At 50.0% G+C, this 140,513-nt stretch overlaps 3 protein-coding genes and 2 long non-coding RNA genes across 30 annotated transcripts in view; 3 read left to right on the top strand and 2 right to left on the bottom strand.

Annotated features, from left to right (window-relative positions):
* DOK4 (docking protein 4) overlaps positions 1-13,472 on the bottom strand; it is a 14,181-nt gene extending 709 nt beyond the window's left edge. Inside the window, exons 1-9 of one of the 7 annotated variants that reach the window (XM_003916940.5) lie at positions 13,286-13,472; positions 6,741-6,989; positions 3,222-3,329; positions 2,907-3,021; positions 2,499-2,618; positions 2,189-2,378; positions 1,292-1,430; positions 1,001-1,124; positions 1-883 (exon numbers count right to left, since the gene is read on the bottom strand). The exon at positions 1-883 is cut by the window's left edge and continues 677 nt beyond it. In XM_003916940.5, the coding sequence (XP_003916989.1) occupies positions 765-883; positions 1,001-1,124; positions 1,292-1,430; positions 2,189-2,378; positions 2,499-2,618; positions 2,907-3,021; positions 3,222-3,329; positions 6,741-6,806 (981 nt within the window). In that variant the 5' untranslated portion in view covers positions 6,807-6,989; positions 13,286-13,472 and the 3' untranslated portion in view covers positions 1-764. Of the gene's footprint in view, positions 1,125-1,291; positions 1,431-2,188; positions 2,379-2,498; positions 2,619-2,906; positions 3,022-3,221; positions 3,330-6,740; positions 7,168-7,590; positions 7,713-13,285 lie in introns of those variants that run through there. The other 6 variants (XM_031658205.1, XR_002519253.2, XM_021932021.2 and 3 more) reach the window with 6 other exon arrangements.
* Positions 4,961-6,856, top strand: LOC103880470. Its single transcript, XR_004179768.1, has 3 exons — positions 4,961-5,047; positions 6,187-6,314; positions 6,772-6,856. It is a non-coding gene; the product is annotated as an uncharacterized LOC103880470 (long non-coding RNA).
* Positions 13,473-42,505: 29,033 nt separating the features above from the next.
* CCDC102A (coiled-coil domain containing 102A) lies at positions 42,506-65,707 on the bottom strand. Its single transcript, XM_003916943.5, has 9 exons — positions 65,068-65,707; positions 57,226-57,957; positions 55,229-55,455; positions 51,421-51,529; positions 49,061-49,177; positions 48,503-48,712; positions 46,732-46,902; positions 45,778-45,881; positions 42,506-43,179 (listed from the first exon to the last, which is right to left on the bottom strand). The coding sequence occupies exons 2-9, from the start codon at positions 57,808-57,810 to the stop codon at positions 43,050-43,052; spliced, it is 1,653 nt and encodes a 550-aa protein (XP_003916992.1). The 5' UTR covers positions 57,811-57,957; positions 65,068-65,707; the 3' UTR covers positions 42,506-43,049.
* A 5,267-nt stretch (positions 65,708-70,974) lies between these two features.
* ADGRG5 (adhesion G protein-coupled receptor G5) lies at positions 70,975-106,570 on the top strand. 19 transcript variants are annotated; one of them, XR_004179766.1, is made up of 14 exons: positions 71,113-71,252; positions 72,646-72,823; positions 81,990-82,156; positions 91,185-91,286; positions 92,247-92,403; positions 93,007-93,153; positions 94,182-94,298; positions 95,744-95,896; positions 96,634-96,755; positions 97,011-97,279; positions 99,770-99,887; positions 100,233-100,366; positions 102,099-102,167; positions 104,186-104,298. XR_004179766.1 is itself a non-coding variant. In XM_021932031.2 (14 exons), the coding sequence occupies exons 4-14, from the start codon at positions 91,223-91,225 to the stop codon at positions 104,916-104,918; spliced, it is 1,602 nt and encodes a 533-aa protein (XP_021787723.1). In that variant the 5' UTR covers positions 71,127-71,252; positions 72,646-72,823; positions 75,192-75,229; positions 91,185-91,222; the 3' UTR covers positions 104,919-106,570. The 19 variants fall into 19 exon arrangements, 17 of the variants coding, with proteins under 17 accessions (XP_021787725.1, XP_021787730.2, XP_021787718.2 ...); XM_021932031.2 differs by lacking the exons at positions 81,990-82,156; positions 100,233-100,366; positions 102,099-102,167 and adding exons at positions 75,192-75,229; positions 91,513-91,588; positions 104,818-106,570 and having other exon boundaries at positions 71,127-71,252; positions 104,186-104,463; XR_002519255.2 differs by lacking the exon at positions 102,099-102,167.
* Positions 106,571-114,651: 8,081 nt separating this feature from the next.
* LOC108583496 lies at positions 114,652-121,797 on the top strand. 2 transcript variants are annotated; one of them, XR_002519258.2, is made up of 4 exons: positions 114,652-114,933; positions 118,505-118,614; positions 119,795-119,835; positions 120,634-121,797. It is a non-coding gene; the product is annotated as an uncharacterized LOC108583496 (long non-coding RNA). The 2 variants fall into 2 exon arrangements; XR_004179767.1 differs by having other exon boundaries at positions 120,354-121,797.
* The last annotated feature ends 18,716 nt before the right edge of the window (positions 121,798-140,513 follow it).

Raw genomic sequence — 140,513 nt, 5'->3', positions numbered from 1 at the left:
AGCCTTCCTCCACATGGCTGAGGTAATCAGCATCCCTACCCCGAGGGCATCTTCCCAGCCTACAAAGCAGGAAGGAGCCTGTGCAGAAGTTACATTTTAAAACCAGATTTTCACCTGAGGCGTCAACCAGATGTCACCTCTGCTTAAAACTCCAATTGCAAGGCTGGCAAGCAGCACAGTGGAAGCGCAGATCCTTCCTGTGTCACTCCAGGCCCAGAGGAACTGAGAAGCCACCTGCTGTTCCGGCCCTTGGGCTGTTTGGGAAAAGCCAGCAGTCAGAGTGCCAGTCAGAAAGCCAGCAGTCAGAGTGCCAGCTCTGATTGTCCCCCTCCTCTGGCCCTGGTAGTTCAAGCAGGTTCTGGCAGCAGGAGGGTTGTGCCATGGAGGATGGACACAACTGCCCTTATACTCAAAAACAGCCTTGACCATGGCCTGGTCATAGGATTAAAAAGTGTGTGTATTGGTGGGGAAGGATGGGGTGAGGGTAAGGGGATCTCATTGATACAGAGTATGTCATAAGCCATATATATTAAAATCATTAACAGTATATAGTCCCACGGTAGCTCCAGCCCCTCACACATGCTCAGGTGGTGTGGCCAGCCCTTTGCCTCAGTCCAGTCTCACCCTTGGGGGCAAGGAGAGGGCAGCTTGCTCCCTTTCTCCAGGCTTTTGGCCGACAGCCCCTTGAGGCTGTCCACGGTACACTGCAGCCAGCCCCGCGGCAGGCAGCCCCCAGCAGTCATTGGTGCTCGCCAGCACTGTGGTCACTGGGATGGGGTCTTAGCCTCGCTGCTGTCCCCCTGGCTGGGCTTTGGCTTTAGCAGGATGAATCTGTTGAGGAGGTCTGTTTCCGAGCTGGCCTGGGCTGCCCCATAGCCCTCACCTGTGGGCACAGAAGCAGGCTCAGAACTCAGAGCTAGGTCAAAAGACCCCTGCCCAATAGGCCTCATCCTCCACAGAGCCTCCTGGCAGGTGGGTGTGGGGCATGGAAGCGACTCACCAGCATAGCTGGAGGCTTCGGCAATGTTCTGGGAACCCGTGATGTGGTGCCAGTAGGCACTGCGGGGCAGCATGGTCGTGGGTGTGCAGGGATACGAGTAATGCTCCGTGCCCTTGTTCAGCAGCTGTGGGGCAAAGGAAGGGGTCACTCCCATTAGTGGCTCACAGTATCCCTGAGCAGCCCGCCCAAGGCCCTACCTGCCTCCACTGTGTACCCCAGGCACTTGGCCCTGCCTGCCCACCCGCCCCCCTCCCCCGACCCTGTAACCTGGACTGATGCCCGCTGCCTCACCCTCACGTTCTTCTCCATTTCCAGCAGGACCCGCTTGTGCTGCTCAGCGATGGCCAGGGTGGCACTGTGGACCCGCTGGTAAATCTGCTCCCCTTCTTGTGTCTGGAAGGTGTAGAGTCCTTCCCCAGCATCACACATCCTGGGGACACAGATGGCACAGAGGGCAAGACGGTGGGGACCCACCACAGACATGCATGTAATTGGTTAGGCTGTCCTGCAACTGCAAGCTGTGGCTGCCTTCCAGGCCAGGAGGACAGGCAGGGCTGTGGTCTGGGGGTCCGACCACATGATGTAAACATGCTGAGCATTTTCTCTACCAGCTGGTGCTCAAGATGCATTACAAGAATTAACCCATTCAGTTTTCTCTACCACCTCCCTCTGGTCTTTGTACCATAAATGGTTTCCTCATTGTTATGCATTTTCCCAAACCATTTTATAGATGAGGAAACTGAGGCATTACAGAAGCTAAATAACTCAACCAAGGTTCTGCAGAGGATTATATGTAATTTCAGTCTAGGCAGGCTGACTCCAGAGTTCAAGTGAGGGGATACCCAGTCTTCACTATAATGCTAGGAGGTTAGGTACTTTATTATCCCTGAAACCCAGACTCAGGTCCACAGTCACAGAACTAGTAAGTGCCTGAACCCACATTTGACTTAAGCCAAAGTAGTCTATGACTTTTGGTAAATAGCTTCAATTGATCTGCATGCTGTGGGCAAGTTACTCCTCTGAGCCTTCATTTCATTTCTTCGTCTGTAAAATGGGAACATTACATTCCCCCTTGGGATTGCTATGCCAATAAATAAACCAAGCTCCTAGCGCAGTGCCTAACACAGAGTGAATGGTAGCCCCCATCACACCATGGTAGGACAGGGCTGAGAGGCGAGAGGGTCCTACCGGCCAGCCTCAAAGGTAAAGCGTGTGGCATCCCGGCCATAGCGGCGCAGTGAGCAGAGGGGCCATGAGACGAGCTTCACACGGGGGTTGTGGATGTCCCAGAGGTAGATGTTCTCGTGCGTGATCTGCAGCTTGCACTCACCATACACGTCCAGGTTGGGGCAGGGCAGCAGGAATACATTGAAGCGATCTGGTGTGGGGGAGGGTGGACAAGTGGGCCCAGAGATGCCCCAGATGGGGGCTTCCTTCCTCCCTTCCTCTCCTCTTCCTCCTCCCCCTCCCCACCGCCAGGGCCAGGGCCCAGCCTCACCTGTCTGCTCACATTGCACCCCTGGGGCCAGGAGGTCAGGCTCTCCCAGACTGATGTCGTTGAGGCGGGACCCCAGACACTCCACAGATAGTGTCTTGTACCACTCCTCTGCCTCCAGCTCTGAAGAAAATGCTACTTCATCATGCGGCTCCGGGAGCCCGGTAGCCCAACCCATCTGCCCAGCCTGACTTATGCCACCATGCACAGCAGGGAGGGCAAGGACAGTGGGTTCTGCCTGCCTATCCTGCCTCAACCCTGAGGGCCTGCTCCCTGAAGGCACCCCCAACCCCACACACACCCCACCACCATCTCCACCCAGGGTTAGCCCTGCTCTGCCTGCTCCTAGCTGGACCTCTGACCATGACCACCCCAGGGGAGGCAGATGGAGGTCCACACTCAGCGCCTCACCTGAGTCGCAGGTGAAGGTACGTGCTGAGTCGTCAGTGAATATGATGGCCACCGCCTGCCGCTTGGTCTCCTTGGGGAGCCGCGTGACACACTTGACGTTGCTGATCTCAGTCACCTGGGACAGCATCCACGAGGGACTTAGCCAGGCCAGTGCATCTCTCTCTCTCTCTCTCTCTCTCTCTCTCTGTCTCTCTCTCTCTCTCTCTCTCTGCATCCCCCACAGCCCTGCCACCCCCAGGAGGGTGCACAGACCTCAGGCCTCAGCAGACTGTCTTTGCTTACAGGTTGGGGGAGCTAGGACCCAGGCCTCCTAACCTTGGGGCAGCCCCGGAGGCACACTGACTTCTCATCTGGATACTTCTCCAGCCGCTGGGGCCCCTTGCTGGAGGATTTCCGGAACACCAGCCAGCACCTCCGGTAGATCTGTGGGGTGAGATGACAGGGCTCAGACCTCCCTGGACCACTCCCACCCCGCCAGCATGGCCCTGCAGTCACCCCTGCCTGCCACAGGGGGCGGTGCTGCACAGCCTTCCCTGGAGCCCCAGCCTGGGGACACCGGGAGCGGGAGTCAACAGCAGTGTCACCTCCCTGGGAGAGAAGCCTCCTCCCCAAATTGAAAAGTCATTGACTTCTTGGCTGGCTCCAAAACGCTGTTCCACAAAGGGTGCTCTCCTGACCTGCCATTTACTGTGTGCCCCGCTTTTAGCGAGTAGCCAGCGTTCCTGAGTGCTTCCTGCTCACACCTGTTATTCGCACTGTGCACAGTCTCAGGGCCACTCCTGAGATAAGTCCTGTTATCCCCATTTTATAGACGGAGAAAGGGAGGCATCAAAACACTAAGGAATGGTGATGCTGGTATTTGCAGCAGGCTGTCTAGATCCAGGGCAGACCCTCACAGCCTACTGCAGGATCTGGCCAGGGCTCGGGCAGTGCCAGCCACAACAGAGGGGTCTCCTGGGGACAGGGATTAGACCCTTGCCCCTTGCCCACCTGTACATACCCTTGCCTCCTGCCCACCTGTACATCCCCGTGCCCCTAGTTCTCTGAGTCAGGGGAGGGTCTTTACGTAGGTAACCCCCACTCTTGTCTCCCAGGGCTTTCACTCACCCTCTCTTTTCATTCTCTTACCAACCCTGAAGTGTAAGGGGCGCAGTTCCAGCTGGGAACCCAAGGCTGTTCGAGGTCAAGGGGCGGAGCTAGGAATCTGAGGCTCCTCCCACAGCATGGTGCCTTCCCTCCTGGTCCTGGCCACTGCTGAGGCTCCTGTACCTTAAACCACCTACATTCTCTGTAGCTTCAGGGACTCCCCCGAGGGGGTAGGGAGGGGAGGGGAGTGACCACTCTAGGATTGAAGGGACAGACCCTCCCTCCCACCTAGGCTTTTTTCTGCCCAAAGTCTGTGGCTGGGGTTTACCTACTTCTAGCGGGCACTTCAAAAGCCCTGCAGAGCCTGTTCCCCAGGCATCTCTGGTGTTCCTCTTACTGGAAACAGTAGGGAGACTGAGTGGCGGCCGAGAGCACAGTAGAGGAGGCCAGGGGACCTCTGGGCCCCACCCTCTCCTCAGCTCTACTGTGCCATGGGTAGGTCCTTGGCAGGCAGGGTCCCAGGGTGCAGTGGTCCTAGGCAGCCCCCATTTCAAGATACCACTCAGAGCCAGGCCACTTCTGGCTCCTATCTGGGACCCTAGGAGGCATGTCTGTTCCTGCACTCCTGACCCTGGCTCGGCCCCTGTTCTACCCACCTAAACCACAGCAGCCCTCAGTTCTCAGCTGCAGCGCTCCTTTAAGACAGACACTGAATTTTATCCTCAGAATCCTCACTCATATCCTGGTAGCCTCTTTAACAGCCATGCTAAACAAGTGAATGACCATATGAAGGAACCGTGAATGAATGGACGGATGAATGGATGGATGCTGCCGACCCAGATACACCCTGCCAGGGTGGGCTCCATGCAGCCCGCAGCATCAGGGGCAGAAGGCCTGGGGACCTGAGCACGCCGGTTGCCTGGTTACAGGATACACATTCACAGCCCCAGGGAGCCACGCGCTCAAGAGCCCTCCTTCCCACTTCGCACAGGGCTTTGATCAGTGCTTCAGAAACACTCTGCCACAGCTCTGCCACGGGAGAAAGGCCCTGGCAGGTATGAGTGCCGACTCCTGATCTCTTTCAGCCCCTCCCCCCTCACCTCTGTGGGCTGAGATGAGAATGGCTGCTGGGGAGGGACTGCAGCCTCTCATACCAGGGGAAGTGAGGCTCCTGGTTTCAGAGGGAAGAGAATTCCTTGCATGGATAGGGCCTGGCCACGCCCCACCTTCCCATCCAGGCTGTGCCCACCTGTCAGCCGCTCAGTCTCCCTTCCCTCTGGAACAGGTTTGATACTGAGCCCAAGTGGCTGCCCTTGTAGCCGGTGCCTTCCTGGCATGCTCTGCCCTGGGCAAGGCCTCAGCCCAGCTGGCCCTGGGGACCTGCTAAGTCTGGGGCCATAGGAATGAGGAGTGATGTTAGAAGCGAAGCCGCTGCTTCCTTGGCCTCCCTACCTCAGCCTCAGCTTCTCTCTTTGTTCTGTGCTCCAAGTCAGTGGGCTGATCCGCCTTTCAGAGGAACAGCAAAGCAGCCGATGGCTGCCAGGGCCCAGTCTCAACTAGGCTGAGCCCCAGGGTGGGGAGGAACAGGAGGGGAGGTGGGGCCAGAACCGCCCTCTCCAAGGCCAGCCCTGCTCTGTCTGGTAACCAGGTAGGGAAGCCAGGTGGCAGATCCCTCTGCCACTCCGCATGCCCCCCACCCCCCTCAGGCTGAGCCAGGAAGCCTTGAGCAGCCTGAGCTCACCCACCCCTTCAAGGCAATGGGAAAGAAAAGGGAGAGAGGGACAGGAGTCCGGGGTCAAACACGAGACTTGGGTGACCTCAGTCACCAGGGCTGTCCTTCCTACAGGAGAAGGGGCAGCTAGCTGCCAGACCTGTCTTTGGCAGGGGGGCCTGGCAGAGGAAAAGAGGCAGCTCTCAGACAGCCTCACCGAGATCAGGAAGTTGATCCCCTATGCTCCTGTCTTCGGAGGGGTCTTCACCAGTTGGGGGTCTACAGGGGGTAGGACAGGATGCACGCCCAGTGAGACCTCTTCTCTGTAGCCCCTTCAAGCCCCCAGTTCAGGGCCAAGCACCAAGCCAACAACTTGGAGGGAAGCAGCCTGTCCCAGAGCACTGGACCATTCTGCCCAAAGTTCTCATTTGGAAACCACATAAATATCAGCTTCAGCGCCTCACACCACCCCATCTCCCCCAGCCAACCACTCCCCTTTTCAAACACTTCTTTAACATTGAAAACGACAATCTGAAATATACTAAGTATCTGCACACGGAAAGCAGTCGGAAGCAAGGGGAGAGGACCTAAAAGAAAAGAGGCCAGGAGAGGTAAGGGGAGGCCGGGGGTGGGGGGCAAACGGAAGGGAGAGGAGGCCAGGGGAAGAGAGACGCTGCTTCTCAGCTCAGACACAGCCCGGCCTTGCCAGCCGCTCCTGCTGCTGCTGTGGTGACAACTTCAACAATAGCAGGGGAGCCGCCTGCCCATCGGCAGCCACCGTTGCTGCCACCACCACCACCACTGGCCCAGCTGTTGGGATGCCAGCCAGCCCTCTGGGGCGGGGGCTGCAGCAGACAGAATCCAGCCCAGGCACATGCCAGGCAGCACGCTGGCGAGGAGCCCCGAGACCACAGATGCACGATGCCCGGCAGCCGGCGGGCAGCCGCATGCCCCACACACCATGCCTCCGTGCCCGGGACCCAGTCCTCGGGACCCCCTCCCTTGGCAGGGCACCTCCGCAGGTCAGGGTCACTCACCCCGAGCTTCCTGCTCTTCATCTTCACGTAGCCTTGCTTGACGATGTCGCTGAAATTGGTCGCCATGCTTTTCCCACCTTTTGGGGGCGCGGGGCCTGGCGGAGGCGAGGGGAAGAACGTCCAGGTGCCTGGGTCTCCGGCTCCTCCAATCACCTGTTCCAGACACTCTGTCGGGGCTGCCGGGCGAGGGGCTGCTCCTCACCTCCCCCGCCTCAGCATTGTTCTAGCAGCTCCTTCGCCCGGCGCCTGCTGGAAATAAAAATGACAGGGAGATTAGAGGCAGTGACATCTTTCTCTTCCTCTCGCTGTCTCGCTCTCTTTTTTCCTTCCTCTTCCCACACTCCTCCCTCCCTCTTCCCTCCCGCCTTCCTCCCGCCCTTCTTCCTTCCCTTCCCTCCCCACCCCAGGACGACAGAACCATTCAGGAAAACCGAGGTGGAGGCAGCAGTGAGGAAAATGGTCCAGCCCAGTCCCCTCCCTCACGGCTGGGGCTGGCAGTTAACCCCTTCCTGGGAGGACTGGCTCTGGCTCCTGCTGTGGAGGTGGGGACCTAGGAAGGGAAGTGGCGGGGAGTGCTGTTCCTCAGCATTTCGGGCTTGGGGCCCCATCAACTGTGATAACTCTGGGGCAAATTTAGGGCAACTTGCCAAGAGCAAAAGCCCCTTCCTGGGTACAAGCGCTCCCAGGGGTAGGGGCAAGCGCTTCCCAGAGATGGGGGATGAGGGTCCCAGGAGATGACCCCTGGGTGTCTGAGTGAACCCCACGCTCTGCAATGTTAAAGACAATTTGCCTAGTCAGCTCAGCAGCCCCCACAAACCCCTCTGCCCCCCTGCCGGACCCGGTCCTCTACCTGTTTCTCTCCAGCCCCAGGCTAAGAATCACTACCTTGAGCTCACGCAGGGTCTGCTCCCAGGCCCTGCAACTCTTCCGCACACAGCTCTGGGTGCTGCTTCCTGGGTGGGAGGGCAGAGTCCAGTGGGGCGGGCCCCCAGATAAGCCTGAGGAATGTTCTGGGCCGGCTGGAGGTGGCCACTGTGGGAGCAGACGCCTTGCCCTGGCCCTGGGGTTGGGAACGCTGGCCAGTCCGTGAGGGTGGGGCCCAGGTCCCAACAGGCCACTGGGTCTGGCCAAGCCACTGGGTCTGGCCTGCTATGTCCTGAGCATGGGCAGGAGTTAATTATAGGAGAACCAGCCAGGGCCTGGGGCAACAAGACATGCAGGAGACAGTGTGGGACACCAGAGAGAGGTAAATATGGAGCAGGAAATGGGGGTACCAGCAGGGCCACCCCAAATCAGGCGGATCTACAGATAACAAAGACTCAAACTCAAAGGGAGACCTCAGTGATGACCCAGTCTAACCCCTGTATTTTATAGATGGGGAAAGAAAGTTGCCCAGAGAGGGTAAGTTACATGACTAAGGTCACACAGCAGGCCTGGGGCAGAGCCAGGGATGAAGGAGAAGGTCCAGGGTGGTGATGGAGGCCAGTCTGAGGGGGAACATCCTACTGCCATCTCTGGCTGCCTGCCACCTAAGCCTTCCCTGCCATCCAGCCTCAGGGGCAGGATTATGCCAGCAATGTGGCCCCTGTGTCTTCAGGATCACCGGGTGGGAACAGGGCAGCATTTCTGGGGTCAGCTGGGTATCTGTGCTGCCAGAACGGGGCCCTGGGGCAGGCATGCTGCTGGTTGTGCCAGCAGCTTGGCATTAATTAATGTCCTGGAGGCCTGTCTGTTGAGTGCCTAACAAGGAACAGATGGGACTACCCCAGTGGGCACACACAAACAAGGGACGGGCAGAGAGGGTAATGCTCCCCTATCCCACTTGCACCCTGATACCCCCCAATTCCACTCCTGCCCATTCACTGCCTCTATCCCAGCTCCCTGGGGTCCAAGACCCTCCCACAGTTAGGTGGTCTACTTTCCTCCTATAAGGTCTGGTCTGGGGTCCCCCACTGGCAACTGATCCCCAACAGCTCTGCCACACCTGGGCTCTGGCAGCTAGAGATGGGTCAATTTTCTCATCTCTGTCTTCACCGCCTGCCTCTGGGGCTGCCTTCTCCCCAGAGCAAGGACCAGCTCAGGAGTTCCCCTCCAAGAGGATTAGCAGGCTGGCCACTGGCTGTGGGTCCACAGTGTGGAAGCCCCCTATCAGAACACGTCTACAGGAAGCCACTGGGCCCCTCGGGTTCATCCAGCGCAGCCCAGACATAGCACAGCCTGGAGTGTGAATCTAGCTGGCTGTGTGGTCCTGGGCAAGCCGCTTAAGACGCTGTGCCTCAATTTCCCCACTGGAAAAAAAAAAGTGAATAAATCTACCTACTTTAAATGAGGAAATGAATCCATGAGGCACCTGCCTGCCCACTTGGGACAACAGCTTCTACCCTTTTTCTTTTTCTTCTTTTTTTTTTTTTTTCAGACGGAGTCTCGCTCTGTTGTCCAGGCTGGCTCGGTTCACTGCAAGCTCTGCCTCCCGGGTTCATGCCATTCTCCTGCCTCAGCCTCCCGAGTAGCTGGGACTACAGGCTCCCGCCACCACGCGGGGCTAATTTTCTGTATTTTCAGTAGAGATGGGGTTTCACCATGTTAGCCAGGATGGTCTCGATCTCCTGACCTCATGATCCACCCGCCTTGGCCTCCCAGAGTGCTGGGATTACAGGCATGAGCCACCGTGCCTGGCCTTCTGTTTCTTCTTTTGAGACAGGGTCCTTCTCTGTCACCCAGGCTGGAATGCAGGGGTGCGATCACGGCTTACTGCAGCTTCAACTACCCAGGCTCAAGTGATCCACCCACCTTAGCCTCCTGAATAGCTGGGACCACAGGTACATACTGCCATGCCCAGCTAATTTTTAAAAACTTGTTTGTAGAGATGGGTTTTCACCATGTTGCCCAGGCTGGTCTTGAACTCCTGGGGTCAAGTGATCCACAAGGCTTGGCCTCCCAAAGTGCTGAGATTACAGGTGTGAGCAACTGCACCTGGCTAGAGCTTCTACCTTGAAAACTCCAAGGGCTATATATATATACATTGTTTTCTTCAAGGGATATAGTTTTCAAGAGTTGCTGCTCAGACAGGGCGATGAAACCACCAGAATCCAGCCTGCTCCTTCCCAGTGTCGCCCCACCAGGGACTGTGGCCCCAAGCTCTCAGGAGTGCTCCTGCTGCGTCTGTCCATAGGCAGTCTGTCCCTGTCCCATACCCCAGGTCCCCAGCAGGAAGAGTAACCTTCACCGGGAAGGCTGGGTGGCAAAGTCCTGCCAGCTTACTCTGGCCCTGAGTCACAGGGACCCCTGGCCACACTTAGTCCCTAATGAGGTTTGCAAGAGCAAGACCTAACCTAGGAGCTAAAATGGTGTGGCAAAGGGGGGTTGGGAATGGAGAGGAGGGAAAGGTCAGGGCCAACAGGTGGAGCCACAAATTTGACAGGCAGTGGTGTCAAGTGGTAGGGGGAGCCCAGAACCAACCCACCATCCTCCAGAAGGAATGCACCGTGTTAAGCAAGCGAGGCAGCCCCCAAGCTGAGCCTGTGAAGGCCCAATAGGACAGCAAGAAGTGGAGGGCAGGCCGGGCACAGTGGCTCACAACTGTAATCTCAACACTTTGGGAGACCAAAGTGGGAAGATCACCTGGGGCCAGGAGTTCAAGATCAGCCCCAGCACCATAGAGAGACCTCGTCTCTACAAAAAATGAAAAACTTAGCCGGGCGTGTGGCACGTGCCTGTAGTCACAGCTACTGGGGAGGCTGACATGGGAGGATCACTCAAGCTCAGGAATTCCAGGTAGCAGTGAGCTGTGATGAAGCCACTTTACTCCAGCCTGGGTGATAGAGTGAGAGTCTGTCTCTAAAAAATTTCAAAAAAATCAATTAAAAAAATACAAAAAGTGGAGGGCAGCTCAGGCTGGGCAGGCCAGGAATCGGGCTGAAGTAGCCCCTGCCCTGTTTGTCCCTGGGGCCACTGTCCCCATCCACTCCTGAGCCACCGCCAGCCTCAAAGGCCTGCAGCAGGAAGAATGCTTGCTACTTTGAGAGAACCTGAGGTCTTGGGTCCTTCCCCAGCACTGTGAGCTCCGAGCTCCCAGCTAAGCAGGGTGTCCAGCAGCCCCTCTCAGGGTTCCAGTGCAGGAGGAGGGGAGCAAGGGCCCCCCGTATCCCGCCTCCCAGCCTGGTACCAACACTGCTGCTTACCCAGGGACAGTACCTGCCTGGTGCCAGGCCACCACAGGCTCCCGTGCAGGTACAGCCAGCTCCAAAACGCTCCTCTCCCCAGGAAGGGTGGGTGTCCTGGGGGGCGGGGGGCTGGGAGACTTCCAGGGCCCTCCCTGCCCACCTGCCCCATGGGGCAGCCACGCTGAGCACTCCCTCTCGCACCTGGATTCTGCCTGGAGGCTTTGGCTCCAGAACAAACGCTACTCGCTGAGACTGCAACCAATGACTGAGCGGGCGGCTGCCTGCCTAGCTGGGCCTCCCCATCCCTGACAGATCGGATCTTATCAGGCTGCAGGAACAGCCCTACCTGGACACCATCTCGGTGTCATCTGGCTGTCTCTACCCCACGGCGAAGATCGGATCTGTGGGATTCTCTCCAGCACCAGGGCCATTTCCCATCACCTGCTGCTCTCCCCCCACCCCACCCCCAGATTGTTATCAGGGGCAGGCTGGGAGTGCTCCCAACAGATCCCCATGGGGCGACCACACGAAACGTGGTGAGTCCCATCAAGGTGGATGGCAAAGACAGACCAAATACCCACCTGGGCAGAGAGGGATGGCAGAAGGAGGGGACATCTGAACAGCCACGGTCCCCCAGACCCTTAAGCCAAGAGAGTAATGCTGTGGCTGCATACCACTCTGCTCTCCTGGGTCCCCTGCCCACCCCTCAACATGCCAAACCCCTCCCTCGAGGGACCACTGCACTAGCTGTTTCCCACCTACAACATCATTCCCTCACACGCTCATGGTTCATTCCACTGCTTCATCCACCTCCCCCAGGAGGCCTTCCCTGACTACCCTCACCAAAGGATCCCCGCTAGCCAGCCTCTCTCACAACATGAGGTGTGGCTGCCTTCATCGCACACCACCATGGGATTTTCTTGTTCCTACATCTGTCCATTTGTTTCTGACCACAGAGGGACATCTGGAATGTCAGCTCCCTGGTGGCTCAGCCTCGTCTGTCTAGTTAACAGCTCTATCCCAGCTCCTTGAATGGTGCCCGGTGGGGAGGAGACGCTCAATATTTGGGGTCTGAATGCATCGTTCTCTCCAGGACTTGTCCTCCCCCCCATCCTTTCTTCCACCACCACCAGCCTCCATCTGGCTGGACCTGGCTCAGCTTCCAGAGGTGAGTGAGCCACAGCAGGCTCCCAGCTCCTGGGTCTCAGCGCTGACTGGCATGGCCAGCAGGCTGTTGTTACTGGAGAACCAGCTGCGCTCAAGACCCGCAGTTTGGTTCAGAGCTGCCTCAGGGAAGAGTGTGCTGCTGACACCGAGGCCAGGCCTGGTTGGGCAGCCCCACCTTGGCCAGGGTTGTGGGGTGAGGTCATGCCCAGCCCTGCTGCCTTGCCCAGGAGGGAAATGCTGGGAGTAACCAGTACCAGCACAGCAACGCAAGCAACTGGGGAGAGGAGACACAGCTCCTGGGACCAGAGTTGGGGGCGGGGGCAGGGGCAGGAAGAGCCTGTACCTGTGCCACATCCCTCTGAAAGGGTCTAGGAAAGAACCTGCCCTAAGCAAGCCCACTCCACACAGTAAAGTGTAGTCTCCTAGAGCTGCTGCCAGGCCCCTCGCTGCCCTCGCCATCAGACCCCTCCAACCCACACCCTCCATCCAAGCGGAAGCGCCCCAGCAACTGACGTGTCCCCATGGCTTGGGGCAGGCGGGCTGCACAGAGCCCCTGCTCTGCCACATCACCCAGGTGCCCAGCCTCAGCTAATGCCCCTTTTCAGTAACAGAAAGCATGTAACTGGATTCAGGGCCTTGCGGGCCACTGGGGAAAAGGTAGACAGACCTTGGGGGCCAGTGGAGAAAGGTTCAAGGACAGGAGGCAGCTGGTCATGAGTTTGGGCTGTAGGGAGAAACCCCATAGTCAGGAGGGGGTCGGCAGTGGGGGCCAGCTGGGGTACAAAAAATCATCTCTTGGAATTTGGAGGAGTTGAGAGAACAGGAGGCCCCGGGGAGGAGTAGGAAGGCTGGTAGAAGGTTGGGAGCTGCCAGGGGCTGGGTTATGCCCCTTCCGGCTGGCAGGCCCGGGAGCGCAGGGCCTGGGTTGTTCGGATGGGGTTTGTGTGGGTGCGGGTGAGGTCATCTCGCGACCTGGGCTACCCCGGAGACGAGAGCTGAGGGTGGAGAGAGCGCAGGGAGTTTCAGGGCCCAGGCACTGGCTTGTAGGGGGCGGGTCTCTGAGCCCCTCCACCCCAGAGTAGGAAGGTCCCATGGGACGGAGCGTCCCTCAGGTTCGGGAAGTGACTGAGGGTAATCAGGGGTGGGAGTCGCCGGGGCTCTCGCGGGCTCTGCGCGGCCTATGTTCCCCTCCCTGCCTCGCGCCCCCCAATTTACCTGGGCGCCGAGGCCCGGGCCAGGAGCGCCTGCTCAGCGGGGCCGCGGAGCAGGCTCATGCCCGCGTCACGGTGCGGCCGGCGGGGGCGGCAGGGCGGCGGTGGCGCCGGGCTCCAGGCGGGGACGGCGAGGGAGGTGCGGCCGCCCGGCTAAGGATCGGGCTCAGGCTGGGACTAGGCTCGGCTCCCTCCGCCGCCCGGTCCCACCGCTACGCCCCGCCCCCTGCCCCGCCCCGGCGGCCAGCCCCCGCCGTATACCTCCGAGCCGCGGGACACTCGATTCTGCCCTGGCACCCCCGCACCCGTTTCAAGTCGCCCCTGGTACCCCCAGCTCATTCCCACCACCCCTCTCTGGGCCCAAAAGCCCACATCGTCTCTCAGCCCCTGAAAGCTGAACTCCACATCAGCTCCCAGCCCCTACATCTCAACCCCTTCACTTCTTCAGGAGTGGCATACACACCCAGACTCCACATCAGCTCCCAGCCCCCACATCTCAATCCCTTCACTTCTTCAGGAATCACATACACACCCATTGCTCCCCTAACCGCATCATGACTCTCTGGACCCTCACAGCCCAGCTCCCCCAGCCCCACAGTGACCTCCTCTGCTACCCCTCCTCAAGTAGCCGCACCAGCGCCTCTGTCTCCCCGATCTCCTCTCCACCCTCAAAACATCCAGTTCTCCTATTCTAGGTCTCCCTGAGACTTTGCCCTCAAGCCCAAACTTCATTCCCCTCCATTGCTCCCCCCACCCAGCCCCCAACCCCCTCACCCCTGCTCTTCGGGCCTGAGTCAATGATCTGTCGGAATCCCCAATCACAGGCCTCAGCTGTGCAAGGCAGGGACAAGAGAAGTTGCCCAGGGCCTCCTCTGGGGAGGAACTGACCCCTCCGGTTTTCACATCTTTTTACACCAGAGCTTCTCAAGATTTTTCACCTTTTTACACCAGAGCTTTTCAAAGTGTGGTCCTTGGACCAGAAGCTTCCCATCACCTTGAAACTTGTTAGAAATGCAAATTCCCTGTCCTACCTCAGACCTATGAAATCAGAATTTCTGGGAGTTTCCAGCAGAAATGTGTATTTTAACAGGTTAGGTGATTCTGATGCGCACTAATGTGTGAGAGCCACTGCTTTAGACCATATATACAAAACAAAACAATAGGCCACCTGAACAGCCAGAATCCTGAGAAATGAAAATATCTCCACGTCCAGCTACTGTCCGGGTGTCTCAGAGGAATAGGCCTAAAGCAGTGAGGGACCAGGGATCCCAACACCCACCCATGGAATGCATGCCCCTGCCCTGGAGACACCTGGGCCTCAGCCTTGCCCAGGGAGCTTAAAGGGAGGCTGCCTCCGGATGTCTGAAAATGTCCCTGATGGTCATTGTAGTGTCTGTGATCAGCCTGAGTTAATCAGCCCCAGGCCCATGGCCAAGCTAGCGTGGGCCTCGACCTCCTGACCTCTCTATGCGTCTTTCAAACTTGGCCTCACCTGCTTTGCTTCAAACCACAGCCCATAAAGCTCCCAGCACTTGATTCATCATAGCAAACTGTTTTTCAATACCAGAAACCTCTAGGGGAGCTTTGGCCAACAACAACAACACAAATGAATTTTCACAATAAAAAGCCATAATTTTTGGCACTGAGGCCGGAGTGCAGTGGCGTGATCTCAGCTCACTGCAACCTCTGCCTTGGGGCTTAGGTGATCCTCCCCGCTCAGCCTCCTGAGTAGCTGGGTCTACAGGCATGCACCATCATGCCTAGTTAATTTTTTTGGATTTTTTTTTTTTTTTTTGTAGAGACAGGGTTTCACCATGCTGCCCAGGCTGGTCTCAAACTCCTGAGCTCAAGCAATCTGCCTGCCTCGGTCTCCCAAAGTACTGGGATTACAGGCATGAGCCACTGTACCCCGTATGATGATTTGCTTTTTTACTGTTGAATTTCGAGAGTTGTATATTCTACCTACTAGTCCTTTGTTGAACATGTGGTTTGCAAATATTTTCTCCCAGTCTGTAGCTTGTCTTTTCATCCACTTAACAGGGTCTTTCACAAAACGAAAGTTTTAAATTTCGATAAAGTCTGAACTATCCATTGTTCCTTTTATGGATTATGCTTTTGTTGCCCAATCTAAAAACTCTTTGAATTTTCTCCTATGTTTTATTCTGAAAGTTCCATAATTTTATTTTATATTTAAGTCTGTGATCCATTTTGAGTTGAATTTTATAGGAGGTGTGAGATTTGATAGAGGTTTTGATGACTTTTTTTGGTTTAGGTTTGATTTCTTTTTTTTTTTTTTTTTTTTTTTGCCTGTGGATGTCTGATTGTTCTAGCTGTATTTGCTGAAAAGACTCTCATTGAATTGCTTTTACAACTTTGTAAAAAATCAGTTGGACATATTTCTGGATTCTCTGTTCTATTTCATTGATCTGCATGTCTACCTCTCTGTTAATAACAGTCTTGATTACTACACCTATATAGTAAGTTTTAAGGCTGGGAGCAGTGGCTCATGCCTATAATCCCAGCACTTTGAGAGGCTGAGGCGTGGATTACTGGAGGTCAGGAGTTCAAGACCAGCCTGGCCAACATGATGAAACCCCCCTGTCTCTACTAAAAATACAAAATTAGCTGGATGTGGTGGCATGTGCCTGTAACCCAGCTACTCAGGAGGCTGAAGCAGGAGAATCGCTTGAACCCAGGAAGCAGAGGTTGCAGTGAGCCAAGATCGCGCCATTGCACTCCAGCCTGGGCAAAAAGAGCAAAACTCTGTCTCAAAAAAAGAAAGTCTCAAAATCAGGTAGACCAGTGGTCCCCAACTTTTTGGCACCACAGACAGTTTCAAGGAAGACAATTTTTCCACGGATGTTGTGGGGGTGTTTCCAGGATGATTCAAGCACAATATCTTTGTTGTCCACTTTATTTCTATTATGATTACGTTGTAATATATAATGAAATAATTATACAACTCACCATAATGTAGAATCAGCGGGAGCCCTGAGCTTGTTTTCCTGCAACTAGACAGTCCCATCTGGGCGTGATAGGAGACAGTAACAGATCATCAGGCATTAGATTCTCATAAAGAGTGCACAACCTAGAACCCTCGCATGCACAGTTCACAATACGGTTTGTGCTCCTATGAGAATCTAATGCTGCTGCTGGTCTGACAGGAGGCAGAGTTCAGGTGGTAATGTGAGCAATGGGGAGCAGCTGTAAATACAGATGAAGCTTCATTCATAGCTGCTCACCTCCTGCTGTGCAGCCGGGTTCCTAACAGACCACAAACCAGTACTGGCCTGTGGTCCAGGGGTTGGGCACCTCTGAGGTAGACTGTTATTAATTCCTCCCAAGTTACTGGTTTGCTTGTTTGTTTGTTTGTGACAAGGTTTCACTCTGTCCCCTAAGCTGGTGTGCAGTGACACAATCATAGCTCACCGCAGCCTTGAGCACCTGGGCTCAAGGAATCTTCCACCCTCAACCTCCTGAGTAGCTGAGACCAACCATGCCCAACTAACTTTTTAAAATAATTGTGTAGAGACGGAGTACTTGCTATGTTGCCCAGGCTGGTCTCAATCTCCTGGCCTTAAGTGATCCTACCAGCTTGACCTCCCAAGTGTTGGGATTACAGGCATGAGCCACTGCGCCCAGCCCCAACTTATTCTTTTTCAAAATTGTTTCAGCTGTCCTAGTAATATTCTTTATCTTTCTATGTAAGTTTTAGAATAATGTTATCTATAGCTACAGAATATCTTGCTGGGATTCTGATAGAAATTACATTAAACCTGTATATCAATTGGGGAGCATTGACATTTTTACTATGCTGAGTCTTCCAATTCAAGAACAGTATGTCTCTCCACTTATTTATTTATTTTTAACGTCTTTCATCAGCATTACGGAGTTTTCAGCATACAGGTTCTGTACACATTTTGTTAGCTTTCCACCTAATTATTTTATTTACTTATTTTTGGTGATTTTAAAAGGTATTGCATTTGTAATTTTGTTGTCTATGAATGAGTTCATTGCTAGTATATGGAAATAATTTTTGTATAATCATATTTTGCAACCTTGCCGAACATATTAGTTCTAGGAGGTTTTGTTCTTTTTCTTGGTAGATTCTTTGACATTTTCTATATAGATAATCATGTCATCTGCATGCAGAAAAGGTTTTTTTCCTCTTTTTCTACCTATTTGTTAGTGGTTTATTGCATTGGCTAAAATGTTCAGCACTATGTTGTAGTATGAGCTGACATCCTTGCCCTATTGCTGGTCTTCAGGGAGAGCATTCAATTTTTCATCATTAAGGACCAACGTTAGCTGTAGGTTTTTTGTAGATTCTATTTATCAAATTATGGAAGTTCTCCTCTCTTACTTTTTGAGAGCTTTTACTATTAATGAATGTTTAATTTAGTCAAATGCTTTTCTATACTGACTGATGTAATATATTATATTTCATCTTTAGCCTGTTTTTTTGTTTGTTTGTTTTTGTTTTTTTGTTTTCCTTGAGACAGAGTCTTGTTCTCTTGCCCAGGCTGGAGTGCAATGGCAGCATCTTGGCTCACTGCAACCTCTGCCTCCCGAGTTCAAGCGATTATTCTGCCTCAGCCTCCCATGTAGCTGGGATTGCAGGTGCCTGCTACCACACCCGGCTAATTTTTGTATTTTTAGTAGAGACAGGGTTTCACCATGTTGGCCAAGCTGGTCTTGAACTCCTGACCTCAGGTGATCTGCCTGCCTCGGCCTCCCAAAATGCTGGGATTACAGGTGTGAGCCACTGTGCTGCACCCGGCCAGTTTTCTTTTCTTTTTTTATGTACTACCTTTATCTGGTTTTAGTATCGGGGTGCTGACTTTATAGAATGAACTGAACAGAATTCACTCCTATTTTCTGAAAACAATTTTGTAGAATTAGTATTAATTTTTTAAATGTTTGGTACAATTCTTCAGCAAAAACATCTGAGTCTGGAGTTTTAAAATAATACTAATAATAATTTTTAAAAATAAAACGAGATGGGGAGTCTCACTATGTTGCCCAGGCTGGTCTCGAACTCCTGGGATCAAGTGATCCTCCCGCCTTGGCTTCCCAAAGAGATTTCTTTTTGGGAGTTTTAAAATTTAAAATCTAATTTCCTTAATTGTTACAAGACTACTCAAATGAACTATTTCATGTTAAATGAATTGTAACAGTTTGTGTCGTTGGGGAAGTAGTTATTTCATCTAAGTTATCAACTTTATAATAATAATAAACATTACCTTATTATTATTATTACTGATGTCTTCAGGGTTTATAGCAATATTCCTTATTTCACTTCTCTGACTTTTTTTAGGTATAGGTATTTGTGTCTTCTCTGACTTTTTTTACTCTGTCAGTCTTGCTAGAGGTTTGCCAATTTTATTGATCTGTTCAAAAAACCAAATCTTTGTTCCACTAATTCTCTCTCTATATATCCCTCCTCTCTCTCTCTCTCTCTCTCGTTTTAGATTTCATTGATTTCTGCTCTTATCTTTATTATTCCCTTACTTCTGCTGGTTTTGAATTTATTTCACTGTTTTTTTCTAGGTCTTTAAGGTGTCAGTCTATCAAGTTTAGATGATATAGAGTTTAGATGACAGATTTAAGACTTTTCCTCTTTTCTAAAGTGAAATAAATTTCCGTATTAGTGCTGCTTTAGGTGTATTTCACAAATTTTGATATGTTTTACTTTCACTGTCATTCAGTTCAATGTATATTTTAAAAAATTCCCTTGAAACTTTCTCTTTATCCATGGATCATTCAGAAGTGTACGGTTTAATTTCTAAGCATTTAGAGAATTTCCTGTTCTCTTTGTGTTACTGATTTCTAGTTTGATTCCATTGTAGCCAGAAAAAATACTCCGTAAGATTTCAATTATTTTAAACTTGTTAAAGTTTGTTTTATGGCCAGGATGTGGTCTATCTTGGTATATGTTCATGGGCACTTGAAAACAAGGTGTGGGCCTGGTGTGGTGGCTCACGCCTGTAATCCTAGCACTTTGGGAGGCAGAGGCGGGCGGATCACTTGAGGCCAGGAGTTTAAGACCAGCCTGGACAATATGGTGACACCCCGTCTCTATGAAAAATACAAAAATTAGCCAGATGTGCTTGCTTGAACCCAGGAGGCGGAGGTTGCAGTGAGCCAAGATTGTGCCACTGCACTCCAGCACGGGTGACAGAGCAAGACTCTGTCTCAAAAAAGAAAAAAAAGAAAACACGGTATATTCTGCTGTTCTGAGGCAGAGTGTTCTAAAAATATCAGTTAGCTCCTGTTGGTTGATGCTGTGGTTAAGTTCTGCATCTTTTCTGATTTTATATCTAGTTGTACTATCAATAGCTGGAGAGAGGTGTTGCTATCTCCAGCTATAAGTGTGGATTTGTCCATTTCTCCTTTCAGTTCTATCAGTTTTGTTTTGCATATTTTGTAGTTCTCTTGCTTGGTGCATGTGTATTAAGGATTTCTTTTCTTCTTCTTCTTCTTTTTTTGATATGGAATCTCGCTCTGTCACCCAGACTGGAGTGCAGTGGCGTGATCTCGGCTCACTGCAATCTCCGCCTCCCAGGTTCAAGCGATTCTTCTGCCTCAGCCTCCCAAGTAGCTGGGACTACAGGGGCGCACTACCACACCTGGCTAATTTTTGTATTTTTCGTACAGATGCGGTTTCACCATAATGGACAGGCCAATCTTGAAATCCTGACCTTGTGATCTGCCTGCCTCGGCCCCCCAAAGTGCTGGGATTACAGGCATGAGCCACCATACCCAGCCCTGTATTAAGGATTTCCATATCTTCTGGATAGATTGACACTTTTACTATTATATACTGTCGCTCTCTGTCTCTGGTAGTTTTCTTTGCTCTAGAGTCTACTGTGATGATTAATTTTGTGTTAAGGGACACCAGGATAGGTGGAAAAGCATTATTTCTTTTTTTCTTTTATTTTCTTTCTTTCTTCTTTTTATTTTTATTTTTTGTTAATTTATTTTTTTTGAGACAAGAGTCTCGCTCTATCTCCCAGGCTGGAGTGCAATGGCGTGGTCTTGTCTTCTTATTTTTTTTTTTTTTTTTTGACTGTTTGTTCTCTTTTTTATTTCTGTGTTTTCTTTTTCCTGCTTTCCTATGTGTTACTTGAACAGTTTCTTTTTTTTTTTTTTTTGAGACAGAGTCTAGCTCTATCGCCCAGGCTGGAGTGCAGTGGCCTGATCTCAGCTCACTGCAAACTCCACCTCCCGGGTTCAAGCGATTGTCCTGCCTCAGCCTTCCGAGTAGCTGGGATTACAGGTGTGTGCCACCATGCCTGGTAAATTTTTGTATTTTTCGTAGAGACAGGGTTTCACCATGTTGGCCAGGTTGGTCTTGAACTCCTGACCTCAGGTGATCCATCTCCCTCAGCCTCCCAGAGTTCTGGGATTACAGGCGTGAGCCACCGTGCCTAGCCTGAACATTTTTTACAATCTCATTTTAATTTACTTATTATGTTTTTGAGTATATCTTTTTGTTTAGCTCTTTAGCGGTGTTGCTTTAGGTATTACATCATCTCTATTTAATTTCTCTCAGTCTACTGAGATTGTTCTACTAGTTTGAGTAAAGTATAGAAATATTACCTGTTTATGGCCAGGCGCAGTGGCTCACGCCTGTAATCCCAGCACTTTGGGAGGCCGAGGCGGGTGGATCACCTGAGGTCGAGAGTTCGCTACCAACATGGAGAAACCCCATCTCTACTAAAAATACAAAAATAGCTGGGCATGGTGGCGCATGCCTGTAATCCTGGCTACTCGGGAGGCTGAGGCAGAAGAATTGCTTGAACCCAGAGGCGGAGGTTGTGGTGAGCCAAGAACGCGCCATTGCACTCCAGCCTGGGCAACAAGAGTGACACTCTGTCTCAATAACAACAACAAAAAGAAATATTACCTTTTTATGTCCCTTTATCCTCCCCAATCTATAATTGTGTTAAAATTTTCCTCTATATACATTTAGAACTGTATCAGAAGCAAAATAATTTTACTTCAACCATGAATAATAATTTAGAAAATTCTAGAAGAAAAGCCTATCGTGTGTGTGTGTGTGTGTGTATATATATATGTGTGTGTGTGTGTGTGTGTATATATATATATATATTTTTTTTTTTTTTTTGAGATAGAGTCTCACTCTGTGGCCCAAGCTGGTATGCAATGATGTGATCTCGGTTCAGTGGAACCTCTGCCTCCTGGGTTCAAGCGATTCTCCTGCCTCAGCCTCCCAAGTAGCTGGAATTATAAGCAGGTACCACCACACCCGGCTAATTTTGTATTTTTAGTAGAGATGGCGTTTCTCCATGTTGGTCAGGCTGGTCTCAAACTCCCGACCTCAGGTGATCCACCCTCCTCAGCCTCCCAAAGTTCTGGGATTACAGGCAAAAGCCACCACGCCTGGCCAAGCCTATTGTATTTACCCATACGTTTGCTTAATATGTTATTTCATCCCTCCTGATTATTCAAAATTTCTTCTTTTATTGTTTCCATTTCGAGAATTTTATTTAGCCATTTTTTAGTCTAGGAGTAAATTCTCTTAGTTTTGTTTTATTTTAAAATGTCCAAATTTTCCCTTCATTCCTGAAGAACATTTTCACTGGGTATAGGATTCTGGGTTGACAGTTCTTTTCATTCAGCCCTTAAAAAATCTTGTTCTGGTCAGGCGCCGTGGCTCACGCCTGTAATCCCAGCGCTTTGGGAGGCCAAGGCGGGCAGATCATGAGGTCAGGAAATCGAGACCATCCTAGCTAATACAGTGAAAACCTGTCTCTACTAAAAATACAAAAAATTAGCCAGGCATGATGGCAGACACCTGTAGTCCCAGCTACTCAGGAGGCTGAGGTAGGAGAATGGCACGAACTCGGGAGGTGGAGCTTGCAGTGAGCTGAGATTGTGCCACTGCACTCTAGCCTGGGCAACAGAGTGAGACTCTGTCTCAAAAAAAAAAAAAAAATTTCTTGTTCTACCTCCTTCTGATCACAATGGATGGATGCCTTCTCCCTTCCCTCCCCTCCCCCCCCTTCCCCTCCCCTTCCCTTCGCAGAGTTTTGCTCTTGTTGCCCAGGCTGGAGTGCAATGGCATGATCTTGGCTCACTGCAACCTCTGCCTCCCGGGTTCCAGTGATTCTTCTGCCTCAGCCTCCCAAGTAGCTGGAATTACAGGTGCCCGCCACTACGCCCAGCTAATGTTTTGTATTTTTAGTAGAGACAGGGTTTTGCCCTATTGGGCAGGCTGGTCTCGAACTCTTGACCTCAGGTGATCCACCCACCTCGGCCTCCCAAAGTGCTAGGATTACAGGCGTGAGCCACTGTGCCCAACTGACAACTAAGTTTCTGATGAAAAATTTGCTGTCATTGGAATTGTGTTTGCTTTATCTGCGAGGTATTGTTTTCTCTAGGTGCTTTCAAGACATTTTTATCTTTAGTTCTCAGAAGTTTAATTATGAGATATTTTGGAGTGGATTTCTTTGGGTTGCCTCTTTGAGGTTCACTCACATTCTTGAATCTATAGGCTTATGTCCTTTACCAAATTTGGACAGATTTCAGCCATTATTTCTTTTCTTTTCTTTTTTCTTTTTCTTTTTCTTTTTCTTTTTTTTTTTTTTTTTGAGACGGAGTCTCACTCTGTCGCCCAGGCTGGAGTGCAGTGGAGTGATCTTGGCTCACTGCAAGCTCCGCCTCCCGGGTTCGTGCCATTCTCCTGCCTCAGCCTCCCAAGTAGCTGGGACTACAGGCGCCTGCCACCAAGCCCAGCTAATTTTTTTTTTTTTAATTTTTAGTAGAGACAGGGTTTCACCGTGTTAGCCAGGATGGTCTCAGTCTCCTGACCTAGTGATCCACCTGCCTCGGCGTCCCAAAGGGCTGGGATTACAGGCGTGAGCCACCGCGCCCGGCCTCTTTTCTTTTCTTTTTAGATGGAGTCTCGCTCTGTTGCCCAGGCTGGAGTGCAGTGGCGTGATCTCGGCTCATTGCAACCTCCACCTCCGGGTTCAAGCGATTCTCCCACCTCAGCCTCTGGGTAGCTGAAATTACAGGCATGTGCCACCACGCCAGGCTAATTTTATAATTTTAGTTGAGACAGAGTTTCACCATGTTGGCCAGGCTGGTCTAGAATCCTGGCCTCAGGTGATCTGCCAGCCTCGGTCTCCCAAAGTGCTGGGATTATAGGCATGAGCCACTGTGCCTGGCCTCAGCCATTATTTCCTTGAGTACTTTTTTTTTAAGCCCTGTCTTCCTTCTTCTCTCTTTCAGGGACTCTGATGGCACAAATATTAAATCTTTTGTTATAGTCCTACAGGTCCTGTATTTTTCAGTGTATTTTCTCTCTGTTGTTCAAATTGGGCAATTTCTATTGCTCTCTCTTCCAGTTCACTGATTCTTTCCTGTTCCCCTGATTCTGTCATTCAGCCCACCCACTGAGGTTTTTATTTCAGTTATTGTGTTGTTTGAAAATTCCCACTGGATCTCTTTATACCTTCTGTTTCTTTGCTGAGACTTTCTATGTTTTTTTATTTTCACTTGTTTCAAGCATATTTGCAGTTGCTCCTTGAAACATTTTATAATGGCCACTTTTAAATCTTTGTCAGATAATTCTAACATCTCTGTCATCTCAGTATTCAAATCTATTGATTGCCTTTTATTTTTCATTCAGTATGAGATTTTTCTGATTCTGGGGATGAGTGCTTTTTGGAAACCTGGATATTGTCATATTATGTTATGAGACTTTGGAGTTTGTTTAAGCCTCCTGTTTTAGCTGGCTTTCTCTGATTACTGCTCTAGCAGGAGAAGCGGAGCACCACCTAGTTACAGTTAGGTGGAGATAGAAGTCCTGGTTCTCCACTTGGTCTCTACTTATATCTTGCAGGAGGCTGCCCACTCATTACTATTGGGCAGGGACGGAAGTTCCAGCGTCCTCATGTTCTCCACTGATAGCACTGTGGAGGTGGCTTCATTACTACTGGGCAGTAGTGAAAGACTTGACTTTTCACCTCTGACACCACCCCAGAAGGGAGGGAGAGGGACACCTCATTACTACCAGGTCAGGTGGAGGTCCAGGCTTCCCATATGGTCTACACTGACACGGCAGCAGGAGAGTCTCGATTTTGGCTGGTGGGAAAGTTAAGGTACCTCGTTACAGACTGACGAGGGCAGAAATCTAGAGTCCTGGACTGGGCGCAGTGGCTCACGCCTGTAATCCCAAGACTTCAGGAGGCTGAGGTGAGTGGATTGCTTGAGCCCAGGAGTTTGAGACCAGCCTGGCCAACACGGCAAAACCCATCTCTAAAAAAAAAAAAAAAAAAAATCCAGGTGTGGTGGTGTAAGCCTGTATTCCCAGCTATTTGGGAGGCTGAGGTGGGAGGATCACCTGAGCCCAGGAAGGTTGAGGCCACAGTGAGCTGAGGTCATGCCATTGCACTCCAGCCTGGGTGAGTGACAGAGCGAGACCCTGTATCAAAAGAAATCTAGAGTCTCCACTAAGCCTTTGCTGTTATGGGTGGAGGTGGGACCAATTTTGTTTGTTTGTTTTGGTTTTTGGCTGGAGCTGAGTGCTTATTGTCTAAACATTTGATGTCTAGCCAGGATGCCCCTTTCTTGGTCCTTTGGCTGGAAAGAGCAGGCTTTGCTCATTTGGTGGTATTTCTTGCTCTGTGCCCACTGACATTTCTGGGTTGCTGGCCTTTTCAGCTCCAAGTGTGCCATGTATGAGGCAAAAGAAAAACCCAGGAAAATCACCAGTGTGTTGTTGCTTGAGTCCCACATTCCCTAGCCTGTCCGCCTTCTTCTCTCCATCTTTCAGAGTTTTCTTGTGTTTGTTTTGGATATAACTTCCAAGGTTTTTAGTTGTACTTACTGGGAGGAATAGGAAAAAGGAGGTCTACTCCATCTTCCCAGAAGCAGAAGAACCAACTCACTTAAAAAAATAAATAAGCACCAGCTCTGCTCTGCCCTTGAACTAGGCAATAAGCAATAATATCCATTAAGTCACAGGTCCAATGGTGCTAGTTTTGTGTGTGTGTGTGTGTGTGTGTGTATGCATATGTATAAATAGTTTTGTTGAAGTATATAACATACAGTAAACTTCGTGTATTTAAAATGTACAGTCTGATGAATTTTGACATAGTTATACACCCAGGAAACTAACAGCACAATTAAGTTAGTGAGTATATCTATCATTTTATAGTTTTCTTCTTCCTTACATTCCTTCTTCATCATTTCCCTGCCCCTGTCCGTCCCCAGGCATCCATTGATTTACCTTCAATCACTATCTATTAGCCTACATGTTTGTTTATTTATTTATTTATTCGATATAGGATCTCATTCTGTCGGCCAGGCTGGAATGCAGTGGCGTGATCATAGTTCACTGTAGCCTCATCTTCCTGGGCTCAAGCAGTCTTCCTGCCTCAGCCTCCCAAGTAGCTAGGATTATTGGCACGTGCCACCACACCTGGCTAATTAAAAAAAATTTTTTGTAGAAACAGTGTCTCACTATGTTGCCCAGGCTGGTCTTGAACTCCTGGGCTCAAACCACACTCCTGCCTCAGCCTCCCAAGGTGCTGGATTTACAGGTGTGAGCCATTGTGCCTGGCCAGCTTGCATTTTAAAATAATTTAATAGACATATATATACATTGGAATACGGCTCAGCAATAAGAGGAACGAAATACTGCAGCAACATAGATGAATCTCAAAATAATTACACTGAGTAAGAGTGAAGGAAGCTAGACAAGTACATTCCGTATGATTCCATACATACACATGCGTGTGCACACACACACACACAGACACACACACATATGCCTACACACAATGCATGTGATATGTATCACAATACAGCATATACAATATATACATACATCATATACCAAAATCTGAAACTGTTTCATTCATGTGTTACCTGGAATGGAGTATTTGCAATCTATTACTACGAAAAATCTTCCCAAGGTCCAGTTTCCAAATCTGACCTTAGAAGTTGCACCCTGGGCCGGGCGCGGTGGCTCAAGCCTGTAATCCCAACACTTTGGGAGGCCGAGACCGGCGGATCACGAAGTCAGAAGATCGAGACCATCCTGGCTAACACGGTGAAACCCCGTCTCCACTAAAAAATACAAAAAACTAGCCGGGCAAGGTGGCGGGCGCCTGTAGTCCCAGCTACTCGGGAGGCTGAGCCAGGAGAATGGCGTGAACGCGGGAGGCGGAGCTTGCAGTGAGCTGAGATCCGGCCACTGCACTCCAGCCCGGGCGACAGAGCGAGACTCCGTCTCAAAAAAAAAAAAAAAAAAAGAAGTTGCACCCTGTAGGTGTTCATGCCACCCTTGGGTGTGGGCAGGGCTGGGGGTTGTGGGCACTGTGGATGACCATGAATTGATTGAGTGGAGACTGAAGGGTGTATCTCAGCTGCAGCCTGATGTTCCTCTGGTTGTGAGGCCATTGGCAAGTGCTTCTCCTTCCTGGAAACTCAGGGCCCCCAATCATGAGTGGGGCTGGGTGTGGTGGCTCATACCTGTAATCCCAGTACTTTGGGAGGCTGAGGGTGGAGGATCACTTGAGGCCAGGAGTTTGAGAACAGACTGGGCAACATAACGAGATCCTCATCTCTAAAAAAAAAAATTCTATAATTAGCCAGGTGTGGTAGTGCATGCCTATAGTCCTAGCTACTCAGGAGGCTGAGGCAGGAGGATGGCTCGAGCCCAGGAGTTGGGGGCTGCAGTGAGCTATGATAGTGACACTGCACTCCATCTGGGTGACAGAGCAAGACCCTGTCTCAAAAAATAAATTAATTAAATAAAATCCTGGGAGAGACGCAGGGCTGCACTGAAATTTATAGATGACAGTCTCCGCTCCATCCCCCAGCACTGCCTAGGAGAGGTTAAATGAGGCTGGTGTGACTGGGTACACCCCTCCAGCTCATGGTCAGGGGCCTCAGCCTGTTTCAGTCCAGCATTGATGCTGGGCCTGAGGCCAGGAGGGGCTGGGGGCAGCACGCTGGTCCCAGCTGTGTTTGCTTTATTAGATCCTTTGTGCCCGAGCCTGCAGAGCCAAAAGGCCACCATCACTGTCGTGGGAGGCTCACAGTCCATTCAGCCCCAAACGGCCCTCACCAGGGCCCCTCTGCCCCACCCTGCGGATGGATTTTATCATCTTACATTTTCATTCCTCGGCCAACACTCTTTCCAGATGGGAAGACTGGCTTTACTCCTCACCTGAGCATTATTGGGGCTTTTGGTGGCTCTGGGTGCTGGCTTTTGCCCCAATTTGTCTGGGAGGAAATGGGCTTGAGCAGCCACGAAGGAAAGAGATGGAGAGATGGCAGGACCAAGCTGGATGCTCTCCTGGGCGGTATCTGGTGAAGCCTGGGGTTGTGATGGCAGCCCCAGGCTGGCGCCCAGACCTGGGGCTTCCCTCAACTCCTCAGCCAGGAAGGAACACCAAGGCCCTGGTAATCATGACCTCCAGTCAGAATGTGATGCCTAGGGAAACTGAGGCAATTGAGTAAGGGACAGTGAATGAGGCAGACTCATCTCTGCACCTCTGTTTCCTCCTGGAAATGGAGGCGGGTGAGCCTCACATGGCCTGCCCAAAAGGCTGTGCTACAAAGGACGAGAAGATTCCAGGCAGAGAAGGGTGGTGCTAAAGTACGTAGGTTCTAGAGCCAAACCATGGTGTCCGAGCCCTGGTTCCACACTTGGGCAACTCACCTCGCCTCTCTGTGCCTCAACTTTGCCGTCTGTAATGTGGGGTTGATAAGGGTGATGATAAGAGTGTCTCTCCTTCTAGAATCATGAGGAAATAGATATAAAGCTGTTGGAACAGGCTCCAGCATGTGAGAATGTGATTGCACCTCCTCTACCCACCCACCATGGGCTGTTTTGGGGGTGGTGTGGGGATGGTGTTCCGTGAGGGGTTACATACTGGGCTCCGATTACCTCCTGGGCGCAGATGGCAGCCCACACCTCAGGACCTAACCCAGGCATCCACTGGGAGAGGGTGTGAAGGAGGCGGTGTCCCTGGCACTTGGAAATCTACACTGAGAATGGAGGCAGGGAAGGCTCTGGGGCCAATCCCAGCTCCATCTTGGGTCCTTTCACCATTGAGAACTTCATTTTCCTCCTCTGGAAATGAGAACATTAAGAGTTTAGTGAAATAAGACCTGTGGAAACATCCACCTGGTTCATGGAATGGAGGGAGGCTTGTCGCAAGTATTGAGAGTTTGTGTTTTTGCTTTTGTTTTTTGTTTGTTTTTGTTTTGTTTTGTTTTGAGATGGAATCTCGCTCTGTCGCCAGGCTGGAGTGCAGTGGTGCGATCTTGGCTCACTACAACCTCTGCCTCCCGGGTTCAAGCGATTCTCCTGCCTCAGCCTCCCGAGTAACTGGAAATACAGGCACACACCACCATGACCAGCTAATTTCTGCATGCTTTTGTTTTTAGAGATAGGGTCTCACTGTGTTGCCCAGGCTTAACTACAGTGGTGCAATCATGGCTCACTGCAACCTCGAACTCTTGGGCTCATGCGATCCTCCTGCCTCAGCCTTCTGAGTAGCTGGGACTACAGATGTCCACCACCATGCTGCTTGGCTAATTTTCTTTTTTTTTTTTTTTTTGAGACGGAGTCTTGCTCTGTGGCCCAGGCTGGAGTGCAGTGGCTGGATCTCAGCTCACTGCAAGCTCCGCCTCCCGCGTTCACGCCATTCTCCTGGCTCAGCCTCCCGAGTAGCTGGGACTACAGGCGCCCGCCACCTTGCCCGGCTAGTTTTTTGTATTTTTTAGTGGAGACGGGGTTTCACCGTGTTAGCCAGGATGGTCTCGATCTCCTGACCTCGTGATCCACCCGTTTCGGCTCAAGCTGGGATTACAGGCTTGAGCCACCGCGCCCGGCCTATTTTCATACTTTTTGTAGAAACAGGGCTCTATGTTGCCCAGGCTGGCCTCAAGCAGTCCCCCAGCGTTGGCCTCCCAAAGTGCTGGGATTACAGGTGTGAACCACTATGCCCAGCCAACCACTGTTTTAACCATCTTCTCTGGGCCTTAGCCCCACAAGCCTGAAGTTTTCACCCAGGAAAGGCAAAGCCCTTTTGTGACATGACTTTTCCACACCCTCGACCTCAAACTGTGTTTATACCGCACACGAACATTTTCAGGCAATTTTTGCCCACACTATAAAAGCATTTCCCAAGCCTAGCCATTCTAGCTACTCTGTGATTTTTGTCAGATTCAAGCATCTCCTCTACTATTATTTGCTCAAGACCTTTCCTTAAATCACCTCACATTTTTCTATTTGCCTCAAGAACAAACTGTATAAATAAAATACCTTGAAAATAAGACAAGCACATTCGACTGGGGCTGGCAAACAATGCCTGCCTGGAAAGCTCTGAGGCTTTTGTTAAAAGGAGCTCAGCACATGTCGGAGAGAGGCCAAACCCATGCTACCACCTGTCTGAGGCTTTCCCCTTGACAACAGTCAGAGAAGGAAAAGAAAAACGAATAGAGAATTGCTTTCTCATAGTTCAGCCCAGTGTTGATTAAGGCCATTTTGTAGAGTGTGGCTCACATCACTGTATCTATCACCATGGTGTGCTCCACACCTGGGGAGACACCTTACTAGCCTATTGAACCTCACGGCAGTAATTCCCATTTCACAGGTAGAGAAACTGAGGCCCAGGAAGTAGAAGGATCTGTCCAAGATGATGCAGTCATGCCAGGACTTGAACAGGTGACCCTGGAGACTCTGTTGCTTGGGGCCTTGGCATAACCTAGAAGGATGGGGGTTCCTGTTCATGTCAGCCTTCTATGGGGCCTCTAGCAAGGTCCTTGCTTCCCCTACACCCCTCAGGTCTACTCTTGGGGAAAAGGGTAAGCTCCACAGAGCCAGGTGCCAGGCCCAGGGAAGAGGACGACACCTGGAGTCCCCTGAATCCTGGGCAATGTCACCACAGCCATCAGACGGGTGAATTCTTCTTTTTTTTTTTTTTCAATTTGGAGTCTCACCCTGTTGCCCAGGCGGGAGTGCAGTGGCGCGATCTCAGCTCACTGTAACCTCTGCCTCTTGGGTTCAAATGATTCTCCCGCCTCGGCCTCCAGAGTATCTGGGACTACAGGCGCCCACCACTATGCCTGACTAGTTTTTGTATTTTTAGTAGAGATGGGGTTTCACTATGTTGGGCAAGCTGGTCTCAAACTTCTGACCTCATGTGATCCACCCGCATTGGCCCCCCAAAGTGTTGAGATTGCAGGTGTGAGCCACCACGCCTGGCCATGAATTCTTTTCAAATGACATTGGTGAGAGGCTGGTGTCTTCGAGAGCTACACAGGAGCACTGAGAGCTGGCCCCGTTGGCCAATTAAGATTAGGCCTTGGCCCAGTGCGGTGTAATCTCAGCACTTTGGGAGATTGAGGTGGGAGGATTGCTTGAGCCCAAGAGTTCAAGACCAACCTGGACACCAAGGCGAAACCCTGTCTCTACAAAAAGTAATAATAATAAAAATTAGCTGGGCGCAGTGGTGCATGCCTGTGGTACCAGCTACTCAGGAGGCTGTGGTGGGAGGATCACTTGAGCCCAGGAGGTCGAGGCTGCAGTGAGCCATGACTGTGTCACTGTACTTCAGCCTGGGTGACAGAGCGAGACCTTATCTCAAAAAAAAAAAAAAAAAAAAAAGAGATGAGGCCTCTTCCTGTCTCCCTCCCCAACTCGACAGTGACACAAACCAGCCTCCCCAGGAACCTTCACATCAAAGTGGACTGACCAGGAGGGGTGTGGAGAGGAAGGAGACGGGGGCCCCCTAGCTCCTTTAGCTTCCTCCTGGGGAGGCCGGGCGAGGGGTGATTTCTGATGGGCTCAGAGAACAGTTCACAGGAAGGAGGCCCGGGACAACATTCCTGCCCCACCTCCCCACACAGAGTTCTCCCTGGACTGCCTTCCTGAGCACTGCCTTCCTGAGTGTGAGATGCTAATAGCAGGTCTGACAAGCTGCTCGTTGGACAGGCAGCAGTGAAGGGAGGCCAAGTGCTTGGGCCAGCCTCCTCTCCCTCCCTGATTCATTGATTCACTCAGCAAACATCTGAGCACCTACTCTGTGCCAGGCGCTGGGCACTGGGGACACAGTGTTCCACGGGAAGAGCCCATAGCCTTGCGGAGTTCATGGTCTAGTGCAAGTGACCGGCAAGCGCAACTGTGAGAAGGGCAGAAGGAGTGGAAGCGGCTACAGGGGGCTAGAAGAGATATGGGGGCCAGGCATAGTGGCTCATGCCAACACTTTGGGAGGCCAAGGTGGGAAGATCACTTGAGGCCGTGAGTTTGAGACCAGCCTGGGCAACATAGTGAGACCCTGTCTGTACAAGGAAATATAAAAAAACTAACCCGGCTTGGTGGCATGTGCCTGTAGCCCCAGCTACTAGGTAGGCTGAGGCAGGAAAATCACTTGAGCCCAGGAAGTCAAGGCTGCAGTGAGTCAAGATCATGCTACTGCACTCCATCCTGGGCAACAGAGGGAGACCCAATCTTTAAAAACAAAAAACCAAAGACGGAGATACAGGGAGACCTGATTTGTCTGGGAAGGCTTCCTAAGGAAGTAGCCCTTAAGGTGAAAGCGAAAGGATTAGGTAACCTGGTGAAGAAGGGAGAGAGAATGTTCTGGGTAGAGGGAACTGCACATGTAAAGGCCCCTTGGCAGAAGAGATCCTGGCCTGCAGAAGGGCATGGGAGGAGGCTAGGGTGGCTGAGTGCAGTGAAGAGGGGAAGCACAGTGCTTGGAGAGGCTGGATGTAGGGTCTTGAAGGCCAGTCCCAGAATTCCATCTCTATCTTAAGAGTAACAGGGAGCCAGTCAAGGGTTTTACACGAAGCAGGAGATAAGATCCAATTGACTTTTTTTTTTTTTTTTCCAATAGAGTATCACTCTGTTGCCCAAGGTGGAGTGCCGTGGCACGACCTTGGGTCACTGAAACCTCTGCCTCCCAGGTTCAAGCAATTCTGCCTTAGCCTCCTGAGTAGCTGGGATTATAGGCACACGCCACCATGCCTGGCTAATTTTTGTATTTTTTTTTTAGTAGAGATGGGGTTTCACCATGTTGGCCAGGCTGGTCTTGAGCTCCTGGCCTCAAGTGATCCACCCGACTCAGCCTCCCAAAGTGCTGGGATTGCAGGCATGAGCCACCGCGCCAGGCCCCAGTTTATACTTTGAGAAAGAATCCCTCTGGCTGTCCTTAGAGAATATATGGAGGGGGCCAAGTGGAAGTGGGGGAGCAAGACAGGAAACACGAGCAAGTCTCGAAGGAGAGAGGTGGTGAGTAGTGAGAGGGTTGGTGGCTCTGAACAGGTCTGAGAGATCTTTAGAATGACAAGTGTCCCTGACTCCTTGGTGATTGGCTACTGGAAGCCAGGACACTCAAGGATAAGAAGGAAGATAAACAATGACCCTGGGACGAACATTATCGTCTCAATGCCTCCACAGATATAGACAGAAAACCAAGCCCGTGTTGGACGCTTTTTTCCAAAACTGATTTTTCACTCACTCCCTCTTCTTTCACAGGACAAGGTGAATTTTACCAACAGTCTGACATGCCCCTAGAGAAACGCACTGTCATTTATTTAACCAGCCCCTGACCACGGCCATTTAGCTGTCTCTATTTTTGCTTTTGTAAACAGTGCCACAATGAGCACTCGTGAGGCTAAATATTTGCACCTGCACTTATAGATGATGTGTGCTTACAGATTTCCTTAGGAGAGATTTCTCAAAGTGAACTGTTTCTGCTGCATTTTGCCAGCCTGCCCTGTTCCCATCTGAGGGTGGGCATCAATGGAGGAAACCTTTCTGATGCCTATAAGGTCAAAGCTGTCTTACCTTTAATATTTAGTACCTAGGGGAAAAAAACCCCTCAGGAAACCAATATGTTGACCAAAGGCTATTAGGAATTCCCCAGATGATTTACTTCGTTCCTCTTCTGCTATGTGGACTCCGAACTTCACTTGACAAGAGTCATACCTGTTTGGGTGAAACATTAGTTCCTCAGTCCACAGATGAGACTTGGTGAACATACGTGTTTGGGGACACCCCTTGCCATACCCTTAAGTCCCCTCCCTGGGGTCTGAGACTTAGCAATGCTTGGGGAAATCATTCCCCACAAACTTGCACATCCCCTGAAGGGCCTCTGCAGTGAGCAGCTGGGAGGACCGGGGCAAGGTGAGGAGGGAAGGTGTGGGGATTAGGTCAACCCTCTGCAGGGACAGTCCATGGCCTAAAGGTATGGGCATTGCCCTGGGGATGCACCCTGTGGCCATTTCCTGAAGCAGCACTGTCCCTTGGCAGCAAGACTGGCCACATCATTTTCGGGGCCCAGCACAAAAAGAATATGTGCCCCACCAACAAATGATTAACACATTGCCGAGGGGTGACAATAGAGTATTAAACCAAGCCCTGGGCCCTGTAGGGCGCTGAGTAACAGCACAGGTTGCCCACACAACCATGAAGTTGGCCTTCTTGGCAAGTCTCTTCCTCCTGGAAAAGAGGTCTTGCAGGCGTGGAGCAACAGAGAGGAGGTAAGCGTGGGACGCCAGCTCGGGGAGCAGCCCAGCCCAGCCCTGGCTCACTGCCAGGTAGACGGAGAGCCTCTGGGGCCTCCTTCAGGCTGCCTGTCAGGCTGATGGAGTGGATAGATGCGGTAGAAGCAGATGGGGCCAGTGACCTGGAGACAGGTGTTCGCATAACACCTCTGCAGCCACAAAACTGTGCAAGCCCAGCATGCGGGAGGGAGTGGCGTGGCAAGAATTTGAGGGCAGCCTGCAGAGCAGGAGAAAGAAGCTGAGATTAATAACAGCGAGAGCAACATAAGCTCTTCCTGCACTCTTATGGGAGTCAGGTGCTATGCTTGGCCTGAAGAGCCATCCCTTGAGACTAGAGCCACTGTTACCCCCACTGAATACAGGAAGAAAGAGGCCCAGAGGGGAGAAGTGGCAGGGTCTAGAAATCCTGAGTCCCCTTCTCTGTTCTTCCTTGTCCACCTCCAGCCCTGTCCTGCAAGGGACCAATGCCTGGAGTGGATGGGGAACTGGCCACCAGTGGCAAGGGAGAAACCCAGGAGTCCCACCTCCCAGAATGGGGCTTTGCCTCAATGTTGGGGGGCCTGTTGCCCCAGTCCCTTGTTGAGCCTCCAACTTCTCCTCCCTTTACGAAGCCTGTCCTTTGGGACTGAGGACAGAGATGTGTGTGTGTGTGTGTGTGTGTGTGTGTGTGTGTCCTGGATGCACAGGGGCTTCTCCTCCTTCCTCAAGGGAGTCAGCCACCCCCTGCCAGGACCCACAGTCAAGGCCAGCTCCATGGCCGAACCCCAGATGTTCCTCCCTGGCGCCTCTGTTACTGTTTTTGAATCAGTCGTGCGGTAGCCCCTCCACCCTATCCGGGTTTGATCGTCCATAAAAAAATTAATGGTCCCTGCAAATAAAGAAGCACAACAACAGAGGAAGGCTTTTTAGACAATCAATTAAAAGCCTAGGAGAGGGATTATCTCATTGAAATATCAATTTTTAATAGCACTGCATCTTTGAGTTTCCTCTCAAAAAACTTTGCACAATGCATTTGCCTGACTTGGTTTCTCCCTCCTGCTCTTGCTGCCTTCGAGTGCCCAGAGCAGGGGCCTGAGAGAGAGCCTGGGAGGTCATCCATCCATCCATCCATCCATCCAATGCTCAGTGAGCTCCCGCTATGTGGCTGGCATAGGTGGTGGGGGCACCAAGGTGAGCAAAAAGGAGGAACTTGCCGGCTGGCAAGGGCATGGGAGGGCTGCACCAGTCAAGTGGAAACATTGGCAATGAGGAAAGTGAAGCCGTCTGGAAAAATCAATGTCAAGGGACTGAAATGCAGGTTAATAGGGGCACAGGAGACGGTGTATCCTTTTAGCTAGAGGAGTCAGGGAAGCCCTTACCACTTCCTTGCCCTTGGGAAATTACCTTTAACTTTTTTTTTTTGTTTTTTGAGACGGGGTCTCACTCTACACCCAGGCTGGAATGCAGTGGCGTGATCTCCGCTCACTGCAACCTCCACCTCCCAGATCAAGTGATTCTCCTGCCTCAGCCTCCTGAGTACCTGGGATTACAGGCGTGCACCACCATGCCCGGCTAATTTTTGTATTTTTAGTAGAGATGGGGTTTTGCCATGTTGGCTAGGCTGGTCTTGAACTCCTGACCTGAAGTGATCCACCCACCTCGGCCTCCCAAAGTGCTGGGATTACAGGTGTGAGCCACTGCACCTGGCCTGGAAGTGACCTTTCAAATGAGACTGGAAGGATGTGAAGGAGGGAAAGGTGGTTCTAGGCAGAAGGAACAGCATGGCTGGAGGCCCTGAGGCTGGAGTGGGATTGGGGTGTTGAGGAGTGGAAAGGAGGCCAGTGGACTGGAATATAGTCAGGGAGGGGGTGCTGTGGGGAGATGAAGCTGTGAAAAGAGACACCATCCAGACCTCAGGGCCCCAGGAGGCCCGGGAAGAGGTGTGTGTTATATTTAGGGTGTACCATGGGCAGCAGATGCAGTGGGGTTACCAGCCCTGGTTCTAGCCCTGCCTCTTAGTTGCTCTGAGACCCCGGGAAGCTGCTGAAGATCTCAACCTCAGTTTTCTCACCTGTAAGATAATTAATTATTATCCCCTTATAGGGGATAATTGTGATCACCTCACTGGGCTGTCAGGAGCATCAAAAGAAATAACAAAGTCAGCCTGTTTAGCCTGGTACCTCTTTTTTCTCTCTGCCCCTGCCCCTCTTAGTTTGGCAGCTTCCTCAGTTTACCCTTCAGGGATTGGGGGACTAGATAAGCTTCATCTGATAAAGGATTTCTACCAGACTGATCCCTACAGGATTTTGTTATACACCTGAGTCCAGCTTATCAGCCATAGCGCAGGGGTGGTGGGGACAGGGTGGTGGTCCAGGGACAGACAAAGGTGTCACTGCTCTCCAAGCATTGCCACTTCCCAATCCCATCCTATCCTGGAATTGAGATAGCTCGGCATTAAGATACCTGAGTGGGCCAGTAGCGGTGGCTCACACCTGTAATGCCAGCACTTTGGGAGGCTGAAGCGGGTGGATCATGAGGTCAGGAGTTCAAGACCAGCCTGGCCAACATGGTGAAACCCCGTCTCTACTAAAAAATACAAAAATTAGCTGGGCGTGGTAGTGCACGTCTGTAGTCCCAGCTACCTGGGAGGCTGAGGCAGAAGAATTGCTTGAATCTGGGAGGCGGAGGTTGCAGCGAGCTGAGATCGCGCCATTGCACTCCAGCCTGGATGACAGAGCAAGACACTGTCTCAAAAAAAAAAAAAAAAAAAAAGATACCTGGGCGAGTGATCCGGTAGAGGTTTCTGAGAGGGGACTGAGGGCAGCGGGAGCCACGTGTGGCTGGGTGGGGCAGGCCGTGCAGGCAGAGACAGATCCTGGATAAGGATCCTGCCCCAGTGTACATGAGTGTGCTTTTTTTGCCTGAACAACTGGTCTCCCACACAGACCTGACAGGTGCCCTGGGACAAAGGTAGACACACAATACTGCTGGTGCTGGACCCTGTGTGAGGGGCTTGACAAAGGTCCTTTCTAAGCCCCACAACACATCCCGTGTTACAGAGGTGGAAACTGAGTCTCTAAGAGGTTGTGCAGCTTGCATGGTTAGGAGTGGAGGCAAATCCACATCTCTCTGAATTTATGATAATGAAGGGGTCAATATTTCCTTAACTATGAAAAAAAAAAAAGAATGGGTGGGGGATAAAGGAGCGATGGATTACCGCCTAATTAAGAGGATCTGGGGATTCTCAGGACACAGATGCTGGGTACCCTGGGACAAGCCACTTCGCTCTCGGGACCTCAGTTTACTCACCTAGGTAATGAGATTCCCAGCTGCAACCCATCCAAGTTAGGGGATCAGGTGAGGCTCTGGGTGAGAAAGGGCTTTGCAGAATGATCTGAGGGGAGAGGGCTTGGTGACAGCTGTCAGGTCATCACTGGCTCGGCGCTGTAGCTGAAAATACCCAGCCTTTGGAGCTACCTTGGTTCATTCAAATCCTGATCCTGCCACTTTCTGGCTGGGTCCTTCCCTCCCTGGGCCTCAGTTTTCTCATTTGCCATTTTTCACCTCCCAGGGGGTTGTGAAGGTAAAAATTAAACAGCAACATAGAGAAGGAGCATGAGCCCCGAATGACGCTCTCCTTCCTTTCCTGGGGACACACTCAGACTCCTGCAGGCAGGATTCCTGCCCTCTGAGCTTGGAGCTCGGGGTGGGCTGACGAAGCATGGTCCTGAATCCCTGTGTTCTCTGGCATGCAGTCAGACCAGGTCATTGGTGCTCAGGTCACAAGGCAGGTGCAGTGGCATTGCTGGGGAAGGCAGTTGGGGAGGAGGAGAGGCTGTAGCAAGAGGCCCATCTGGACTTTTTCCGAGAGCAACAGGGAGCTGAGCCCACTTGGAGAATGTGCTCAAGGGCGAGAGTCTGGGGCACCCCAGGGGCCAGGATGTGGCCAGCCCTGCTAGGCCTTCAGCAGGGGAGGGGAAGGCCAGGCTGCTCCTCTCTGACGTAGGGGAAGCCTGGGAAATGGGAAAGCCTCGGAGGAAGGCTTCACGCTTCCACCTTTTCAGGCCCCCTCCCTGGGACTGGGAAGGAGTCTGAGCACTCTGGAGACCACCCCCAGTGCAGCTGGGTCTGTGGGGCTTGAGGAAGACTGGGAGGCTTTCCAGGGGGGCCCTGTCCCATTGGGAGGCGCCTGCCTGGGGCCTGGGAGGCAGATGGCATCTTGCAACCCTGCAATTAGTAAAGTAGGCAGGGGAGCCAGTGGTGGCGGGGGAGGTGGGAGGCTGCCGGCTAAGAGCTGCAGCTGGCTTCTGGATGCTGCCACTGCCTCCAGCCCCCCTCCACTGGCCCAGAAGGGCTGCCTGGAGTGGCTGGAGGGCCCCAGGAAGACAAAGCAGTGGGGGCTTGGGAGGAAATACAGGGCAGCAGGGAGAGTCAGAGAAGGAATAGAACGGCACAGTCATGTCAGTGAAGGTGGATTTGGACAGCCCATTTTTTCCTGTCCCCATTTGACAGATAGGGAAACCAAAGCTGGGAGAGAGGCAGGAGCTCACCGGAAGACATACAGCCAATCAGAGAGAGGCTGGGGCCAGAAGTCAGGTTTGTCTGGAGGGCTGGAGTGCAGAGGGCTCACTGCTGGGCATGGATTTCTAGGCAGAAATCCCTAGGGGCTGCCTGGTAGAGTCAGGCTGGATAAAATGGCCTTGGCTGGAGAGGAAGGACAGGCTCAGGGCCCCCAGCCCTCCCACTACAGGAGAGGAGGGACCGGGTGGCGGGGTAGTGTCTGGCTCAGCTAGTTTTCCAGCCCGTCTGGGCACTCCAGGCCTATGAGGAGAGGCCCTGGCACTGCTGCCCCTGGGTTGCTGTGGCTTTTGGTACCTGGGCTTGGGGGACTTCCACGCCCCCCACTCCAGGAGGAAGACTTAGCTGGGCAACAGAAAGACCCTCCTAGGACTGGCCTGGCGGTTATTGCAGTGGAGCTGGGGGTGGGGTAGGGTTCTGGTTTCAGCTTCTACCATCCCACCCATCTGTCCTTCCTCCATCCATCCTTCCATGCATCCATCACGCTTTCCCTCCTGCCTCCCCTCTAACACTTAAAGAAATGCCCACTAGGTCCAAGGCACTGTGCTGGTTGCTAGACGATTCTCTGCCCTCCAGGAGCAGCCAGGGAGGCAGAAGCAGCAGACACATAAATAGCTCCCCTAACATGCTAAGAATGAACCCAGTAGACCGAGCTCTGAAGGGCTGGTGGGACTTTGATGGGTGCAGGGCAGTACTCGGGGCAGTAAGGAGGTTGGCATGGCTGGAGCTGCAGTGTCTGCAGAGTAGAGTGTGGTGGTGTGGCAGAGGGCAGGGGCCACACGGGGCCTTGCCTTGGAGGATGGGGTGGCAGCCCATGATCAGGAGTGTGGGCCAGGCGTGGTGGCTCATGTCCGTAACCCCAGCACTTTGAGAGGCCAAGGCAGGTGGATCACTTGAGGTCAGGAGTTTGAGACCAGCCTGGCCAACATGGTGAAACCCCATCTCTACTAAAAACAAACAAACAAACAAACAACAACAACAAACAGCTGGGCATGGTGGCACATGCTTGTAATCCCAGCTACATGGAAGGCTGAGGCATGAGAATCTCCTGAACCTGGGAGACAGAGGCTGCAGTGAGCCGAGATTGTGCCACTGCACGCCAGCCTGGGCGACACAGAGAAATGCTGTATCAAAAAATATATATATATAATAATAATAAAAATAAAGGAGTGTGGGCTCTGGCCTGGGATCCCAGTTTCATGTCTAATCAGCTGTGTGGCCTTGGAACAATCACTCCGCCTCTCTGAGCCCCTGGATCCTCAGCATAAAATAGGATGATGATGGTGACACCTACCGTGTGTGGCTGTTGGGAGCGACCAGTGAGAGGATGCCTGTGAGGCACCGGGAGGTGGGACAGGGGCTCAACACATTCTGGCTGTTCTCGGCAGTCACCCCTGGAGTGACCAGGAACCTGCAGGGGATCTGAGCCTGCGAGTGACATGTGCCCTTGGCCTGACTACACTTCATGCTGGTGGGCTCAGTGCTTCCCCTCTCTCTGTTTCCTTACTTGTTCAAAGAGAAACTGGACTAAGCCTGAGGAAAAATCTTCAAATGTCTCCAGGAGTGGGGCAGTAATTTAAATGAGTGAGGGTGGTGCAGGGGAAGGCTGCAGGGAGTGGCGGGGACTGCAGTGCCTAGGGTGCCTGTGTCCCACCCCAGGGAGCAGCCTCCTCTCAGCCCAGCAACTATAGCCATGTGGGAGTGAGTCCAGGCTGGTCAGAGATGCTAACTTCTCAAGAGAGGGAAACCCACGCCTTTGTGGGAAAACCTCCATTACTAATGTTAGCAATGCATTAAATATTTTTTTAAAGTATCACGTGTGGCAAAGCTAATGCTTCTGTTGGCAGCGGCCGCCATGACCACTAGGTGACTTTCTCTGCAGGTAAGGTGGGGAGCCACGGAAGGGTTGTGAGCAGAAGCAGCACGCGTTCCAGGCTGGGACCATCTCCAAGCCCTATCTACAACCGTCCCTCCCCTCCCGAGGCCTGTTTTCCTATGTACCGTGGAGGTGGGAAGCCAGACCCTCTCCTTGCTGACATTCTTAGGAGCAGTCTGCCTGGAAGATAGGGGCTGTAACGAGGCCCTGGCTCAGTGCTATCTCACAAGAGGTGCCAGGGAGTCTGGGGGAGCCTGGCCGCGCCAGACGGGGTCTGCTCTGTGTCTGGGAATGGCAGGTCCAACAGGTCCAGCCGGAGGTGGCTCTTAGAGCTAGTGTCAGTGAGGGCCTGGCTCCTGACTCCTAGCTCTTCAGGGTCAAAGGGCAGCACTTTCAGCCTTTTCTGGGACCAACTTCCTATTTGGGAGAGAAAGCAGACAGATCCCTGGCAGGAAATGACCTTCTTCCCAAAGCCCTGTTTTCCACTGGCGCTGACTTTCCACTGGCCACAAACGGGGAGTCCCCATGGTTGTCTCACTCAGCCCCTCCATCCCCTTCAGAGCCCAGGGGCCTCTTTGCCATGGCAGCAAACCACCTCGCTAACATAATTCATTTAGTCTTGGCAACGGACAACTTTTCAGTGCCCGTATTTATTAGCGCCCAGCTGGGCTCCTGGGTCTGCCTCTCCCCTCTTCGCAGTCCCCAGGTCTCCTGGTGACCCTGAGGCCCAGCACCAGGTGTCCCTGGTGCTCTGAGCACTGTGGCCTCAGGGCTCCCTCTTAACTAGGCCACGCCAAGAGAGAAAATCATTTAGTGCAGCTCTCCTACCCCGAGAAGGCAGCCCCTTAATCATCTGAATTTAACTCCTCTTTGGTGCCAGGCTGGAGCCCTAGCCTCTCCGTGCACACCCCTAAACGCAGGGAGCTCACCACCTTCTTTATGCTAGAATAATTCTGGTAATGCTTCCTTCTGCAGAAAGCAGGCCCGGGTACTGAGAATTTAACTAAAGGGTCCTGTCCAAAGAGTAGATGCCCTGAAAGCCACCTAGACTGTGAAAGATCAGAAGTGTATACTACTGTGTTTCTTTCTTTTTGAGACGGAGGCTTGCTCTGTTGCTCAGGCTGGAGTGCAGTGGTGCAATCTCAGCTCACTGCAAACTCTGCCTCCCGAGTTCAAGTGATTATCCTGCCTCAGCTTCCCAAGTAGCTGGGATTATAGGCGCCTGCCACCATGCCTGACTAATTTTTGTATTTTTAGTAGCGACGGGGTTTCACCATGTTGGCCAGGCTGGTCTTGAACTCCTGACCTCAGGTGATCCACCTGCCTCAGCCTCTCAAAGTGCTAGGATTACAGGCGTGAACCACCACGCCTGACCTGCTACTGTGTTTGTAATCACTGTTTCCATCAGATTTAACATAAATCTGCTGGTTATGGAAGGTGTAGAAATTAAAGACCAAAAATAAAACCGCCTGTAATTTCGCTACCTAGGGCAGGGCTGGGGAAAAAAAGAAAAGGGTTTGTTATTTACTGTGTCCACACCTACCTCTAGGTAAACTTCCATCAATCACCTGAACTTCATCCCCTACGCCCATCTGGCAAATTCCTCCTCTCCAGGGAAAACCTTTAGGTATTTAATATAGCTAACCTTTACTGAGCTCTGGGTTAACCTATCTAATTCTTGTGACAGCTCTGAGGCATCTTACAAATGAAAAAACTGAGGCTCAGAGAGGGCAAGTAACTTCCCAGAGGTTGCACAGCTAATAAGGGGCAGAGACATGAATCCATTGGGTGCCGGAACTGAAGTCTCTAGAGTAGACACGCACTATACTTTCTTCCTCCTCACCATAGGAGTGGATACCAGACTTCTCAGCAGCTCAGATGTTCATTTATTCATTCTTTGCGGGGGTTTTTTTGAGACCGAGTCTTGCTCTGTTGCCTAGACTGGAGTGCAATGGTGTGATCTCGGCTCACTGCAACCTCCACCTCCTGGCTTCAAGCGATTCTCCTGCCTCAGCCTCCTGAGTAGCTGAGATTACAGGCGACCGCCACCACGCCTGGCTCGTGTGTGTGTGTGTTTCATTTTTGTGTTTTTAGTAAAGACACGGTTTGGCCATGTTGCCCAGGCTGGTCTCGAACTCCAGGGCTCAAGTGATTTACCTGCCTTGGACTCCAAAGTGCTGGGATTACAGGTGTGAGCCACCGTGCCTGGCCTCATTCATTCATTCTTTCTTCTTCACATTCACTCATTTATTAAGTTACTTGACATTCCTGAGCTCTGGTTCAGTGTCAGGTGCAGGCCGATGCCGTCCCCCACACCCCCCGCCCACATCCGCCACACTTTCAGATGCCCCAAGAACTTGAACTTCATTTATTACAAAGAACTGGGTTCACTGCGTTGTATGATGAACAGCGAAGCCTAGAGGGGCAGCCCAGGCTGTGGCTCCAACAACCTCCCCCAACATGCCCAGCCCTGCATGAAGTCCTGGGTGGGTGAGGTCACCTGGACTGGGCCTTGGAGCTGTCCTGTATTTATAAAACCAAATGGGTCCAAAGACTCCTGGAGATACATACATATATATATATGAGACATAGGCTTCCTTTCCACAGGGCGTTTGTAAGTGGGACTGTTGACACCATCCCTGGGAGAGAAGAAAGTCGGCTGTGGCAGGGACTGGTCCCAGAGTGAGCCTAGGTGCTGCATCAGTTTGAGTGGCTGGTTAGCCTGGACCCTGGGCAGGTGTGGGGCAGCCCATCCTGCCAGCCACAGGAAGCTCTAGGCCACCTGGATTTGCAGGTCCTCGTCCTCGTCCAGGTCGCTGGCTCCATCCCCGGCCTCCTCGGTGCCAAAGCGAGCACTGCGGATCTTCCCGAAGAGGGGAGCGTTCTGCTGCTGCCTGCGGAGCCTGCGGGGTTGAGGTGATGGGAGGTTAGAGCAGCCTGGCCGGCAGTCCTCCAATAAGGTGGCTGCAGCTGGTGAAGCAGCAGTTAAGCCTTCCCTGGCGCTTTCCCTGCTGTCTCATCTCCTGTAATCTCCTTATATGATAGAGGTGCCATTATCACCCCCATTTTATAAGCAAGGAAACCGAGGCACAGAAAGGTGAAGTCATTCGCTCAAAGTCACACAGATGGTGGGGAGTGGGGCAGAGCTCTGAACTGAAGTGGGTGGTGCCAGAGCAGCTGGGCAGTTAGAGAAGTGAAGGAGTTGGCTCAAGGTCATGCTGCGGGATTTGAACCCAAGCCTGGCTCTCAGAGCACAGGCAGCAGAGTTGGGTGGTGGCGACGGTGGCGGTGGGCTGAGCCCTCTACATTCCCAGTGTCAGTGAGAAAGGGCTCAGCCCCAGTTCTTCCTCACATTAAAATTCCTAAAGTCAAAATTTACGAGCAAAACTTTGACTCTAAGAAGAGCTGGTGAAGGAAATGCCGATCCCTCCCCCCACCCCCCAGCAAAGTGGCCACCCCGGCTGCATCTTACTGGAAGGCATGAATTATTAACATGCAAGGGAGGGGCACAGGCGGGGGCCTCCATTACTGCACAGTGATTTAGTGAGCTGTCCCCGGAACATTAAAGCACAAAAAGTTGGAAAATAAAACGACACAGCGGTCCTGGGTGGCCCCACCCTCCCGGATGGAAGCACTTGAGAGGCCCAGCAGAGCCTGCCTGCCCACTTCTGGAGTTTATGGCTCCTGAACAATGTGACCCAGACTGCGGGAAAGCCCCAAGGCTAAGTGGGCTTTTGAAGGGTGTGTCCTGCGGGGTCAGAGTGGGCAGAGCCAGCCAGGCATGGGTCCTGACTTGGACCCATGCCTGGGTCCCTGCACAACACTTTATGGGCATCATCCCAGGCGGGTGGGGAAATCGAGGCTCAGTTTACCATGGGACAACGGCTGTTAGGTCTCTGCAGCCCATACTCTAAGCCACAAGATCTCAGCAAACAGCAGCATATAGTAAATGCTCAGTAAATAAGGGCTTGGATGGTTGATGGCCAGGGGTGATTCTGCCTGGCCACCCACGAACTGTGTGGCCATGGAAAGACTTACCCTCTTGGGCCTTAGTTTCCTCATCTGCCAGCCCCCTAGGAAAAAACATCTTTCCTTTCTCTCATAGAAGCGGTGTGATGCTGAAGCACAATATGTAACCCAAATATAAGCCCCTCCCCAGCAATAGTAGTAATAGTAGTAATAGCAGCAGCTGCTGACAATTACTCAGCATTTATTATGTGCCAGGTGTTTTCCTTTCTCTCTGTCTCTCTGTCTCTCTCTCTCTCCCCGCCTCCCTCCCTCTCTCTCCCTCTCTCTCTCTTTGTCTCTTTCTCTCTTTCTTTCTGACAGGATCTCACTCTGTCTCCCAGGTTGGAGTGCAGTGGTGTCATCACAGCTCACTACAGCTATGAACTCCTGAGCTCAAGTGATCCTCCTGCCTCGGTCTCCCAAGTAGGCGGAACTACAGGCACACACCACCATGCGTGGTAAGTTTTGTATTTTTTTGTAGACATGGGGTCTTGCCATGTTGCCCAGGGGTCTCGAACTCCTAGTCTCAAGCAATCCTCTTGCCCTGGCCTCTCAAAGTATTGGGATTACAGGTGTGAGCTACCATGCCTCGCCTCCAGGTACTTTCATAAGAATGGATCAGCTCATTTAATGCTCACAACAATCAAGAGGTAAGAACTATCACCATCCCCATTTTACAGATGAAGAAACTGACACAGAGAGGTTAAATAAGTGTCCCAAGGCCACACAGCTGCTAATGCTGAGCCAGGCTTCACACCATTCAGGCAGTCTGGCTGCAGAACCGGGCACCCTCTATTCCACGAAAGAAGAGAATGCAAGTAAATGCATTCTCAGGGCCCGGCACCGGTCAATTCTGTGATCCGGCACAGGTCAATGCTGTGGCTCCAATGCTCCTTGGGCCTCCCAGCTGTGAAGTGGGAGGGACCTGGACTGAAGTTTTCTGATATCACCTGGCTCTGTGATTCACAGAGTGCTGGGAAGGAGACAGGGCTGGGGGAGGGAGGCAGAGCGTGCTGGGTGGGGCCTGTTGGCAGTGGAGGGGATCCAGGCCTGGAGCCCCTCCACGATTCCCTGCTTGCCAGTCTCTCAGATCCCTGATGTCCTGGTGTCACCTGGGCCCAGTAACCCTGAGGACTGCTTATTCTTCTTGTCCATGACTCTGGAGCCCTGCTGGCCCCACCCACTGTCCCCCCCACCCCCGCCTTGGGCCTGACCTCTCCAGCCCGCCCTTCCGGCCCTCACTCCGCCCACCAGCCCTCCCACTAGAGGAGACAATTCCAGGGCCTGCAGCTGGCCTGACTTCCTGCACCCCCTGCCCTGCTTTCCTGGCTCTGGCCCTTCCTGCCCGGAGGGGAAAGGATTCTGGCTCCAGGCACCTGGACCTCTTCCTTCTCCGTCTCCCCCCTCCAGCCTTGGTTTGGGCTCCATCCCTGACTGGAGGGTTCCCTGGCTGGAAGTCTCTGCCCTGTTTTTGTTCCCTGCCCGAGGCCCACCTGGACTGCAGGTGCTCCAGTTGCACTTGCAGGTTCTCACTCTGCTCCGTCTGCTCGTCCAGCGACCGCTGCAGCTTACGTGCCTGGTTGTGGGCCTCGTCCAGCTGCGGGGGGGTGAGCAGGGCCGAGAGCATGAGGGTCACCCAGGGCTGGGCAAGGCCGGCCACCCGCCCAGGGACAACCACTCCTACCGCTGTTCCCTGGGAAGGTGCTCCTCCCAGAGCGTTTGCTCCTTGAGGCCTAGGCTAAGGTTTACCTCTTCCAGAAAAGCATCGCTTCGGTTCCTCTCCATCCCCTTTGCCTCCTCTTGCACATCTACCCATCCTCCCAAGCCCTGCACTACTGATGCAGCCATCCACCTCCTATCCTTCTGTCCCCATCAGTCTGTCCATCTGACCATTCGTCCAGGGAGATATTCATCTGCCCATGGAGACAGTCACCCATCACTCCCCATCCATTCATCTAATCGGCTGCCCATCCAGCATGCCTAGCCATGCCTTCCTGCTCTCCCGGACACACCTATCTTCCCGTCAACCTGGCCTTTCTCCCTCTCCATTCGTTCTTCCACCCACTGACCCAGTCAGCTGTCCATCCGTTTGTCCACTGTCTACCCATCCAGCCATCATCTGTTCATACATCCATTGGAACCACCCATCCATCCGCCCGCCCTGCCTCTCTCTCCCATTCCTCCATCCACTCATTCCTTCATCTATCGGTTCATCCATGCACACATCCATCTTGTCTTCTGTTCATTTTTCTTCCCATCTTCCCACCCACATGTCTATCCTGCCATCCATTCATCACACACCTACCCACTCTACCCTGGGCACCTCCTGAGAGCCAGGCTTGTGCCAGGCACCAGGGGCTGAGAATGGAGAGGCCAGGAGGGCCCTGCGGCCCCCACTGCTCCCTGGCTGAGGTCTGTGGCTGCCCCTGCCCCTCCGTGGTCCTCACCTCATCCTCAGCCTGGGCCAGCTCCTTCTTAAGCTCCTCCACCCGCAGCCGCAGCTTCTTCACCTCGGCCTCGTGCTGCTCCACCCGCCGGTTGGCATGTGCCAGCTCTGCCACCTTCTCCTGGAACTGCTTCTTCAGCTTGCCATGCACATGCTTCAAGTCTGCCAGCTCCTGCAGGGCACAGGGATGGGGTGGGAGGGAGGGGGGATCAGTATCAGCCTGGGCGCCATGCCAGGGAGTCCCATGAGGTCAGGCAGTTCTAGGGATGCTGGGTGTCTCTCCTTCCCAGAATCTCTCCATCTGCTGTCTGAAATATCAGCATTAGAGGTTTGGCTGAGAAGCCAGAGGCTGGAGGTGCCTTCTAGGGAGGTGAGAGGGCTGGGTGGGTGGAACCTGTGGCTCCAGTTTGGATGTGTAACTTTCAGATGCTACTGGATCTGCCCTGGAGCTGCTGAAGCAGAATCGGGGTTTCTGGGGAAGGATGAGGTCTGGAGTCTTCAGGGGCATATACATGGCATTGAAAGACCTGGGTTCGGAATGAGCTAGGCTGGGGAGTAGGTGGGTGTCTCAGAGCCCAGAGTGGTTGGGGAGAGGAAGGGCAGCCAGCAAAAGAGGTGTCCACTCTGGAGCTCTGTGAGTTCTCCAAGCCTCAGTTTCCATATCTGTAAAATAGGAATAGGCATTGCCTGAAAGTCTCGAGTCCATCCTTTTTGTTCCATCTCTACCGACTGCAACCTGGTCCAGGTCTCCTCCCTCTCTTGCTGTCCAGAGAATGTCAACAGCTTCCCCCTAGCCTGTATTCCTATCCTCTGTCCACACAGCCTGCTCACACTTTCCTCCTGCTTTAAACTCTCTCGAGGAGGCCCACCACTCCTGCCTCACCTACCACATCCCCCCGCTCACTCCCCTCCAGCACACTGGCCTTGTTCCTCCAAAGCTCTGTGTCTCTTTCACCACGGACGTTTATTCATGTTAGTCCTAACTTCTCTCCATCCCCTCCCCTAAATCCACACACTACCAGTCAACAGCTGCTTTTCCTAGAGAACTCAGTTTATTTATTTATTATTCTTTTTTTGAGACAGAGTTTCTCTCTGTCACCCAGGCTGGGGTGCAGTGGTGCAATCTCAGCTCAGTGCAACCTCCATCTCCCGGTTTCAAGCGATTCTCCTGCCTCAGCCACCCAAGTAGCTGGGATTACAGGCGCCCACCACAATGCTCGGCTAAGTTTTGTATTTTTAGTAGAGATGGGGTTTCGCCATGTTAGCCAGACTGGTCCCAAACTGCTGACCTCAGGTGATCCGCCCGCCCCAGCCTCCCAAAGTGCTGAGATTACAGGTGTGTGCCACTGCGCCCAGCTGAGAACTCAGTTTAAAATTCACTGCCTCCAGGAGACATTTCCAGGACCGTGGGCCTAAGCCAGGTCTCCTGGTATCCCCTCTTCTTGCTGGTGACCATGAAGCTGTGTGACTGGCATGAATCTGTGTGACAGAGAGAGCCACGTGCACATCCCCCAAGTGAGCCTTCAGCTCCATGAGGGGAAGAGGGGAGGCTACATCTGTCTGCTCAGTGCTGTGTCCCTGGCACCTAGAGTGGAGCCTGGCACACAGTAAGTGCTCAATGAATGTGGCTACTATAATTACCAACTGGTCTAGCACACAAGGTGCTCAATACATGCAGCTACCATAATTATCACCAGGCCTGACACACAGTAGGGAGGCTACGCTCTGGGAGGTGGCGGCCCCAGCACTGGCCACTCCACTCCTTGCCCCACCTTGTTCTTCTCGAAGAGCGCGGCCTGGCTGGCCCTCAGGTCACAGTCCAGTGCACTGGCTGTCTGCCGCCGCCGCCGGGCCAGCGCCTCCTCCAGGTCCCCGACCTGTGCCCGCAGCTTCTTGTTCTCCCGTTCAAGGCCCAGTTTCTCTGTCTCTAGCCGCTCCCGGCGGCCCCACTCCGCGGCATTTTCGGCCTGCAGCCGCTCCATCTGCAGCAGGGCAGGGCAGAGTGAGGACTCCCAGGGGAGGGGGCATGCAGGGCCTGAGCTGGACGCCCCCACCACCTCCTGGAGCCATTTTTGGCTCCAGGAAGCAGATCCAGCTGCACTGGCTATAATTAAGCTGGGCTCATTTCATGGTGTACAGGATGTGAGAGCGCTTCTGGCCTCTGTATGGGAGAGAGGCCTGCCTCCTGCAGATCAGGACACCCTTGGATGTGGCTGGTCCCCCTCAGAGCATAGGCCTGGCCCCTGCCCTTTTCCCAGTGACCCGCTGATGGAGGCAGGGCCCCAGGACCCCTAAACCCAAGTCCTCCTGGGTCCCATCCATGGCCTCACCTCGCCCCTCAGCTCGGCCATCTTCCGGTCCATGCTGGAGCGTGCACCGAGCTCATCCTCCAGGTCCTCAGACATGCGGCCCAGCTCATCCTGGTGCGCCTCCTTCAGGATGCTGAGCTGCAAGGATAAGGCCCCACCTGGTCATGAGAACCACCAGGATACAGCCTGGAACCAGCTCCAGGGGTAGGTACCAGTGCAGGAGTGCTCAGCGCAGAGCCTGAGGCAGCACCCAAATGGGGCAGGCACCAGGTATTCCAAACAGACCTCAAATCTGACCACTTCCGCTCCTCCCAATGTCTCTCTTCCTCATTACTCTCTAGCCTCCCAGTGTCTACTCCTGGCCCTTCTCCGTCAACCCATTTTCCACAACAGCAGCCCAGAGGGAGCTTTTAACAAAGATGAATGCAATCATACCACCCTCCTCCCACGAAGCCTCTGATGGCTCCCAGGTGCCTTAGGGTAAAGTCCAGCTCCTCTCTACACTCACAAAGCCCTGCACGATTGGGTGCCTACCCACCATTCTCCCCTTAGTTCACTGTACTCCAGGCACCATGGACTCCTTTCTACTCCTCAGACACACCAAGTTCCTGCCCACCACAGGGCCTTTGCACATGCGTGGAACATTCTTTCTGAGACACTTCATAGGACTGATTTTTCTTACTCTCAGGCCTTGACCTAAAGGTCCCCTCCTTAGGGATGCCTCCTCTGTCCACCTGGCTTGGAGGAGGGGCCTCCTCATCCCACTCCCCACTGGAAAGCTAGCCTGGGAGGATGGGGAGCTTCTGTGTCTGTCCACCTTTGTGTCGTTGTATGGCCTGGGCACAGGGCTGCCCTCAGTGTATAGTGACTGATTCCAACACTGCTCTGCACACAGATGCATCAGAATTGCTTGGCATGCATTTAAGACAATAACATTTCTTGTGGTATACAGCAAACCCCAACAAACTGCTGCTCCCTGCAACACATGGATGAGTTTTCAACACACAGTGTTGAGGGAGAAACGCCACATACAAAAGAGAACCTTTATAATTTTCTACTAAATTGTACATTTGTGTTTCCTTTGCTTTTCTTCAAATGATTATACTTCATAATTTGGAAAGAATACAAAACAGGGTCCTGGACCCAAGCCTGAAAGGTGCTGATTCAGGAAGGTGGAGGTGAGGTCTGGGAATCTGTATTTTAGGAGATTTCCTAAGAGATTCTCATGTAAGACTAGTCTCGGTCACCTCCAGGACAGTTTCAGACTCTAAAGGTCTGTGATCCTCCCAGCTGCTAGAAACCGACTGATCCAGTGCGGCGTTCCGTGGGTGGCTGCGCCCTCTGGTGGCCACTGAGGCCTGCACAGGAGGCAGTCGTGGCAGCTCAGCCTGCTCTGAGCCCCGACACCTGCAGTGGTGGATTCCCTTCTCTGTAGCCTCAGTTTCCCCATCCATAAGGTGGGGACATGAGGACCCAGCTCCCTGGACTGCCATGAGGCTTCAGTGACACCTAGTACAGATAGGATCCCAATGAACGCCACATCCAGACTCTTCCTCTTCATCTTGGTCTACAAGATCCCCTCCTGCGGCCTCGCCTCTCACTTCCTGCTCTCCAGACACTTGGCCCTCCCTGTTTCCCGCACGTGCTGGGCTTGTTCCTGCCTCAGGACTTTGGCATCGCTGTGCCTTCTGCCAGGAACACTCTCCCCTGTATCTTCTCAAGGACAGCCTCCTCTAGCCCCTTTAGGTCTTGCCTCAAATGCCACCTTCTTAGGCCTTTCCTGACTTACCACCCCATCTCTCTCATTCTGTTTTGACTCTCTCATAACTCACGAATCTGCCTGGTGACTGTCGGTCTCCCCTGCCCACAGCCCCCACAAAGTGAGCTCCTGAAGGCAGGGACCGTGCCTACCCAACACTCAGAACAACTCAGAATTAAATAAATAAATAAATAAATAAGGCCAGGCATGGTGGCTCACACCTGTAATCCCAGCACTTTGGAGGCTGAGGCAGAAGGATCACTTGGGTTCAGGAGTTTGAGACCAGCCTGGCCAACATGGTGAAACCCTGTCTACTAAAAATACAAAAATTAGCCGGGCGTGGTTGTGGGCGCCTGTAATCCCAGCTATTTGGGAAGCTGAGGCATGAGAATCACTTGAACCTGGGAGGTGGAGGTTGCAGTGAGCTGAGATCACACCACTGCACTCTAGCCTAGGCGACAGAGTAAGACTCTGTCTCAAAAAAAAAAAAAAAAAAAAAAAAAGAACGACTGTCAGATGGTCAGATGAATTAATGAATGAATTCTCTCTTCTATTTCCACTACTGAAATTCAACAGTGTGATCCTGCCATCTCCAGGAAGCCCCCCGGTCTCCAAGACTCACCTGCTTGAGCATCTCCTGCTTGGTCTTGCTCAGCTCCTCATACTTGATCTTCCACTGGCTGAGCTCCCCCTCTAGCTTCTCAATGTTCCTGCTCAATGCCAGTTTATCCCTAGGGAAGGGACAGACACAGGGGTGAGCCCACCGAGGCCCTCTGCTTGGAGTCCTCACCAAAGGTGGCCCTGCCGTGTACCCTCTGCACTTGTTGAGCCCAAGTCCAAAATCCTTGCCTTGGTATTCAGGCCCAGGCACCCTACGTGGCTACAAGCACCCTGGCTTTGCAGTTCTCCTGGAACTGCATTCCCTATCCAAGTGCAAGTGCCCTGCTCACATTGCGGGGAGGTGGTTGGGGTTCCAGTGCACTGAGCATCCCTGGGCAAGAACCTCTCTCCTGCTGTACTCCAGGCTCATCTGAAAATGGCTCCAGGAGGTGGCAGCCCCAGCACTGACCACTCCACTCCTTGCCCCACCTTGTTCTTCCACGCCTCCAACATGGGGTTCCCAGAGGGGACGTCACCCTGTAGGAGGCATGTTGAAAACCCAAGGGGACATTTTTGGCTATCCCAGTGATTAGGGGTCATTTAGTGGGCGGGGGCCAGGGTGCCTGACTCCCTGCAATGCCCTGGGCGTTCTGCCCATCAGGATGCATTCTGCATCCTACTGAATGCACGCACAGCCCACTGGACATTGCTCGGGGTGGAGATGAGCTGAGCCTAGAGCCTCTGATTTACATCGAAACAGAAAGTAATGTTTATACTAACATACACTGAATTTTCTAGGAATGGAATCACTGTATAAACTGAGGGAAGACTGCACTTTTCTTTGTTTTTAGAGACAGGATCTGGCTCTGCATTCCAGAGACTGGAGCGCAGATCACAGCTCACTCCCTGGAACCGCACTCCCTACCAGAGGGCAAGTGCCCAGCTCATACTGTGGGGAGGGGGTCAAGGCTCCAGAGCACTGGGCATGTCTGGGCAAGTACCTCCCTCCCGCTCTGCCCCAGGTTCATCTGTCAAAGACCACCCTGTTCCTGTCTGTTCACAGCTCACTGCAACCCTGAACTCCTGGGCTCAAGCGATCCTGCCACCTCGAGCTCCCAAAGTACTGCGATTACAGGCATGAGCCACTATGCCTGGCTGCACTTTTCTTTGTTCAGAACTTTACCAAAGGTTGTTCATCTCTCAAGAAACCTCATCATCACAGTGACACTACTTGTGTCTTTGAGTTGCTAACTCTGCACACCTGCATGAGCCGCCTTTGTAGCTGTCCTGCGAGGTGACTTAAATGTGCAGATACATGTAAGCCTTCAACACAGCACCTGACTCGGAGCGTGTGCTATGTGTTTGCTGTTGTAACTACCGTCACTATCATCCCATGTAAAGACACCCACTCTGACCACTTCATCATTTCTTCTGGAGGAGCTAGTCCAAGCCCTTCCATATCACAACATGTGTATTTTAAGTTACTTTCAGGCTGGGTGCAGTGACTCATACTGTAATCCTGGCACTTTGGGAGGCCAAGGCAGGTGGATTGCCTGAGCTCAGGAGTTCAAGAGCAGCCTGGGCAACAAGGTGAAACCCCGCCTCTACTGAAAATACAAAAAATTAGCTGGGCGTGGTGGTGTGTGCCTATAGTCCTAGCTACTCAGGAGGCTGACGCATGAGAATTGCTTGAACCAGGGAGACAGAGATTGTAGTGAGCTGAGATAGCGCCACCGTACTCCAGCCTGGGCAACAGAGTGAGACTCTGTCTCCAAATCAAAAAAAAGTTACTTTCACTTCTACTTTATATTTCAGTTAGTGCACTAGGTTGATTTTTTTGCTTGTTTGGCTTAAACAGTCAAAATGTATTCTCTCATATTTCTAGAGGCTAGAAGTCCAAGATCTAGTTGTTGGCAGGGGTGGTTCTCTGAGGGCTGCGAGAAAGAATCTGTTCCATGCGTCTCCCCCAGCTTCTGGCAGTTTGCTGGCCATCTTTGGTATTCCTTGACCAAAGATGCAACGATGTCCACAGAAGCATCATCCTGATCTCTGCCTACATCTTCACAGAGGCATTATACTGATTTTTTTTTTTTGAGACAGTGTCTCTCTCTGTCACCTAGGCTGGAGGGTACTGGTGCAATCATACAATCATAGCTCCCTCAGCCTCGATCTCCTGGGCTCGAGCCATCCTCCCGCCTCAGCCTTCCAAGTAGCTGGGACTACAGTGGCACAGCACTATTCCCAGCTATTTTTTTTTTTGTAGGCTGGGCACAAAGGCTCATGCCTGTATTCCCAGCACTATGGGAAGCTGAGGTGGGTGGATTACCTGAGGTCAGGAGTTCGAGACCAGCCTGGCCAACATGCTAAAACTCTGTCTCTACTAAAAATACAAAAATTAGCCAGGTCTGGTGGCACATGCCTGTAATCCCAGTTACTCGGGAGGCTGAGGCAAGAGAATCACTTGAACATGGGAGGCAGAGGTTCCAGTGAGCCGAGACTGTGCTACTGTACTCCAGCCTGGGCGACAGAGTAAGGCTCTGTCTTTTTTTGTAGAGACAGGGTCTTGCTGTGTGGCCCAGGCTGGTCTCAAGCAATTCTCCTGCCTTGGAATCCCAAAGTGCTAAGATTACAGGCATGAGTCACTGCATCTGGCCATTATATTGATTTTTTTTAAAAGGGGTATGTAGATAGGTTATGCTATTGATGTATTTAATTTCTGGACAGAAAAACTGCAGAATATTCATTATCATCAAGCTCATGCCCTCTAAACTGCCCTGATCAAGGTCACTGGTTACCTCCACATTCTAAATCCAATGGTCAGGGCTCAGCCCTGTTCTTACTGATCACTCTGTCCTCCGGGAAACTGTTTCTTGTGGTTCCCCTTCCCCAGCCCGGCTTCCTTCTCTTGTCTCCTCTGCTGTTTCCCTTTCCTCTAACAGACCTCTAAAGTTCGCACTTCAGGGCTGGATCCTCTGACCTCTTCCCTATCCATACTCACTCCTTGGCCCTTGGCCAGGCTCATGGTTTTTTTTTTTTGTTTTTTTGTTTTTTTTTAATATACAGAATCTTGCTCTGTCGCCCAGGCTGGAGTGCGGTGGCACAATTCTGGCTCACTGCAACCTCCACCTCCCGGCTTCAAGCAATTCTTCTGCCTCAGCCTCCTGAGTAGCTGGTATTACAGGTACCTGCCACCATGCCTGGCTAACTTTTGCATTTTTAGTAGAGATGGGGTTTCACCATGTTGGTCAGGTGGGTCTCAAACTCCTGACCTCAAGTGATCTGCCCACTTCAGCCTCCCAAAGTGCTGGGATTACAGGCGTGAGCCACCGCACCCGGCCCAGCTCATGGTTTTCAATATCATTTCTTCACTGGTGACTCTTGCATTTTTACCTCCAGCACAGGACCGTCTCATGAACTCTAGACTCATTCACTTCCCCAGCTGCCTCCCTGCCATCTCAAACTCACAGGTACAAAACCAAGGTCCCAGCTGCAACCTACCAACTTCCCGGTCTCCATTCCTGCTTTTACCCTGCCCACAGCCCTCTCCCCCAGCTAGAAAGTAAGTTTCAGGAAGGCAAGGGCTTCTGTCTTATTTAGGGCTGTATCCTCAGGGCTGAGCACAGTGCCTGGTCCAGAACAGGTGCCCAGTAACGTATTATTTGAATGAAGAAATAAAAACTTGCATTGAGTTCTCGGGTGGAACACCACTGCTCTACAGTTCCAAGACACAGCCTAAACACTACCTGTCATCTTCGTGAGTCTAAAGTTCTGTCATTCTGAGGGTGCTCACCTGGCCCTGCCCCTGCCCCCTCCTGCCTCCCACGACTCACTCTCGCTCCTTGAGCAGCACCTTCTGGGACTCATCCAGTCGTAGCCGCAGGGCAGTCAACTTGGAGGCCTCCTCCTCCATGGTAGCTGTGTCCTCCCAGGGCAGCCGGCTCCGCTCCTGGCGGCCTGAGCTGCCCCGCGGGCCCCCGGCCCCCACGCTGCGTGCCTCCCAGCAGTCCTCAGACTCTTCCGGCATGCTCTTCAGCAGGCTCTCCACCAGCTCCAGTTCCTGCGGGGACCAAGGTGGAGGCTGGAGCAGTGGCCGCCAAGCCAGGCCCTGGGTCTGAGATCAGCTTGATGGGTAATCTTGGGCAAGTCACACAGTGTCTTTGGGCCTCAGTTTCCTCTTCTGCTGCCTGCCTCTCCAGCTCTGGAGAAGGAAGACACGCCCTGCTCTGGGCCTCCCCCTTCACCTCCTGGAGCTACAGTGTCAGCCGCCATGGTTCCCTGTATCCTAGAAGATTCCCCAGGAGAGGTGGTGAGCTCCCTGTCACTGGAAGTATGCAAACCTATAGTGGGGCACTGATGGGAACAAATGGTGAAGCAGGAATTCCTGTAATGGCTTAACCCTAGATTCCTTCCAAAGGAATTCCAGCTCTAAGATCCTGTTTTTTTAGGGGCAAACAGTAAGGCATGGGGAGACTGGTGACATGGGCAAGCAGTGCCTGTGAGGAGAGCCAGCTCTCAGACAGGAAGCAGTGAGAAATTACGAACCCAGGGCCGAGACCCCTTCCTCCTTGCCATCCTCCCCTTCTTCTCTGCCCCTGCCATCCCCTGTCTCCGACACAAACCCACAAGGACCACAGCCCCTGTTCCAGCTTCTCCCACAGCCTTTCCAGATGAGTCCAGGCCAACCTCTTCCTGGCCCGGCCCTCGGTTTCTCTAGCTGGACTGGAGTGGTGGCCCTGAGGACTCCCTGAGGAGTGAGAGGTACTCTTCTGTATCTCAGATTATCTAGGTGGGGGTGGCAACTGGTTCAAAGCCCCGTTTTACGAATGGGGAACAGGGAGAGACAGGACTTGTTCTGGGCCACAGCATGAAGAGGCTGGGCTGGAGGACAAACTCAGACTGCAAGCCTAGGGCTCCTGCGACTGCCCACAGCCCTCTGGCCTGTGACGGACAACTGGAACAAGGATAGGAGAGGAACAGCATTGTGCACAGTGAACACCACCTCCAAACACCAGGTCGCCCCAGGGAAGAGGGGACTTCAGCCACAGGAGGCAGCAGTGCCCGAGCTAGCCTATGGGGTGGAGGGGGCTGGGCAGGAGAGAGCAGGGGGCAGTCTTATCTGGAAGAGTTGGCCTGTCCAGGGACTGAGCTAGGGACAGAGCTGGGGAGCTGAGCTAGGACCCTGCCCCTAGGTGGTTTTCTGGTAACAGGCCTGCTGGCTCAGGAGAGGGTGCCCACTGCAGCAGTATAATCATATTTCACTGCAACCTCGACCTCCTGGGTTCAAGGGATCCTCCTGTCACAGTCACAGCCTCCCAAGTAGCTGGTACTCCAGGTACGAGTCACGTCGTCCTGCCCTCCTGGCACTTTTCACAGCTAATTCCTACTTATCATTCTAGTCTCAGCTTGAATGTGCCCTCTTCCAGGAAAGCTTCTGTGAAGCCTGCGTCAGGGACCTCCTCTGTGATCCCAGTGCCCTGATTTCCCCCACCGCTCAGCTCTGATTGAATCAATGGATTCAGCTCTGCTACGAATCAGCTAACTTCCATGCAAGCTGCTGGATCCCTCTGCTGCTCAAAGGGGATGATTCCTTGGTTCTGTTGACTTATCAGGTGTGGGAGTGGAGGTATCACAGAACTTGGGATTCTCCACCCTGAGGTCTCCGGAAGGAAGATGATGTGAGGCCCCACAAGAGTAGAACCCGACCTGGAGAAGTGAAACCTCCAGGAGGCCAGGCCTTTACTAGCTTGTTTCTGAGCCCAGCAGCTCAGGCCAATCGGCCCCGCCCACTTCGAGACTGGGGCGCGAACGCCGCGCCCGCGCCGCGCACCTGGCTGCTCGGCGGCCTCTCGGATCCGACGTCACGCACTGGCTCGCGCTCCGCCTCCGGCTCGGGGCCTTCGCGCATCTGGTCGGCTACGCCCCGGGCGCCCCTCAGCCGCGCCAGCTCGCGGCCCCGTGCCTCGCACTCGCCCTGTGCCTCCTGGCGCTCGCGCCGTGCGCCCGCCAGCTCTTTGGTGAGCGCGTCCAGGCGCTGGCGCAGCTGGCGCACCTCCTCGCGCGCGCGGTTGCGCTCAGCGCGCACCTTGCTCCACTTCTCGCGCCAATTGGCAGTGCAGTCCGACCACCAGCGCATGGTCTTCTCCATCTGCGCCGCCCGCGCCCGCGCCTCCTCCAGCTCCCGCAGCCGCAGCTCCTCGCGGCTCTCCCAGTCGCCGTCGGCCAGCAGCGCGGGCGCGGGGGGCAGGGGCAGCGCGGGGGGCGGCCCGGGCGAGGGCGTGCCGCTGGGCGGCGTGGGCGGCAGGGAGTCGGCAGGCCCCATGCGCTCCGGCGACGGGCTGCCCAGGATGGTCAGGAGGCTACCCTTGGACAGCTGCGGGGATTCGGCCAGCCGGGGGCTGGGCCCGTGGCTCATGGTGCGGCCGGGCGGGCCCTGGGCTCGAACTGGCGGCCGGGCTCAGGGGCGGCTCCGGGGACGCGCGGCGGACGCGATACCACTGTGCATGATGGCGCCGCGCCCCGCTTCTCTCCAGGCCACAGGGCGGAGGACGCCTCCTCGGACCTGCGGGAGAACGCAACCGTTACTGGACTGACCACCGTCAGTCTGGAAGATCAGCCGCGCTAAGGGCCAGGCGGAGAGAACAGAACGGCCAAGGTGGGAGGAGTGAGTTCTGTTCCAGGAGCGTCCCAGTGAGGCAGGATTGGTGGAGCAAGGGCCCGCAAAAGCCTCCTCAGTGGCCTCCAGACTCCCATTCCAATCCCTTCACCTAGCGGCGCTGATCTGAAACCTTGATCTGTTCTTTATCATCCAGGTCCCATCTCGATGGCTTATACTATACTACTGTCCCACTTCCGCACGGGACCCACGCAGGGGCACTGGGCTGGTGCCAGGAGTCCGCTCCCTGCCTCTTCCTGCACTGGGCTAACTTCTTATCTTTAAAATTCTTCTGAGATATCACCTCCTCCTGGAAGCCCTCGTGGAGCACCTCAGGCCAGGTCTGTCAGCCCCTTATGTGTCTCCATCACTGCACTAACTTACCCTGTCCTTTATGTGTCTGCTCTGTACCCTTAACCCAAGGCTGTGAGAGTTTGCTGTGGTCCGGGACTGGGTCGTGGCCACTGTTTTAGTACCAACACATGATGACAATGATATTTGTGGAGGGCAGGCCACAAGCCAGGCATTATGCCCAGGGCTTTAGGTGAACGATCTCATTTATTCCTTAAAGAGTGGAGGTGAGGAAAATGATTACCTCCATTTATGGTATCTATGAGTCCAAATGCAAACTCTAGTAAGGATTTGCTGAATGAATGCATGCGCTGGGGATGATGATGGAAATAAACCAGTCCTCAGATGGCAGGGGCTTCTGAGAGTACAGCAGGATGTTCCCTCCCCTTCTCTGCCGGAACCACCCCTCCCTGACACCCTGACTCACTGCAAACATCTCTCTTGTTCTCTGTGTCTCACTTCAGCCTCCCCATCGCCCAGCAATGGGCTCTGCCATTTATGGGCCATGCCTCTGCCTTAAAATAAATGAGAGGCATGTCCTTCTCTGTCCCCAGTCTGACCCAGTCTCCCTCCATTGTGGCCTCTGCTGACTGCCACCCACCAATAGCCCCTTGGGACATCACACCTTTCCATCCCCATTAGGCAGAGAGCCCTGGTCCACAGATCTTCACGCCTGCCCCTAAGACTCACCTTTCTGAGTGATCAGTGCACTGTCGGTGGGACTCTCAGCACTGGCTGTCCCCAAGGCTGCCTGGCAGCCTTCTGTGTCCCCTCTCCACCCTCTTCCAATCTCTAACCCACCTCATTCTTGGCAGATGATCTAATGTCAGGGTTTGCAGTGAAAAAGGAAGCTGTCAAGCCCCACGGCCCCCTCCTCTCTGCCCCTAAGAGGACAGAGGGGTTCTCCTTGAGCCGAAGGCCCCCTCCTGCCTGTCCCACCCTAGCCAGTGACATCCTCTCCAGGGGCCTTACCCCTGCTGAAGTGTCTCCTGGCACATTCTTCTCCCCTCCCCTGGCTCCTTCCTTTTAAGGCCCTTCCAAAGTGGTCCACACTTACTGTCTCCACTCCATCTACCTCCTTGGTGCTCTGCCACCCAGCCACCTATGGCAGGCTGGTTTCCAGGCCCCTGTGACGGTGTCCCTTGTGGACCTACCATGCCACCTGCTTCCCTGCCTCACTTCTTCCACGTCTTCCTCTCCAGGTTTCCCCTCCTCTCTAGCTGCTCGTCAGCCTCCCAGGTGGACCCCCTAGGCTTAACCCTCGAGTGCTGCTGTCATCCAGCCCTGGGCCCCCTTCTCCTCTCACGCTATCCCTGCCCGAGCCATCTTGCTATGTCCTCAACCCTCAACCCCAAGTCTCTCTCCAGCCCAGGTTGCCCTCAGAGCCTGCCATACCTCCATCCAGATGCCTGATAGACGACTCAGGCTCGTCTTGGTCAAAATGGAACTTGCTGCCTCCATTCACCCCATGACCAGCTCCTTCTGGGTGCTCCTCCGAGAGAAGGCACTTCCTCACTCCTTCTAGCTGTGGGGGCCCCTGAAATCTGCCTTCTCTCCTCCCCCACCCACCACCAAACCTTGTCAGTCTGTCTGCCTTGCATCTACCTTCCATCCACCTTCTTTGTCCACAGTCACTAACCTGTCAGGGTCCACACCACCTTCACTTACCTGGGCAACAGTACCCACACCCACCTCCCTGCCCATCATGCACTTTTGCCTCCTTCAAATCCGTTCTCAAAAGCAACAGCCAGAGTTGCTTATAAGAACCTGACCACTCTGGTGGCCACCCCTTGTGTCATTACCAATACTGATTCCTCCCTAGCCTCAATTCTAAGGTTACTCCCTCTAGGACTCAACTCCAAATACTCTCCAATCCCAGCAAGGAGCCACAAGCCACTGATCCCACCACTGCACTGCCCACCCCCCAAGTCCCTCTCCTTCCCAGCTCACCTTCGGTGCTCCTAATCTCTCCCTTGCCAGCACCCTCCATGCCCTAGGCCCCTTCTGTTGTGGACTGTCCCGGCAAACGCCAACCCTGTTCCCTCCACTGCTTTGCCCGCTCTTCCCTTCAACTGTGGAGCCGGGCATTGGAGGTTTACACCACCACGTGGAGCAGTATTTTTAAAAATTCATGACCTTTTGTCAAGGTTCCTCCGTGCTGCTCAGCGACCCCACTGCATTTCTCTAGGCCATTTGCTGTTCGTTTATTGTCTGTCTGCCTTTACCATGCATGAGGTCTAGGCCCAGCTCTGACACCAACCTCATGTAAGCCACTGTCCCTTTCTGGGCTTCAGTTTCCCCATGTGTAGAAGGGAGGACGTGTGAGAGAGACCACTGCTTCTTCATCAGGGTATCCTTCAGATTCACCCGGACACTTGGCCCCATACCCAAGAGAGTCATGTTTGGTAGGTGTGGAGCTGAGAATTTGCATTTTAATCGTTTGGGGTATTTGAGTATTTCGCGTTGCTTTCTTACTACCCACAGTTCCATAAACACAACGTGTACATCCTGACCCTGATAACATCTGTGTCACACACCCAGATACAGCCATACAGATCCAGGCACTGACACCCTGGGAGATCCCTAGCAGCCTGTGCCTCTGTGACTCGGTCTCTCTACCTGTGCAGTGAGCTCGCTGGCCTTGATGCCCGTGTGTGTTCACAAACATCTGTGCACACACAGACATGCAATCCCATGCACAGATGCGAACACCCAGGGGCAGATACACATATGCTCAGATGGACCGACAGGCACACACAACTACACGGGTGCATGGAGAGACATTCGCCTGTAGACACAGACACACCTGAAGACACACACATGCCAGCACAGTGACACACAGCTACAAGGACATGCAAGGAGACATGCTCATCCCCAGGAGAAGTAGATACACACACACACACACACACACACACACACGCAGACACACACACTCCTCATTTTCCTGGCCTAGCTCCACATAGAGAAGCTCTTGGAAAAGAAAAACAATGTGAGAGCCTGCGGGGGAAGGGAGGAGGAGGAGGAGGAGGCAGGAAACCCGAGTGCCAGCCAGCAGCTGTGCTGGGTATGGGGGCCTGGGCCCTGTTGGCTGGGCCCTTCCCGCAGCCCCTGAACTAGGAGCCTGGCAGGGAGGGGGTCATTGCCACATCCTCCCTGCCTCTGGGAGCTGCCAGGCCTGGCACAGGGCTTGGCCCGGAGAGGGCCACCGGCTCCTTCCAGGAATCCAAGCCTGTTGCGCAGGGCCAGGGCAGGCACCACCCAGGCCCCTAATGGCTTCCAGGCACCCATGCTAAAGGCAGAGATGGGGGATCCAGACTCAGCTCGTTCTCCTTCCCAGCATCCTGGCCAGGCCCCTCCTAGGAGGAAGGAGGAGAAAGGGGCACAGCAGGGCAGGGAGGTTTTGCAACAGCACTCCCACCTTTGTACTTCAGGCCCAGGGTCCCCTGGAGCGGGTGTGTGGGAAGGGGTGGGGTCAGGGTCCTCAGGAGTTTTCTGGAGAAGCCCACCCCACCCCCAGCACACCAGGAATCCCGCACTCCCACATAGACCCAAGGGCAGCCAGACCCTGCCTAGCAACACCTCTCCCCATCCCTCCCCACTCATACAGCACAGCCCTGGGGACACACACTCACATATAGCCCCAGTAACGTACACACTCACACATGGCCCCAGGGACCCGCACTCACACACAGCCCCAGTAACCTGCACGCTCACACACACATAGCCCTGGTAATGCACACACTCACATGCAGCCCCAGTAACACGTGCACACTCACACTCACACACAGCCCCAGTAACGCACACACTCACTGAGGGGCAGCAGCAGCGCAGAGCATGGCCCACAGTCATGGAGATGCCCCAGCTGCCCTGCCCACCCCTTCCAGCAGGCTCAGTGCCCTCTTCCCATGAGGTGTGTATGTGTGTGGGGTGGGGCCTCCTGTTCCCTTGGCATCACTGCCCCACCAAGGGGCAGGTCACGGTGGGACCAGCCACCACAGGCCCCAGGGAGCCTTTCCTATCCCACCCTCTCTTGTCCTGCCTCCCAACAGCGAGACGGGTCTGTTACTGCTTTAAGTCTCTGGGTTTGTATTCCAAATGCCCCTGTCCCAGACTCCAGAACCCCCACCCATCTGCAAGTTCAGCTGCCACCAACTCCAGGAAATGCCTTGATCTCCCCAACCACCCCCCAACCTGGGGAGCACAGCCCTACAACCTCCCACAGCCAGGCCTGGCAAGCTGCTGTCTCCTGGCAGTACAGGCTTCCCCCATCCAGATGGGACACTCGTGCCACTTAGAGCTTCTAGGACAGGCCCCACAGATACTGATTAATGCTAGCTGGTGGGCTGGAGAGCAGAAGACTGAATTATGACCTTACATCCCCTTAGCTGGGCAGCAGAGCTGAGTAGAAACCAGGGCTCCTGAACCCCAGCCCCACAGCTGTGCTCACTGGTAGCTCACTCCAGGACAGAAACAGGAATATTTTGGTCTGACACTTGCTCCAGGCTAGGCCCTCATCAGCCCTGCCCACAGAAAGTGACCAGTGGTTGCTGTTGCTTGTGGACTTGTCTGGAATATCTCTCCTTCCTTCATCAGCAAACTCCTACACATCCTTCAAAACCCACCTCCAGCGTCCCCTCCCCTGGGAAGCCTTCTCTAACCTCTGCACAGAGTATGCTGCCAAAGCACCAGGCACCTCCCTGTTCTACAGCAAAGGCTTCACTCTGAAGTCCACAAGTGAGGGCATCAGCACAGGGCCCAGCATACAGCAGATGCGTGATGGATGGAAGGTACCCCTAAGAAGGTAGTACCACTCTTAGGGGTACTCTTGTGACCATGCAGAGTTTGGGAAGGTTGAGTCATCCTAAGGATCAGGAGTCAGTCTGTGGCCAGGCTCTGAGACAGGTAGGTATCTGAGCCTGTCTGTGGCCATGGTCGGAGTAAGAGGTCGTCTCACGGCCAGGTCAGCTGTCCCACCTTTTACCTGGGGAAGCCTAATTGACCCAGAGGGAAACAATGTTGTGTTTTGTCCTCAGAATGTTTGGATGGGTCTCTCCATATCCAGTGAGAAGAATGAGTAATGCCAAGGCCTGGACAGGGGCCAGCTGAAGGGATGGGGAGCCCAGTGGCCCAACCCCTTCCCCCAGGTCTGAAACCCTGTAGATCCTCCCAGAGCCTTTCAGGTAGGGCCCTGGGACAAGCCCATGGCCACAGGCCTGGCTGCGGACAGAAAGCAGAGCCCAGTGGGAAACCACAGAGGACAGCCTGATTGAATAAGTGCAGGGCCCAAGGCTGGTCAGCCCACAGACTGCGGGCACCTGTCCCTGTGACCTGCTGCCCAGGCTCCAGCTATAGGACCTCTTGGGGGAGCTGGCTGGCGGGGAGGGAAGGGATGGAGGCTAGGCCTCCAGGCTGGACCTGAGCCCGGGGGTAGGCACCCCTGGTCTGTTCCCAGGTACCCCTATCTTAGACTGAGGAGCTACAGAGACAGCCTGGATCACTGATTTGAACTCCTTTCTTTACAGATGGACCAACTGAGGCCCAGAGGTACAGCTACGTGTCTGTGTCCACACCGTAGACCAGCAGAAAGGCCAGGGTAGGGAGCTGGAGATGGGATGCTTCCTCTTCTGGGTCTTGACCACCTGAGGGGCACAGTGCCCACCTACACGATGTGGGTCCTACACGATGAGGGGCACAGTGCCCACCTACACAGAGCACCTACACGATGGGGTCAGCAGGCACCAGGCGAAGTGGATACTCACAGCTGGGATGGCGGCGTGAACCTTCATGGGAGCCGACCCCGACCCCAGCCCCACCCCTCTCGGCAACACCGTGAACTTGTCACTCTTGTACAGCAGACATCCCACTAGTCCCAGCTCCGTCACTGATATGCTGTGTGATATCTGCAAGTCTCTGCCCTCTCTGGGCCTCAGTTTCCCTACCTACAGGATGGGGAGAGGCACTAAAAAGATTCCTGAACGCTCTAACAGGTGAGCAGACTTCGCTAACCCAAATCAATCCAACCCCCACAAAAGCCCTGGCAGAGCGGGGGTGGGGAGGTAGACACCACCCCCATCTAAGGTAGAGAAACTGAAGCCCCAGCCCTGGGTCGTCTTACTCCTCACTTAGTCGCCCCCTCCTAGGCTGCCGGCCCTGCTAGCCGCCCGGCTCCCCCTAGCGGCGGGCGGAGGGTGGAGGGGGTTCCCGGCCCGTGCGTCGCGGTCCCGCCCACCCCACCGCAAGGCCCCCATTGGCAGCCGCCGCGGCTCTGGGCAGAGCGCCGTGTTCTGATTGGCCAGCGCCGCCCGTCCATCCCGCATTCGCCATGGCGACCACGTTGGGTCCCCCGGGAGAGTTCCAAATTCCGTCCCCGCCCGCCGCCCCCTCCCGTCCGGCCCGGGCCGCGGCATTCCGGAGGCGCCTCCCCTCCCCCATCTCCCCGCGGCCCCTCCCCACTGGAGACCTGGGGTTCCAGGGGGTGAGGGAGTCCGGGGAGGGGTCTAGAAAGTTCTGCTCTGAGTTCGGGGGTTGCCGTGGGAGCCCCGACTGTGTCTGCTCCTACAGCACGCCCCACAACTTAACCCCTTCTTTCCCGCGGAAAGCGCACGGCCTGGAGCAAGTTCCCGGGCCGCTGTGGCGTGCCGCCCCCCGCCTGCCGCCCCCACTCACCTCGGGCCGAGACCTGCGGGCTCCGGCTGTCCGAGCCGCCGTGGTGGGGTGGAGCGGGCACAGTGCAGCGGCGACCGCCGCTGGAGGGGCCGAGGGAGGGCCGCGGAGTCTCCTCCTCCCTCCTGGGGGGAGGGGAAGCAGGGGGAGCGGCGGGGCCCCCGAGGCGGTCGCAGGCTGCGGCCCCGCTGTGACCCCGGCCCGCCGAGCTGCTGGGGTGGGGGCTCCAGTCTAACTTCTGGGCGAGGGGTGCGGGCCGGGGCGGTGGGCTCTGCTGCAGAGCTGGCCGGACCCCGATGGAGGCCCCACCCCCATGAGGGGCCGAGAGTGGGGGGGCTCGGCTTTCTTGGTTCAGGTTTCCTCAGCGCCAACTAGGTACGAGGCGCCCCCCGCAGAAACGGGCACCGCGGGTCCCGGCTCGGCACGTGGAGCGAGCTTACCAAGTCTTCACTGTTGTTACTTGCATTCTTCCCTGGGCCAGCTCTGCCACCGAGTGGACGTGGGCCAACAAGTCTGTACCCATCGGGCCTCAGTTTCTCCTTCTGTACAACAAAAGGGTTGACCAAAGCAGCCTCGCGCTTAAGAAGTGGGGGGCGCGGGGAGCACTCGGCCCGGCGGGCAGAGGCTTTTCTCCGCATTGCAATGGTGGTTAGCAGGCCCTGGGGAATTACGGTAATGCACCTTCGGGGGCGCCCGTATGTTTTGGGGGTAGGGTGTTTGTGATCTTGGCTGGAAAGCGTGGACAGGCGTCTGGAGGACTCCCCACCACATCCTGTACCCTGGAAGGCCCCCGAGGTGAATCTATTTAAAAGAAGACCAAAAATTCACCAAGACAGTGGGGAAAACCCAGCCTGATTGGGATTTTACCTAGAAAAAGAAGCTAAATATTACAAAGATAAGTTCGTTTTACCCCATGATTAACAGAGTTTAGATTATGATTGCAACCACGCACGCCTTAGAATGAACCAAGAATGAATCAAATGTTAACACTGGAAGTCTTATTTTTTCTTGTAGTGGTTGAGTATATAGCATCCTTCCCTTCTGATTTGGTTTTTGCAGTAAGAGTCATTTTTGCAAAAATATTTGAAAGCTTCCTCAAACTCTAGGATCACTCTCAATCCTCTGATAGTCCAGTGATTTTTTTCGGGTCTGGGTCACTTCCCTTGCAGACGTTCCCTTTCTCTGTGGGCAGCGGCTGTTCCATTTCTCCTGCATTGCTTCCACCAACTTCATGAAATCCCACACTTTGCAAGACTGGTAGTTTCACTTGTCGATTCATTTGCTTTGTATTTGTTCTGCATGGCTGAATGCTGACAGCATCTGTTCACCAGCCAGAGACAGATAGGGGATGTATGCGGTTTGAGTACTCAGAGGACAAGGGCATCCACATTTTACAGCTGGGGAAGTGAAGGCTCAGAGAGGCTCTTGGCTCAGACTTGCACAGGGTCCTACAGTCAGTAACAGCCTTGGGTCAAGAGCCCAGAGGTCTTGCCCAGAGTTTTTGGAGGTGGAAATGGGGCTGGGGAAGGTGGTGGAGACTGAGTTGATGGTGCACCTGAACTCTAGCTATAACCTCCTCACTATCAGGCCTTCTCTCCTTAGAGAGAAGCAATAAATATTGTCCTGAGGGTGTCTTTTGCAGGGGCTAGGGTTGGGTGACGTGACCAACCCGATCGTAGAACCAAGGTAGGTGCTGGCCACAGGTTTTGGCAGCTCCCATGATGTTATCTTAGTTACCTTGGGGCTGGGTGTTGTTACCACCGTGTCATAATGAGAAAAGTGAAGATCAGAAGTGACTGGGCTGGGCACGGTGGCTCACACTTGTAATCCCGGTGCTTTGGGAAGCCGAAGCAGGAGGATCGCCTGAGGCCTGGAGTTCAAGACCAGTGTGGGCAACATAGGGACACCCTGTCTCTACAAAAAGATGAAAAGTTTAGACAGGTGTGGTGGTACGCACCTGTAGTCCCAGCTAACTTGGGAGGCAGAGGCCAGAGGATCATCTCAAGTAACTGGCCCGGGGTCACCCTATGAGATTTTGGATCCCAGATCTGACTGTTTCAATTTTACTGTAGTTCTCTTTCTAGAACAACACCTCCAGGTGCCTCTCTGAATGCAAGGTTGATCTGGCATCAGCCTCCCCCGTGGTCTCGGTAGGGTTTCTCTCTGGCAGTCTGTCCCACTCCTCTCAACTCAGGACAGTCAGGTTTTTGAGGCGTGTATCGATATTTTTCACACTTCAGCAGTTCTCTTCCTGTATCACTGCCACCACTTTTTGCCACTAACACATGACGCTTGTGCCCTTATTTACTTAGCATTTTTAAAAAAATCATTCCACTGTGGAGGATCTACGTGTATCTTAAAGGCTATTTCATATAGCTAGGTAAATAGAAAATTTGTATAATTTGCCAGAAGTAGAAGAAAATCACAACAATAAATAGCATGCAAATAAAACAACATTAGTAAAGTCTAGCTAGAAACGTTCTCTTTGTTAAGAAGGGGCATCATTTCTACACCCATGTTCATTGCAGCATTAATCACAATAGCTGAAAGGTGGAAGTAACTCAAGTGTCCATCAACAAATGAATGAACAAAATGTAATGTGTATTATACACCTAGTGGAATGTGATTCAACCTTTAAAAGGAATGAGAGTCTGACACACTACAACACGGAGGAACCTTGAAGACATCATGCTAAGTGAAATGAGCCAGTCACGCAAGGGCGAAGACTGTGTGATTCTACTAAGATGAGGTACTTAGATTGGTCAAATTCAAGAGACAGAAAATAGAACTGTGGCTGCAAGGGCTTGGGGGAGTAGAAAACAGGAAGTTCTGTTTCATGGGTATGGAGTTTCAGTTTGAGAATATGAAAAATGTTTTGGACATGGGATGTGGTGATGTTTGCATGACAGTGTGAAGGTACATAATACCATTGCACTGTACACTTTTTTTTTTTTTTTGAGACAGGTTGGTTGTTTGTTTGAGACAGAGTCTCACTGTATCGCCAGGCTAGAGTGCAGTGGTTCGAACACAACTCTCTGCAGCCTCGACTTCCTGGGCTCAAGCGATCCTCCCACCTTAGCCTCCTGAGTAGGTGGATCTACAGGGCCATGTTACCATGACCAACTAATTTTTTTTTCTTTTTTCTTTTGTAGAGTCAGGGTCTGCTGTTTCCCAGGCTGGTCTTGAACTCCTGGGCTCAAGTAGTCCTACCACTAGGGCTTTGTCCAAAGTGTTGGGATTATAGGCGTGAGCCACCCCACCTGGCCTGAATCTACACTTAAAAATGCTTAAAATGGTAACTTTTGTTTATATATATATTTTGTATATATATATATTTCGTACCACAATAAAGCATTTAGAAGTCAGACATCCTGTTTTGATGTCTAATAAAAGATTGAAAAATGGGGAAAAATAAGGGACCTAGTCCTTGTGAGAGAGGGGTTAAAACAGTTTAGCCCTTGGCTGAGCGCGGTGGCTCACACCTATAATCCCAGCACTTTGGGAGACAAAAGTGAGCAGGTCATTTGACTTGTCAAGAGATAGAGACCATCCTGGCCAACATGGTGAAACCCCGTCTCTACTAAAAATACAAAAATTAGCTGGGTGTGGTGGCGTGCGTCTGCAGTCCCAGCTACTTGGGAGGCTGAGGCAGGAGAATTGCTTGAACCCGGGAGCAGAGGTTGCAGAGAGCCGAGATTGAACCACTGCACTCCAGCCTGTTGATAGAGTGAGACTCTGTCTCAAACAAACACACAAACAAACAAAAAACAAAACAAACAGTTTAGACCTAAGCTGAGGCTTCTGCTGGACACAACCAAGATTGAGAAAGACGTGTAAATGACATTTTTTGCAGTGTAACACAGTTTATCTAAAGTCCTGTTGGGGTCCCACTACAGTCTTCTTGCAGCTCACCGGGATTAGTAGCCCCCATATGAGGAGACACTTTACTGGGATGGTATGTGGCCTCCTCCCTGCCTGGGGGCCTGAGAGAAGACTGGCAGGCTTCCTACCACTCAAGCATCCAGAGTGTTTTGCAGAGGAGCGGGAGGCAGAGAAGCCTTCCTGGAGGAGGCAGGATCCAGTGGAGCCCTGATGGGTGGAGAGGAGCTGGAGGGCTTCCCAGGTACATGTGTGGGACCACAGCTGGGACCGAGCAGGGAGGTGGGTATTAATATGGCAAGCACACTCAGACTGGGTGGCGGTGGAAGTTGGATGGGGTTAGACTGTGAAGGAAGCCACCACTGGTTTGTTTTGTTTGTTTGTTTGTTTTGTTTTTGAGACGGAGTCTCGCTCTGTTGCCCAAGCTGGAATGCGGTGGTGTGATCTCGGCTCGCTGCCACCTCCACCTCCTGGGTTTAAGCGATTCTTGTGCCTCGGTCTCCTGAGTACCTAGGATTACAAGTGTGTGCCACCACGCCCGGCTAATTTTTGTATTTTTAGTAGAGAGGGTGTTTTGCCATGTTGCCCAGGCTGGTCTCAAACTCCTAGCCTTAAGTGATCCACCTGCCTCTGCCTCCCAAAGTGCTGGGATTACAGGCCTGAGTCACCGCACCTAGCCTCGCCACTGGCTTTTGAGCAGGAGAGTATCTTGGTAGTGAGTTTCAGGACCAGGAGTGCAGGGCTAAGTAACAGGCACTAACTTAGTCCCCAACTGAAGCACGGCACAGTGAGGCTGGTACAGACCCAGGCTGGAAAATAGAGGGGCTGTGGGGTAGGCAGGACCTCCTCCTGAGCCCTGAGAACAGCCAATTGGGCTCACATTCAGCATGAGGAAGGAGGAGGTTGGCATGGCAATCCTAGTGGTAGCTGGGTGACCTCAGAAAGGAAGGGCCTGGAGGTCAAGGTCTGGATCATGATCAAAGAAAACAGAAGTGCCAAGAAGGGCCAAGGCTTGCCCAAGTCACCCAGAGGGAGTGTAGCCCAAGAGTCAGGACATAGGTGCACTGGTGTCCCTGCAAAGCCTTCACCGTGCAGCTGGGATGGGGACCTGCCTGCCCTCCAAGGAGCAGCTCCCTCCTGCTTCCGCAGAGGCCACTTGTACTACCTGTGAGGTGTGCTTGGGCTGATGCGGGAAGGGTCCCAGTGAGACAGAGAGGAGGGAGACCATGTTAGGACCTGTCTGGTTTCTGCCTTTTGCTGCCTCTCCATCTTTCCCCCAGGGCTGGAAGAGCACATTCCTGAGTCACAGTTTTCCCAGGAGTCTAGATGGGGCCCAGGCAGGAGAGAGCACCATCTCCCCATTACCAACACACACACTGTCTCTCTCTACCCCCACACACCTCTTGGCTTTCCCTTAGAGCTCTTCAGAGGGTATGGCTGATGCAGTTCGGGCCTATCCAGACCCCTGGCTCAGGGAGAAGCTGGCCAGCTTTCCAGCCCCATGTTTTCTGGGCTCTGTGGCCAGGGAGGCCCCTCTCCACCAGGCTCTGCCACTTGGCAACTTTGGGCCAGGCCCTGGTCCTTTCTGGGCTTCAGATCCTTCATCTGTGAAATATGATGGCTTCATAGAGTGCTTCCAGTGACTTTGCCAGCCTTACCTTTTGTAAGCCCCACACTACCCTGCAAGGTGCTACTGTCATTATCTCCATTTTACAGAGGGGAAACAGGTTCAGAGAGTGTGAGTGGCTTGCCCCAAGTCACCCACCCAGCAAGTGGTGGGCTTGGTACTTGAACCCAGGCAGTCTGACCCAGCTGCTGCCTGAGGTCCTTGCCATCATCAATATGCCATCGATTGTCAGATCAGAAAGGGATCATTTTCCCTTTTCTATAGGTGGGAAAACTGAGCCCCAGAGGGGCGACATCTCTTGCCCAAGGATGCGGAGCTCAGGTGGGTCTTGAGCACTGCGTAAGGCCATTTTGCCATGTCCTCGAGCACCTCCACAGAGGAGCCGCCACCCCAGGAAGTGCTGCAGACTCTACGGGGTGATACCATCAAAGGGTGACCAGGGCATGACCACCGGCTTGGAGGAAGCAAAGAGGATGCTGTTAGTGAAAGGAGAAGTGAAGTGAGAGTGTGATGCCTGGGCCTGGGCCTGGGGTGGAGGGAGCAGAGAGAAGTGCAGTGGGGGTGCAGGTGTGGGGCGAAGGGAGAGGCCACCCACAGACGCCTCCCAACTTCCCTTTCTTCCTGCAGAAGCAACAAGACAGCAGCCGAGACAGCAGCTGAGACAGCAGCGGCAGCTTCACAGGTCAGCCTCCTCTGGGCCTCTCCCCACTCTCCCCTGCCCGGTTCTCTGTCCTTATCCACAGGCCCCTCAGTGGGTACTGGGCATACCCACACCTAGGTGGGCACAGGCCTGGGGACATCCTGGGTGAGCAAGCTGGGGACCCACCCTCCTTCCCTTTCTGGTTGGCAGCTCCACATCTGGGGGAATGTAGAGAACTATGCTTTTGGAAGGAAGGGCGATTTAAATTAAGAAGTGGTTAGGCATGGGGCTCGAATCTTAGCTTCCCCACGAGGTCTGGGACAAGTGAAGGGTGGTTTCTTTTCTGGACCTCAGTTTCTCATCTGTAAAATGGGGTGAGTCTGGGAACCTGCACCGTGGATGGCTGTCAGGGGCTCAGTAGAGGGCCTGGCACATACTTTGTGCTTGGCAGACTGGAGCAGGTGCAGCTCCTTTCAGAGCGACCTAGATTGGATCCTGGGGACAGCATGTCTCAGGGAAATGGCTCTGCTGCTGGCTTGGTCACAGACTTCCTGTTGGGCTCCGGTGGGGGCCTCTCTTTCCCAGCCTGTGAAATGGGGTCACTAATAGCATCTCTTAGGGCTTTTTTTTTTTTTTTTTAGAATCTTGTTCTGTTGCCCAGACTGAAGTGCAATGGTGTGATCTCAGCTCACTGCAACCTCCACCTCCCAGGTTCAAGCGATTCTCCTGCCTTAGCCTCCTGAGTAGCTGGGATTACAGGCGCCAGCCGCAACACCTGGCTAATTTTTGTAATTTTAGTAGAGGCGGGGGTTTCACCATGTTGGTCAGGCTGGTCTCAAACTCCTGATCTCAGGTGATCCATCTGCTTTGGCCTCCCAAAGTGCTGGGAGTACAGGTATGAGCCACTGCACCTGGCCTCTTAGGGCTTTTTTTTTGCAGAGACCACAGGTTGGTTGATTCCTCACCCAGGCCAGAGGCAGGGGCTCCAGACTGTGGTTGGCAGGGGCAGGTGGGGCTGTGTGTGGAGAATGGCTGGCTCAGTAGGCCCTCATGCCGCTGGGGAGAGGTGGGCTTCTGGGGTGCATGGTCAGCTGCAGGGAGGAAGGCAGGGGTTCCCAAGCCTTGTGCTCAGATGTATTCCTGACCAAGGATTTTGGCCAGAGCCCTGGACCTGGCTCAGAGCCTGATTCCAGTAGAGGATCAGGGAAATTGTTGTTGGAGTTTCTCTTTCTGGGAAATAGGTTTCCTTGGCCTCATTTTACGGATGAGAAAACTTGAGACACAGAGAGGTCAAGTGCCTTGTCCGGTGTCACACAGCCTAGGCACTGAATACTGGCACTGGTTATCAGATTCTCATCTTCCAAAGGCTCTGTCCTGTGCTCCACAGCTCGTCATTTGTCTATTGGCCTAAATAGAGTCTTACTTGTCTACACAGCAACTCAGCTGCCCAACCATCTTTGGGAGGCTGCAGTGTGCAGGGGGTAGCGCCCTGGACCCTGGAGGCCTGGGTTTGAGTCCCAGCTTGCCCACTGGCCTGCTGTAGAACTCAAGCAGACTCCTCTGTGCAGTAATTCAGTTTCCCCACCATCAACTGGAACCATTCTGGAAGTCAGGTAAGGAAGGGATTGCTATTTCCTAGAAGGCCCCAAATAATGAATTGCAGGGTGGAAAATGAAATGACTCAGCGTATGAGACGATGGTGAAGGGATGTGGAGGGGAATTTGGAGGTTGCAAGCAGAAGTGAAGACAGTGGTTTGCTCCTGGGAAAGGGGGTGGAAACCACAGCTTCTATCTGGAGTGCCTGAGGGAGGTATCACTTCTGCTTTGGCCTCAATGTCTTCAGTTGTGTAGTAGGGTCAGGCTTGTCTTCCCTCAGTGCCTGCCTGGAACCAGTGTGGGTAAGAGCCTGGTCTTAGGGTCCACACCCTGCAGGTCAAATCCATCTATCTGACTGGACCTCGGTTTCACCAACAGTATAGTGAAGGGGCAGACAAGTTGGCCCAAGATCCTTTCTGTGCTATCAGGTCCTCCACTACTGAGCCTCAGTTATCTCTCCTAAATGATTTCTTTCAGTAGCTCAGTAGCTTCTTTTGCCTCCCCAAATCTTTTTTGTTTTTTTGTTTTCTTGTTTTAGACAGAGTCTCACTCTGTCACCCAGGCTGGAGTGCTGGAGTGCAGTGTCACAATCACGGCTCCCAGGCCCAAGTAATCCTCCCATCTCAGCCTCCTGAGTAGCTGGGACCACAGGCTCATGCCACCATGCTGGGTTAGGATTTTTAATGTTTAATTTTGTAGAGATGGGGTCTCCTTATGTTGCTCTGGCTGGTCTCAAACTCCTGGGCTCAAGTGATCCTCCTGCTTCAGCCTCCCAAAGTGCTGGGATTAAGGCATGAGCCACCGCAGCCGGCTCCCCCAAATCTTGTCCTTTGTCTTTTCTCTGAGGTTCTGAGAGGGTAAGTAAATAACACAGCCAAATAGCCAAATAAATAAGAACCCAGCCTTCTGTGACTCCAGAGTCTCTATTTCATGTTTAAAATAAACATATATTAAAAAATTATGTTAAGAAAAATGGGTGACCACCTGGAGAAAAAATGAAATTGGATTTATATTTCCCACTGTACCCCATTATCAATGCAAATGGACTGGAGATTTCAATTTGAAAAATGAATCTATAAAAGGACTGGAAGAAACGGGCAGATTCCTTCATGACATTGGAGTAGAGACCGGGCTTGGTGGCTTCCTCCTGTGATCCCAGCCCTTTGGGAGGTTGAGGCGGGAGGAGGGAGGATCGCTTGAGCCCAGGTGTTTGAGACCAGCCTGGGCAACATGCTGAAACCACGTCTCTACAAAAATAAAAACATTAGCTGGGCGTGGATGTGCCAGTTGATACAAAAGTGCCCCAGTTGATACAAAAAGTTGTATACTCTACATACTATTCTGCATTTTGCTTTTTCACTTGAAAATACATCTTGGAGAGCTTTCCATGTCAGTAAGAGGAGAGCATCCACTTTGTCATCTGCATATTCTAATGTTGTAGGGATAAGCTACGGTTTATTTAACTAGTCCCCTATTCATAGACATTTGTGCTGATTCTATTTATTTGCTCTTACAAACAATGTCGCTATGCTTATATTATTTCTCACATGTGTGAGTTCACCATTTATTTATTTTTCTTTTTTGAGACGGAGTCTTGCTCTGTCACCCAGACTGGAGTGCAGTGGTATGATCTCTGCTCACCTCAACCTCCGCCTCATGGGTTCAAGCCATTCTCCTGACTCAGCCTCCTGAGTAGCTAGGATTACAGGTGTGCTCCACTGCGCCTGGCTAATTTTTGTATTTTTAGTAGAGACAGGGTTTCACTATGTTGGCCAGGCTGGTTTTGAACTCCTGACCTCAGGTGGTCCTCCTGCCTCGGCCTCCCAAAGTGCTGGGATTACAGGCATAAGCCACCACGCACGGCTCTATTTATTTATTTCTGATACAGGGTCTCACTCTGTCACACAAGCTGGAGTGCAGTGACACCATGATAGCTTACTGAAGCCTCAAACTCCTGGGCTCACGTGATCCTCTCACCTCAGCCTGCCAAGCAACTGAAACTACCAGGTGCGTGGCACCACACTCAGCTAATGTTTTTGATTTTTAGTAGAGTCAAGATCTTGCTATGTCACTCAGGCTGGTCTCGAATTCCTGAGCTCAAATCTTCCTCCCGCTTTGGCCTACCAAAGCGCTGAGATTACAGGTATGAGCTACCACGCCCCACCATTTGCCCATTTTTATATTGGGTTCGACTTTTCCTTATCAATTTCTAGAAGCATTTTACGTAATAGGAAAATCAGCTCTTGTCTGTTATACATAGATAAAAGTATTATATGCAAATAGTTGTCCTAATTTGTTATTTGTCTTTTAACATTACATATGGCCTTCTTTTGGCCAGGTAGAAGTGTCTTTTTAAACAATTTTTTTTGTTTGTTTTTTTCTAAGATGGAGTCTTGCTCAGTTGCCCAGGCTGGAGTGCAATGGTACGATATCAGCTCACTGCAAGCTCTGCCTCCCGGGTTCACACCTTTCTCCTGCCTCAGCCTCCCAAGTAGCTGGGACTACAGGCACCCGCCACCATGCCCAGCTAATTTTTTGTGTTTTTAGTAGAGACAGGGTTTCACCATGTTAACCAGGAGGGTCTCGATCTCCTGACCTCGTGATCCACCCACTTCAACCTCCCAGAGTGCCGGGATTACAGACGTGAGCCACCACGCCTGGCCTTAAATAATTTTTATGTAATAAAATGTATCTGTATTTTCTCTTTTGGCTTCTGGATTTTGAGTCATAGCTAGAAAAACCTTCCCCACTTCATTGTTTTCTTGTTTTGTTTCTGTTTTTTGTTTTTGAGACAGGGTTTTGATCTGTCACCCAGGCTGGAGTTTAGTGGCACAATCATAGCTCACTGAAGCCTCGACCTCCTGAGCTCAAGCGATCCTCCCACCTCAGCCTCCTGAGTAGCTGAGACTACAGGCATGTGCCACCAAGTCCAGCTAATTTTTTGCGTTTTTTGTAGAGATAGGGGTCTTGCTGTGTTGCCCAGGGTGGTCTCGATCTCCTGGGCTCAAATGATCCTTCCACCTTGGCCTCCCAAAGTGATGGGATTACAGGTGTGAGCCACTGCGCCTGGCCTGTCCAGATTTTGCATATAATAAAATATATGATTTTTTTTGAGAGAATGGAATTAGATTGTTTTGCAATGTGCTTTCTGTCTTTTATGAGCAATATGTCACTATTATTTCTTCCGTATTGATAGTCACTTGGAGCATTTAAAAATCCTAACTATTAAAATATTTGTTTTTTTTTGTTGTTGTTGTCATGAAGGTAATATGTTGTAAAAAAAATTAAACAATACAGCAAATATAGAAGGAAGTTTAAAAAGAAAAACCTCTCCCCTCAAAAAAGCATTATTAACATTTTGGTGGCCATCCTTCTAGATCTCCCAATATGCTTCAGCATGCATACAAACATAATTTTTCATAAATGAGATTTCGTGTGTTATTTTCAACCTGCCCTTTCCACTCAATGATATGCTGTGCTCTTCTTTTACTTAGCTTTATTTTTTTGTGTTATTTTTTTGAGACGGAGTCTCGCTCTGTCGCCAGGCTGGAGTGCAGTGGCGCGATCTTGGCTCACTGCAACCTCTGCCTACTGGGTTCAAGTGATTCTCCTGACTCCGCCTCCCAAGTAGCTGGGATTACAGGCGCCCACCACCAAACCCAGCTAATTTTTTTTTTTTTTTTGTATTTTTAGTGGAGATGGGGTTTCATCATGTTGACCAGGATGGTCTCAATCTCCTAACCTTGTGATCCGCCTGCCTTGGCCTCCCAGAGTGGTGGGATTACAGGCGTGAGCCACTGTGCCCAGCCTTTTTTTTTTTTTTTTTGGAGAAGAGTCTCACTCTGTCATCCTGGCTGGAGTGCAGATGTGCCATCATAGCTCACTGAAGTCTTGAACTCCTGGGCTCAAACAATCCTCTTGCCTCAGCCTCCTGAGTAGCTAGGATTACACATGTGCCAACATGCCTGGCTAATTTTTATATTTTTAGTAGAGATGGGGTTTTGCCATGTTGCCCAGGCTGGTCTTGAACTCCTGACCTCAAGTGATTTGCCCACCTAGGCCTCCCAATGTGCTGGAATTACAGGCATGAGCCACCACACCTGGCCTCAAAATTTTTTTTAGAGAAAGGGTCTTGCTATGTTGCCTAGGCTGGTCATTAACTCCTGGCCTCAAGCAATTCTCCTGTCTTAGTTTGGGATTACAGGTGCAAACCATGGTGCCCGGCTATATGCATCTTTTTTTTTTTTTTTGAAAGAATACACGTAATTCTTAATAGTGAAATGACAATCTGTTGCATATTTTAACTTTTAATTTTGAAAAAAATTATAAATGCACAGAAGGTTGCAAAAAATAGTACAGAAGGTTTTGTATACCCTTCACTTATTCTCCAGTAGTAACATCTTGCATGCCTACAGTGTAATATCAAAGCCAGGAAATTGTCTTTGGTATAGTTCACAGACTTCATTCTGTATTATAGACACTCATTTATGTATGCTGGTTCTTTGGTAAGTGTGTTTTAACTTTATAAGAAACTGCCAGACCGTTTGCCTTGCAATTTCATGACATAAAATAAAAGATTCCTGTAAACAGCACCACAATTAAGACACAGAACTGTTCCATCGCCACAAGGATCCCTTGTGCAAGACCTTTAAAGAAACAGACTCCCCCTCCCTAACCCTTTGCAACCACTAATCTATTCTCCATCTCTATCATTTTGTCATTTCAAGACTGTTGCATAAATTGAATCACACAGCCGATTTTCAGATCGGCTTTTTTTTTTTTTTTTTTTTTTTGGCTCATGATAATTCCTTTAAGATCCGTCCAAGTTGTGTGTGTCAGTAGCTTTTTTTGAGAAATTCATTTTTTTAACTGCTGAGAATTGTATTTCAGAGGGCAAATGTATCACCATTTAACCATTTTCACCCACTTTGAGGCTATTATGAATAAAGCTGCGATGACTGTTCATATACAGGTTTTTGTGTGAATACGAGGTTTCATTTCTCTGGGATAAAAGCCCAAGAGTGCAATTATTGGGTCATACGATAGGTACATGTTTAGTTTTATAAGAAACTGTCGAACTGTTTTCCAGAATGGCACTGGAGTGTAATTTATTTATTCTTCTATTGATAGATGTTCACATAGCTTTCAACTTTTCTTTATTAACAATACTACTCTAAATATTCTTGTATGTGTATAATCCTGGCTTGCCCTGTTCTTTCCATAGGATAAATTCATAAGAATGAGTTTCCTGGCTCAAAGGATATTCAGAACATAAAGTTCGAATGTGTTGCTAAGCCGCCCCCTTGCAGATGATGCTCAGATCTTAGACGGAGAGTGCGGGAATGTGCCTGTCCCCACAGACTCACTGGTGCTATCATATTTCAGATTTTTGCAGATCCAGTGGTGGAAAAATGAAAACTCATGTTCTTAACTACTTTCCTCTGCCACTGCCATCAAACAGGTGTTTTGAGTTTTGTGGCTCTCCCTCTTTGAAGCCTTGCAAGTTTTCATTGACTTTCTTTCTTCTAAGAGGAGGATCATCAGTTCTCTTGCCCTCCTTCCCCTATTTCCTCTTCTTCATCCTCTTAATATGTTTTTTTAGTTGGATTTTTAAAGTCTTGTCTATAGAGGTATACATACAATAAAATTCACCCTTTTGGAGAGCAGTTTGGTGCATTATGACAAATGTGTACCGTCATGTATACATGTATATCACAATCAAAATATAGAACATTGTTGTCCCCTGAAAAGTTATCTCGGGCCCTTTTGTAGTTAATATCTTTTACCTTCTCCCTGGCAACTACTGATTTGTTCTCTGATCCAATAGTTTTGACTTTTCTAGATTCCACTTCCATGTTACATTCCCTCCAGGAGTGAATGAGACTTCCAGCTGTTCTGTATCCTCGTAATACTTTGTATTACCAGTCATTTTAATCCTAGTCATTCTAGAAGGTGTGTAGTGATATCTCATTGTGGTTTTTATATGCATTTCTCTAATGACTAATGATATTGAGCATTTTTCATGTGCTTATTTGCATCTATAGGTTTTTTTTTTTTTTTTTTTTTTAAACATGTAGGTCCAGCTCTGTCACCCAGGCTGGAATGCAGTGGCATGATCTCAGCTCACTGCAGCCTCCTTCTCCTGGGTTGAAGCAATTTTCCTGCCTTAGACTCCCGAGTAGCTAGGATTACAGGCACCTGCTACCACACCTGGCTAATTGTTATATTTTTAATAGAGATAGGGGTTTCATCATGTTGGTCAGGCTGGTTTCGAACTCCTGACCTCAGGTGACCCACCTGCCTTGGCCTCCCAAAGTGCTGGGATTACAGGTGTGAGCCACCATGCCCGACCCATCTGTACATCTTCATTGGTATAGTGATTGTTCAAATCTTTTCCTATCTTTATTGGGTAGTTTGTCCTGTTATTAGTTGTGTAAGGGTTCTTTATATAGTCCACATACAGTTTTTTAAAAACATCAGATACGTGTTTGTAAATGTTTTCTCCCAGTCTGTGGCTTATCTTCTTATTTTCCTAACCATGACCTTCAAAAAGCAGAAGTTTTAATTTTGATGAAATTCAGTTTATCAGTTTTTTGTTGTTGTCATTGCCATGGATCATGTTTTTGGTGTTGTTTCTGAGAAATCTTTGCATAACCTAAGTCAGAAGGATTTTCTTTTTTGTTTTTTTCAAGGAGTTTTACAGACATATCTTGGAGATATTGTGGGTTTGGTTTTAGACCACCACAGTAAAGCAAATATGGTAATAAAGTGAGTCACACAAATTGTTTGGTTTTCCAGTGCATATAAAAGTTATGCTTACGGCAGGTGCGGTGACTCATGCCTGTAATCCCAGCACTTTGGGAGGCCGAGGCAGGCGGATCACGAGGTCAGGAGATCGAGACCATCCTGACCAACATGGTGAAACCCATCTCTCCAAAAAATACAAAAATTAGCTGAGCATGGTGGTGTGTGCCTGTAATCCCATCTACTCGGGAGGCTGAGGCAGAAGAATCGCTTGAACCCGGGAGGCGGAGGCAGAGGTTGCCGTGAGCTGAGATCGTGCTACTGCATTCCAGCCTGGGCGACAGAGCGAGACACTGTCTCACACACGAAAAAAGTTATATTTACATTATACTGTAGTCTATTTAGTGTGCAAAAGCATTATGTCTAAAAATGTACATACCTTAATTAAAGGACACTTTATTGCTAAAAAATACTAACAATCTGTCTGAGCCTTCAACAAATCACACACTTTTTGCTGGTGGAAGATCTTGCCTTGATGCTGATGGCTGCTGACTGTTCAAGGTGGTGGTGGTTGAAGGTTGGGGTGGCTGGCTATTTCTTAAGACAGCAGTGAAGTTTGCCACATCAATTGACTCTTTCTTTCATAAGATATTTCTCTGTAGCACGTGATGCTGTTTGATAGTATTTTACTCGCAGTAGAGCTTCATTCAAAATTGGAGTCAGTCCTCTCAAACCCTGCAGGGGCTTTATCCACTACATTTATTTAATATTCTGAATCTTTTGTGGTCATTTCCACAGTGTTCACCATATCTTCACCAGGAGTAGATTCCATTTCAAAAAACCACTCTTTGTTCATCTATGAGAAGTGACTCCTCATCCATTCAACTTTGATCATGAGACTGCAGCAAATCAGTCACATCTTCAGGATCCACTTCTAATTCTAGTTCTCGTTCTATTCTCATCACATCTGTAGTTACTTTCCCCACTGAAGTTTTGAACCCCTCAAAGTCATCCATGAAGCATGGAATCAACCTCTTCCAAACTCCTGTTAATGTTGATATTTTGACTTCCTCCCATGAATCACACATGTTCTTGCAGCATCTAGAAGGGTGAATCCTTTCCAGAAGATTTTCAATTGACTTTGCCCTCATCCATCAGAGAAGTCACTATTTATGACAACTATAGCCTTAGGAAATTTGTTTCCTAAATAATAAGACTTGACAGTCAAAATGACTCCTTGATCCATGGACTGCAGAATGGATGTTGTGTTAGCAGCACAAGAACAACATTAATCTCCTTGTACATCTCCGTCAGAACTCTTGGGTGACTAGGTACATTGTCAATGAGCAGCAATATTTTGAAATAAATTTTTTTTTTGAACAGTAGGTCTTAACAGTGGGTTTAAAATATTCAGGAAACCGTGCTATAAATAGATTGCTGTCATCCAGGCTTTGTTATTCATTCGTAGAGCACAGGCAGAGTAGATTTAGCATAATTCTTAGGAGACTTAGGATTTTCAGGATGTTAAATGAGTATTGGCTTCCATTCGAAGTCACCAGCTGCATTACCTGCTAACAAGTGAATTAGCCTGTCCTTTGAAGCTTTGAGGCCAGGCATTGATTTCTTCTCTCTGGCTATGAAACTCTTAGATGGCATCTGCTTCCAATATGAGGCTATTTCATCCACACTGAAATTCTGTTGTTTAATGTAGCCACCCTCATGCATGATGTTAGCTAGTTCTTGTGGATAACTTGTTTCTCCATCAGCACTCGCTGTTTCACTTTGTACTGCTATGTCATGGAAATGGCTTTTTTCCTTCAACCTCATGAACCAACCTCTGCTAGCTTCCATCTTTTTTTCAGCTTCCTCACCCATCTTGGCCTTCATAGAATTGAGGAGTTAGGGCCTTGCTTTGAACTAGGCTTTGGCTTAATTAAGGAAGTATTGGCGGGGGGGGCTGGTTTGATCTTCTATCCAGATCACTGAAACGTTCTCCATATCAGCAATAAGGTTGTTTCGCTTCATGTGTTCACTGGAGTAGCACTTTAAATTTTCTTCAAGAGCTTTTCCTTTTCATTCATAACTTGGTGAACTGTTCGGTGCAAGACGCCTAGCTTTTGGCTTATCTGGGTTTTGACATGTCTTCCTCACTGAGCTTAACATTTCTAGCTTTTGATTTAAAGTGAGAGATGTGCGACTCTTTCTTTTACTTGAACACTTAGAGGCCATTGTAGAGTTATTCATTGTTCTAATTTCGATATTGTTGTGTCCTAGGGAATGGGGAGGCCCAAGAAGGCGGAGAGAGACAGGGGAACATCGCTGGTTGGTAGAGCAGTCAAAATGTATACATTTATCGGTTAAGTTTGCCATCTTATATGGGCGCAGTTTGTGGTACTCCAAAACAATTACAATAGTGACATCAAAGATCTCTGTTCACAGATCACCACAGCAGATATAATCATGATGAAAAAGTTTGAAATATTATGAGAATCACCAAAATAGGACACAGCCATTAAGTGAACACATACTATTGGAAAAATGGTGCAGATAGACAGTCTTCAATTTGTAAAAAACCCCACAAGATCTGCAAAATACAGTAAAGCCAGGTATGCCTGTACAGTTTTAGTCTTATTATTTGTGTCTGTGATCCATTCTGAGTTAAATTTTGTATGTGCTTCAAGATACGGATTCAAGATGGTTTTTTTTTTTTTGGCGTGAGATATCCAATTGTTCCATCATTAATTGTTGAATCAATTATCCTTTCTCTACTGAATTACCTTTGCATCTTTGTCAAAAATTAATCGACAAAAAATCAATATATGAACAAATTTTTGGACTCTCTATTCTGTTATATTTATCTCTATATCTGTGCTTATGGCAGTAACACACTGTCTTGATTATTGTAGCTTTATAGTAAGCCTTGAAATCAAGTAGTGTGACTCCTCCAACTTCATTCTTTATCAAAATTGTTTTGTCTATTCAAGATCCTTTGTTCTTACATATACATTTTATAGTCAGCTTGTCATTCTCTACAAAATATCCTGCAGTGATTTTAATTGGGATTGGACTATATTCATGAGGGGTGTTGGTCTGTGTCTGTGGCTAGTTTTGTTACTACGGTAATATTAGCCTTCTAAAATGAATTTGGAAGCATTTTCCCTTTTATTTTCTAAAGGAATACATTTAGGACTGTTATCATTACTTGTTTTGTCTCGTACTTTTTTTTTTTTTTTTTTTTGAGATGGAGTCTTGCTCTGTTGCCCGGGTTGGAGTGCAGTGGCACAATCTCGGCTCACTGCAAGCTCTGCCTCCCATGTTCACACCATTCTCCTGCCTCAGCCTCCCGAATAGCTAGGACTACAGGCGCCCGCCACCACGCCTGGCTAATATTTTGTATTTTTAGTAGAGACGGGGTTTCACCATGTTAGCCAGGATGGTCTCGATCTCCTGACCTCGTGATCCACTCACCTCGGCCTCCCAAAGTGCTGGGATTACAGGTGTGAGCCACCGTGCCCGGCCTTGTCTTCTATTTTTTTGTAAGAGTTTCTATAGACTTGATATTATAACTTTTTTTAATGTTTGGAAGAATTAACCAGTGTGGCCATCTGGGCCTAGTGTTTCTTTGTGGGAAGGTTTTTAAATTACAAATCTAATTCCTTTAATCAGTGAAGGACTATTCCTATTTTCTATTTTTTCTTGAGTATGCTTTGGTAGTTTGTGTATTTCAAGGAATTTTTAAAATTTCACCTAAGTTATGTAATTTATTGCCATAAATTATTAATAATATTCTCCTAATTTTGATACCTGCAGGTTCTGTAGTGATAGCCCCTCTTTTATTGCTGATAACTGGTCATTGTACCTTGTCTTTTTTTCCTTTTTGTCATTCTGGCTAGAGACTTATCAATATTATTGAGCTTTTCAAATAATCAGCTTTTGGTTTCACTGATTTTTCTCTACTCCTTCTGCATTTTCTATTTTATTGATTTATAATTTTATCTTTATTATTTTTCCTTCTGCTTATTTTGTGCTTAGTTTGCTCTTCTTTTTATATTTATTAAGGTGGAAGCTTACATCACTGTCTTGAAATCCTTCATCTTTCCTAATGTAAGCATTTAGTGCTATAAATTTTTCTCTAAGCTCTGCTTTAGCTGCATCCCACAAATATTATGTTGTTTTCATTTTTATTCAGTTGAATATATTTTATAATTTCCCTTGTGATTTTGTCTGTGACTCAGGGGTTAATAGTATATTATTTAATTTCCAAATATTTGGAGGATTTTTTTGAGACATCTTTGTGTTTTTGAATTCTAGTTTAAGTTCCTGGTGGTTACTGAACTTACTTTGTGTGCTTTTAATCCTTTTACATTTATTGAGATTTATTTTATGGCCCAGAATATGGTCTATCTTTGTGAATGTTTCCTGTTGTAATTGAAAAGAAGATGTATTTTGATGTAATTAGGAGAGTGTTCTGTATAAAGAAGATAGTTAATAGTGTCATTCATGTCTTCTGATATGGTTTGGCTGTGTCCCCATCCAAATCTCATCTTGAATTGTAGTTCCTGTAATCTCCATGTGTCACAGGAGGGACCTGATGGGAAGTGATTGGATCATGGGGGCAGTTTCTCCCATGCTGCTCTCGTGATAGTGAGTTCTCACGAGATCTGATGGTTTTATAAGCATCTGGTTTTTCCCTTGCTAACCATTCTGTCTCCTGCCACCCTTTGAAGAGGTGCCCTTCCTCCGTGATTATATACCCAGTCTTGGGTATTTGTTCATAGCAGCGTGAGAATGGACTGATACATCTTGTATATCAATTTTTGTCTACTTTTGTCAATTACTCAGAGAGAAATATTGTATTTTGCAACTATAAGTGTTGCTTTGTCAATTTCTCCCTTTAGCGTGATCAATTTTTGCTTTATTTTTCAAAGCTCTGTTATTAGGTGCACATACATTAAAGATTGTTACATTTTCTTGATGAATTAGTCTTTAGTATTGTATAATCTTTATCCCTGGTAAAATTCCTTATCCTGAAGTTTACTTTTTCAGATATTAATATAGCTATTCCATCTTACTTATTGATATGGTTTGGCTCTGGGTCCCCATGCAAATCTCATGTTGAACTGTAATTTTTCAGTGTTGGGGAGGGACCTAGTGGGAGGTGATTGGATCATGGGGACAGATTTCGCCCTTGCTGTTCTCCTGATAGTGAGTGAGTTCTCACAAGATCTGATGGTTTAAAAGTGTGTGGCACTTCCCCCTTCTCTCTCTGTCTCCCCTGCTGCCATGTGAAGACGTGCTTTCTTCCCCCTCACCTTCTGCCATGATTGTTAAGTTTCCTAAGGTCTCCCCAGCCATGCCTGTGGAACTGTGAGTCAATTAAACCTCTTTTCTTTATAAGTTACCCAGTCTCTGACGGCTCTTTATAGCAGCGTGAGGCTGGACTAATACACTTATGATTGGTATATCTTTTTCCATCATTTTACATGTAATTTATTGGTGTCTTTACATTTGATACGTGTTTCTTGAAGACAATATGTAGTTAGGTTTTGCTTTTATAATCCAGTCTGACAATTTCTGCCTTTTAATTGGAGCATTTAGACTATACTTAATGTAATTATTTACGTGATTGGGTTTATATCTACCATCTTGCTATTTGTTTTCTCTTTATTCCATCTGTTCTTTGTTTCTTTTTCTTCTTGTCCTATCTTATTTTGGATTGAGCAGGTTTCATAATATTCTTTTATCTCTACTATTGCCTTACTAGCTATATCTTATAATTTTTCCTTTTTTGTAATGGCACTGTAGGATTTAAATACACATATTTAACTTTCCACAATTTACTTTCAAATAACATTACAATACTTAAAATATAGTTTAAGAACCTCACAACCAAATACTTCCATTTCTGCTCTCCTGCCTGTTGTGCTATTTTTGTGGTATACTTTTACTTCTACATACGCTATGATCCCCACAATGCATTGTTACTGTTTTTACATTAAACAGACATTAAAACCAAGGAAATTTATTTTATATTTGACACATTTTTGCCAATTAAAATACTCTTCATTTCTTTGTTTGAGTCCAAATTTCCAACTGGCGTAATTTTTCTCCTGCCCTAAGAATTTTCTTCAATATTTATTTTAGTGCCAATCTGCTGGCAATGAATTCTCTAACTCCTTGCTCATCTGAAGAAGTTCTTATTTTGTCTTCATTTTTTTTTTTTTTTTTTGATACAGGGTCTTTCTCTGTCACCCAGGCTGGAGTGCAGTGGCATGATCATGGCTCACTGCAATCTTGACCTCCTGGACTCAAGTGATCCTCCAGCCTTAGCCTCTTGAATAGCTGGGACTACAGGTGCATGCCACCATGCCTGACTAAGTTTTGTATATTTTGTAGAGACAGGTTTTCGGCATGTTGGCCAGGCTGGTTTTGAACCCCCTGGACTCAAGCAATCCACCCACCTCAGCCTCTCAAAGTGCTGGGATTACAGATGTGAGCCACTGCACCCAACCTTGTCTTCGTTTTTGAAAGATATTTTCCTTGGGCATGGAGTTTTAGAATGACAGATTTTTATGGAAAGATATGGCTGCATTATCTTCTGGTTTTGATAGTTTCTGATAAGAAGTCTCTTGTTGTTTGTATCTTTCATTTTCTGTGTACAATGGCTCTTTTTTTCTGGCTGACTTCAAGATTTTATCTTTGGTTCTGCAGCAGTTTGACTAGGATGTATCTAGATGTGTTTTTCTTTGCATTTATTCCATGGGATTTTGCAGAGCTTCTTGGATCTGTGGTTTGTTGTCTTTTATTAGTTTTGGGGAAAAAGTTGGCCATTTAAAAAATTTTAATTTTCTATTCTTTCTGTTTCTATTTATTCTTCTCTGTTCTCTCTCCTTTAGCTAGGATTCCAATTACATATATACAGACCATTTGCACAGTTCTTGGGTAATCTGTTAATTTTTATTTTCACTCTTCTTACTCTTTATATTTCAATTTGGATAATTTATATTACACTATCATCAAGTTCAAGGATTCTTTACTTTACTGTGTCCACTTTGCTAATAAACTCATTGACAGAATTCTTCATCACTGATACCGAGTTTGTTTCTAACATTTCTACTTGACTAGTCTTAATAGTTTCCATTGTTCTGCTGAAATTTCCCATCTGTTCTTAGAAGTCTACCTTTTCCACTGCACCCTTCAACATATTTATCAGAGCTATCTTGTCTCTATCTGATAGTTCCAACATTTTGGCCATCTCTAAGATCTGGTTCTGTGTGTCTTAAAATCTTTGACTAACTACCAGGCATTGTGTGTAATGGAACAGTAGTAAAGTAAATGATATTTATGCCTAGAAAGAAATTGAAATATTTCTTATGTCATGGCTTTGGTATAGGCCTCAAGTCAATCTAATCTGTAGTTGATTTAGGTTTAAGTTTTATTTATTTATCTGTTTGTTTAGAGATGGAGTCTCACTATGTTGCCCAGGCTGATCTTGAACTCTTGGGTTGAAATGGTCCTCCTGCCTCGGCCTCCCAAAGTGCTGGGATTACAGGCATGAGCCACAGTGCCCAGCTGGATTTAGGTTTTGTTGTTGCTATAGTTACCTTCGGTATACTACAGGCTCCAAATTTCTCCAGTGGTGGACTGTCCCTACATTGTGTTCAATGAGGACTTGAGTCCCCCAGGGTCCCCACTCTGCGCTCAGCATTGCATGCATGCAACACAGAGGAAATCTCTCTTCGTGTTCTAGTCCCTTCTCCAGCGGTGGACTGCTGTTACTTGTTGCTTGGTGCAAGGCTTGTGGTGGAGGCAGTGAATTCTTGATTATCCTGCTCTAGCTTCAGCCTTAGACAGTCTTGAGCCTGAGCCCCAGGAGTGGGGCTTTCTTAGTGTTCCTGTTTCTCCTCCAGTTTTTGACAACCTCAGCCTCTTATTCAGTGCAGGTACTAGAATGCAGGCTGACTTCCTCCCCTTCACCCCCGTGGGAACTAAACTCTGCCTTATTGGTTGGGGGATCTCGAGTGGGAGTGAGATTCCTGCTCTTTTCCCAGTAGTAGCAGCAGCCCTCCGTTTTATATCAGTGCAAAATCCTGGACACTAATGGGTTGCCTCTTCCTTGCCAGTGTCCAGTGGCTTTTTTTTTGGTTTTCTTTTCTCACTCTGTTGCCCAGGATGGAGTACAGCGGTGCTATCACGGCTCACTGCAGCCTCCAACTTCCCAGGCTCAGGTGATCCTCACACCAGCCTCCTGAGTAGCTGGGACTACAGGCATGCACCATCACATCTGGCTTTTTTTTTTTTTTTTTTTAGAGACAGAGTTTTGCCATGTTGCCCAGGCTAGTCTCGAACCCCTAGGCTCAAGCAATTCGCCTACCTCGGCCACCCAAAGTATTGGGATTACTGGCATGAGCCAAGGCACCCGGCCCTGATGGCTTTTGCTTGGTGTCACTGTAGCATTGTGGTGGGAGGGTCTTCTACTCCTCCAGCAGAGGCAGTCAACATTTGCTTTATAGCAGGTCAGGGACCTGTGGGATGGGCATCTTAAATCAAACCAAAGCCAGGGTACAGGTGTTTATCTCTTGGCAGCAGCCAATTACTACCTTGCACTCATGCAGAGCCCAGAGCACAGATGGGCTTCTCCAGGTACTCCTGCTCCACCCTCAACCCTTGGCACGTCTTGCATGGCTGTGTTACCATGGGGCCTCCCTCGGGCCCTGTCCCACTCCACATCATTCTCATGAGTGTCCAGTGGAGGACTGTAGGAAGAAACTGTCTGGGGGTACAGGTTACCCTTGTGTCTGGGGCTCCCAGTAAACTGCCACTCTAGCTAATGCTCAGCCATTAAGATTTCATTAAGGTGTTAGTCATTTTCTCCTTGTCTACTTTTGCGGCAACTACCTATTCCTCCATGCTCTGTCAAACGTGAAACAGATCATGTGTTTCATCCATCAAAGATAATGGGTTCTGGTTACCTCCAGAAACCAGTTTGCTTGGTGGCCTGTGACTTCAGCTCTCCAGTAGGCTAAAAAAAAAAAAAAAAAAAAAGGTTTGGTACATTATTTAGTTTTTCCATTGTTATGATGGGAACAGTGCTCCCATCTGGCTGTCTACTTTCTAGGTGGAAATCAAAATCATCTTAATACGGTTTTTACACAATTAAAAAAATCTCCTGTTTAACGTTTCTATTATGACTATATGCATTACATTCCATATCAAGTCATGTAGCAGCATTTCATTTTCTTGTACAACTTGGTTTTCTTGAAATTAATTGCTTCTTTTTATTTTTGCATTTACAAACTTTCTGTAAGACATCTCAAAAACAGTTTTTCTACATGTTCAAACCTATTTGGTCGTCTATATACTCTCCTTTTCCTCTTCCTTAATTTTTTCTTGAAGAACTCCCTCCCAGGGCATTCTTTTCTCCTGCTCCCTCCGGTGGGAAATGCCCTAGTCCTGCTGTTCTTCACAATTTTCTGGGGAGTAGCTTTACCTCTCCCATGGTAGAACACAGGATTTCCTGTACCCTGTGTCTTCTTTCATGATTTACTCTCTCATTTTGTTGGAGCACATCCTCCAGCAGCTTCTCAAGAAAGGGTGTGTGTTTTGAAATTTTCAGTAATCCTTGGTTGACCGTTCAAGAGAGGAGCACTAAAAACCTAATTGCTTGGCAGAGCTTGGTGACTGGTGAAATTTCACTGTAAGTTAGGTCTTGGCCATGACATTGAGGAACACAAAAATGGAAGCAGCTATAGGATACTATTCTGGGAATGGTTAGCTCTTCAGAGACTTTTCTCCTGCCTTGGGACATAACCCTGGCTGCTGCAGTCTTCTGGAATCTGAGTAGGGGAGGGCATGGGGAGGGGATATTGTTTAATTCCCCCTTCTGCTCTGATTATGGTGCATCCTCTCTCCAGAGAGTAAACTTTGTGTGGAGCAGGATTGGGATGGTAGGATGGTGAGGAAACTCCTGAAAACTCGAGGTGGCAGGGGAGATCTGGGGACTGAGTTGGACATTAAAGACTTGCAACCAACGAATCTTGTTTTTATTTTTATTTTTTATTTTTTTGAGACAAGGTCTTATTCTGTTGCCCAGGCTGGAGTGCAGTGGTATGATTTTGACTCACTGCAGCCTCCATCTCCTGGGCTCAGGTGATTCTTCCACCTCACCCACCTGAGTAGCTGGGGACACAAGCGCAGGCCACCATACCTGGCTAATTTTTATATTTTTTTGTAGAGTCAGGGTTTTGCCATGTTGCCCTGGCTGGTCTGGAACTCCTGGTCTCAAGCGATCCTCCTGCCTTGGCCTCCTAAAGTGTTTTAGATCACAGGCGTGAGCTGCCATGCCTGGACAACAATCCCTGTTTGTTTTTTTTTTTCTGAGACACAGTCTCACTCTGTTGCCCAGGCTGGAGTGCAGTGGCACCATCTCCGCTCACTGCAAGCTCTGCCTCCTGGGTCATGCCATTCTCCTGCCTCAGCCTCCTGAGTAGCTGGGACTACAGGCGCCTGCCACCACACCTGGCTAATTTTTTGTATTTTTAGTAGGGATGGAGTTTCACCATGTTAGCCAGGATGGTCTCGATCTCCTGATCTCATGATCCACCCGCCTCGGCCTCCCAAAGTGCTGGGATTACAGGCGTGAGCCACTGTGTCTGACTAACAATCCCTGTTTTTAGCCTCTTCCTTCATCCCCACTTCAGAAGTTTCTGGTGCCTCCAGTTCTCAAGTGCTTCCAAGGTTGTGAGGCTTCTTGTCTCCCGCCAACACCACACCTCTCCCCACTGCAGGCACTTGGGTTCAACTTTTTTCAGTCTGCTAAATGTCTTACCAGGTGCCACCTACTTGTAGCCTCCAAAGTTTAGCTGACATCTCCCATCTCTGCAGTTGTTCTCTTTCCCATTGCTCTCTCTTTGTGCCTGTTTTCTAGGGAGTAGCTTTACCTCTCCCATGGTAGGGTACAGGGTTTCCTGTACCCTGTGTCTTCTTTCATGATTTACTCTCTCGTTTTGTTGGAGCACATCCTGCAGCAGCTTCCTGAGAGGCTTTGTGCCTCTTTTCTTCCCCATTGTACTGTTTTTCATGCCTATTTTCTTTCCCATTGTTCTGTGGCTTTATGCCTATTTTATTCATTCCCTCTCATGTTAATGGGGCTTTCAGGGGCACACATAAATTTGCTCTATTGAAGCAGAAGTTTATTAATTCATTTTAAAATGGAGGAAAATGAGGGCAGAGAGAGAGACAGATCCTACCCAAAGCCACATGATGAGTTAATAGCAGGGCTGGATGGAGTTTACATGTTGCTTTCTCCCAAACACCTTCCGTCTGGGTAGAAGCTGGTGTCCTGGGGAAGCCCCCAGATAGACTGCTTTTTGGGAGGGGAGTGTATCAGGCAGAGCTGCTAATGGCAGCCATTACTTGGTGGTCAAGGATTCTGGAGTCTTAGAGACCTGGCTTTAGGCAGGTTTAAGTAAAGCAAGACCCTTTGCCCTTCATCCTCAGCTTCCTCATCTGTGAAATGCAAGAGTGGTGAGGGTCAAATAAGATGCTGCATGTCCTACTATTGGGACATGCCAGACACCTAGAAGTTAGAGGCCGTTCTTTTATCATCATGATGATGGCATGTACCTTTTCCAGGGCCAGAGCCAGTTTTTGGAGGAGACTCAGCACAGGGCATGGATCACTGTGGTACTCTTTTCCTGTGCCTATGCCTTCTGACTTTGCAGAATGCAACAGCAGGTAAGGGAGCTCTGCTGAACTGGGGGCAGCCCTAGCCCAGTCCTGGGACTATGATGCAAAAGGGGCAGGCATCAAACCCTGGGAGATTGAAAGGGGCCACTTAGGCTTCCTGGGGGCAGCAGGAGCTGCTTGTGAACTAGACTCTCAGGTTGGGATGGAAAGCCCAGAGGTGGTGGGGCCACAGGGTAGCTGAGACACAAGCTGAGGGAGAGGTGTGTCCCCACAGAGACATGGAAAGAACTCCTCAGCTACATGGAGAATATGCAAGTGTCCAGAGCCCGGAGCCCGTTTTTTTACCTTCGGTGAGTTGGACGTGGCCTTCTCCTGTTTAGAGCCAGCTGTGTCTCCCACTCCAAGCCTGCACCTTGAATCAGTGGGTCAGAGTTGGTCTAGTATAGACTCTTAACTGTGCATTTTTTCAGCACTTTTATTGAGTGCCTACTGCATGCCTGACACTAGGCTCTGCGGATGCAGGGTGGGCGTGTCACTGCCCTCATGAAGTTTATCATTGAGGAATGGGTGCCCTTAATCATGGATATCATGAAACTAAGTGTAGAATTGTGGGTCTCCATGCATTTTCCTGGGAAGGGACTCTAAAATTCTGGCTGGGTTCTCCAGGGTCTGTGACCCAAAGACTGAGCAGCTCTGGGTGAGCAGACAATGCTGAAGACTGGTCAGGGATAAGAGCAGCTACTGGGAAGCTGTGAGGGAGCAGTCAGGGAAGGCTTCCTGGAGAAGGTGACAACAAACTGGGACCTGAACAGGAGTTAATCAAGAGGAGGGGATAGATGGGGTAGGGAGGTAACAGTGTGCCAAGGACACTGTGTATGCAGTGGTCTGGAGGTGGGAGTGGCAGGGGTGTGGGTGGGGAGGCCCTGCCCTCCCAGGCTGTCTAGAGCTCCCTCTCACCCTTACCCCACTCTGGGCTCTGGCCTCCCTGGCCGTCTCTCCGGGCTGCAGTCAACTTCACCAGCTGGAGCAGATGTTACTGAACACCAGCTTCCCGGGCTACAACCTGACCTTGCAGACACCCACCATCCAGTCTCTGGCCTTCAAGCTGAGCTGCAACTTTTCTGGCCTCTCACTGAGCAGTGCCACTCTGAAGCGGGTGCCCCAGGTCAGAGGCTGCAGGTGGTGGTGGTGGGGGCGTGGCCAGCTGCCCCTGCCCTAGAAGTCCTCCAGGGGTTTAAAGTCTGGACTTTCTTTAGGCTCCACCGTCCTCCTCCCCACACCCCCCAGTCCAGGCTCTGCCCTAACTGGCAGTGAGTTACCTCCTCTGTAAAATGGGGCTGATACTTGCTGTGTGAATTGTGGAAAGGGTGGTGCTTTATGGCCCCTCCAGGGCGGAGTCTTCTTCCTGCTTTGGCTGGAGGCTACCCCCGGGGGAGGCAGCTGTGAGAGAGGCCAGGAACCCTGGCTCCTTTTAGGACCCTGGGATGATTGGCTGGATCCCTGGCGGGGGCTGAGCTGGGGCTGAGTGCTGAGGTAGCTCCATCTTCAGGGGCCCAGTGGGTCAGGTAAACACCCCAAACTCAGGAACAGCATGGAGGGAAGGCCTGGGATCTCGGGAAGTTTGGGAGGAGATGCAGCCTGGGGGGAGAAGGTTCTGTGGGTGGAAACCCCAAGGAAGGTTTCATGGGGAGTGGGAGGCAGTGAAGGTGTCGGGGTCAGGTCTACAGGTCCTGGTTGCCAGACTCAGCTTATCTGTGACCCTCTGCAGGCCCGGGGTCAACATGCCCAGGGTCAGTATGCCTGGGGTCAGCATGCCATGCAGTTCCCCGCCGAGCTGACCCAGGACGCCTGCAAGACCCGGCCCGGGGAGCTGCGGCTCATCTGTATCTACTTCTCCAATGCCCACTTTTTCAAGGTCAGTGTGATGGCGGGCCAAGGAGGGTGGGTGCCGGCCCCTTCTTGGGATCCACTGCAGGTGCCCATGTCACTGCCTGGCCTCTGGGTGACCAGCACTGAGTGAGACCAACCAGTCGGCTGTGCAATGCAAGCCAGCCATTGTCCCTCTCTGGGCCTCAGTTTCCCTGCCAGCTTTAGCAGAATGGTAGGAAGGCACAATTACAATCTGCAAATAAGACCTAAGAAACCTACTATGTGCCTGTCGCTAGGCGGGAGACAGACAAGAAGACACTTGTTCCCTGCACTCAGAGAACTCTCTGTCTTCATGCTTAGACTAAGACCTTAGAGGTTTTTTTTTTTGTTTTTTTTTTTTGTCAGAGTCTCGCTCTGTTGCCCAGGCTGGAGTGCAGTGGCATGATCTCAGCTCACTGCAACCTCCGCCTCCTAGGTTCAAGTGATTCCCCTGCCTCAGCCTCCCTGGGATTATAGGCGTGCATCACCATGCCCAGCTAATTTTGTATTTTTAGTAGAGACCAGGTTTAACCATGTTGGCGAGGCTGATCCTGAACTCCTGGCCTCAAGTGATCTGCCCGCCTCAGCCTCCCAAAATGCTAGGATTATAGGCGTGAGCCACTGTGCCCAGCCCAACCTTAGAGATTTAATGTCAGCACAAGATCGATTATAGCCATAAAGATCCAGAGCGATGGATGAGTCAGGGTGGGGTCAGGGCTCTTCCCAGTGGGCAGTCCAGGGGAGCTTCTGGGGAAGGTGCCTTTCAACCTTGGCTTTGAAAGTGTGTGAGGATAGTGGTGAGGTGGAGGGTGTGGGACTGGAATGCATTAAATGAATGGGAGGTGAAGCAGGGGGTGGTGAGAGTACAGCTTTCCACAGGGCAGGAACAGCATATGCAAAGGCTGGGAGGCTGGGAAGGCTGGGAAGGCTGGGAGGCTGAGAAGGCTGGGAGGCTGGGAAGGCTGGGAGGCTGAGACCTTGCCCAGGGCCTCCCCATTTCCCCTCCACTCAACCCTTCTCCTGCTGCCCTTCCAGGATGAAAACAACTCATCTCTGCTTAATAACTACGTCCTGGGGGCCCAGCTGAGTCATGGGCATGTGAACAACCTCAGGGATCCGGTGAACATCAGCTTCTGGCACAACCAAAGCCTGGTACTGCTGGGGGCGCCCCCATTTCCCCTGCACCCTGCCCCTCTGTGACTCTCCTGTTGAACATTGGTTTGACCAGACCCAAACCTGTGGAACCATCTTGGAAATCCATCACACTTTGAAAATTCCTGCTCAAGAAATAAGAGAGAGAGAAGTTTTTACTCATGCATTTGTCAGGATGCTTTCAGTTGCAAGTGAGAAAAGACCACCTCAAGCCAGCTTGAGCACAGAGGGAACTGATGGGCACACATCAATGAAATGTCTAGGGGTGGTCCACCAGCTTCAGGCACAGCTGGATCCAGGGATGGATCTGATGCCCTCGTGGCTCAGTCTCTCTCCATCTTAGCAATGGTCTCCTGCCTTGGCTGTCCATTCTGTGGCATGATGGATGCTGAAGAGCCAGACTTCCTTTCCTTCTTCCCATCAGGCTCTTCCCCTCACTCCCCATCCCCACCCTGCCCCAGTGCAGATCAGGGTCTCAGGATCTTAAAGGTTCAACTGGGTCATGTGTACATCCCTGTACCTGTCACTGTGTCCAGGGGGATGGAAGGTGTGGATTGGCCAGGCCTGGGTCACACGGCCCAGGGACTGGGGTGAAAGAGTGAGCTCCTAGGGGAAGTGCAGATGCTGATCCTGGAACAAAGAAAGGGCTGCTCATTGGGGGTGGGGGCAGAGTGGGGTGGCTCACAAGCCTCAGTGCCTCCTTTTCTGGTTCCTGCCATTCCTGAAAAGCCCGGAGCCTTTGCTTTCTGCTCCATCTTCCCTTCAGCCTCACCAGGACTGCCCTGCACTCTACATTTCACCATCATCCTTTCCTTTCATCTCTGGGCTTTTGCCACTACGGTTCCCTCCACCTGGAATGCCCTTGCCCTACTCATATTGAAATCCAACACATCCTCTAAGGCCTTAGGGCCCCCACCTCCCCTTCTCCCTTTGGGTCAGCTCTGCCTGCCCTCCATGGTTTTCCGTGACTGCCTGTGTCATTTTCTCCACCTCTCCACCCACGTGACTTGGCGTTAGGGTTGTCTGTAGATGCGTCTCCCCCAACCAGGCATGGGTCTGAGCACATTGCTGTTCCCCACGGGGACGAGGGGAAGGGATCAGCTGGTTATGGAGTGCCTACTGTATAAAAGGCCAGAGCTGGACACTCAAGATTCCATGTTGCCCTTTGTTTTTCCACCGTTCTTGTAATATGGGTATGAATGATCCTATTCTGCAGATGACTAAACTGAGGCGCAGAGCAACTTGGCATCTTGCCCGGGTCGCTCTGAGAGCCCACAGTGGAGATGGGACTGGAATCTGAGACTGTCTGAGGCCAAAGGCCAGCCAGTGCCTGGTAAAATGTTGGCGAATGGACAGTTGAGTCACCGTTGGCCCCCAGGACTCCCAGACACTGATCTGCAGCCTTTCCTCTGCACCCTATGACTGACTCCAGCATCTCCACCCAGGAAGGCTACACCCTGAGCTGTGTCTTCTGGAAGGAGGGAGCCAGGAAACAGCCCTGGGGCGGCTGGAGCCCTGAGGGCTGTCGTACAGAGCAGCCCTCCCACTCTCAGGTGCTCTGCCGCTGCAACCACCTCACCTACTTTGCTGTTCTCATGGTATGTATGCATCCTGAGTGGGGCCCAGAGCTGTAGAGGGCCCTGTGTCTGTGGCAGAGGAGCAAGGAAAAGCTGGTGCAAGGGGCAGAAAACCCAACTTAAATGGGCTTAAGCAAAAAAAAAAAAAAAAAAAAAAAAAAAAAAAAGAAAATTTAAGGACTCATGTTCCTGAAAAGGCAGGGTTAGGCTTCAGGCATGGCTTGATCCAGGGGCTGATCACTGAGATCACTAAGATAGCACTCTATCTCTGTCCCTCAACTGTGCTTGCTCTGTGCTGGCTTAGCCCTCAAATAGGAACTCCTAATATGAGATAATAATATAGCTGGCAGCAGTTCCAGGCTCATGCCCTGCAAGCTTTCAGACCAGTGGAATAAAATCTTTTACCCAGTTCTGCTAGCCATGTGCTCATCCCTGAACCAATCACTATAGGCAGGAGGAGGGAGGGCCCTGCTTGACCAGGCCTGGCGCACCTTTCTGCACAGAGAGGACAAAGTGGTGGAACCCCCCAGGTGCGTAGGGAGTAGGGGAAGGGAGGCACTCATAGCAGAAGAGGGAGATGGGAGCCGTGGCGGGGGCAAAACTCACTGTATCTGCCATGGCCTCGTTCAGGCCAGGTCCATGGCTAGGCTTATGGGGAAGGGGACTTGGAGAGGAGGCCTCAGGAGGTCTCTCTGACTGAGGCTGGGAGGGAGGGCAATGCTATGCTTCTGGCCTCCAGCCCCTCTTCCCTCCTGCAGCAATTCTCCCCGGCCCTGGTCCCTGCAGAGTTGCTGGCACCTCTTACATACATCTCCCTCGTGGGCTGCAGCATCTCCATCGTGGCCTCACTGATCACGGTCCTGTTGCACTTCCATTCCAGGTATTCCGCTGCCACAGTGCTGGGCCTGCCCCCAACTGTGGCACATCACCCTTCCTTGTGTCCCATTTAGTCAACTAGAACTGGGTGTGCTTCTCCAGAGGGTGGGGGCCAGGAGGTGTGAGACCAGCCTCTTGGTGCGACTGCTGTGGGATCCCTGCCCCTTCTTCACCTCATTTTCCCCATCGGCATGCACCAGTGGGTAGTGCTGCCTGGATGATGTCCCTGGGCCATGGAGGGCCATGCTGTCACCTGCAGGAAGAAGAGTGACTCTTTAGCACGCATCCATATGAACCTGCATGCCTCTGTGCTGCTCCTGAACATCACCTTCCTGCTGAGCCCCGCATTTGCCATGTCCCCTGTGCCCCAGTCAGCGTGCACGGCTCTGGCTGCTGCCCTGCATTACGCGCTGCTCAGCTGCCTCACCTGGATGGCCATCGAGGGCTTCAACCTCTACCTCCTCCTCGGGCGCGTCTACAACATCTACATCCGCAGATATGTGCTCAAGCTTGGTGTGCTAGGCTGGGGTAAGCACAGCATCTCTCCTCTCCTTCTCAGACCTCCGGCGGGCAGGATATTGACCCCTTTTAGTCCTTTCTTTCCCCTCCTCCTCTCATCATCCTTGAGTGGTGGTGCATGGATGCGCTTCGAAACGGTGGATCGTCTGCCCATCTGCTGCGTTCGCTGAGTTTTTGTCCGCATATTTCCGCATCCGTCGTCACGCCGTCGTCGCATCATCGCATCATTCGCCGCCGTCATCCGCATCATTTCATCCGGTTCAATCGGCGTCGCATCATCACTTATCCGTCCGCTGCCGTCGTCGTCATCATCTGTTTTCGTTCGTCGCCGTCATCATTTCGCATCCGTCGCCGCATCATCCATATTCGTCGCCGTCGTCGCATCATCGCATCTGCCTTATCATCACCGCCGCCATCGTCTCCTCCGCCTCCGTCGCCGCATCATCCATATCCGTCATATCCGTCGTCATCATCCGTCGTCGCCGTCAAAACCAGGTCGCCGATCGCATCCGTCGTCGCCGTCATCTTCCGCATCCGTCATGCCATCCGTTCCGTCATCCGTCATGCATCATCACGCGTCTGTCGTCCGTCGTTGCATCATTCATCCATCGCCGCATCACATTTCGTCCGTCGTCATATCGCGCATCCGTCGCATCATCGCACATCGTCGTCGCATCATAGCATCCGTCGCCATCATCCATCATCGCATCCCCATCCGCCGCAATCGTCATCGACATCTTTCACTATCCGTCTTCGCCGTCGCATCATCATCATCCGTCCGTTGCCACCGTCGTGTGACTGGCGCATCCGTCCGCATCCGTCATCATCATCGCATCAGTCATATCCGTCGTCATCATCTGCTATCCGTCGCATCATCATCTCATCGCATCATTCGTCTCGCTCCGCATCTTATCATATGCGTTGTCATCATCGCATCTTGATCAATCAGGCGCGTTATCATCGTCATCATCGCATCTGTCCTTGCGCCGTCGTCAAGGCATCACATCCGCCGTCGATGTTCATCATCAAAATGTCATCGCATCCCGTCTTTATCAGTCATCGCATCATCGCATCAAATCGCATCATCGTCATTTCGTCTTTCCATCTTAATCATGCATTATCCACCTCCACCTGTCCTTTATCCTTCCATCCTTCTGTCCATCCACCTTCCACCTCCATCCACCATCCATCCATCCCTCCATCCACCATCATCCACCTCCACCTCCATTCCACTCCATCCTCCTCCACCATTCCACTCCACCTTCATCATCCACCATCATCCACCCCTCCCTCCATCCTCCACCATCCACCATCCACCTCATTTCCTGTTATTGTCCACCATCCATCCACATCCTCCACCTCCATCATCACCATCATCACCATCCTCCTCCATCTCCTCCACCTCTAATGGGTCCGCCATCATCCGCATCATCCAGCTCCGTCATCCGCCGTCGTCGCATCCGCCAGCCGAGGTCATGCATCCGCATCCGTCATCATCATATCTCATCGTCACCCGTCGCATCGCATCATTAAATCCACCATCCACTGTTCATCTTCCTCCATCCATCCACCCTCCGTCCATCCATCCATCCCTCCATCCACCCTGTCCATCCACCTTCCACCATCCATTCCATCTTCCATCCACCTCCATCCATCCATCCACACCCTCCATCCATCCACCATCCACTTCCTCCACCCCATCCACTATCCTCCTCCATCCACTACTTCCTCCACCTCCTGTCCACCATCCACCTCCATCCATCATCCATCCACCTCCATCCTCCCTCTATCCACCATCCATCCACCTCCACTCCATCCATCATCCACCATCCACTTCCACCTCCTTCATCACCATCACCTGCTTCATCTCCTCCACCTCTGTCACCACCATTTCCACTCCACCCCTCCATCCATCCACCATCGTCCACCTCCACCCCTCCACCATCCACCTCCCTCCTCCTCTATCCATCATCATCCACCTCACCCCTCTATCATCCACCTCCATCTTCCACCTCTATCATCACCATCATCACCTCCTCCACCTCCATCACCATCATCACCATCTCCTTCCATCATCACCATCACCTCCATCACCACCATCATTTCCTCTGCCTCCTTCTGCAGATCTTTTATCCTCCACCTCCATCACCACCATCATCACTTCTTCCACCTTCTCTATCTCCAACAGTACCATCACTGCTACCTTCATCACCGTCCTTGCCCCTTTCTTGCTTATTTCTATTTCCTCAGCAGTTCCCCAGTCCTCCCTCCCATTTGCTCCCCACCATCACCGTCCCGGTGTGACCACTCCTCCCTCCACCACTGTTCCATTGTAGAACTGAGCTTCCTCCAAACCACCAGGCTTATTGCTCCGAAGCTGGGGGCTCAGAACAGTCTCCTCCCAGTTGTCCCTTGCCCAGTGGAATTCTGTGTCAGCAGCCCCAGGGACCAAGGGCCAGCCCTCTCCCACATCTCCTGAGCCTTTGTCTCACCTCTCAGGGGTCCCAGCCCTCCTGGTGCTGCTTTGCCTCTCTGTCAAGAGCTCAGTGTACGGACCCCACACGATCCCCGTCTTCAACAGCTGGGAGAATGGCACGGGCTTCCAGAACATGTCCATGTGAGTGCCCTCAGGGCTGAGTGGGCTCCCTGGCTCTGGCAGAAGGGCCACATGGGCCTGGGACTCCAAATGGAATATTCTGTAGGCAAGGCACTGGCTGTGGGGCAGAGAGGGAGCTGGGGTTGACAGGGGAGTTTGCAGGGGGCTCCGTCACATCCCTTCCATGGATCCAGGTCTCCTGCAGAGGCAGCCTTGTATTCGATGCTGACAAAGTCTACGGAGCCACATCTGTTCGCCAACATGCCAGGGCAGCTGGGCCTCCCGTCTCCTCTGTCCTGCCCCGTCCTCCAGTGCCCAGGCCCTAAGGGTCTGGCTCAGCCTGCACTTGACTCTGTTCCCCTGCAGACCACCTTGCTGCACCTACCCAGGCTCCGACTCCTCCCGATCTGCCCTGGGCACTGCCAGGCCTCTCAAGCCCTCCTAGTCGGACAAGAATGCTGTGGGGGCTGGGCTTGGGGGAGGCAAGGAGAGGCAGCGAGGTAGGCCTTTGGGGGCCGGGGGACACGCTACTGCTTTTTTTTTAGCCCCTCCCTGCAGGCGAGGACATTAAGGACACTATTTATTATTATGCAGCATTTCTAACAGCCAGACATAGACTAGCCTAAGGAACCCCTGCCGGCCCGTCACTCACTTGCAGTTGGCTGTGGAACCTTCTTTTTCCTTCTTGGCTGATGAAGGCTCAGGATAGCTGGGGGCTGATTCTGTGGCAGGCCTTGGGTATCAGCCGGTTTCGTTTTCACAAGGGCAAGGGCTGGGTCCTGTTGCCAGCCCTATTTTACAGTTTTTTCCCTTGAGAAACAGGCAGCTTCAGAACTCTACCTGAGGAGCCCCAGCCAGTCAGGGGCAGAGCTGGGACGTGGTCTCTGACAGGCTGGTCCAGAGCCTGGCCCCCAGCCCCTGAAGCAAGGCCGGGGGACTGCGTGGTACATAGGTGGGCCTGATCCCTCACAGTGAGGCTTGGGTGTATCAGAGGACATGTGACTTCAATTTACATGAATTGTTCTCTGCAATCTCCTTGACAGCCCATAAGGCAAGTGCATAATCATCCCCATCCTACAGATGAAGAAATAGAATCTCTGGCCTCAGTTTACATACTCTTTGAAGATGTATTTTCTTTCCTTCCTTTCTTTTTTTTTTTTTTTTTTGAGATGCAGTTTCGCTCTTGTTGCCCAGGCTGGAGTGCAATGGCGCGATCTCAGCTCACTTCAACCTCTGCCTCCTGGGTTCAAGCGATTCTCCTGCCTCAGCCTCCCAAGTAGCTGGGATTACAGGTGCCTGCCACCATGCTCAGTTAATTTTTGTATTTTTAGTAGCGATAGGGTTTCAGCATGTTGGCCAAACTGGTCTCAACTGACCTCAGGTGATCCTTCTGCCTTGGCCTCCCAAAGTGCTGGGATTACAGGTGTGAGCCACTATGCCCAGCCTATTTTCTTATGTAATAATGTGATGAGGACAAAGGAGCTATAGTGACACATCCACAGGACCAACTAATGCACAGATGTTAGAGAACACCCACCTACGAGCCAGCTTCTCCGTGGGTCTCCCTCACTCTCCCCTCTCCTCTCAGGAAACAATTACCTTGGGGTTTGTGACTTTTTTTCTCTTCAATTTAAAACATCTCTTACTATGTATATACACATTCCTAAACCCAAACATCAGTTAAAAACCAAAAACAGGCCGGGCGCGGTGGCTCACGCCTGTAATCCCAGCACTTTGGGAGGCCGAGGCGGGCAGATCATGAGGTCAGGAGATCAAGACCATCCTGGCTAACACAGTGAAACCCCATCTCTACTAAAACCACAAAAAATTAGCTGGGCATGGTGGCGGGCGCTTGTAGTCCCAACTACTTGGGAGGCTGAGGCAAGAGAATGGCATGAACCCGGGAAGTAGAGATTACAGTGAGGTGAGATAGCGCCACTGCACTCCAGCCTGGGCAACAGCAAGACTCCAACTTGAAACAAACAAACAAACAAAACACATCCTGGCCAACTTGGAGAAATCTCATCTGTACTAAAAATACAAAAATTAGCCAGGCGTGGTGGTGTGCACCTGTAATCCCAGCTACTCAGGAGGCTGAGTCAGGAGAATCGCTTGAACCTGGGAGGTGGAGGTTGCGGTGAGCTGAGATTGCGCCACTGCACTCCAGCCTGGAGAGAGAGTGAGACTCCATCTCAAAAAACAAAACAAATACAACCCTTGAAAATCATTCAGATGTCCACTGACGGGATGCTGGCTGAATGGACTGTGGTAGAGCTGCCCCTGTGGGGATATTCCCTAACGGTGAGAGTGAGTGATCCCCTACCACACTCATCAGCTCGGAGGAATCCCAAAATAATGTCCTGGGACCCTTGTGACTGTAGGGGCAGGAGCCACGAAGCGAACCTGAGCAGGGGATTGTGACAGTTAGGGGCTCAGGCTCTGGGCCGGGGGCTTTAGGTTCCAGCTTTGCCTCTAACTGGAATGTGTTCCTGAGCCAGAGCCTGAGTTTCCTCATCTGCAAAATGAGGATGATTATGTACTTGCCTTATGGGTGGTCATGGAGATTGCAGGGGACAATTCACATAAAGCACATCATTACTGGTGGGGGGTGTCCAGGTTCTTGGCATCTTGAACAAAGAATTGGACAAGTCTAGGCATGGTGGCTCATGCCTGTAATCCCAGCACTTTGGAAGGCTGAGGCAGGTGGATCAGCTGAGGTCAGGAGTTCGAGGTCAGCCTCGACAACATGGTGAAACCCCATCTTTACTAAAAATACATAAAAATTAGCCGGGTGTGATGTTGGGTACCTGTAGTCCCAGCTACTCAGGAGGCGGAGAGAGGAGAATTGCTTGAACCCGGGAGGCGGAGGTTGCAGTGAGCCAAGATCACGCCACTGCACTCCAGCCTGGCAGCAGAGACTCCCTGTGAAAAAAAAAAAAAAAAAGAAAAAAGAAAAAGGACAAAGTGTACAGAGTGAGGAATGAATTAAGCAACAAAAGCAGAGATTGACTGAAAATGAAAGCATGTGCAGGAGTGGGCCAGAGCATAGGGCCTTAAGAGTCGTTTACAGAATTTGTGGAGGTTTAAGTACCCTCCAGAGGTTTCCACTGGTTACTTGGTGTGCGCCCTCTGTCAATGAGGAGGATGAAGTAGAGTTACAAAGTCATTTGACATATGCCTATGTAAATGGAGAGGATATTTCCTGTCATAGCTGAAGTGTTTCCATTTGATTTATTTTTATTTATTTTGAGATGGAATCTTGCTCTGTCACCCAGGCTGGAGTGCAATGGTGCGATTTCGGCTCACTGCAACCTCTGCCTCTCAGGTTCAAGTGATTCTCCTCCCTCAGCCTCCCTAGTAGCTGGAATTACAGGCACCCGCCACCATGCCCAGCTAATTTTTGTATTTTTAATACAGACGGGGTTTCACCATGTTGATTAGGATGGTCTCCAACTCCTGACCTCAAGTGATCAGCCCACCTTGGCCTCCCAAAGTGCTGGGATTACAGGCATGAGCCACTGCGCCTGGCCTCCATTTGATTTAGTTCTAGGAAGTCCTTATGTTCCTATCTCTGAACCCCATTCTCCTGCCTCAGCATGACATTGTGTCTGACTAAAAGGTGGCATCTGTCTTGAAGGTGTCTTGGGGAGGCAGAGGGTGGAGGCCTCTGGGAGGGCCCGGGATCAGGGCTGGCTTTGGTCAGTTCTCCATGGCTCTGTGCTCAACCCTCAGTGAGCCTCCTGCTGCTCTGTGTGCTCTCAGGTTGACACTTGGAGGGCCCTTGTCCACAAGCCATGGGTTGGCAGCCTGCCCACTGTCCAGCACAGGCCATGGTGGCCCCGTCTAGGTGGGGAGAGGCTCCTGGGTAGGGATGTCCCACTGCAGAGATGAAGATGAGGCGGCGACAACCATGTAGTGGAGTGGAAGGGGGAGTTTCCAGGAAAGAGGGCTCTGGGCCAAGTGTCCAACAGAAGATGGGGCACGCCGGCCTCGGGCTGGCCGTGGAAGCAGAGAGGAGTGAGATGTGGAAAGGAGACAGGAAGAATTTTCAGGGTGGTGAAGACACGGGGACATGAGAGAAACCACTGTGGCTGGAAAGGTGGGCATGAGGGAGCTTCAGATCGTTGGCCAAGGCGGCAGATGCATCTTCTGGTGGTGGCCTGGCTGGAAAGCCGGGTGAGGGGCTTCACCGTGTGTTCAGTCAGGCAAGAAACAATAGAGCCTGAGCCAGGAGACCGAGTGGGGCTTCAGGGAGTGACGCTGTCCTCCGCGTGGGCCTAGGAGCCACCGTGAGCCCGACACATCACCTTCCCCTGCAGGTGCTGGGTTCGGAGCCCTGTGGTACACAGTGTCCTGGTCATGGGCTACGGTGGCCTCACGTCCCTTTTCAACCTGGTGGTGCTGGCCTGGGCGCTGTGGACCCTGCGCAGGCTGCGGGTGCGGGCGGACGCACCAAATGCCAGGGCCTGCCATGACACTGTCACCGTGCTGGGCCTCACCGTGCTGCTGGGAACCACCTGGGCCTTGGCCTTCTTTTCTTTTGGCATCTTCCTGCTGCCCCAGCTGTTCCTCTTCACCATCTTAAACTCGCTCTACGGTAGGGCTGGAGGGCGGCCTGGAGGAAGCCACCTGGCAGGGGGTGTATGGCTGGTGGGATGTTCACTGCCAAAGGGGTTCAGGTGAAGGGGGCGAGTAGGGCACTGACATCCAACCCACAGCCCCATTAGCTAAGCTGGTGGGGGCTACATCTGCATGAAGGTACTCTATGGTCTGGCCACAGCAGCTCTTCCAGCTCTGAGGCTCTGCCGCTGCTGGCCTCCTACAGTAAGAGATTGTGGGAGTTGCTCATGGGCCCCAGGGAGGCCAGCTTGCTGCAGCCAAGGAGACCCTGGCCTCTGGGGAAGCCCACGCTGCCCCGTAGCACTCCCACCTACCAGCCTTTCTCTTGCAGGTTTCTTCCTTTTCCTGTGGTTCTGCTCCCAGCGATGCCGCTCAGAAGCAGAGGCCAAGGCACAGGTAGAGGCCTTCAGCTCCTCCCAGACAACGCCGTAGTCTGGGCCTCCTGGCCTGGAACCCTCAGCCTCTCTGGCTGCCAGTAGCCTGAGGCCATGGATTCCGCTAGAGGGTGGCAGGCTTGCTACTGGACCCGAGGCCACTGTGACCCTCAAGGGGCCTTTTCCACTTCCACAGCCTCTCCAGGCACTGAGGGGAAGGTGTTGCTCTACCTCTCCCTGACATTTTGCTCCAGGGCAGATCCAACCTCACCTGGGGCAGCAAACTTTGTCCTGGCACCTGGGCCCAGCTGGCCAGGGATGTGGGCAGAGCACCAGCCTGGGCATCAAGGAGGCTGAGTTTCAAGACCTGGTTCTGAGTCTGTATGACCCTGGGCCTGCCACTTCTCACCGACCCTGGGTATCCACAGCTGTGACATGGGGGCAAGTGGCTTTGTCCAGCTTAACCCGGGAGCTTAGTAAAGATTGCATAAGACCAGGGGGAAGAGTGTCACTGTGGGGTGGGAATTCCCACAGCCTCCACCTGCTTGCTAGGGGCAGGATCTCATCCAAGCTGCCATGGAAGCACCTGCTCAGCCCTGTCATCTTCCTCCTGGGGAGGGCCAGACAGCATCTTGGCCTGGGGCAGGTGGGACCTACCCAGGGTCTGAGACTTTACTGGCCTATGCCTGAGGCCTCTTTTCCTTTAACTCCCTAAATTATGATGACTCCAAGTCCAAGCCCACCCTTCCCAAAGACTGGGAGGTTCAGCCCTTCCCAGAGGCTCCTCCTGCGTACTCCCAAGACTTCTACAGACCATTTGGACCAGTAGCCCATCCCACAGAGTTTTCTTGCGGGGCAGAGGAAAACACTTCTTTCTCCTCCTGCTGAATCAGCTGGACCCCAGTGACCTGGCTATTTGGTGATTGGGCAGGATTGAATTTGCCCTGGTAGGCGTGAGAGTGTGGGTTTTAAATCCAAAGCTCAGGCCATAGTTGCAGATAATCACCCTTACCCCAGACCTGTCAGACCCTGTGGGAGACAGCGCTCATGAAGCCAGTGCGTTTCCCTGGACGAACACGAGGGGGAGCCGCTGGCCAACACTCAGAGGCCCTTGGCGCCAAGACTACATCTGGAATAGCTCAAACACCTGTTTGCAGACCCCATGCACCAGCTGGAGGGGCCGTAATTGCAGGACTGTGCCTGCTGAGTGACCCGCTTCCTCCAGGAGGAAAGGCAAGACACATTTACACGGCCATTTATCTCTTTTCCCAATGCACCGTTGCGCTGTCACTTTTGGGGGCTGCACCCCAGATATAGCTGGCACCAGAGCAGGGCTGGGGTAGGTGCTCAGGGCCCTGCCCCAGGCCATCGGGCAGTTTTGATGACCTTGAGGGTCACAGGCAGAAAATGGGAGCAGGATTTCCTCTGGAAAAGTTCTCCTGGGACATCATCTGCTCTTCTGTACATTTCTAGACGCAAGTAACTCCTTCACCAAGCAGTGAGTGGCACAGGCTCTGGAGCCAGGCTGCTTGGGCTCCAGTGCCAGCTCTGCCACTTGCTAGCTGTGAGACTGTGGACAAGCCACTCAGCCTCTCTGTGCCTCAGTTTTCCTATTTGTAAAATAGAGGCCAGTGGTACCTATTTTGAGGACTAAGTAAAATAATTCAAATAAAGAGACTTGGCACAGAGTAAGTGCTCAGTAAACGGTTACTGGTATTATCATTAGTATTTTTGCTATTATTATTATTAACAGTGTTGGCTGAGTTTCAGAGGCCAGCCTGTCTAAGCCCCAGGCCCAGCTCTGCTCAACCTTGCAGGCACAACCCCTTCTTAGGCACATCTCACCATGCCTCAGTTTCTTTCCCCAGAGGGGCCTCTACTCCCACCTTGCTGGCTTTCTGCTGTTCTAGGAATAGTCCCCACACAGTGCAGCCTCCAGGCCGTGCCACATGTCCCCCGACCTCCCAGTTCCCCAATCTTCCAGTCTATTGAAATTCCTGGTGGTCATTTATCACATCTTCTACAAAATCGCCCCAGTAGTGGATAGAGAAGGCCTCTTTCCCACGCTAACTCCAGGCAGAATCTCCCCACCCCCACCACCATCTGGGTGATGTGAGCACCCATCCAAGCTCCCATGGTTAAGCCCAGGCTCTCCAGGCCTTGGTGGGGGGGGTCCCCATGCTAATGAGGGTCCCGAGGAATCATGGGAACCTTTAGCTCTTCTCTTGGGCAGCTCCAGGGAGCGGGGACACAGGCTCCTGCTGTGGCTGGGTTTGCATAGAGCCCCCCAGCCCAGAGCCTGGCTCCAGACCTCACCAAGCCCAGGGCTGCCCAAGGGAGGATGTGGCCACAGTGACACGGGATGAGACTGGCAGTTCCAGGAAACAACCCCAAGCTTGTGGCCCTGAGCCCCGCTGGGGTCCAGGCCCTGGGCAGGGACCACTTCCTGGAAATGTCTCACCTGGGTGTGGGGGAGGGACTGAGGGAGATGGTGTGGAACCAGGGTCCCATGTCCCCCTTCCTCTCCCTCCCAGCAAAGCCCAGATGGGGCCCTGGGGCCCGAGGGCCAGCTCTTGGGAGCTTCCAGACTCTGCCAGAGGATGGAATGGGGTGGAGTCTGGGGACTGCTGTTCAGGGCCAGGGACTCAGAGCAGGCACTTGGTGAACGGATGACACGTAAATGTCAACGGGACCACAGATTAGGAGATTTCTGTGTGTGGTTTTGTTACTGTTATTTCAGAAAGGGGTGTTTGCATGTGTGTGTGTGTGCGGGGCTATTGAAAATAGGGTTGTCAGATAAAATACCAGATGACCAATTTGGAAGACATACTAAAACATTATTCGTTGTTTACCTGGATTCACATGTAGCAGGGTATCCTTTGTATTGATGTATTTTGATTTTTGCTAAACCTGGAAACTCTGATGAGAAGAGCATTGGCTCAGGAGTCTGGGGTGTGGACTCTTCACTCTCTAAATCCACCCAGGCTGTGCTGAGGGGGCAGCCCCCCGGCCCACTGGATGAGTCCCTCTCATTCACAGCCCACTCAGCTTGAGGTGTTCCTATTGCCAGTCAAAGCCGCCTCCAGAAACCCCAAGGGGTCTGCCTTGGGTGTCCCCACCCCTGCTATCAGCCCTGGTGCAGACCTAGCCTCCATCTCCTGCAGAGGCCCCGTGGCCTCCCTGCCTCCCCACTCCCAATTCCAACTTCATCCAGAAGCTAGAGGGTGTTTTCCATCCTGCAGCCTGCCCGTGTCCACCCCTGCGGAAGCCCTTCCACGGCACCCACTCTTCATTGCCACACTCCCCACTGGAACTGGAAAGGCTCAGGGTCCGGCTTGTGTCCCCCTCTACAGCTGTGTCTTACCACTCCTTCCCCCCTCCTCCTCGGTGCTGCCACACTGGACAGCTTTCAGTTCCCTGAACAGGTTCTTTCTCATCTCTGGGCTGTTCTCTGTCTGGAAGGCTCTCCTGTGCGTCTCATTTGTGGAGTGATGGCGACACATCCTTCAAGTCTCAGCCTTGCACATCCTCATTCCCCTCAGTCCAGACTGGGAAGTGGTCCCTGACCTGCAGATCTAGAGTGGCACCCCCACCACCCCCGCCCTCCCCCTGTGACATACATTATTTCTCTGTGTTATGACTGTCCCTGTCTGTCTCAGCTGCCAGACCGAGAGCATTTTGGAGACAGGTGCTGTGCCTCATTGACTCATTCATTCACCCATCACGTAATTGTTAAACACTTGTTATATTCTAGGCACTGCACTAGTTGCTGAGGATATATAAATGAACAAGTCATCACATTCTTGTGGGGAAGGAATGTCTTACACTGAACAGTTTAACAAAGAGACAGACAGGACAGGTGGTGACAAGTGCTGAGAAGAAAAATTAAGGAGGGTGAGGGAATAGAGTGACCAAGAGCCTGGGTTTCAACAGAAGGAGCTGGAGAATGAACCCAGGGGCGCTGGAGCTGGGGGCGTGGGAGAGTATCAGAGAGCTGGCATGAACTGGCTTATCGCCTGGAGGGGAGGGCTGGTTCCAAAGCCAGTCTTATAGCAAATTTTTTCATTCTGTTTTCTGGCTGAATAATATTTCACTGTGAATATACCACATTTTGTTTAACAATTCATCTTTTTTTTTTTTTTTTTTGAGACAGAGTCTTGCTCTGTTGCCCAGGCTGGAGTGCAGTGATGCAAACACGGTTCACTGTAGCCTCGACTTCCTGGGCTCAAGTGATTCTTCCACTTCAGCCTCCCAAGTAGCTGGAACTACAGGCACATGCCACCACACCCGGCTAAATCTTTTATTTTTTGTAGTGATGGAGTTTCACCATGTTGCCCAGGCTCGTCTCAAACTCCTGGCCTCAAGGGATCCCTCTGCCTTGGTGGCCCAAAGTGCTGGAATTACAGGTGTGAGCCACCAAATCCAGCTGGGACTTTTTTTTTTTTTTTTTTTTTTTGAGATAGAGGCTTGCTCTGTCCCCTAAGCTGGAGAACAGTAACACTGCACCCTCTGCCTCCCAGGTTCATGGGATTCTCCTGCCTCAGCCTTCCCAAGTAGCTGGGACTACAGGCGTGCGCTACCGTGACCGGCTAATTTTTGTGTTTTTGGTAGAGACAAGTTTTGCCATCTTGGCCATTCCGGTCCTGAACTCCTGACCTCAGGTGATCCGCCCGCCTCAGCCTCCCAAAGTGGTGGGATTACAGGTGTGAGCCACCGCGCCTGGCTGAGACTTTTTAAGCTATTAAAAATATAATATATTCTGAGAGTGGTGGTGATTGCATAACTATATATATAAAAACTCACAGAACTGCTCATTTAAAAAGTAAATTGTACTGTGTTTAAATTTACTCCAATAAACTTGACTTCTAAAAGTTGATAGAGGCCGGGCACAGTGGCTCATGTGTAATCTCAGCACTTTGGGAGGCTGAGGTGGGGCAGATCACAGCGTCAGGAGTTTGAGACCAGCCTGACGAACGTGGTGAAACCCTGTCTCTACTAAAAATACAAAAATTAGCTGGGTGTGGTGGCACATGCCTGTAGTTCCAGTTACTTGGGAGGCCAAGGCAGGAGAATTGCTTGAACCTGGGAGGGAGAGCGGTTGCAGTGTGCTGAGATTGCGCCTTTGCGCTCCAGCCTGGGTGACAGAGTGAGACTCCATCTAAAAAAAAAAAAAAAAAAAAAAAAAGATAGAATAGGGAGAAACTGACAAATGTACCACCAACGTGGCATATTTAAAATGCTTCTCTTAATTATTGATAGCAAAGCTGAAAAAAATAGCAAAGATTTCAGCAACAAGATTAAACTTGATCTAATGGACAGTGATTCAATCCCACCTTCCACAGTTAGGCGCTCCCCAAGCAATCATGGACCATTTACAAAAATTAATTGTATGCCAGATTAGAAAGCAAGTTCCAAAACTTTTCAAAGAAGAGGTACAGGTCAATTATCCCTTACCCGTAATGCTTGGGATCAGAAGTGCTTAGGATTTTGGATTTCTTTTTTTTTTTCCTTATTTGGAGTATTTGCATTGTATACGTACTGGTTCAGCATCCCTAACCTGAAAATTTGAAATCCAGAATGGTCCAATGAGCTTTTCTTTTCTTTTTCCTTCCTTCCTTCCTTCCTTCCTTCCTTCCTTCCTTCCTTCCTTCCTTCCTTCCTTCCTCCCTCCCTCCCTCCCTCCCTCCCTCCTTCCTTCCTTCCTTCTTCTCTCCTTCCCTCGATTCCTTCCTCCCTCCCTCCCTCCCTTCCTTCTTTCCTTTCTTTCTTTCTTTCTTTCTTTCTTTCTTTCTTTCTTTCTTTCCTCTTTCTTTATTTCCTTTCTCTCTTTCTTTTCTCTCTCTCTCCCCTCCTTCTATTCCCCCCTCTCTCTGTTTCTTTTTTTTTTGGGACAGAGTCTTGCTGTGTTGGCCAGGGTGGAGTACAGTGGCACTATCATAGCTCACCAAGTATACTGGGCTCAAGGGATCCTCCTACTTCATTTTCCTAAGTAACTAGGACTACAGGTGTGCACCACCACACCTGGCTAATTTTTAAAATTTTGCAGAGACAGGGTCTCACTATGTTGTCCAGGTTGGTTTCGAACTCCTGGGCTCAAGTGATCCTCTCACCTCAACATCCCAAAGTGCTGGGATTAGCAGCGTAAGCTACTGTGTCCAACCCCAATGAGCATTTGAGTGTCATGTCTGTGATTTAAAAGTTTTTAATTTTGGGCCAGGTGTGGTGGCTCATGCCTGTAATCACAGCGCTTTGGGAGGTTGAGGTGGGCACATCACTTGAGGTCAGGAGTTCGAGACTAGCCTAGTCAACATGGCAAAACCCTGTTTCTACTAAAAACAGAAAAATTAGCCGGGCATGGTGGTGCACACCTGTGGTCTCAGCTACTCGGGAGGCTGAGGCAGGAGAATCACTTGAACCCAGGAGGCAGAGGTTGCAGTGAGCCAAGACTGTGCCACTGCACTCCAGCCTGGGCGACAGAGTGGGACCCTGTCTTAAAACAACAATAGCAACAAACACAACAAACAAAAAAATATAAAAGTTTTAAATTTTTGAGCATTTTGGATTTTGGATTTTCAGATTAGGGATACTCAACCTGTATTTGATAGAGGACATTCTTAGATCATAATGCAATGAAGTTAGAGGGTAATAACAAAAACACAATTTAAAAAATCCCCATATATTTAGGAATTTGTCACACGAATCAACAAACTGACCAAAGAAACAGAGAAGAAAGCCCAGAAGAAGATGCAGGCAGATGTGGAGCTCTGAGCTCTGCCAGTGGGAACACGTCAGATCAGTGTGCAAGAGCAACTATTCATTACTCAGAGTGGGTAAAGTTGGTTGTTCATGTGAGGGGAAAGTGCAGTTGGATCGCTACCTTATAGCATAACCAAGACGCAGTTCCAAATGGATTAATAATAGAGGTACAACTTTAACACCGTTTGGAGACAACATAGGTTAATATCTTTCTGCCTTCAGGGAAAGAATTCTTAAATAAAATACACCAAAAAGCATTAACTGTGATACAATAATTGATACAATTAAAAAATAACAATTTTGTTTCCCCAAAGATACCATTAAGCAAGTGAAAACACCAGCTAAATCTGCGAGAGACATATACACATATACATGTATGATCAGGATTGGTATCAAAAACCCCTATGGACTAGCAAGAAAAGGATAAATGGGCAAAAAAATCATGAACCAGCATTTCACCAAAGATGAAACAGCTATGGCCAAAAAAATATGATGAGATGCTTAAGCCCACTGGCGATCAGGCACGTGGAAATCAAGACCACAACGAGACATCATCTTCCACACGTTTGATTGGTAAACATTATGATGTCTGACACCGCTCAGTGTTGGCGAGGACGTGGTTCAACAGGAACTCTCAAAATTGTTGGTGAGAGTGTAATTAGTTCAAGCACTTTGGAAAAGCAGTTAGGCATTTCTCTTTGTATAGAGCAGGGGTCCCCGACCCCCAGGCCGTGAACTGGCTGGGGAGAAATCATTATCACCTGAGCTCCGCCTCCTGTCAGATCAGGGGCAGCATCAGACTCTCATAGGACTGAGAACCCTATTGTGAACTGTGCATGCGAGGGATCTAGATTGTGTGCTCCTTATGAGAATCTAATGCCTGATGATCTGAGGTGGAACAGATTCATCCTGAAACCATTCCCTGCTGTGCACCCTGAATCTGTGGAAAAATTGTCTTCCATGAAACCAGTCCCTGGTGCCCAAAAGGTTGGGGATTGCTGCTATAGAGGCACACTGGCACACCTATGCTCTGGCAAATCTACCTCCCTAATATATCTAAGGGGAAGCCTTGCAGTGTTCCTAGAGACACACCTGAGAATGTTCATAATAGCGTTGTTAGTAATCACAGAAACAGCCCAACTTCCCCTTGATAGGAGAGTGGCCTTGTGGTATCATCACAGAACAGAACATTCTAAACCTCTAAAGCGAATGGACCACAGCTACCAGCCACAGCGTGGGCGAAGCTAAGACACATAGGTGTTGATTAAAAAAAACAAACAAAAAAAAGTCCCAGAGACTACAGTTTCATACCTTTAAAAATTTTACTTATTTTACTTTTTTTTTTTTTTTTTGAGACAGAGTCTTACTCTATTGCCCAGGCTGGATTCCAGATTCCAGTGGCATGACCTCGGCTCATTGCAACTTCCACCTCCTGGGTTCAAGCAATTCTCCTGCCTCAGTTTCCCAAATAGCTGGGACTACAGGTGCACACCACCATGCTCAGCTAATTTTTGTATTTTTAGTAGAGATGGGATTTCACCGTGTTGGCCATATGATCCTCCCACCTCAGCCTCTGGAGTAGCTGGGACTACAAGCACACCACCACACCCAGTTATTTTTATTTTTTATTTTTTGTAGAGACGGGGGTCTCACTATGTTGCCCAGGCTGAGATTACAGGCATGTAATCTTGGTAGATACGCCTTTTTTTGTTTTGGAGACAGTGTCTTGCTCTGTCACCCAGACTGGAGCACAGGGATGCAATCTCGGCTCACTGCAACTTCTGTATTCCAGGCTCAGGCAATTCTCCTGCCTCAGCCTCCCAAGTAGCTGGGGTTATAGGTGTGTGCCACCACACCTGGCTAATTTTTTGTATTTTTAGTAGAGATTGATTTTCATCATATTAGCCAGGCTGGTCTCAAACTCCTGGCCTCAAGTTGATCTGCCTACCTCGGCCTCCCAAAGTGCTGAGATTACAGGCGTGAGCCACCCGCCCAGCCCATACATTTTTAATAATGGTTTAATGCCAAGAAAAAGTAAGTAATACGTATCTAAACACTTACACTGCATTGAACTTTACAGACAGAGCTGTAAAGGGTACATACAAAATTCAGGATGCCTCTGGGGTTGGGGAGGGGAGGTAAGGAAGGGTAGGGGAGACTCAGGAATTTGGATTTTATTTGCAGGCAAAGGAGGGAGCATTGTTTCTAAGATGAGTGATGATACCACCGTATTATTGAAAAATGATGAAAGAGAGCGTGGGGGAAACGGCTGTCTTCCATATTCAGGCTTTTTCTTCTCTGAGCCCATTTCCTCCCTAGCAATGATAAGAGGAAAACACTCCCGGTGAGTCAGATGCTCTCTAAATATGGTTGCCTGTTGAATGTTGACACCAGCCCTGTGTTTAGTGTCATCCTGGGAACACGCATGAGAAGCTGAAGCACAGACAGGTTAAGTGGCTCACCCAGGGTCACACAGGTACTCAGCGCTGGAGCTGAGATCACACCAGGCTCTGCTTCCCCACCAGAACCGTGAGAGGTTAGGAGTGACCCTACTGGACAGGGATATCTGAGGTGGGAGGGGCTGTGTGTGTGCTCATGCTGAGGCCGGCATGCTGAGAACATCAACCTCAATTTTCCTCCCCACAGGGTCCGGCGGGGAGGCAGGGAGCAAGGTCGTTAAGGATGGGCAGGGTGAGGGGGGGATTCCCTGACAGCCTGGGTTCTGCCCCTCACTCGCTACAGGCCCACGCAAGCCTCTTGGCCTCTCTGAGGTTCTGTATTCTCACCTGTCAAACGGGGGTTGTCCTGGGTGTTACTTCAAGGGCTGATGAGAAAGGGGTGAGTGTCCTGGCTCACTGCCTGGCGTGACAAGCAATGCATAAATGTATGCTGTATGAGTCACCTGTCCACGGTGGCCCCAGCAGCTCTCTCTAGCAGGGTTTGGCCAAGACTAGGTCCTTCAGAGTGCAAGCAAAGTCCTGGTTTAGTGCCTAGCACACTATAGATGTGGCAAACTGTGTCCAAGAGTGTTTTGATGGGAACCTGCCTGGATAACAGAAGATCAGAGTGTTCTGGAAGGTCCCACCCTTCCCAGCTTCTCACAGCCCCTACGGCCCCCAGCAGCGAAGCGAGGCTCTGGGGTGATCATTCCCATAGCAACCACCAGGGGTCAGGCTGGCCACATCTGCCTTCTTCCCTTGTCCCAGCACCTGTGGGTGGCGATGACGTCCCTGCCATCTATGAGGAGGAGCATTTCCAACAAGAGCAGATTTGAGGCCCTGGCTTGACTTTCCCAGTCCTGTTAAAGAAGAACATTGGTAAGTGTGTCCATCCATCTGTTGGACTATCTGTTGTTCTAACCCATCCATTTATACTTCTGTCCATTCATCCATTTATCTGTTTATTCTTTTGTCTGCCCATCCATCCGTTATCCCTTTGTCTTCTATTTCCTCAGCTATCCATTCATCTCTTCCTTCATCCAGCCATTCATCTGACTATCTATCTGTCCATTGTCCTCCACCCGTCATCCATCCATCCTTCCTCCTTCATCTACTCATCTGTCCATCTGTCCATTCTAATGTCTGTGCATCCATCTGTCCATCCATCCATCCATCCATCCATCCATCCATCCATCCATCCTTCCTTTCTCCTTCATCCGCTCATCTGTCCATCTGTCCATTCTAATGTCTGTGGGTTTACCTCTCCATCCATCCATCCATCCATCCATCCATCCATCCATCCATCCAATGTTCAAACACTTGTCCATCTACCCTCTGTCTATCCAACATGCAGTGAGACCTTCTGTTGAGCCAGGACTTGCTCAGCTCCAGGGTACCCTATGAAGGAAGGAGACCTGGTTCCCGCTTCTGCCACTTCACTCCCCCACCTTTGGCTCACCATTTGCTGGGGCCTGGAGAGGTATTAGGCAGTGCTAACATAGTGAGATGTGTGTGGTCAAGCTTGGGAGTGCAAAAATGTCATATTTCTTTATTATTTTTTACATCACATTAGACTCCAAGGCCTTCCATCCCCTGCATGGGTAGGAAATTCAATTTGTCTTTTGTGGAGAAGGCCCTTGGGTTAAACAAAAATCTGGGTGGCTTAGGTTGCTTGCTCCTGGAAGGAAAACGGAGAAAGGGCCTGGGGTTAGACTTCGTGGTCTCATCGTGGTTCTCTGCACCCTCCAGGCTTGGTCCAGGGAAAGCTTTGCTAAGGCTGAGAAGCCTCCTTCTCAGAAGCACCCTGGACCTGCTTTCAGGCTGTGCCTGGCACAGTGGGAGTCTCTGGTCTCAGACAGGCCCTGCATTTGTTCCCTTACCCAGGAACCCAGGCTGCAGGAACACAGACCTCTCCGGAGTGCCTGGAGCCTGTGGGCTTGGCTGCTTCCGCTAGTGGGTGTTAGAGTGGGGAGAGAGGTGTCAACCAGCCTGAGTCAGGCGGTGCAGGGCAGGAGGGTTTCCTATGGAAGATGACTTCTACACCAAGACCACAGTGTTGAATAGGGTTAGGCAGGAGAAAAGGGAGGGGAAGTGGCACAGGCTTGGGGTTGGGGGTGATTGGGTGAGAAAGAGAATGCAGGAGAGTGGGCTTGGTGAGCAGAGTGGCAGTGGGAGGAGCTGGAGAGAAACTGGAAAAATAAGGAAGGGCCAATTATGGTGCTCGGGAAGTAAGGAGATACTGAGGGTCTTTGACCAGGGGAGTTCCTGATCCAAGTGGTGTTTCAAAAAGATCACTGTGGCAGTGGGTGGAGACAGGTTGGAGTGGCATCCAGGGAGGAGTAGCTGTCCTAGATTGTCCTTGAGCATCAGCAGCAGATGATGGTGAGCCACCCCACCTGGGTCATGCTGCCACCAGGAATGAAGGGAGAGGTGAGGCTCTGGGAGGTGTTGGGAGGTAGAATCCACACTGCAGGTCAGGTGAGGGTGGGGCATCATCAAGGCTGAAGTCTTGGACTCTTGTGTAGTTGGGGTGGCCTGTCTGTAACTAAGGTGGGGAACTCAAGGGAGGGAAGAGAATTGGTGATGTGTGTGGGTCGGTTTGGTTGATAGATTGATGGATTTTCAGAGACAGGATCTACTCTGTTGCCTAGGCTGGAATGCAGTGGCACAATCAGAGCTCACTGCAGCCTCAAACTCCTTGGCTCAAGTGATCCTCCCATCTCAGCCTCCTGAGTAGCTGCAACTACCAGTGTGCATCACGATGCCCAGCTATTTTTAAATTTTTCTGTAGAGATGGGGGTCTTGCTTCGTTGCCTTGGCTGGTCTTCAACTCCTGGCTTCAAGTGACGCTCCTGCCGCAGCCATCCAAGGCATAAGGATTATATGTGTGAACCACCATGCCTGGGCTAGTCATTTATTTTTAAGCATTAAAAAATGGTGAACTATGCAGAATACACAGGATATACCCACAGTTTAACAAAAATGATAAAGCAAATCCCTATGTAACTACAACCCTGGTAAAGAAAGAGAACATTGCCACCACCCCAGAAGCCCCCATCCCCAATCCTCCATCACAACCTCACTGTGCTGGAGAGGGAAACACTATTCCAACACTTGGAGGAATCTCTCTCTCACTTTTATTTATAATTTTACCACCTGTACAGTTGTAAACAATACCGTTTTAGCTCTTTCGTGTTAGTTTTGAAACAATACAGTTTTAGTTTTGCTTATTTTGGAAGATTACGTGAATGAAACCCACCTTCCTTTACTCAACGTTATGTTTGGAAGATTCATCTGCATTGCTGTATGTAGAAGTAGTTCATTCCTGTTCATTGCTGTATACTATTCCAATATGTGAACATACTCTGATTTATTCATCCATTCATTTCCTGATGGATGTTGGGATGTTTGCAGGTTAAAGCTGTTATGAACAATGCTACTATAAGCATTCTTATAAGTGAGTAGGTACAAATATGCATGTATTTCTGCAGGCTATGTATCTGGAAGTGGACTGTCTGAACCACAGGTCATGAGCATCTTCAATGTTACTAGATAATGCCTGCTTTCTAAAGTGGTTGAACAAATTTACAGCCCCACCTAGCCATCCTCTGCCCCCTCCTAAGTGCTCCACAGAGCCACACTCTGTATGGCTAATTTGGGGGAAATCTCATGGGTGTGTCGCGATGGCTCATTGTTATTTTAAATTGTATTTCCGGCATGTATTTATCGGCCAGTTGGATTTCCTCTTTTGAAGTGCCTATTCAAATGCTTTTCCAGCTTCTTATTGGGTCATTTGGCTCTATAGCAGACACATCTGGGGCCAGCATCACTCTGATTTCAGCCTCCATGTCATGGAGCCTCCCACTGCCAGAGAGTCAGTCTTTCCACATTCTACCCCAGGGACTCCTCCAACCATGTGGGAAAGCCTGGAATGGTGGAGAAATGCTCCAGCCTCCTGACCTTCATGGAAACAACCCTGGAACTCTCAGGGGACTTGGAGGTCCCAAAGGAACCCAGTCTTCAGTACCTATAGCAGTGACCTTGACAATGCCTGTGAACTGGGTTTCTACCTCCCTCCCCCACCAACTCCTGCTCCTGGCATGACCTTCTAGATATACTGCCTGTACCCAAGTCTTTGTCTCAGGCTCACTCTTCATTTCTTCCTTGTCCATTTGTAGGAGGTATTTATGTATTCTGGATAGTACTCCTTTGTCAGTTATATTATTGTCAATATATTCTCCCATTCTATGAATTTTCTTTTTCACTTTTTTTCCCTGCTGTCTTTTGACAAACAGACATTCTTTAGTTTAATATATTCTAATTGATTAAACTCTTACTTCTGGTTAGTTTATGTTATGGCCTGGAAATTTAATAGCTTTTCATCCATAGTTCTTTAATTGATTTAGGTGACTGGTACGTGCTAGGGTCAAATTTCATTTTTTTCCCATAGGGATACCCAACTCTTCTAGCACCATTTATTGAAAAGTCAACTCTTCCTTCAATGTTCAGAAATGTCACCTCTGTCATAAACTAGGCAGCCACATATGTATTAGACTACTGGTGAGTGCCCTAACTTGTATATTTCTGCATGTCTTAAATTATTTCTCAATTCAGTTTTAGAATTTTATCTGGGTTTTGCACATTTCCATTTAGATTTATTTCTCAGTACTTGATATATTTTGAAGTATTATAAATGATAGTCATATTAGTTATGGCCATGTAACAAATCACTTCAACACTCAGTGGCTAAAACAACAAATATTTATCTCCCCATTTTTGTGTGCCAGGAATCCAGAGGTGGCCTAGCTGAGTGGCTCTGGCTCACGGTCTTTTATGAGGCTTCAGTCAAGTTGGAGGACAGGTCTGAGGTCTCATCTGAGGGCCTGACTGTGGAGGTGATCCACAGGGCTGCCTCATGACATGGCAGCTAGCTTCACCCAGAGCAAGTGATCTGAGAGAGAGAGAGAGTACTAGAGAGAGAAAGAGCGAGAGAGAGAGAGAGAATCCAAGATGGAAGCCACACTCTTTACAACCTAATATCAGAAGGGACATCCCATGATTTCTGCCATATTCTATTCATTAGAAGTTAGTCACTAAATCCAGCCCATACAAGAAGATGAGATTACACAAAGGAGTGAATACCAGGAAGTAGGGTTCACTGGGAGACTGCTTTAGAGGCTGCCTATTGCAGTGATTTTTAAAAATTTTCATTTCCTAATTCTTATGGCTACTATATAGTATTACATAATTATTATTATTTTTGAGATACAGTCTCACTCTGTTGCCCAGGCTGGAGTGCAGTGGTGCCATCTTGGCTCACTGCAACCTCTGCCTCCCAGGTTCAAGTGGTTCTTGTGCCTCAGCCTCCCAAGTAGTTAGGAATACAGGCACATACCACCATGCTCAGCTAATTTTTGTATTTTTAGTAGAGATGCCATTTCACCATGCTGGCCAGGCTGGTCTCAAACTCCTGGCTTCAAGTGATCCACCTGCCTCAGCCTCCCAAAGTGCTGAGACTGCAGATATAAGCAACTATGTCTGGCCTCATAATGATGTTTTAATATTGATTTTTGTATTCAGCAACCTTGCTAAACTCTCTTGTTGAATCTAATAGTTTATCTGTGGATTGCTTTGCATTTTTCATGTACTCATCATATCATCCATGAATGATAAAGTTCATTTTTATCTTTCCAATCCTTGTATGTTTTATTTTATTTTATTTCTTTTCCTTGGTACACAGGCCAGGTCTTACAGAACAAGAGTTTAACAGCTGTGGTAATGGTGAGCTTCCTTATCTCGTTACCAATCTCCAGGGAAAAGTTTTTAACAGTTTCACCTGAAAGTATACTATCTGCTGTAGGGTTTCATATACCTGTATATTTAATCAGATATTATCAGATTTAGGGAGTTCCCTTCTGTTTCCAGTTTGCTAAGGGTTTTTGTTTGTTTTAAAATCATGAATGAATGTTGAATTTTGTCAAACATCTCTTTGCATATATTACGATCATTATTAGAATTTTGATATTTTAATGTCGTGAATTACATTAATTTTTTTGGTAATGTAAACTATGTGTTGCATTTGTTAAACCTAACATTATCCTTTTATATGTTACTGGATTTAGTTTACTAATTTTTTAAAAGAGTTTTTGCATCGATGTTCTTGAGAAAGAGTAGCCTGTAAGTTTTCTTTCTCATACTGTCTTGTTGGCTTTTGGCGTCAAGAGTATGCCAGCCTCATAAAACGAGTTTGAGTCTTCATAAGAGTTTGGGGCCAACTTGGAATTATTTTTTGTTCCTAGAATGTTTGGTATAACTTGCCAGTGGAACTGTCTGGTCTTAAGTTTTCACTGTGGGAAGATTTTTGAGTATAAATACAAATCCTAGAATGTCTAGGACTGCTCAGAATTTCTATTTCTACTTACATCAATTTAGGTAAGCAATGTTTTTCTAAGGCTTTTTATAAATTTTAAATTTATTGGCATAAAGTTGTTCATAATATTATCTTCTTATATAATTATGGTCATAAGAATGTTCTCCTTTTTCTACCTGACATAGGTTATTTGTGCTTTTTTTTCCTAGGGTCTTCGTTATTTCTCCAGAGGTTTGCCAATTTTGTTAGTCTCTTCAAAGAGCCAATTTTGATTTTTGTTCATTTTCTTAATTGTATGCTTACTATTTTGTTAACTTGTGCTTTGGTCTTTCCTATACTTTTTGGGTTGAATTTACGATTATTTTTCTAGGTTCTTTGAAATGGATGCTTAGTTCATTAATTTTAAGTCTTTATTCTTTTCTAATATATGCTATATATTTTCTTGTAAGTATTAACTTTAGAAAATTTTCCTACCAGCTTTGATATATATATTTTCATTATTATTCACCTCAAAATGTTTTTAGTTTTTAATTGTAACTTCTCTGTGATATATTATAAAGAAGTATGTCTTTAAATTTTCCACATTATGGGGATTTTCTAGTTATTTTTTATCGATTTTAGCTTAATTATATTGTGGTCAGAGCAACATTACATGAATGGTTAAAATTCCTAGAAATTGATCAAGATTTGTTTTAGGCTCAGAATATGAGCCAAATTTATAAACGTTCTGCTTGACACATGTATCTTACAACAATTGTGTGCAGTGTTATACACATGCTCATTAAGTCTAGTTTATTAACAGAGTTCTTCAAATCTTTTATACTCTTTTGTCTTGTTTTTAAAATTAAACTGAAAAAGGTGTCTTAAACTCTTCTATTATGGCTGTTGATTTTTCCATAGTCTTATTAAGTTTTGCTTATATATTTTGAGCTTATGTTGTAGGCACAAATTTAATATTGTTATGTCTTCCTAGTAACGTTTGTTATCTTTACCTCTGGTTTTTGCCTTGAAGTTTATTTTGTCTTTCATGAATATAAATACATCTGCCTTTGTGTGTGTGTGTGTGTATGTGTGTGCGCGTGTGTGAAATAAATTGTGCGTGTGTGTGTGTGTGTTAGATTCAGGGAGTACATGTGCTTGTGTGCTACATGAGTATTACGTGTGTAATGGTGCAATTGGGCTTCTGGTATGCCCATCACTCAAATATTGGACACTGTATTCCACAGGTAATTTTTCAACTTTCTCTTTATTAGTATTTTTACCTTATTACTTTAAACTTTATTCTTATGCTTTAAATGTATCTTTTCTTTTGTAAACACCATAATTTCCCCTCCCCCCATTCCAAATCCAGTCTGAAATTCTTTGCCTTTTAACTGGAGCATTTAGTTCATTTATATTTAATGTAAATGTATATGTAAATGTAAACATAGTGTATACTTTGTAAATGTTTAGAATTAAATCCATTACTTTATCTTATCTGCTTATTCTGTTCTTTCTCTCTTCTTTCTGGACTTAAAAAATTATCTGCAAATATTTTATCCTTTAATTTTGTCTCTTAGCTTGTTTGAAATGACATATTGCTTCTATTCCTTTAGTACAGGGGTTAGAGACCTTTATTCTGTAAAGGGCCAGATAATATATATTTTAGGGTTTGTGGGCCACAGTCAGTGGCTTTTATTAGGGTCTGTGGGCCACAGTCAGATTTTTTATAGCCATTTAAAAATCTAGAAACCATCCTTAGCTTGCAGGCTATATAAAAACAGGCTGCAATCTGTATTTAGCCCATGGGCCATAGTGTGTAACCTCTTCTAGTGTTCACTCTAGAAATTATAACATGCACACTTAACTTATCAAAGCCTACAATTAATGAAAACCTCTACCCTTCTGGACGACACATTGATATTAGAACATTTTGAGTCTATTGCCTTCCTAACCCCAATTCCTATGTTATGTTGTCTGATGTTTACATTTTTTTCCAAACTCTACTAGATATGATCATTACTGGATTTGTTTGTTTGTATGTTTGTTTGTTTGTTTTTTTGAGACACAGTCTTGCCCTGTCATCCAGGCTGGAGTGCAATGGCACAATCTCGGCTCATTGCAACCTCCAAGGTTCCAAGGTTCAAATGATTCTCCTGCCTCAGCCTCCTGAGTAGCTGGGATTACAGGTACGTGCCACCACGCCCAGCTAATTTTTTGTATCTTTAGTAGAGACGGGGTTTCACCATGTTGGCCAGGCTGGTCTCAATCTCTTGACCTCGTAATCTGTTACCTAGGCCTCCCAAAGTGCTGGGATTACAGGCATGAGCCACCATGCCCAGCCGATCAGTACTGTTTTACGCAGTCAATATTTGTGCACATTTGTCTGCATATTTACCGCTTTCTCTGCTCCCTATTCTTTTTGTGACCTCTGGCCTTCTATCTGGATCGGGTCCCTTCCACCTCAAGTACCTGTGTTAGAATTTTCTTTAGTGAAGGTTTGCTGGTGGTGAACTTTCTCAGTTTTTATTTGCCAGAAAGTGTCTGTATTTTGCCTTCATTATTGAAAGCAGGATTCCCAGGATTCTAGTCCCAGCTCTGCCATCATAGCTGCTGTGTGACGATAGTCTAGTCCTGTCTTTTTGGAACTCAGGTTCCCCACGGGTGAACCAAGAGGAAGGGCTAATCATCTCCCCTCCTGCCACCAGCTCATGTGACCAAGTCCCAGTGTTGTGTCTGTACTGGGAAGTTTGTTATCAGAGTTGCTGAAGTTACTCAAGGCCCCCGAAGAGCTGGGTGATAGAGAGTGAGCTGATGAGATGAAGCTGCCTCCCCAGAAGCCACAGTCTTCAGAATCTACTGCCTCTAAAGTTACCACAGCCATAGCACCTAGGTAGGTGTTACCCAATATCTGACTTGGGCCAGCAGTTTCTCACAGGGATGGATGAATAATTCTAGGTGAGAACTTGCTGCTCCCCTTGGGCTGGACAAACTCAAGAAGGCAGGCTTCCCTTTCTTGGCCTCCAGGCCCACCTGAGACCTGCCTTCCCTGAGCCCAGGCAGGACACCCGGGTTCCAGCCTCTAACTCTGTACCTCAAACCAGTCCCTGTCCTTCTCTGGGCTCCAGTCCTCCCCACCCCCTCAGTGAAATGGGGTAAGGCACAGTTGAGATAAGTCTCAAGGGCCCCTCCTGCCCTGCCCATCAGGCAAAGGTGTGACGGTCCCTCCTAGTGTGTGGCCCTGATCTCTGTCTGCTCCCGCGGGGGAAAGGGCAGTGCTGAGTGTGGGCACTGGGGCAAGGACGTGACCACCGAGCACTCCTCACCTGTGCCTGCAGGTGGCAGCAGCACTCACCTGGCAGACCCTGCGGGATTGCAAGAGCTAATTTGCACAGGGCCTGGGAAAGGGTCAGCTCAGTCATGCAAAAAGTAATTCCCAGCCCACCGATGCCCGCTTCCTGCCTCTGCCAGGGCCTTGCAGGCCCCTTGCCTCCACCCTCAGAGGAAGCCAGAACTGGGAGAGGCCTTGGCCAAGGCGTTCCAGAGTAGGTGCTGCAGGCCCTCTGTGGCCAGAGCCTCTGCTCACCCAAATCCTGCCCTGCTTCTAGGCCAACCCCCGAATCCATTCTCATTTAGTTAGGGCTGCCAGCCTACAGGCAGTTAACTGCTCCCACTGGCAAAACTTTAACGAGGAGTTAATTAATAAAACTCATGACTGCCAGCCCCACTTCTTTCAGTGAGGACTGATTTTATTAACTACTCAGTCATTGGGGCAAAGGCTGATATCCCTGTGTTTGTATCCTTCAGGATCCTAGGGCAAATGAAAGGTGACTGGTTATCATTTCTGGGCAATGTGCTTTATAAACCACACTTCTTTCAGTCTTTACAATGAGGTACTACTATTATATCCATTATACAGATGAGAAAACTGAGGCCTTTCTGTTTACTCTCTTCCCCAATGTCACCTAAGTAGAAGTGAATCCCAGTCTGTCTGACTCCAAAGGTATTTTCCCCTTGAGTGGCCCCTCAAAAACCGCTCTGTTTCCTTTTATGGCTGGAAGGTCCTAGAACCTATGAGCTAAGGGGATGTTTCTCTACCTTCTCATGGCCTCGCAGGGAGGGATTGTGTAGACTCAGGTTTGTTCCCAAAGCAACTCCTTTGCTTTAGTGATGAAGGGAGCCCTCACCCCTTAGCTCTGCTGAGACAGCCCTTGTGCCCCTCTAACCACCAGCCTCCAACCTGAATGAAGTTCCAGATTCTTCCTCTGCTTTTCCCTTACCTCTTTCATGTCTGTGGTTGCCCCCTGAGGCAGTATTCATATGATTTCAGATGGCACAGAAGATTCATTTTTCATTTTACATCATCACTAGTCCTTTGTTAATTATGGCATGTGCCCTTCATCATTTAATGGGATATTATATTTTATTTTAAAAGTGATCATTTTGAATTACATGTAGAAAGACCAATTGATCTAGAAGAAAATATTAAGTAAATATCTGGCCAGTTTCTAGACTTGTTGAAAACCACTGGAACAGAACTTGCCTACCTGAAGTTGGGGAGACCTGGTTTGGGTTATCCCATTTCTTCTTAACCAAACCAGCCCAGGGAGGAGTTCGTCAGCCTCAAGAGAGAAGTCCTGTCCCTTAGGGGAAGTTGGCCTTCCTCCTCAGCCAACAAGCTCGTGCTGCAGCTGGGTTATTTATTTCTCTGACAATGTTATCAATGTGCTACACACGTGTGGTTTCAGATAATCATGGTTGCCTGGGGTGGAAGTGGAGGGGAGGTTGACTGCAAAGAGCCCCAAGGGAACTTTCTGGAAAGATGGACGTGCTCTGTATTATTTGGTTGGTGTGTTTGGTCCAAGAGTGTACATGTTTGCCAAGTCATCAGTCATCACCCTGTACACTTAATATGTGGAAAAATTATTGTAGGTAAGCAAAGTTGTTTTGAAAACAACATCAAAACCAAAGCCACAAATATTAACTGATGTTGGGAGCCACTCATACTCATTTCTGGTTCTGAGTTCTGAGCTGCAAGGTGAGCTCTGGTCAGCTGCACTGTGGCATATGCTCGCTCTCATTCAGCCGACATTTCAGCTGCTCCCAAAGTCAACATTCATGAGTCCCACCATGTGCCAACCACAAGAAGAATGCATAAAATGACAGAGAGACGCTTTTGACAAAGGGACATCACAAGTCAGGCAGGAAAGGGTGACTTAATCAATAAATTATGTTGGGACAATTGGTTCTCCATTTAGATGCAAACAAAATTAGATCCTAGTAGGGTTACTATAGTTAACAGGATTTATAGTTTATTTCAAAATAGCTGGAATAGGAGATTTGGAAGGTTCCCAATGCAAAGAAATAATAAATGCTTGAGGTGATGGTTATCCTAATTATCCTAATTTAATCATTACGCATTGTGTGCATGGATCAAAATATCACATGTACCTCATAAGTATGTATGACTATTATTTATCAATTTTTAAAAAGACTCACCCCACAAAAAATTAGACCCCTACCTCACAACATGTTCATGCACACAAACATTCCAGATGAATTAAATGTTAAACAGATACTATAAAAGTATTAAAAAGAAAATATAGGAGAGTATTTTTAAAATAAATTCCAATCAGAAAAAGCCTTTTAAAGCAAGACATGAAAACCAGAAATCATAAAGAAAGACTACATCTAACTATAAAAATGCAAAACTTTTCTATGACCAATGACACCAAGAATTTAGCTAAAAGCATGCAGAAGACCCTGGGAAAATATTTGGCTCATATGTGTTAAAGAATTAAGGTTTCTAATATGCAAAGAGGTCCTATGAATCAGTAAGAAAGTGGCAAAAAGCCCAATTAAAAATGCGTAAAGCAGGTGCCCTGCGTTGCCCAGACTAGCGAACAATACAGTCAGGATGGCTAAAGATGACCTCCAAGAAACCAAAAGGTGAGATGTCTGGTTATGCCTTTTTTATGCAGATGTCAGAGAAGAACACAGGAGGAAAAACCCAGAGGTACTTGTCAATTTCACAGAACTTTCCAAGAAGTGCTCTGAGAGGCGGAAGACAATGTGTGGAAAAGAGAAGTCTAAGCCTGATGAAATGACTGAGGTGGATGAAGTACTCTATGATTGAAAAATAAAGGATTACGGACCAGCTAAGGGAGGCAAGAAGAGGACTCTAAAGCCCCCAAAAGGCTACCATCTGGATTCTTCCTGTTCTGTTCAGTATTCCACCCCAAGGACAAATCCACAAACCCTGGCATCTCTATTGGAGATGTGGCAAAAAAACTGAGTGAGATATGGAACAACTTGAGCGACAGTGCAAAGCAGCCTGACATCACTAAGGCAGTGAACTGAAGAAGTGTGAGAAGGGTGTCACTGACTCTAAGTCTCAAGGAAAGTTTGATGGCGCCAAAGTTAAAATTGCCTGGAAAAAGGTAGACGAGGAAGAGGATGAATAAATAAACCTGTTTATCCCTCTCCTTGTCAATATCTTAGAGCAGAGGAGTGTCAGAATTCAGGGGTCCCCAACCCCTGGTCCATGGACCAGTACTCACCTGTGGCCTGTTAGAAACCAGGCATCACAGCAGGAGGTGAGCGGTGGGTGAGCAAGTATTACCACCTGAGCCTCCTGTTGGATCAGCGGTGGCATTAGATTCTCATGGGAGCCTGAACCCTGTTGTAAACTGCGTGTGAGCGGGATATAGGTTGAGTGCTCTTTAAGAGAATCTAACTAATGCCTGATTGTCTGAGGTGGAACAGTTTCATCCCAAAACCATCCCTCTTACCCCCACCCCTGACCCCCGTCCGTGGAAAATTTTCTTCTGTGAAACTGGTCCCTGGTGCCAAAAAGGTTGGGGACCGCTGCTGTAATTGACTCATCTCTTATTTGAGAAGTATCTGTTGCCCTCATTAGTTTTACTTAAAAAATTTGATCATGATCATATTGTAGTCTCTCAGAGCGCTCTAGAAACTGTCAGTGGTTTATGTAAAGTGGCCATGGGTATCCAGAGCACCCTGAAACTGTATCATAGTTGTACCTAATTCCAAACCTTTTTTTTTGTTTGTTTGTTTTTTGAGACAGGGTCTTGCTCTGTCCCCCAAGCTGGTGTGCAGTGGTGTGATCTCGGCTCACTGCAGCCTCTACCTCCTGGGCTCGGGCGAGTCTCCCACCTCAGCCTCCCCAGTAGCTGGGGTTACAGGTGCATGCCACCATACATGGCTAATTTTTAAAATTTTTGTAGAGATGGTATTTCACCATGTCACCTAGGCTGGTCTTGAACTCCTGGGCTCAAGCCATTCACCATTCGCCGGCCTTGGCCTCCCCAAGTGCTGGGATTACAGGCATGAGCCATGATGCCCGGCCTCCAAACATTTTAAAATGAAAAGGCACTCTCATATTCTCACTCTGTGCACTTTGCTGTTGGTGTGACAGGGCATTTAAAGATGTTTCTGGGCCGGGCGTGGTGGCTTACGCCTGTAATCCCAGCACTTTGGGAGCCTCAGGTGGGCAGATCACCTGAGGTCAGCAGTTCGAGACAAACTTGGCCAACATGGCGAAACCCTGTCTCTACTAAAAATACAAAAATTAGCCGGGCGTGGTGGTGCATGCCTGTGGTCCCAGTTACTTGGGAGGTTGAGGCACGAGAATTGCTTGAACCCAGAAGGCAGAGGTTGCAGTGAGCCGAGATTGCGCTACTACACTCCAACATGGGGGACAGAGCGAAAAAAACCAAAACAACGGAAAAAAAAAAAAAACCCAATTAAAAAAAAAACCGTGTTTCTGGGATTTTTATAATTTGTAAGATGGTGTTAACTATGTGGTTATTGGCTAGAAATCCTGAGTTATCAACTACGTACGTCTATAGTTCGTAAAAAGAATAAAACAACTGAGGCAAGCTCTTGATGCTTCTTGTCTGGCGTTGAGGCTGTGGGGAAGGTGCCTTTTGGAGGGGCCATAGCTCAGGGCATGCACCGTGACGCTGGACTGGTTGACTGCAGTGGGCATTCATTTAGCTTCAAGTTGTCTTGTTTCTGTATATGGTTACAGCTTTCTGCTGCCATTCTTAGCTAGGGGAAAAGGTGGGGGGTCAGCTGGCATGAGAAGTGTTTAGTTTTTGTTTTGTTTTTTAGTTAAGTGTGGTGGTTTTTAAACAAACTCTAGAGCTCTTCATTGTCAGTAAAGCAAAGAGCCACTGCAATGAAAGTTCAGGAACCTTCTCTCCGTAAACACGATTTGCAACATTCTGTTATTATTATTTTTTGTATTTTTAGAATGCTGAAATGTTTTTGAAGTTTAATAAACAGTACCACTTTTTTTCAGTTGGGTAAAGGATATAAACATTTGTTTCACAGGAGAAGAAATACAAATGGATGATGAAGTTACGAAAATATGCTCGGTTCCACTCAGAATTACAATAGGCACACTAAAACAATTTTTTGCCAATCTAGAGAGATCACCTCCACATTGGAATGGAAATGATGGGACTCTAAATTGGTACTACTTTTTAAGGGGGGAAATTTAGCAGTGTCTATGCCTTTTTATTTTAGACAGACTCTTGTTGTGTCACCCAGGCTGAAATGCAGTGGTGCCATCATGCTCACTGCAGCACCTCCCTGGCTCAAGTATCTGTACAATTTTTAATTGCACAATTCTATAACCTATTAATCCCTCTTTTAGGTATCTAGCCTTTAGAAATAGCCACATGTGTGCCAAAATATATATGTTAATTACTGCAAAGTATATTACACCAAAGAATAGGACCCCTAAATTTCCTTCAGTAGAGGGTTATGGCTAAATAATTTTACATTCTATGCAATGGAATTCTTGTATTAATTAAAAAGAATGAAATAGAACTGTACATTCTAAGCTGAAATGATATCCATTATAACTTGGCAAGAGAAAGAAAAGCAAGTTGCAAACACTATGTATAGCATACTAATTCTATTTTTGTAAAACAATTGCATATATGAGTTAAAGGGATATATAATAAAATGTCTTGCAGTTACTGAATGTTTACTGTATATACCAGGAGCACTGAATTATTATTACTCCTATTCTACATATGAGAAAACAGGAACAGAGTGGTTAAGTAATTTGCCCAAGGCGGCACACCTGGTAAGTTACAGAGCAGGGATTTGAACTCTGGTAACCCAACTCCACAGTCTGAGCACTTAATCCTATACATGGCCTTATAGGCCAAAAACACTTCTGTTAACAGTGATGACCTGGAAAATCAACACTGGAGGGGCAAGGTCACTTTTTAATAAATAATTCTAAACAGACATTAAAAAAACATGAACTGGTAAAAAGGACTTATAATGAAAAGCCCCAGTTTCCTGCAAGCCCCCTCCCCAGAGGCAACCACTTCTAATAGTTTGAGCTCATGTGGCGTTACCTCCAGAGCCATAAATAACATGCTTATACTGCCATTTCCTGATTTATTAACCTTGGACATTGTCTGTTGACTTCTACAAACACTCAGAAAAGGAAAAATCAGCTTATCTTTTTTCTCCTTTCTTCTTGTTATGTTGCTTCTTGGTAACAAGGCTGTTTGCTGCCACTGACTCTGGTCTAGACCCTGGACTGGACACTCGACCGCACAGTTGCCAAGACTAGGCCCACTGAAGTTCAAGACAGAAAAGGGACTTGCCCAAAGTCACTATGAGTTGGTGCTGGAGGTGGCACCCAGCCCCTGATCTGCGTGGCTCCAGGACCAGCCTGTCTCTGTGATACCCTCTGGCCCACCCTGAGAGTGACTGTGACACGGGCCTCTCTCACTCTGGCAGAGGCTTAGCATGGCTGGGGTGGGTGGCCCTGGCTGGGTTCCCGCTGAGGGCTGGCTGAGGCCTCCTGCTGCTAAGGCAGGGGCAGGCGTATTTGCAGAGCGGCAGGTGCAGCCTCCCAGTGTTTTATTCTCCACCACTGCCGGGTCTAGACTTTGACCCTCAGGGACTTTTACACAGCTGGCCTTCCAGATCACTGCCCCCATAGCCTCTCTGTCTCCAGGGGAAAGTCTGAGCCAGTGGCTGAGACTGGCAAAGCGCCGAGCACTGGATACCCGGGACCCTAAGGGCGAAACCACCAGACTCACGTGCCCTGACCCTGCAGTCACCTGGGGCCATCAGGCGGGGGTGGGGGTGAGGGTGTATAGGGGTGGAAGGAGCTTTAAAAAATTACCAATGCGTGCCAGGCACGGTGGCTCATGCCTGTAATCCCAGCACTTTGGGAGGCCAAGGCGGGCGGATCATTTCAGGTCAGGAGTTTGAGACTAGCCTGGCCAACATGGTGAAACCCTGTCTCACTAAAAATAGAAAAATTAGCTGGGCATGGTGGCACACGCCTGTAATCCCAGCTACTCGGGGGGCTGAGGCAGGAGAATCACTGGAACCTAGGAAGTGGAGGTTGCAGTGAGCCGAGATGGTGCCACTGCACTCCAGCCTGGGCGACACAGTGAGACTCCATCTCAAAAAAAAAAAAAAAAAAAAAAGAATGTCCTGAAGACCTCTTCAGCCCAGAGAGACATGAGCTCAGGGGCTGCGGACAGACAGCAAAGAAACACGGGGTTAGGGTGCAAGCCTGGGACTTGTAGGGGCCCCTAGCAGTGAAGAAAGGCTTTGCCTAGCACACAGTGGCCCCTGAAAGGGTGCGGGTGGCACGGTCCCCACTCTTGTATTCCCTTTTCCCGGATGTGAGCTCCTGGTAGCTTTATTTGGGGTAGAGGAAGGGTCCTGTTCATGATGTGTCTGCATTTACAAAGGCTGTTCACTCATGAAGTCACAGACTCCCCACCTTTCTGAACCTTGGTCTCCCCATCTGTAAAATGGGTACATGGGCAGGAATGGGGTAGGAATTGAGGATTGCGGGAGCCTTCTGGCTTTAAAATTATGAGCCCTGAGGCAGGTCCCTGAAAAAGCCTCTGCTAGGTAGGTTATGACTTTGGCTGCTGTAACAAACTCAGAGTAAGAATCCATATAAACAAGAAGCTGTTTACTTCCATCCCATGCGAGGGACCAGGCTGCATGGTGGCTGTGGTGGCTTCTGGACTTTGGGCACTCATACCCCTTCCCTTTTTGCTCCTCCAAAAGGGTGCACCTCTTTTTTTTGTTAAGGGCATGATGCAAGAGTTGCAGACTTTACTTACGGCCGCATCCTATTTTTCAGAACTTGGTCATGTGGCCACCTAGTTGCAAGGAATGTTAGGTAATAATGTCTTTATTCTAGGGGGCTGTGAACCCAGCTGAAAATATGGGGTTCTATTCATATAGAAAGGGGAGGTGGATATTGAGGAACACTTACAGCTTCTGACATGGGATCTAGAGGTTGCTTGCTGGAGGCCCCGTGGGTGAGATCTAGCCTTAGACAGGCTTTGTTTGGCTTAAGACAGGCTTTAAATCTATTTGAATTCATCCCCAACTTATAACAATTAAGATTTTCATACTAATTTCAAATTTCTGGCTTCCTTGAAAAAACTGAAGGATCAGGCCACATGGGGCTTGTATTTCCTCAAGTGACAGTTCACTGGAGCTGGGCAGTGCTTCCCAGCCAGCATGGCCTGTACTCTCCAGTTCACCCCAGGCGCCCCTACTTCCTATTGTCTCCCACCCTGCCCCCTCCTGCTCTCGTTAGCTTTGCTGCCTGGGCGCTGTGGGCACTGCAGTTTGTGATTCTTGGCCCAGCATAGCCACCAGCTTCTATAAACAAGGAAATTGAGGCACAGAGAAAAAAAGGGACTTGCCCAAGGTCACCTGGTGAGCCCGGACAGAGCTGGGACTGCAGCTGCCGCCTGCACACTCAGCCTCAGTGTACTTTCTGCCACACTGGTCACTTGAGGATCACCTGGGTGCCCATGTGCTCAGGAGAAAGGATGGCCCAGTGGTTGAGCCATTAGGTGCTGGAATCTGATGGGTCTGGGTTTGAATTTTGGCTCTGTCACTTTCCAGGGCAAGTAACATCAGCTCTCTGAGCCTTATTCTTTTTCTTTTCTTTTTTTTTTTTTTTTTCCTTTTTTGGACAATGGAATGGGATAATAATAGTTTGCCTAACAGAATCACATGAAGATTAAAGTGAGGTGCAGGGCCATTGGCACTGATGGTGGGCACCTCCTTACACGTTACACCCTAAGTATTTTGCTCTTTCCAGCCTGCACAAGAAATACTAATTACTGGGACAGGAATTCGGAGACAAGTGGAAAAGCAGAAGGCTTTATTCCTAGGCAACTGGGGGACGTGGCTTCCCCTTCTGTGCAGTGCAGCTCAGTTTCCTCCCTGTGGGGCCACCGCAGCCCCACACTGCTGAGACCAGGCTGCAGGGCGAATAGAATCTGTGTCAGGCTGCAGAGTGGGCCTGAGCCACGTGTGTGCCGGGCTGTCCCGGAAACACAAACAGCCTGTCTGTCTTAGGAGCTGCGCCCACTTACCCTCTCGTTCTTCAGCAGCCAGAGCTGCCTGCTTGGGTTTTAGTTCTGGCATGAGTTGGCATAACCTCAGGGAGGCACCACTGCATCTCCTGTCAGCTCTTCTAAAACCACGCCTCCAAGTATGGCGTGCTTTGGGGCCAGCTGTGACAGCTGGGGGGCAGCCCCAGTGCAACCCCACCACAGTCCAACATTTGGTTTCAGATTCTATTTACATAGATTTATGTACCTAGATACTTGTGGGTTTGGTTTGGTTTGGTTTTGATTGCACAAATAGCATTAGAACAGCTATAATGGAAACAATTCTAAAATGGAAAAAAAAAAAAAAAGGCACGCACAATGCTATCAGTTGGTTTGGCTTCCTAAAAGCACTGCTTAGGTGCTGGCAATAAGCCCGACACTGTGCTGCCTATGGTTGATCTCACTAAAGCTGCACAACCACCCAGTGAGGAAGAAACCTGTCACAGATGGAGAAACTGAGGCACCAAGAGGTAGGTCACTTCCTCAAGGTCACACAGTGAGGACTGGAATCCATCTCCAGGGTCCTGTGCTTGCCCCCTCCTCAGGGCTGCCTCTCCTTGCCTCTCATCCCTGCCACCTCTCAGCTTGCCCTGGAAGCATCCATTTGACATCATTGTTCACTCTGTGCAGAGCTTTTCCAAGTGGCCCCTGGGTAGCAGCCCTGTCTTTGAGTGGGGAAACAGGTCCCTGAGACAGGTGGAGACATTGCCTTTGTTCTCTGCTTATTTCACTGGATTTTATATTACAGTCATCCCCCAATATCTGTGGGGGACCAAATTGTAGGATGCTCAAGTCCTTCAGTCATGCCCCCCATGACTTGTGCAGAGGGCCAACTGTATAAGCATTTTCCTTTTGTTGTGACCATATGACCATGAGCTGGGGGTGACCAACTCTCAGTTTACTGGAACTAAGGGATTTCCTGGGAGGCAGAGCTTTCAGTGCTAAGCAGAGACAGTCCCCAGCAAAATGAGATGGTTGGTGACCCCAGAGGACAAAACTGGGTTGTGCTTTCTGAGCCATCTCCTGGCTCAGCTGAGCACTTGGACAGCTCCGGCTCTCCACTGGTCAGGCTGGACAGCCCTGTGACCGCAGCTTGTTCCTGGAGTGTCTTTTCTTCAGGACCCCTCCTGGGTAGGAGGAGACCAGGCTTTGGAGGTTCCTCAGAGGAGATGTATGGGACCTGAATACAGCTTTCCTGACCCGCCGCTCAGAGGAGCCTGCAGGGAGGTGAGATGCGGACCCAGGACAGGGCTGAGGGCAGGCAAGGGCCAGGGCCATGTTGGAGCTTGCTGTTTTGGCTTGCAAGAACGGTGGTTAAATTTTTAGGCATTTTGTGAGTTCGTTGTTAAACATAGCCACTGTGAAGAATTAAATTACATACACAAATTAAATTACAGTCATGCATTGCATAATGATGTTTTGGGCAATGACAGACCACATAGATGATGGTGGTCCCATAAGATTATATGGGGCTTGTAGAGAAAGCTACATATAGCACTTGATATTGGCCTTGCAGATCAACTAGGGGGAAATGATTGATATTCAGTAACAGTGCTGGGACATTTGGTTTTCCATGTAAGAATATATACATTTTAAAATGCATCCTCTAGGCTTGGATAAGTGCACTCTATGATGTTTGCACAACAGCAAAATCACCTAATGACACATTTCTCAGAACGTGTCCTTGTTGAGTGACTCATGACTGTATATTTAAAAAGATAATAAATATTCAGAATGAAACACTTTCTGATTATTTTACCACCATCATTCATTGTAATGGATTGAATCCTCTTCCTCTTTGCCCCAAATTCATATGTTAAAGTTCTAACCCTGAGTACTTCAGAATGTGAGCTTATTTGGAGATAAGGTCTTTACAAAAGTGAGCAAGTTAACTGGCGTTTATTAGCATGGGCCATAATCCAATATGACTGGTGTGCTTATAAAATGGGGGAATCGGGCAGAGACACACACACACAAGGAGGGCACCATGTGAAGATGAAGGCAGAGATCGGAGTGAAATTTCTACAAGCCAAGCAGTGCCAAAGACGGCCAGCCAACCACCAGAAACCAGGGGAGAGGTGTGGGACAGATTCTCTTTCATAGCCCTCAGAGGTACCAACCCTGCTGACACCTTGATCTTGGACTTCTAATGTCTAGAACTGGGAGAGAATACATTTCTGATCAAGCCACCCCGTTTGTAGCCCTTTGCTGTGATCGCCATAGCAAATGAATCCCTCTGTGCTCTTGAGGTTGCCATCTGTTGCATTTGTAGAGCAGAAAGAATGGTGAGTTTCTGTGCACCTTTTCCAAATGCTGTGTTCGTTTGCTATCTTTCAATTGGCCATGGCAGAAGTATTTATGTATTATAACTTTCCTTTTTTTTTTTTTAGGTAGAGATTGGGGCGAGTCTCAGTAGGTTGCCCACGCTAGTCTTAAACTCCTGGTCTCAAGCGATCCTCGCACCTTGGCCTCCCAAAGTGTTGAGATTACAGACACTGCACCTAGTCAGAGAATATTAAAACCATGAAAATCTGCAAATGTTACAAATCAGGACTTGCTTTGTTGTTTTGTTGATTGTCTAGATAGAGTTGACAAAGTGATGAAATGTTATTACGGCACATTCCATGCAATCGATGTGTCATGTCTGTAGCAGTTACATCATGAACAGCACAAACAATTTGAAAACCATGATTGGATTCAGCCAACTATTCAAAACCTGTATTCAAAATCAGATTCAGCAAAGATTCCAGTATCTGAAGACTATTATCCCACTTGGCAAAAAATTGCTCACGTCATTGATGGACAAATGAGATACTGACATATCTTTGCTGTTTCCCTTTTTCTTTGTTAATGTAAATGAAAAATAGCAATATAGGTATCCAAACAACACTTAGAGAGCCAGTTGTTAATGTTTAGCAGCCCACCACTAATGTGGGGTGGAGGAGGCCAGCTCTGGCCCGTCCAGGACTGAGGGGCCCAAGGCTGCAGGGCCTGCACGGGTGGGTGGACCGACTGCCTGCCTTTCAGCTGCTCTGGGTAGACCAGTTCCAGTGTCTCCTCCCTGGGAGTGGGGTAGGGGAGCTGCCTTCCTACCCTCTACCCTGAGGGGCTTCTATAAGGCTTCTGCTTGGTCCCTAGTGACCTCTGGCTATCAGGATCCTGTGGTGTTAGCAGCTGAATTTATTTTTCTTTTTTCTTTTCTTTTTTTTTTGAGACGGAGTCTCTCTCTGTCGTCCAGGCTGGAGTGCAGTGGCACGATCTTGGCTCACTGCAAACTCCACCTCCTAGGTTCAAGCGATTCTCCTGCCTCAGCCTCCTGAATAGCTGGGATTACAGGCGTCCACCACCACACCTGGCTAATTTTTTGTATTTTTAGTAGAGACCGGGTTTCATCATGTTGGCAGGCTGGTCTCGAACTCCTGACGTCAAGTGATCCGCCTGCCTTTGCCTCCCAAAGTGCTGGGATTTAGGCATGAGCCACTGCACCCAGCCAGCAGTTCAATTTCTTGAAGGGGAAGTAAGAGAAGAAATTAAAAATCAATGAAGTAATTAATCAAGTAATTCAGTAAATATGAAGACAAATATATGTAATGAAAGGGCAATGAAGAAAGCAAACTAAAAAACAAAAGAGTGGAGATAATTATGCCTGGTCTGGCATGCAGGAGAGGCTGCTGGGCCTAGCATTGATCAATAGCCTTTATCTCGTCAGAGCAGAGCTGAGTCCTTCAGCTACCCTCCTTGAAATACAAGTTGGTCCCCTCACTCCCTGTTTGAATCCACCCATAGCTTTCTGCTGCCCTGGGACTAAAACTGTACTTCCGTTTCTGTCTTCACAGCCCAGCTCTTTGCCCTCATCTCTTTTGCCTCTGTGCTCCAGTCACAATTACCAGATGCTAGTTTCTCCAACATGCTGAGGATATTCCTCACTCTGAGCCTTTGCACATGCTGTTCCTTCTGCCTGGTGTGCTGAGCCCCAGGCCCACTCTTTCCAAGGCTGGCTCCTCCTTATCCATCAGGATCTTGTTACAAACGTCACCTCCTCCAAGAAGCCTTCCCTAATTACCTGGCTAAAGTGAATTTTCTATTTCATTTCATTTTCACTCTTTTGTTGTTTAGGTTGCTTTTTAAATTGCCCTCCCATTACATGTATTTGTCTTCATATTTATTGAATTATCTGATTAATTACTTCGTTGATTGTTTAATTTCTTACCTTACTTCCTCATCAAGCTATCAGCTCCATGAAGGCAGGGATGGTTTCTGGGCTCTGTCACGTATGCAGAGCCCAGCTTGAGGCCTGGCACTTGGTGGGCACTTAGGAAGTGTTCGTTGAATGAATGAATAAAATACATTCACTGAGAAACTGTATGACCTAGAGATAAATCATGGACCTATGGTCCAACAGAGATATGGATTCAAGTCCTGTCACTGGCACTGATTGCTGGTGTGCTCTGGGGCAGGTTCCTAAATCTCTTTAGGCCTCAGTCTCCCTGTCTATAACCCCCTATGTAATTCCCTTCAAATGATTGTTATGGTGATTAAATAAATCAATCCATGCTGTTTCAGGAATGGGCCTGGCACAGAGAGGTGCTTGGGAGTGTTGGATGTCAGTATTCTTATAAGTGAAGGGATGTGGGACTTTGGGGTTCAGGGGTTCAGGGGTTCAGAGCCTGACTTCCTATAAAAGAGGATGGGAGAACTCCAAGAGGACTTCTTGGAAGAAGGGGCACTTGAACTGGGCCATAAAGGGGGGTGGATGGCATTTCTCTAGGCAGAGATGACAGTAGGGAGATGAGGAGCCAGGAGGGACATCTGGTCCCAGAAAGAGATCTGCGGGTAGGCCAGGCCTGCTCTGGGGCTGGGAGGAGAGCCACTGGGTGCCAGGGATATGCTCAGTGTGAACTGCTTTGTTCTAGGCCACAGCCTCTGCCCCCTAGTCTTGACATTTGGTTTTCACCTGTTTCCTCTGTGTAATTGACATAGCAGCTGTTGACTCTGAGGAGGCATGGGGAGGCCTGGCTGAAAATGCCCCCAGAAGAGGTGACTCAGTTGCTCCTATCTCGACCCTGGCAGAACTCAGGTAACTCAAAACACAGGGCAAACCTGGAGAGGCCCCCGCTGCCATGCCAGGACAGCTCTGCAGTGTCACGGAACACACGGAAGTGGCCTGATGCTACTGACTCATGGAGGCTTGGTGGATTGCTCTGAGTTGTTTTCGGTCACCCTCCATCTCCTTGTCTGTAAAACGGGGATAGGCACTCCTCAGAGCTGCTGGGTCTGTCAGGGGAGCCTTTCGGTTGGCACCGTGTGTTTCAGAGTGGTTTTGTGTCCCCTCGGCCCCAGGTGTCTTCATGTGATTCGCTTGAAAACACAGAAGGACAGGTCCTGTCATTATCCCCATTTCACAGATGAGGAACACTGAGGCTCAGAGGAGGGCCCTGACCTGCTCAGTACCACACAGCTGGAGAGTGATAGACCCAGGGCTGGAGTCAGACCCCAGACAGTGCACAGATGGATGATCACGTATTGACAGAACTTGGGTGTGACCACAGGATACAGAGAGTGGAGAACTGATCTGATGAACTGATTGCAGGAGGCATGGTAATACCATTTCCTTTCTAGAAAGCATGGTGAGGATGGTGGGGCTGATCCTAGTGCTGGCTGCAGAGCAGTGGCATGGAGACCACCTTCCAGATGTGGCCAGAATGGAGGAAAGTTTTCCTATTGTTCTAATATGAGGAGGCAACACTGCAGCCAGAATGGTTTAAAAGGGCAGTAATTTATTTTTATTTTTATTTTTTGAGACGGAGTCTCTCTCTGTCACCCAGGCTGGAGTACAGCAGCACAATCTCGGTTCACTGAAACCTCTGCCCCCTGGGTTCTAGTGATTCTCCCGCCTCAGGCTCCCAAGTAGCTGGGACTACAGGTGTGCACCACCATGTCCGGCTACTTTTTTGTATTTTTAGTAGAGACAGCGTTTTGCCATGTTGGCCAGGCTGGTCTCGAACTCCTGGCCTCAAGTGATCCACCCACCTCAGCTTCCCAAAGTGCTGGGATTACAGGTGTGAGCCATTTTGCACAGCCCAAAGGTTAGTAATTTAAATTCTCCTCTGGATTTTGATGTGGCAAATGTTTACTGAGCACTCAGCCACGTGCCAGCCATGGGTGGAAGCGCTTAGCATTCGTTTAGTCCTCACAACTCCATGGATAGATACTGCCATCACGTCCATTCTGCAGATGAGCAGACTGAGGCTAAGGGAGATAAACCAGCCGGTCAGTGGAGCTGGATGCCGACCCCAAGGCTCATCACGCCTCTGCTGCCTGCTCTGTGGACTGTTTGTTTTCTAAATAAATCTAAGGCCCTGGTACCCAGTAGTTGCTGTGCAAATATCAGGTTAGTGGATGCATACATGAATTAGTGAAAAATGGCCCAGGTGAAATAACCTGTGAGTAGGAAGAGATTTTTAGAGACCATTTAGACCTCCCTGTAGATGTGGCAAGTGTCTTATCTGCAATGCCCTAGCTGAACAACTCCTTGGCTTCCCTCTGAGACAGGTAGCTCACCCCCTGACCTTGTGGACGGCACCAGCTCTCAGAGGGAGCAGGGAGGCTGAGCCTGCAGCTCTGCTGGAGCACGAGATGTCAGAGCTGGGGACCCTTCCTGCCCCTCCACACCTCCTAAGTGCCCCAAGAGGTAAGGAGTCTGCATTTCCTGAGGCCCTCCACTGAGTGGGGGTGAGGGGTGTGCAGGCTGAGACTGGCTCGATAAGGGGCCTGGAGTCCTGGTGGGAGTTCTGGAGTCAGACTGCCTGGGTGGAACCTCCATTGTGTTCCTGAACCCCCTGTGCCCTATCTGTAAAATCCACATTATAAAGTGGCTCCCTGAGGTCAGGAGTTCGAGACCAGCCTGGCCAACGTTGTGAAACCCCATCTCTACTAAAAATACAAAAAGTAGCCAAGTGTGGTGACACATGCCTATAATCCCAGCTACTTGGGAGGATGAGGCAGGAGAACTGCTTGAACCCAGGAGGCGGAGGCTGCAGAGAGCCAAGATCGCATCACTGCACTCCAGTCTAGGGGACAAAGTGAGACTCCATCTCAAAAAAAAAAAAAAAAAAAGTTGTAAAGTGGCTTCTGCCTCTTGGGGTATGGTGAGGAGTCCGTGGGCTGATCCCTGTAATGGGCCTAGCACAGTGCCTGGTTGCCAGGATTACATAATAGCTTTATTATTATCATCTATGGCCACCAGACATAGAACTGGACGCTCTCTGGCTCTACCCCTTCATCCCAGGGGTGCTGGGCTAGGTCCTGGATTGGTGGTGGGGAAGGAGTCCCAGAGACAAAGCCCTCACCTCACAAATGCTCCCTAGGTACCTGCTGAAGCAATTTCCTGACGCTGTCTCTTTTCTTCCCTTTATTTTTATTTTATTTTATTTTATTTTATTTATTTATTTGAGACAGAGTTTCACTCTCGTTGCCCAGGCTGCAGTGCAATGGCACGATCTCAGCTCACTGCAACCTCCACCTCCTGGGTTCAAGCGATTCTCTTCCCTCAGCCTCCAGAGTAGCTGAGATTACAGGCATGCGCCACCACCCCTGCTACTTTTGTATTCTTAGTAGAGACAGAGTTCACCATGTTGGTCAGGCTGGTCTCGAGCTCCCGACCTCAGGTG

The sequence above is a fragment of the Papio anubis genome, chromosome 18 (assembly GCF_008728515.1).
Source record: "Papio anubis isolate 15944 chromosome 18, Panubis1.0, whole genome shotgun sequence".
In the NCBI taxonomy this organism is placed as follows: Eukaryota; Metazoa; Chordata; class Mammalia; order Primates; family Cercopithecidae; genus Papio; species Papio anubis.
Note: the sequence above shows the minus strand (reverse complement) of the source record. Positions and strands in the feature narration are given on the sequence as shown.

Coding starts and splice junctions, on each gene's coding strand:
- CCDC102A (XM_003916943.5), bottom strand. CDS start 57,810: ATGAGCCACGGGCCCAGCCCCCGGCTGGCCGAATCCCCGCAGCTGTCC. Junction 49,178..51,420: donor AGCAGGAGATGCTCAAGCAG/GTGAGTCTTGGA, acceptor TTATCCTTGCAG/CTCAGCATCCTGAAGGAGGC. Junction 46,903..48,502: donor CGCTCTTCGAGAAGAACAAG/GTGGGGCAAGGA, acceptor TGTGCCCTGCAG/GAGCTGGCAGACTTGAAGCA.
- ADGRG5 (XM_021932026.2), top strand. CDS start 82,089: ATGGTGCAGATAGACAGTCTTCAATTTGTAAAAAACCCCACAAGATCT. Junction 91,287..92,246: donor TTTGCAGAATGCAACAGCAG/GTAAGGGAGCTC, acceptor TCCGGGCTGCAG/TCAACTTCACCAGCTGGAGC. Junction 93,154..94,181: donor CCAATGCCCACTTTTTCAAG/GTCAGTGTGATG, acceptor CTGCCCTTCCAG/GATGAAAACAACTCATCTCT.